This window comes from Megascapheus bottae, chromosome 34 (assembly GCF_031878675.1).
Source record: "Megascapheus bottae isolate mThoBot1 chromosome 34, mThoBot2.hap1, whole genome shotgun sequence".
Classification (NCBI taxonomy): domain Eukaryota; kingdom Metazoa; phylum Chordata; class Mammalia; order Rodentia; family Geomyidae; genus Megascapheus; species Megascapheus bottae.
The window spans coordinates 5,279,786-5,416,701 of record NC_143542.1 but is presented as its reverse complement, the minus strand read 5'-3'; the positions used below and the strand labels follow the sequence as shown (position 1 = coordinate 5,416,701).

Below are 136,916 nucleotides of genomic sequence, written 5' to 3'. Positions count from 1 at the left end.
TCTCTGGTCTCTCGGAGCCCAGATGCAAGCAAAGCTCCCTGAGGACCCCTGGGAGAGTCCGGTGGGGACCTGGAAACGTAGAGCTGTGATGGTTGACAAGGCATTGGTTCATCACCTTTTTTGTTGTTTTATTTGGTCAACACTGGGATTTGGCCCTCGCATTGGGCCAAGCAGACACTCTACCACCTGAGCCCCTTTGAACCATGATCCTCAGCTCTCAGTCTCCAGAGTAGCTAGGGTTCCAGGATCATGTAAACTTTCTGCTCTGGCTGGCCTGGAACCATAACCCTTCTGCTCTCAGCCTCCTAAGCAGCTAGGATCACTGACCCGTGCCACTGGTTCCTGGCTGTTTAAATACTGCATCCCTTTACATAAGGGACCTGAGCATTCTGGGGTTTTGACACCCATGGAAGGGGGCAGTGTTTTGTGTGGGTAGTACTGGGGTTTGAACTTGCTAAGCAGGTGTTCTACCAGTTGAGCCATGCCCCCACCTCTTTGTGCTTTATTTTTCATATAAGCTCTCCTGCTTTTTGCCTAAACCTGAATTTTAATCCTCCTACTCATGCCTCCCAAGCGGCTGGGGTTACAGACCTGTCCCACGATGCCCAGCTTTCATAGCTTTTCTCTTTTCTTTAAGGGACTCTCAGTATGCATCGGCCTACTGGGGTCCTTCCAGGTTCTTTTTTTTTTTTTTTTTGCCAGTCCTGGGCTTGAGCTCAGGGCCTGAGCACTGTCCTTGGACTTTCTCAAGGCTAGAGCTCTACCACTTGAGCCTCAGCACCACTTCTGGCTTTTTTCTACGTATGTGGTACCGAGGAATTGAACCCGGGTCTTCATGCATGCTAGGCAAGCACTCTACCACTAGGCCAAATTCCTGGGCCTCCTTCCAGGTTCTTTTGGGGAGTAAGAGGACTGCCCCCACCTGCTCCACTCCCAAGCTGGCTGGTTGTTCCTTCTGTCTCCCAGGTGAAGGACTGGTATAGGCCATCTACCACCTAACTTTGCCAATGGGCAAAGGTGGGTGGCAGATCAAGGGGAAGTGAGTAAGACAGATATTCTTATCTCAGATTGACCTTTCACATAATCCTGTAATCTCTGTTCAGGGGCCTTAGGTGCTTATAGTATAAAATACAAAATGGGAGCCTTCATTAAGAGACCAGGCGATGACACCGGTCAGATCGTGTCCTTCCTCTGTGAGAATCCCGTCCCCTAGAGGCCTTCAGCCAGTGTGCACACCACAACTTGCTTCCTCCCCTGTACCCTGGGAAACACAGTGGAGGGACCCTGACTTCCAGGCCCTTCCATCCTTGCTCAGCACCTGATTGGTGCCTCCCTGTCGCATGGCCTTCCTGGTTGTCGTAGCAACAGCCAGAGTGGGGACTCAGAAACGGGATAGGGTTGGGGACAGTAGCTGGTACTGGCTTTGTCTTGTTGGAGAGAGGAAGGGCAAAGGTCCTGGCCATGGCATGTGGATAAAAACATGGGGAGGGAGGGAGGAGGGACTGAAGGGCAAGTGTGGCTTTCTCAGTGTCCCTTCTCCCTGGGGGACACCCTCCTATTTCCTCTGAAGCCAGGTCTGCCTGACATGAGACTGCTAGTGAACCTGGCTAGGGTTGCATAACCCGGGGTGGGGAAGGAGGCGGGGGAACTCCTCTGAACCCCCTGGGCTCCCCGCCCCATTCCCGGGGCCCCCACAAACAGTCTTCTGCAGCCAGGGCCTTTTCCCGATCCACACTGGAAGTGGGGACCCCTGTACCAAAGGCCCTGCGTGTGTTGTCCAGTCGGTCGGGGCTGTCTCAGAGTTGCCCTTTGGACAGAGTTAGGCTGGGGGAGGTGTGCAGAGGTAAAGATCTAGGGAAGCGATTTCCACTCCCCAGTCAGGGAGTCGCCATCCCGGCCTGGCCACCCTCCCGGCCTCCTGGCTCAGCTTGCCTTCTCTGCTCCTCAGGCCTGGACCATTCCCGCTCCATGGTCAATCATCCAGATGTTGGCTCTAGTGGCAGAGGGGAGGTGGGCCCTTGGAGGTGTCCAGACTCTCCTTCTCCTTGGTATTTCCTTCCACTTCTGGTTCCCTAAGCTGCCCACAGGCCCCTCCTCTCAGCTGCACCCAGGAACCCACCACTATCTCCAGACACAATGGGCTGGGTCTTCATAATAGACAAGGTTGGCCCTTATTTGTTCTGTTATCTCAGAGCTTGGTAGGGCCTGCCCATAATCCCAGCTACTCTAGCGGGAGAGGTTGGAAGATTATGGTTTGAGGTTGGCCCAGGCAAAGTGAGAGTGAGACCTCATCTGAAAGAGGAAAAAAAAAATCCCAAAATGAAAAAAAAAAGTAATAAAAGGGCTCAGATGGTAGAGGAACGGTCTGGGAAGCATGAGGCCCTGAATTCAGTCTCTAATGCCTCACTTTGTTTAACTTTTATTTATTTGTTTTTGCTTGGTTGTGGGGTCTGGGCACTGTCCCCGAGCCTCTTTGTGTTCAAGGCTAGTGCTCTACCACTTGACACAGTGCACTTTTTTTTTTTGTCAGTAATTGGGCTTGAACTCTGGGCCTGGGCACTGTCGCTGAGCTCTTTAGCTCAAGGCTATCACCCTACCCCTTGAGCCATAGTGCCACTGGTTTTCTAGTGGTTAACTGGAGACGAGTCTCATGGACTTTAATGTCTGGGCTGGCTTTGAACTTCAATCCTTAGATGGATTCTCTTAAATCTGGCTGGAACTCAGGGCCTGGGTGCTGTCCCTGAGCTCTTCAGCTCAAGACTAGCACTCTACCCTTTGAGCCATGAGCCAGTTTGGTTTTCTGGTGGTTCACTGGAGATAAGAACCTCATGGATTCTGATGCCCGGGCTGGCTTTGAACCGTGAGCCTCAGATCTCAGCCTTTTTGAGTAGCTAGGATGACAGGCATGAACCACTGGTATCCGGCTTCTCTTAAACTTTTATGCCCAGGCTGGCCTTGAACCTCCATCTCCTGATTACCTTAGAAGTAGTTAAGATTGCAGAATTGAGCTGTTTCGCCTGGCAAAGACCACTACTTCTTGTTAGGAGAGCTTGAGTTCTTTAGCTCAAGTTTTTTTTGTTCCCAAAGCCTTATTGGCTTAACCCAGCCATGCCTCTTCCTGTCCAAAGGAAGAAACACTGGCCCTCAAAGGCTGGATAGCCCTGGGGGGCCATACTTCCAGGACAAGAATCTGTGCACTTTCCCAACAATGGCAGCATGGATAGGATACAGATAGAAACATAGAAAAGTACTCTGTTCCCAGCCAGGTGCACATGCCTGTAATTCCAGCTACTAGGAACCAGATAAAACTCTTGGTTTAAGACCATTCTAACAAAAACAATGGCAATACTGATACTATCTCAAACACAAGCTAGGCTACTTGACACCCACCTGTGGTCCCATCTACCTGGGAGACAGAGGTAGGAGTATCAAAGCAAGAGGCCAGGCCAGGCACCAGTGCCTATAACCTTAGCTATTCAGAAGGCTAAGATCTGAGGATACCAGATTGAAGTCAGTGCAGGCAGGAAAGTCTAGGAGACTCTTCTCTCCCAGGAACCACCTCAAAAGCAGAAGTGAAGCTGTGGCTTAAAGTGGTAGAGTACTGGCACTGAGCACAAATGCTCAGGGACAGCATCCAGGCCCTGAGTTCAAAACCCATGACCGACAAAAACCCAAAAAGCTCCCTGAAAAACCCCAAAGCATCCAAGGACTAAAGGATTATGATACAAGTGGCAGTGCCTCCCTGTCAAGCACAGGTCCTGAGTTCAAATCCCAGTACTGACTGCTCTCAAAAAAAATACAAATATTGTGAAGTTCAATAATGCAAACGTAGAGGTTCAAAAGTGGCAAGGTGGAGGCAGGGGTGGCACCAGATCAAGGGAGGAGCAAGGCAGGAGTGCCGCATTGCCCAACGCTGAGATACTGTCACGGACCCCAAACTAAAAGTCTAAAGCTGCCACTCCAGGTGTCAAGATGAGTAAGAGGAACTTAATTAGGGATATAAATAATTATATTGGAGGGGCTGGGAGTTTAGCCTAGTGGTAGAGTGCTTGCCTGGCATGCGCGAAGACCTGGGTTCAATTCCTTGGTACCACATACATAGAAAAATGCTGGAAGTGGTGCTGTGGCTCAAGTGGTAGAGCTCTAGCCTTGAGAAAGTCCAAGGACAGTGTTCAGGCCCTGAGTTCAGTCCTCCCCAGGACTGGCAAAAAAAAAAAATTGGAAAGGTATGGGTGAGGGAGGTGAGTTGTGGCTTTAAGAACCTTAACTTGGGGGCCGTGAGTTTGGCCTAGTGGTTAAAGTGCTTGCCTAGCATGCATGAAGACCCGGGTTCGATTCCTCGGTACCACATACATAGAAAAATGCCGGAAGTGGTGCTGAGGCTCAAGTGGTAGAGCTCTAGCCTTGAGAAAGTCCAAGGACAGTGCTCAGGTCCTGAGCTCAAGCCCAGGACTGGCAAAAAAAAAAAAAAAAAGAACCTTAACTTGTCACTAGCAGGACCCTGAGAGGTAACAAAAATCATCAGGCATAAGACAAATCCAGCCACAAAAAGACTGACATATCAATTATAGAAGGATGAGAAGAAAGTGTTATCTTGCCCTTTGTGTGTGTGTGTGTGTGTGTGTGTGTGTTTGAAGCTAGAATTTGAGGGTATATTCATGTGAAAGGTATAACCAATCTTATATTGTTTTTTGTTTTTTCCTAGTTCTGGGCTTGAGCTCAGGGCCTGAGCGCCGTCCTTGGACTTTCTCAAGGCCAGAGCTCTACCACTTGAGCCTCAGCACCACTTCTGGCTTTTATTCTATGTATGTGGTACCAAGGAATCGAACCCAGGCCTTCGTGCATGCTAGGCAAGCACTCTACCACTAGGCCACACTCTGCCCCCCCCTTTTTTTAAAAGTGTTGAGGCATGGCAGTGATAAGGGCCATAAATTAGGGAGGGAACTATCCCTGGCCATGGCGTGCTGGAGAAACCGGAGGGAGCGTTGTCAGGAAGCTCCTGGGATTGTCCAGGCAAAAGGCGACCCCAGCCGCTGCAAGGGCAAGAAGCAGAAATCCGCAGAGATCAGTTAGTGTCTCGTGGAGAAAAATGGCACGGCACCTGCTGATGCAGAAAATGGAGCGGGGAGAGGAGTCCAAGTCGTTAGAATCAGCAGAACCTACAGAACTGACCCACCAAGGGGAGAAAGAGAAAGGGCCGGATGGGGCCTGGGGGGGTCCCACGTTCCCTGGCCAGTCCCCCCCGGGAGGCCCCAGCCTCTGCTCCCACGGCCTTTACCAAGCGGGCCCCGTGTGGCCTAGAGGAGAGCCCGGCGGGGTGGGCGCAGGGTGGGCGCGGAGGCTGCAGGGCCCGCGGTGCCCGCTCGGTCCGAGGGGTCGGACCGGTTCTTGGACACAGTATCCTCCAGTGTGGGGCGTGGAATAATCCAGTTATATAATACCGTTTCACAACAGTTGGCTGGCAGCAGAAGGGGGCAGAGGTTGGGAGTCTTACACCGGATCCAGGCAGGCCGACTTCTCCGAGCCTCCGCGCCCTCGCCCCCCGCTGCCCGCCCCGGATCGGCGGGGTCAGCTCGGGGAGCGCCGGGGCCGCTCAGCCCCGGAAACGGGAGTCTGGCACCAGGGGGCGTGGCCACGCGGCCAGGGGGCGGGGAGACGGGCTGAACCAAGAGCGCGCATCCGCCGGGGGGGGGAGTGAGCAGCCGCGGGCGGGGCCCCGGAGCGCGCGCCGCGCCGGTGGGCGGGGCCGCGCCGCGCTGGCCACGCCCACACCCCCGCCGTCGCCCGCCGGTGGTAGCGCCTCGGTGGTGCGGGCCTGCGTCCTGCCCAGGTGCCGGGGAGAAGCGGCCGGGCCGTCGGCGGTGAGTGCGGCCGAGCCGGGGGCGGTGGGGGGCGTTGGGGGCGTCGGGTGGCGCTGCGGCCTCCGGACCTGGGCGGCGGAGCGAGGCGCCCACCTCGGCCCTTCCCCGGGGGCCTTTTCCCCGCGGGGTCGCCCCGAGCCGCCATCGGAGGGCCGCGCTTCCCACAGCCCAGGCCGAGGACCTGGCGCCCGAGCGTCCGGACTCCGGCCACCCTCGCTCGGGCTAAGCCCCTGGCACCTTTCGGAGCCTCAGTTTCCCCGTGGGTGAGACGGGGCCGTGGGAGCGGCGAAGTCACGGGGGTCACTCGGGCACGGAGGGGGCTCTGCGTGAGGGCCGGGACCCTCAGGGGGCCGCCGGGCCTCGGTGGGCGCCGCCGGGGGAGAGGGCGGCCCGGGGCGGAGCGGGGCGGAGCGGGGCGCGTCGCCCGGGTCTTGAGCCGGGTGTCCCTCAAGGCGGGTCACCGTTGTGTAAGCTAGTGGCCCGGCCTGGGGACTTGGGGCGACGGGAGCCGCCGCCTCCTCTCAGCACCCGGGAAGCCGCAGCCTTCGCTTTGAGCCCGGCCCAGCCACACCGGCCCCGCGGGAGGCTTCCCTGAGTGATGCGGCGGGTCCCGGGTTCGAGGCCTCCCCGGGGGATGCGGCGGGTCCCGGGTTCGAGGCCTCCCCGGGGGATGCGGCGGGTCCCGGGTTCGAGGCCTCCCCGGGGGATGCGGCCGGTCCCGGGTTCGAGGCCTCCCCGGGGGATGCGGCGGGTCCCGGGTTCGAGGCCTCCCCGGGGGATGCGGCGGGTCCCGGGTTCGAGGCCTCCCCGGGGGATGCGGCCGGTCCCGGGTTCGAGGCCTCCCTGGGGGATGCGGCGGGTCCCGGGTTCGAGGCCTCCCCGAGGGATGCGGCGGGTCCCGGGTTGTTGTGTGTGTGTTTGTCTGTGCTGGGACTGTGGTCTCAGTACCCTAGGTCAGCCTCAAGCTTGTGAGCCTCCTGACTGAGTCTTCAGAGTGCAAATCCAGGGATTTCAAGTGTCACCTGCATACCCTTTTATGTGGGGAATTGATTTTCCCTCTGAGCAGATGGTTTCATGGTTGTCAAAGGTAGCCTGAGAAAAGGGTTGCCTGGGAGACAATGGAATGTGAGCTGCTAGATGTGTTCAGAGGTCTCACCTGTCCAAATTTCATTTTTTCTTTTCTTTTTTCTTAGTCAGTCATGAGTCTTGAACTCTGGGCCTGGCTGCTGTCTCTAAGCTCTCCAGCTCAAGGCTAGTGCTCTACCCCTTGAGCCATAATGCCACTTCTGTTTCTGGTGGATAACTGGAAAGAAGAGACTCACAGACTTTAATGCCCAGGCTGACTTTGAACCTCAATCCTCAGGTCTCAGCCACCTGAGTAGCTAGGATTACAAGAGGCATGAGCTACCGGCACCCAGCTCTCCAAACTTCTTCATGGCTGGCACTTGAAAAAGAAATGGTAGGAAGTAGCAGTATGGTTCAAAGGGTAGGGCAGTAGCCTTGTGCTGAAGAGCTTAGAGACATCGCCCAGGACCAGAGTTCAAGTCCAACAACTGACAAAAGAAAAAAAAGAAAAGAAAAAAGAAGTGGTGGGTAGGACTGCAATGGAACAAATCTGAGCGATGTATTTTGGCATTTGGAAATTGCAGATTGAGAGCAGCCTGCCTAAGTTGATATTCATTTCCTGGACTCTGAAAATCAAGATCTAGGGCTGGGAAGGTGGTTCCATGGTAGAGTGCTTACCGTGCATGAATGAAGACCTGGGTTTCCTCAGCACCACATAAATAGAAAAAGCCAGAAGAAGTGCTGTGGTAGTGCTCAAGTGGTAGAGTGGTAACCTTGAGCTACACAGAGGCTCAGGGACAGTGTCCAGGCTCTGAGTTCAAGCCCCAGGACTGGCCAAAACATAAAAAAAAAAAAAAAAAATCAAGCTTTACTAAGTAAGTCTGTGTACTTAAGAGAAAACATACTTAAGAGAAAACATACTTCTTTTAAAAAATGTATTTTACTTTTTGGTGGTAGTGGGGTTTGAACTGGGGTCTTTAGCTTGCTGGCAGGTACTCTACCACTGAAGCTTTTGTATCCTGGCACTTAAGAGGCTGAGGCAGGAGGATCTAGAATTCAAGGCTGTCATGGGCTACGTGTTGAGGTCTTGTGTGAGTAATAATATTAGAACCAGCACAAGTAACTCTGCGCTATCGTGTATTGTACTGTATATTTCCTTTTCTTTTTCTTTTTTCTTTTCTTTCTGCCAGTCCTGGGGACTGAACTCAGAGCCTGTGGCACTGTCTTTGGGCTTTTTCCTCAAGGCTAGCACTCTGCCACTCGAGCCACAGCACCACTTCTGCCTTTTTCTCCTTCCTTTCTCTCTCTCTCTCTTTCTTTCCTTTTTTTGAACTCAGGTCTGAACACTGTTCCATTGGGCTTTTTCTTCAAGGCTGTTGCTCTGCCACTTGAGCCACAGAACCTCTTTCGGCTTTTTCTGTGTATGTGGTACCAAGGAATTGAACTTGGCTCTTTGTGCATGCTAGACAAACACTACCACTAGGCCAAACTCCCAGCTCAACTGCTCATTTTGTTACAGTAGAAGCATAAATGGACATCTTCTAGGAAGGCAGGAGCGCCATTTCCCTTATTAATGTTTTTATATAGGCTATAAAGCAAAACATTTCCCCTGCGGTCCTGTTCTCTGATTTCTAAGAGAAATTTAGGCTGTGAAGAGTATTGAGCTATAGGTAGCTTATCTGTTCTTAGAGGACATTGGTTCCTCCCCAGACTTTATTTCTCCTCCTCGTGACCTGGCATTTATCTGGAGATTACCTTCTCATTTTGTTTTTGTTCTTTTTGTTGTTGCTGTTGTTTGTTTGTTTTTGTTTCTCTGGATTGGATTTTGAACTCGGCCTCAAGTGTGCTCAGCTTGCTTGCTACACTGGTGCTCTACCACCTGAGCCATACTTTCAGCGTGGATTTTTGCTGGCTTTGTTATACACTTTTCTGCCCAGGCTGGCTTTGAACTCTTATCCTCCAGTTTTCAACCTTCTCAGTAGCTAGAATTACAGGTGCACCCAGCTTGCATTGTTTTGTTTATGTTTTTGAGATGGAGGTGGCTGACTTTAAACTTGATTTGTAGCTGAGGCTCCCTCGGACCTTGGGATAGCCTCCTATTTCAGCCTTCCATGGTGCTGGGATTCCAGAAGTAGCCTGAGAGAGACTTGCTTTTCTAGCAGTTGATTCTGCCCATTCTTGGCAAGGTTAGGTTTCTGTGGAATGATACTTAAAAACACATATTTGGCCTTCAGAGGGTGTCTGTGTATGGGCTCTGCTTCAGACCCTTGAGAACACTGTAGGAGGAAAACAAACAAAAGTAAGTAACTGTGGCAGAGTGTGCCAAGTTCATCCAGGGTGATGAGTGCTCAGTGCCTCCTAGGCTGAGCCTGAGATAGAATGTGCTGAGGACCACATGGCAGCTGCCACCACCCCATCCCTGCCCCACCCAGGTCACGCAAGTGTCCCTGAACACATATCAGTTGTTGTTGTTGTTTGCCAGTCCTGGGGCTTGAACTCAGGATCTGAGCACTCTCCTTGAGCTTTCTCAAGACTAGAACTCTGCCACTTGAGCCACAGCATCACTTCTGGATTTTTCTATGTATGTGGTTCTGAGGCATTGAACCCAGATCTTTGTGCATGGTGGGCAAGCACTCTACCACTAGGCCGAGCTCCTGGCCCCACATACCAGTTTTTGAGTTGGGTCATGGTGGGTCCTCCACTACCAGCTTTTTCCTGGTTAATTGCAGTCTCTTGGATTTATTGGCCTGGGGTTGGCTTTAAACAGAGATCCTCAGATCGAGGCTTCCTGAATAGCCAGGATTACAAGTGTAAGCCACTGGTGCCAGCTGATAGGATGTTTTAACACCGAGTCCATTGTGCCGTCTTTAACATAGATGTCTTCTCATGTATTTATCATGTCTTCATGGCGACAAGTTTCAAATGCTCTCTTGTAGCTTTTTGAGAATGTGGTTCACCATTGCTATCCACGGTCCCTCCACCAGCACCACACTGCTACGCTCCAGTGTCAGGCTTTTCTTTTTCTTTTCTTTTCTGGGGTGCTGGGATGGAACCCAGGGTCTTGTGTACGTACAGCAAGTGCTTCTCGATTGAGCCATGGTCCCCATCCTTTATTCTTCATGTCTCATTTTGTTTTTAAGTAGAGTTTTTAGCTTTTATCTGGGGTGACCTTGGACTGTGAGCCAAGTAGCTCGGGTCATAGTAGCCCCTATTTTATTGTGCTATTTATTTTGTGCCATTCCTAGGACTTGAATTCAGACCCTTTGCTTTTTTTGCTCAAGACTAGCACTCTTGGGCTGGGAGTTTGGCCTAGTGGTTAAAGTGCTTGCCTAGCATGCACAAAGACCCGGGTTCGATTCCATGGTACCACATATATACAAAAAAGCCGGAAGTGGTGCTGAGGCTCAAGTAGTAGAGCTCTAGCCTTAAGAAAGTCCAAGGACAGTGCTCAGGCCCTGAGCTTAAGCCCAGGACTGGCAAAAAAAAAAAAAAAAAAAAAAAGACTAGCACTCTTACCCCTTGAACCATAGTTCCACTTCTGGCGTTTTGCTGGTTAATTGGAGGTAAGAGTCTCACAAACTTCCTTACCCAGGCTGCTTTTAAATGGTCATCCTCAGATCTCAGCCTCCTGAGTATCTAGGATTACAGGCGTGAGTCACCAGCTCCTGGCCCAATTTGACTTAAAAGAGGTGTCCTGGGAGAAGGCAGATGGGAGAACTGCCCTGTTGGGAGTGCTGTAGCCTTTTATAGCGTCTGTCCATAGCCGAGAGGATGGTACAACTGGCTTCCAGAAATTAGACCAGAGTGTGAGGGGCCCCCACCAGTGCCATTGGCCGTGGTACCAAGACTGGAGTTCTTTCCCAGCCAGCCTGTGGTAGAAGAGGTGGGAGAAGCTGGCTTTTGTCCACCTGGCTGTGGCTGCACATCATTCACCGACAGGTGAAGTTTCCATAGCCTAATCTCAGTGCTTTTTCCCGTGGGCTCCTTCCCAGAGTTCAGCCTCCAGCCCCCCTCTTCCCTTGGTGATCTCTTGGTATCTGAGAACACTGTGATCTCTCCACCTTCCTGCTGAAAGCGTGGAGGTGACAGTGATGATCACATCCGGGCAAAGGTTTGCAGGGTTGGACGGGAACACATGAACTCCTGCTCACCTCAGCGTGCAGACACTAGGCCCATGGGTCACTGGGAGTTGTTGTCAACACTGCAATCAGAGCAACAGTTCTTAAACACACAGGCGACTACACTGGCCAATCGTGCAGGGTTCTGTGAGTACACATCCCTGGTCTGTGTCCCCGTCCTGATGAGTGGTGTTTGCTGTTTGTTGTTTGCTTTGGTTTCAGAACCTTTATGGTTGTTGGTGAAAGCACGCAGCACTGTGCTATGTCCTGGGCAGGGCCCCTTAGGTAATAGGATTTGAGGTCTGGAGGTGGAGCTCTGTGGGAATGCACACTCCTAACCTTGATTTGATCCCCAGCCAAAAGGAACTCTTGATGGTTTTGAAAGGTCATTTAACACCTCAGTAGCCATGAGAGCCCCACCCAGAAGAGGCTGTGCCCCAGTGGTGTCCCCCCATCGTTGTGGTCCCCAAAGCACTCTCCTTCCCCTTCATCCTCCCAGTTTCTGCACTTCCATTCTCTTTGCTCTTGGTCTTAGTTAATCCCTGCTGAACTCATCCCCATCTAGATTCTGGGAGCCAGTTTTCCTCTCTTCTTCCTCCCCTACCTGAGACCTGTCCATGGTACTACCACTACTAGATTGAAGTCACCCTGGCACTGCTTTACAGTTGTGTGTGTGGCACTGAGTATTGAACCCATGGTCTCACATGTGCCAAACACACTGTACACTGAGAAGGCAAAGTGCGGCCAAAGCCCCGCCTTCGCCATGTCCTTCTCTCCGGGGAGTGTCGTCATTCTGTGCAAGGTCTGAGCTATCAGGCTGCTGGCATGTAAGGAGGCAGGGCCCGCCACCGTCATTGACAGGCCTGCCAGTGCCTGGACCCCAGCAGGTTGTGCATCAGTTCATTTCCAACCTGCTGTGGGCCACATCATCAGACCTTTGTGCTGCTTGTGGCTCCTTGTCTCCAAGGGTTGGGCTTGATGGTTTCTGGTGTTGAACCCAAGGCCTCTCCTGCCAACGGTTGTTAGGAGACGATAAACAAGTAGAATGGCCTAGGATAGGGTTTAAACATGTCCTTCTTTCAATAGCTATTTCCTTTTTGTTGTTTTTGTGCCTGTCCTGGGGCTCTCTACTTCTGGCTTTTTGCTGGTTAAGTGGAGCTGTCCTGCCTGGGCTGGCTCTGAACTGTGATCCTCGGATCTTAGCCTCCTAGAAGCTAGGATTATATGTGTGAGTCCCTGATGCCTTGCTTGATGGGTATTTCTTTAGAAGAAAATAGAGGACAGGGCACGTGGGAGCAAGGCCGCAGCTGTGATAGGCTGGCCGGCTGCCCGAGGCCGTGCAGGTTCCTTTACCCATCCCAGGTCACTGTGTCTCAGTTGGAGCAAAGCAGGATTGGGCAGGGGGTGCTGGCAGATAAACTGGCCCTGAAGTTGCTCCTTGGCGAGTTCCCTGAGAACTAGAGCGCACAGTGGATGTGGAGAGCTTCCTGCTGTGACCTCAGGCTTTATCAGCACTTGGGAATCTGGTTGACAGGTCACGAGCTGTTGAGTAATGAGGCCCGCTCTGTCAGCCCGCCCTACAGTGCTCTGCTCACGCACTTTTTTTTTTTTTTTTGTGGGTCATGGGGCTTAAACTCAGCATAGGCTCTGTCCCTGAGCTCTTCAGCTCAAGGCTACCGTCCTACCCCTAAGACTGGGCATTGTGCCTGAGTACTTCTGCTCAAAGCTACCGCCCTACCCTTCAGCCAAGTCCCACTAACCTTTTTCTAGAGGTTAATTGGAGATAGTGTCTCAGGTCTTTTTGTACCCAGGCTGGCTTTGAACCTTGATCCTCAGATCTCAGCCTCCTGAGTAGCCACCACGCCTGGCTTGCTCACACACGACTCACTCTTCTGGGACAGAACCTCAGTGATGGCTGCCACTGTGGATGTGCATTTAAGAGGACGTGGCCACACCCCAGCCTTGGCTGTGTCCTTCTCTGGGTTATCTAGCTTGATTAGCGCTGTCATCTCTGGAAGGACTGAGCTCTCAGCCTACTGGCTGGACCATTTTTCAGCTCAGTTACCCTGCAGGGCAGAACAAAGGGAAAGGTAGATGTGTTGGCACCCCACCTCCATGCCACAGATGGGCAGAAAGTTAAGGGAGAGGCCCCAGAATGGCTGTGTTCTGGTGTCTGGGGTCACCACAGGGACAGGTATGGGCCTTTTAAGAGGTGAAGCTGGTTGAAAGTCCCCAGATCAATTGAGAAAAAGAGGAGTCTCATGGGCATTTTTCTGCCCAGACTGGCTTTGAACTACAACTCTCAGATCTCAGCCTCTAGAGTAGCTAGGAACCCAGCTAATCCTACATTTCTTTTTGGACAGTGTCACCCCTTCCCTTGCTCTTTCCCAGTTTTGTGGTGGCTTTTACAGATATTGGCACAACTGACCGTCCTACAGAGAGAAGTGGAATGTTGTGGATAGAATACTACTTAACTGGGGCCGGGAGTTTGGCCTAGTGGTAGAGTGCTTGCCTAGCATGCACGAAGACCCAGATTCGAGTCTTTGGTAGCTTATAGGTAGAAAAAGTCAGAAGTGGTGCTGTGTCTCAAGTGGTGGAGCTCTACCCTTGAGGAAGCTCAAGGACAGTGCTCAGGCCCTGAGTTCAAGCCCTGGAACTGGCAACAAAAAAAGAATACTGTTGTACCCTAAGTTCGAGATCTCCCCGAAAGACCACCAGAGACCACAATCAATGCAAGCCGCAAAAAGCCGTTTATTAGCAGGCTCGAGCTTGGTCCTCCGCGCCCATGAAATCAGAGATGCTTGGAGGCCCCAGCCCAGAGTCAGCACGGTTTTTGTGGTACAGAACAAACAAGTCTGGGGAATTTCCATTTTCACAATATTACAGTTAATGAACCCTTACATTGATGGGCTCCTTAACCCCTTATCTGCTTTATTAACTGTAAACAGTTGTGAAGCACAGCTGCTGACTCGGGGACGAATTCCCGATGTCACCACTAAGTCTCTGAGCGAATAGCTTACGGCACTTTGTAATCCTTCCGAGAAGGGTTTAGGGGAAATCATCTCCCAGCTGTCTGCAAGACGGAGGAGGTTCTAACAAGATGGATTTGGACTAGCTATAGCTTCTCAGCTTCGGCTCTTCATTTCTGAGCGAATAGCTTACGGCACTTTGTAATCCCTCCCCGAAGGGTTTAGGGGAAATCATCTCCCAGCTGTCTGCAAGAAATACTACTTACCTGCCTACCTGAAGATCACATGACTATCCACGTGCAGGCCTGGGAGGTCACTGAAACTGGTGTTCAGTACACATTTGGTTGAGAACAGTCTCTATGTATAGTGGCCTCGTGCCAAGGTGAAGCCTAGCAGAGCCAGGGCAGGGGCAGACGGTGCCAGCGCTAATTGGGGCTGACCCTGCATTTCCCTCATTGGCTCTACCAATTAAGCAGCTTTCTGAGGAAGCCACCTATTAGAAGAAAGGCATTGATTCTTGAGCCTCTCTAGTGTTGAAATTTGAACTCAGGCCTTGTGCTTGCTGGATGGATGCTTTGCCACTGGACCTATGCCCTTAGTCCTTTTTGCTTTAGTTATTTTTTTTTTTTGGATAGGATTTCCAGTTTGTGCCTGGGCCAGACTGAACCATGATCTTGCCATTTATATTTTCCATAGAGCTAGTTTGTCTTTTTTTTTTTTTAAGTGTGTTGAGGTTTGAACTCGAGGTTTCAAACTTGATAAACAGGCATTGTACCTCTGAGCTACACCTTCAGCCCTGAATTTTCCATAGAGCGGGGATGGCAGGTACACACCTCCATTTCCAGCTCTTATTGGTTGACATGGGTTCTTGCAAAGTATTTGTCCAGACTGGTCTTGATTCTCCATCCTCCTGAAGCTAGAATTACAGCTGTGAGCCACCACTTCTGTCCTAGAAGCACCCTTTCTGCTAAATGGCCCTTCCTGTTACAGGTGGACGCACCTGGGACCATGGTGAGCAGAGTGGTGTCACCTTCCTTGTCTTGGTAGCAGATGGCAGCCAAACAGCCAGCTGGCAGACAGGGTCCCCTCTGGACCCTCACAGCTGACTCTGGAATGTCCAGTCTCTGTCTCCACGTAGGCCAGGGCTTGTGTAATGCCCCACTTGGTGCTTGGCATGTTCAGGGAATAGGGGTTACTTTGTCCCTATCCTTGGCTCTTAAAGAGCCAAGTAGTGCAGTGGAGCCTTGGTCTAGGCAGATCCTGCTTCCTTTGCCTGCGGGTTTCAGTGCCCATTGAGTTTCAACAGGTAAGGGTACTAAGTGCCTGGAAATATGTGCCTGAACCAGGGAGGAGGCAGGCAGGGACCAAGGGAGGTAAGGAGGAGGACCTGGAGGTAAGGATTCTAGTGCTAGGTGTGTTGTTGTTGTTTTAACTTTTTATCTGATCTATTTTTATTAAGTGATTTAGTACTTGGATTGGTGCTAAGGGTGGAAATCAGGCTTCAGACTTACTAGATGAACCACCTCCAGTCCTTAGCTTTTTTTTTTAATTGTATTTTATTGTGTGGGTAATGCATAGAGGCGTTACATTTACATTTGTCAGGTAATGGGTCCATTACTTCTCAAACTTCTTGTTTTAACCTTTTTAGAGTTACAGGAAAGTTTCAAAATAGCACAAGGGACTCTGTTTCTCACCAAGCTTCCGTAATGTGAACTTCTTACATAATTGTACTAAAGTGAGCTTGCGGGGGGGGGGGGGGTTGGGGGGGTTGGGACATCAGTGTTGTTCAGGGAGATCAAGGCACAGGTGGAGACAATATTGTTGACCTTGTGTGTAAAGATGGTAAATTCGCTCCTCACTGCTCACGTGTTGTTTTAGCAGGAAAGCAACCCTGCTTATATAACGAGACTCAGTGGCCAGCATTAGAAAGTTAACAAAGGTATGTATTACCTAATCAGAAGTTTATTCAAAGCCAGACTTGGCCGCTCAAGCCTGTAATTCCAGCCACTTGGGAGGCAAAGAGCCTGGTTTAAAGTCACCTTGGACTAAGTTTTCGGGACCTCATCTCAGCCAGTAAGAAAAAGCTGGGTGTGGTGGTACATGCATACCTTTCATCACTGTCGACCAGGTTGAGGTCCAGGTTGGCCACAACCTAGTAGGGAAAATCATATCTCAGAAAGAGCTAAAGAATTGATGCAGGGGCTGGGAGTTTGGCTTAGTGGTAGAGTGCTTGCCTAGCATTCACGAAGACCCTCAAGGCTTCACGCCTTACCACTTTGAGCCACAGCTCCACTTCCAGTTTTCAGGTGGCTAGTTGAACTTAAGAGTCTCAGGGACTTTTGTGCCTGGGCTGGCTTTGAACCGCAATCTTTAGATCTCAGCCTCCTGAGTAGCTAGGATTACAGGTGTGAGCCACCGGTGCCTGCCCCAATCCCTCCCCCCCCCCTTTTTTTTTTTTCTAAACTGACTTGATACTACACTCCTCCTGCCTGCCCCTCCCAGTAGCTGAGATTTCAGGCATGAGCCACTACAGCCATTTGTACTTCCTTTTATAGCAAAGGAAAAAATATTTTCTAGATCAAGATCACACATTTCACTTAACTTTATCTTTGATGGCCTTGACATTTTTCAGAAAACCAAGTCATTTATTTTTTGTAGGTTTTGGGTTTGTGTGATGTTTTCTCACGCTATAAGAATTGTGGTATGTGCTTTGGATGGAATGTGGCAGAAGGGTACCGTATCCAAGCGCATCATAGCAAATGGCCTGTTGTGTTCTTCTGTCCCATATTGGACCCGATGACCTGTGTCATTTGGCCAAGTAGCCAGTTGTCCCTGGAGAGTTCTGTTTGCCCTTTGTCATCAGTGTCTCCTGTGAATTCATCTGGAGTTCTAACCTTCGTGATCGTCTCAGGTGATGGTTGGCACTCAGCTTGGATGTGGTCCATGTTCCTCAAGGTTCCAAGCGTTAGGAAGCGGCTTACAATGAGAAGTGCTAGGAGCATTAAGGGGCGGAGCCTCATGAAAGTTCCGGGGCCTAGAGGATGGCCTGGGTGTTCCTCTGAGAGGATGGCGGAGAAGGAACAAGCCTCGCACCAGACTTGCCCTTGGGCGCCCTGGCTTGCCACATCACATTCATGCCACCGCGGCACACATGACATACGCAGCCCAGGCTTCCCTCACTAGTGCCAAGCAGAGGCCTTTGGACTTTCTGCACGATGACCTCATTTTAAGAGAAATAAAGGACACACTGTTGGCGATTTCATTGCAATAACAGAAAGCACACGTGTCAAGCCTCCGTAATGCTCATTGTGGGTTCTCTTCTCTCAGTCAGGGTCTTCCATGCAGTCTAGACTATCCTTGACTCGTGGTGTAGCCCTGGCTGGCCTCAAACTCATGATCTTCTTGCCTGAGCCTCACCCCAGCTCACGTGATTTTTGTAACTCCATCTTTCTGCACTTGATAATTTTCTACTGTATAGAAGAACTTTCTCTCCCTGGTCACTTATACTAACTGGATTTTCTTTTGTTTAGTGAGTTACAGTGCACTAGAAATGTTGCCTTAACCCTGGGGTTCCAGTGTGGGCCTGTGGAAGCCCTCAGTACACTGATGCATTGGCACAGTTCCCCCCATATTTGTCTCTGTGTGGTGAATCCTGGGTTTCTCTGTTTTCTGCTCTCGTGGCGCCCTGGTTCCTTGGATGTGGAAACCAAGACCCAGCACTGAGGGTGCTCGTCACTGCCGCCAGTCATACCACGCCCCCCACCCCACGTCCACCTTTGTAGACTAAAACCATGTGCACGCTGGGGCCTCCGCCTCCACCCAGCCCACCAGTCCTTCCCTTTCTGTCCCCCTGACTTCCTTCTCCAACAGTAAGGACTCCAGCTTCTTCCATAAATGTTTGGTCAGATTTGTTGATGAAGCCATCTGGTCCTAGATTTTACTTCTGGTGGAGACTTTTCTTCTGCTTACTAAAATGCCTTGATAAAGAATTGTTCAAGTTATTTATCTTTCATGATTGAACTTTTCTGGTACCTATATCTTTAAAAATGTGTCCAAGCTGGGTACCAGTGGCTCACACCTATCATCCTAGCTACATAGGAGGCTGAGATCTGAGGGTTGTGGTTCAAAGCCAGCCCAAGCAAGTGAAACTCTTACCTCCAGTTAACCACAGGAAAACTGAAGTGGTGCTGTGGCTCAAAGTGGAAGAGAGCTCAGGGCCACACTCAGGCCCAGAGTTCAAGCCCCACAAACTCCCCGCCTCCCCCCCGGAAAAAAAGTGTCTATGCCAGGCACTGGTGGTTATTCAAGAGGTAGAGATCTGAGTAAAAGCCATGAGACTCTTATCTTCAATTAACCACTCAAAATCAGAAGCGGTGCTATGGCTCAAAGTGCTAGCTGTGAGCAAAAGAGCTCAGGGACAGTGCCCAAGCCATAAGTTCAAGCCCTATAACTGACTGGGGAAAAAAAAAAAGTCTACCTCGTGTAACGTGCTGAGTACTGGCAAAAAGTTGTTGGTGATTTCCTGGGCTTCCATTTAATGTCCATAGAAGTAAGGATGTCAGACAGAGAAGATGCAGAGGTCCTATGTGAAGACAGCGTAGGCATCAAGAATTGTAAAAATTCAGGGCTGCAAACATACCTCAAGTTCTAGAGTTCTTGTTTAGCAAGATGAGGCCCCAGTCGCCTCTCTACCTGTATCTATTATAATGATTTAAGCCTAGTTGAAGACATAAAAATTTCTCTTAAAAGTTATTTGTCTAAAGATACTTTTTGTTGTTGTTTGTGGCAGTCCCAGAGTTTGAACTCGGACCTGGACACTGTCCCTGAGCATTTTTGCTCAAGGCTGGTGTGGTACCATTTGAGTCACAGCTCCATTTGCATCTTTTTGGTGGCTAATTGGTGGCTTCAAACTGTCATGCTCAGATCTCAGTCTCTTGAATAGATAACACTACAAGCATGGCCGCCAGCACCTGACTAAAGATACTTTTTAACATGCCATTTAGGTAAGTGGTCAGAATCAGACTCAAACACTTAATTCAAGGTCCTTCCCTTAGCAGAGGCATGACCTTTAAGCAAACTACTTAATTCCTCTGAACTCAGTCTGGCCCAAGAGTCATAGTTACAATCTTAGCTACTTGAGGCAGAGATCATGAGGATTTAAGTTATCAGGGAAATAGTTATCAGGACCCTATCTCAACCAACCAGTTGGGTGAGGTGAACACATCTATAATCCCCTAGAGGCTGACATAAAAAGATGGTTGAGGGCCAGCCCTGAGCAAAAAAAACCTTGAGATCCTATTTGAAAATAAATAAAGCTAAAAGGGACTGGGAAAGAGACTCAAGTGGTTGAGCACCTGAATTCAAACCGCAGTATGGCCAATAAAAGAGAAAAACAAACAACTTAAATCAATCCAAAACCCCTCTAGCATGGGTTTCCCTATTGAGAAGGAGTTCATAGGCCCGTGGGGAATGCTCCCGGAGCCTCCCAAGGTGCTGGGGGAATTCTTTTATGGCATTTCCCCCATTTGTCTTCAGTGCTAGCGGGAAGTGTGCAGGGCAGGCTGTGTTCTGTTCACTCTCCTCCTTCCAGCCTAGCCTAGTGCACAGCCTAGTCTGGATTTAGGCAATCTAAAATGTTACCATACAAAGGGTAGGGAAATAAAGTAGCAAATAATGATCCTTCAGCTTGATCATAACGAAGGATAGGGCCAGCAACAGGGAGCATGTCCTGGAATCCCAGCTACTGCAGAGGTGAAGGTAGGAGCGTCTTGGTCGAGTCTAGTCTAGGCTAGAGTGAGAGACCCTGTTTAAAAGATAAGCAAAAGAACGGAAGGCGTGGCTCCAGTGGTAGAGCACGTACTTGCTTAGCAAGTTCTAGTCCAGAGTTTAATCCTCAGTACCCCAAAAAATAGGAAGAAAGGAAATAGGATATGGTTTGTCAGCTTTGGGTAAGAAGTATGTATATCTATATGTAGAGTGTAACAATCAAGTGTAAGAAAATAGGAAGAGGGCTATGAATGTGGGAATGTGTGCATGAAGCCCTGGATTCGATTCCTCAGTACCACACATGCAGAAAAAGCCTGAAGTGGTACTGTGGCTCAAATAGCAGAGCGCTAGCCTTGAAAATAGTGTCCAAGGACAGTGCCTAGTTCCTGAGTTCAAGCCCCAGAAATGGCAAAACAAAAACAAAGTCAGGTGCTGATGGCTCACACCTGTAATCCTAACCACGCAGGAGGCTGAGATCTGAAGATCGCAGTTCAAAGCCAGCCTGGGCAGGAAAGTCTGTGAGACTCTCATCGCCAATTAACCACTAGAAAGCTGGGAGTGGATCTGTGGTTCAAGTGAAAAGCTCAGGGACAGTGCCTACGCCCCAAGTTCAAGCTCCAGGATGGGCACAAAAACAACCAACCAAACAAAAAACCCAAAGGCAGAATACTTGAGAATAACTAACTTGTAGGGGTCCATTCATACTTAGACCTGGAACCCTGGAGCACACCCAGGGGCCTGGACAGGAGTAGTGGGTTTCCTGTCTCTGGGGGCTGAAGGGGGTAGGTGAGGGACCAGAGGGCTGTTACTTCATTCCTCTACACCTTCCCCAGGGCCCTCCTCCAGCTGGGACACAAACGCTGTGTGAGAGAGAGCTGGGTTCACAGAGCCCCGTGCAGACACAACACTGATGTGCTTTGCTGAGCCAGGAACAGGGTGTGTTCATTTGCCTGACATTTCCTTGTCAGCCCCCAGCCCAGCTCTGCACCACACCCCCTGCTCCCGGCACCAGGGCCTTCACTGAGTGAGCAGTCTCCTTTCGCTGCCCTTGCCACCTTGACCTGGCTCTTTCTTAGGAGCCACCAAACCAGCTATCGTGTCTGTAATATGCTGCCTTGTCATTCTTTAGCTTTTGTTTAGCACGTGCGTGTGTGTGTGTGTGTATGCGCACGCGCGGATGCACCGGGACTTGGCCTTCCCTCAGGCCAGAGACTGAAGTTCTTCCTTCAAGCAGCTAGTTCAGCTCGTTTCTCACAAGTTCCCATTAATCTGGAGGTTTGTGTCCTGGGCCTCACAAGCTGGGACCTTCTGCCACCAAGGCCATGCTACCCAGTGTCGTGTGTGAGTGTCTCGCCCCCATTGGTTTTCAGCACATCCCGTTCTGTTTTCATGAACCTTTGTGTCTGTGGAGCCCCTCTGAGGCTCCCTCAGTGAGTCCTAGTATGACAGCAGGTTTGGGGGTTGTCCCCACCAGAGAGTGGAGGGGCTGTTGTGTGTTGTTCTATGAGCCTGTGTGAAGTATTTTGAGCCCTGTGCTGGGTCCCTGAATTACACTTAGGAAATGTTCTGAACCACATCAGGGCTTAGGGGGCTGGGGCCTGGCCTTCTCCTTACAGGATGCTTCAGTCACCCGGCTTAGGTGGGAGAGATGGCCATGGCCATCTGCTGGGAAATGTGGTCAAGGCCATGTCTGCAGTGGTGTTGCTGGGGCCAGCACCATCCACAAGGTGGCCTTCGTGTGGTGGTTGTCCTTAGAGCCATGCAGGGCTCCCGCCTGGTCTTGGCTCCCTATCAGAGCTTGCCTAACCTGGCTGTTTTCCATGACTCCCTGGGATAATGGTCCCGCTCTCTCCCCGCCCCTTACCCCATCCTTCCTTGTCCTCTTGTCCAGAGCTTTCCCAGCGCTTCCTACCTGCCTGGGGGTTCTTGGGTTATGCTTGTTCCCAGGCCGGGTGGCACCCCTCTGGATCTGTACAGTTACTTCCTGGCCTGGGGCTGAGACCCCAATTGCTGATGGCATGCCTGGGCAGAATGGTGTCCTGCCCAGGAGCCCACCCCACGGTGTGCCAGGAGTGTGCCTGCCATGTGCATCCCCTCCACACATGTTTCCCCACTGTGACCAGGGCTGGTGTTCAAGGGCAGGGCTGTGGCCTCCAGGGCCCTTTGGCAGAAGCGCTCAGCACCTGGGCACCATGCAGGGGCTACTGCAAGGCTACAGCAATCCAGAAGCCTGTCCAGAGCCTGGAGCACACTCAGCCTGCGCTCTACCCTCCCAGCTGTGCAGATCAAGCGGCGAGTTCGTACAGGATGCACTGGTTAAGGGGGCTCTGGGGGGAAGATCAGGCCCTGCCAGAAAGGAGGATCTTAGAGGTCCTCAGTCTGGGGTCCTCTGCACCCCACCTCCCTCGCACCAGTGACAAGCTGGAAGGGTGTTCCATGCTCCCAGCAGGCCCAGGTTGCAAGGTTGCAAGTTGAGTGATGCGGAGAAGCTTGAGGCCTGGGGCTGAGGAACCAGGCCCCATGCACACAGCCACCATCCAGTTTTTGTTTTAACTAGATGCACTTCATGTATCCAAGAGGGACTGGGAGCGGTTTTCCCTGGGATTCTGGAAATCAGTATTGCAGGCCAGGGAGCTGTGGTGTAATTTAGAACACCCTATAGGTACTAATGGGACAACAGGCAAAGCAGATTCTGTGACATTTTTGTTGGTATAATTAAAGTAATGACATGAGCATCATTTTTGCTTTTTAGAACTGGGGTTTAAACTCGGGGTTACAGTTGAGCCATATCTCCAGCCCCTTTGTCCTGGCTGTTTCTCTGCTAGGGTCCGCTGACTTCCCTCAGGCTGGCCTTGGACTGCAAGCCTTCTACTTCTGCCTCCCACGCAGGGTTTGGGTTAGAAAATCACATCGTGCCTGGCCTGAGTACAGTGTTTTTATGGGTGATACTGGGGTTTCTGAGTACAATTGTAAATGTAGAGTGACTAGTAAGAATAGTAGTATTATATTTTGGAAAAAAAAGCATTTTGCTTTAGTAGGGCTGAAAGGTAGTTTTTCCATTATCAAAATGACTTGCAGATACTCTCCTGTTGGAACCAGAGGTATGGCTCAAGTGGTAGAGTGCCAGCTGTGACAAAAGAGCCCCACCACACGCACACACACTCACACACACACACATCACTCACCTGCTAGTGAAGGCACTATCAGTGCCCCCTTTGCCAGTCTTGGGGCTTGAAGTCAAGGCCTGGACACTGTCCCTGAGCTGCTTCTGCTCAAGGCCAGCACTCTACCACAGCGCCATTTCCAGCCTTTTCTATTTCTATGGTATGGAGGAATGGAACCTGGGGCTTCTTGCATGCTCAGCGAGCTCTCCACCACTGAGCCACATCCCCACAAGTTGCTGGTAATCTTTGAAGTATCTCTACTACCACTTGAGGTGCTGATGTGAAGTGTGAGCGTCGTCCAGAGGCAGAGCTTATAAATGATTTTCCTAACATCTGCCTCTTAGTGGAAATCAGTCACTGCAATTGAGGGTCTGGTGGGAGTCCCTTCATTGTATAGTGAACTGATTGTGTGTGTGTGTGTGTACATGTGTGTGTGTGTGTGAGGAGTATACCATAGCTTCCAGGATGGACTTTAGGTTTTGTGCTGAGTGTGAGGGGTTTTGGTCAGGGAGCTAGGGTGGCCACCCCTTTGTCGAGTATTCCTAATTGCTGTGTGGGGAGTGGCCATGAGGAGTGTTCTGTGTCGTGTGGCCATGACATGGCTCTGTGGGTACAGAGGCTCTGCTGTGCCCGCCCCCCTCCAGCTTAGAAACCGCCATGGACTTCCTCTTCTCAGTTGTGCACTCCGCCTCCTGAAGAGAAGCCGTGACTTGGCTTTGTGAGCATTTCTATGCCCTTCCTGAAACGCAGGGCCCAGGCTACCTAGTGAGGGCAGGAGACCAGCAGGCTTGCCAGCGTGCCACATCCCCCACATCTGTCCTGCACAGAGCAGACATAACTAGCTGCAAGCTGCTCTGAGTGCTGCTTGCATCACAGTTGTGTGGGTTGGGTTCTTCCATAATTCTTTGGAGCAGGTCCAAACCGCAGGTCAGGTTGGAGAAACTTGGCAGGAGCAGCATGCCTGCAGAACCTGCCGGGTGGGACCGACAGAGGTGACGGCACTGCAGAGCGAGTTAGCGTCGAGTGCTGCAGCAAGAACTTAGCGCTCACCACCGAGTTCAGTTTGTTCGTTCTTCAGTGCCAGAGGTCAACAAGGATGGGGGGGACGGGCCTGGTGGTAAGCACTTGTCCATCCCCTGTGAAGATCTGGGCCCATCTCTAACACACACACACAGACGCACTAGTTTAAAAGTGGACATGAGATTAACGCTGACTGTGGCAGGAGCACCTCAGAGAGCCAAGAACCAAGAATGGCTCTGCGTAGAGGATGGACCAGCAGGGCTGAACCTGGCCCCCAGGCCTAGCCCCAAGCTTTCCTGGGAATAGTATAGCATGTGGAGGTCACATGCCAGGCCAGGCTCCTCGCTCCCTCCCCGGCTTGAGATGCTGAGTGTGATAGGCTGTCATGTAGAAGGCACTGCTCACGGGCCACAGCACCACCCCTCCGTGGAGTGACACAGCTTCCGAAGCTGGTGGAAGGGATGAAGTGGCCTGCTCAGGGTTCACGACTTCTCACACAGGCACACGTGGACTCATACTAAATCTGCCAAGCTTCAGCCAGGTGGGCAGCTGAGCCAGCCTGCCTGCCTGCCTGCCTGCCTGCCTGCCTGCCTGCCTGCCTTCCTTCCTTCCTTCCTTCCTTCCTTCCTTCCTTCCTTCCTCTCTCTCTTTCTCTCTTTTCCTCTTTCTCTTTCTTTCTTTCTAGACCGCGGGCTTGAACTCGGGGCCTGGGCTTTCCCTGGGCTTCTTTTGCTCAAGGCTATTGCTCTATCACATGAGCCACAGCACCACTTCTGGCTCTTTCTGTGTATGTGATGTTGAGGAATCAAACCCAGGGCTTCATGCATGCTAGGCAAGCACTCTACGACTAAGCCACATTCCCAGCCCCAACTGAGCCTCTTTCTAGCAAATAGAAGTGGGGTCTCTCAGTCCACCTTGAGTTCAGTGACTTGCAGGACTCAAAGACTGAAAAGATTTACATAGAATTGCAGTCTATTGAAGCCAGAGGATTCAGAGTAAAGGCAGCAGAAGAAAGGACATGAAAGGCTAGCTGTTGTGGTTCACACCTGTGATCCCAGTCACATGGTTGGTGGGGATAGGAGGATCGTGGCCCAAGTCTGACCAGGCAAAAGTGTGAGGCCCTATCTGGAAAACCAAAGCAAGAAGAGCTGGGGCATGGCTCCTGTGGTAGAGGCCCCAACTTCAAGCCCCAGGACCTCTAAAAGGGAGAGCGGAGGATGGGGGGAGGACAGCCCTACAAACACCCTGGTTTTCCTGGGATTGCGGGGTTATTCAAGACCTTAGTACCAAATGGCTGTGTGTGAGATGGTTTGCTGCGCGGTAGGCTGTTGAGGGGTTTGATGGAGGGCTGCCTCAGGAGGGTGCTCAGAGCTCAGGTGTTGAGTACACATTGGCTCACTGATGCTTGTGATTCATGGTGGGATGATCAGGACAACCTTGGGTGGGCAGCCTCTCTGACACCAGCCTGGGTCTTCCCCGGGGAGCTGGCAGGCCTTACTTAGAAGCTGCCGGCTCCAGCTTCGCTCAGCCACCTTGGTGTCACCCTCTGAGGGACTGGAATCCAGACCAATACCTGCTCGCCCAGCGCCGAGGTCACCTCCTGGGAGCTGCTCAGGGACCAGTGCTGAAGAATGTTGGGGTGTGCTGTATTCGAGGCAGCTCTGCAACTGGGGACAGGCTTCCTATGAGGCTCCCTGGCAGCAGAGCCAAGGGCACGTCCCCATTCTACCCCCAAGGGGCAGTGGCCCTAGGACCCCTCTTTGCTCACATCTGCCCTTGCTCTCTCCTGACAGTTTTGTGGGGAGATTTCCACGAGGACACCAGTGCCACCATGCCTGAGGCCGCAGCTGAAGAAGTGTCACTTTTCAGCATGACAGACATGGTTCTCTTTTCTGTCATTGTGGGCATCCTGACCTACTGGTTCCTCTTCAGAAAGAAAAAAGAAGAACCAGTTGAGTTCACGAAAATCCAGACAACGTAAGTGACGCTGCCCCGTGTCCCCTTGGTCACTCTTGCTTGGCTTTCTCTACAATCATCCTTGTGTGCCACGCCCTACCTGCGTGTGAGCCCCCGAGGGGAAGCAGATCCATGCAGGAGATGACAGAGCTGAGAGCTTGGAGATAAACGAGTGGCCATGTGCTGGGTAGCTGCACGGTGTCCCCATCTGTCAGTGTGCTCGGGCCGCCTGGGAAATGGGAGTGATAGGGTGCTGTGGCCAGTCACGTCTCCCATTTATTGCTGGCTCTTCAAGCTGAGTTCAAGCCAGTTTGAATGGGAGTTGCCAGGCCAGGTTGGTGCCAAGCAGGCTGAGGGCTATAGCCCTGCCCTGAGTGCCCTAGGGACTTGGCATAGGGTAGGTTTCAGGGCAGTGTCTGGAGCCTTCACAGGCCACTGAAACAGCCAAGGGTAGGCATGCAGGCTTCCAGAAAGGGAGCTCCCTATCCCAATTTGGTAACTGCTTCTTTTTTTTTTGTTTTTATTGGGGTTCTGGGGATCTAGCCAGGGCCTCATGCTTCTAAGCACATGTGATACTGCACTGGGTCCCAGCCAGCCCTAGGTCCCAGCCTTTCCTCCTAGAAAATCCCTTTCCATCCCGCGTGTGTGTGCACACCTGTGAGCCTCCCCATCACAGGTGCAGGTAGGAAGAGCCTGGGTGCACTGAACTTGGCCCCTGGCAAAAATTTGAGACCCTGCTTGATAAATTATTAAAGCACGAAAGGATGGGGTGTGGCTTAGGTGGTAAAGCACAAAGCCCCGAATTCAAATTCCAGTGGTGCAAACTGCAAAAGAAGGATGAGAAGGAAGAAAATGGCCCGGTCTTCCAGTGTTGCAGCAGGTGTGTGCAGTGGGCACTCCTGTCCCACTTTCTGTGTTTAACAGCTTTCAAAACTGGAGTCAAAGCTGATGTGCTAGTGGTTCCTGCCTGTAGTCCTAGCTACTCAGGGGACTGTGATCCGAGGATCCAGGTTTGAAGCCAGCCATTGCAGGAAAGTCTATGAGACTCTTATCTCTAGTTACAGAAAAAGCTGGAAGTAGTACTGTGGCTCAAGTGGTAGAGCACTAGCCTTGAGCAAAAGGAGCTTAGTCTTCAAAATTCAAACCTCACATCAGCCTCCTAAGTAACGAGGATTACAGGCTTGAGCCATGGATACCTGGCAAGTAACGGAGTTCATGATATATATATATATATATATATATATCTCTGTGTGTGTGTGTATGTAAACATACCGTGTAGATATTTACCTGTCATTATTCTCTTTGGTTCTCCTCCCTTCTTGCTTGTTTGCTATTTCATTTACCTTTCTGTCTTTTGTGAAGCTGAGTCAGACCTTGAATTTTCAGTCTTCTTCAGCCTCTGGAGTGGTGTGCACCACCAAGCCTGCTCCCACTCAGTGTCTTGAGTCTGTCTGTCTGTCTGTCTGTCTGTCTTTCTTTCTGTCCTGGGCCTTGAGCTCAGGACCTGAGCACTGTCCTTGGGTTTTCTCAAGGCTAGAGTTCTACCACTTGAGTCTCAGCACCACTTCCAGCTTTCTTCTATGTATGTGGTACCAAGGAATGGAACCCGGGTCTTTGTGCATGCTAGGCAAGCACTCTACCACTAGGCCAAACTCCTGGCCCAAAGAGTCCTCTTTCTATCCTTCTCCACCCTTACAAGAGCCCTTCAAGGAAGGCCGTTGGGCCCAGTTTGCAGATGTGGAGTGTGCCTGGCTGGGGTCCTCTTCCTCAGTCTTTGAGGACTGATGTGGAGCAGCCATGCTGCTCCATTGGGGCGCTGTGGGAGGCCAGGCTGGCAGGCTCTGCTCTGGTTTGCAGGGGTGTGATGTGATGGGGAATGTGGGCAGGGCAATTAGGGGGACAGGTTGGAACCTGATCTCAGGGCCACAGCTCACACCAGGGGTGTGGATGGCGCTGTGAGCTGGGTTGACCAGCCCTGCCTTCACCCCCTTCGTGGGTGGTGCCTGGAGAAGACCCCATCCAGCGTGTGTTTCTGGTCTCGGGAGGCCCCAGAACATCCAGTGGGAACTCAGAGGGACAAGGTTGACAGCGGGCCGGGTGGAGGCTGTGGAAGGTGGGGCTGCTAGGGGAGGAGTCTCTGGAGTCTTTGCCTCCTAGAGCTACTGACTGGGTGAGGCCAATCAGGTGACTGGGGAGATTGGAACATCTTTGCAGACAGGACTGGATGGGGCGGGCACACTGGAGAGACCAGATCAGGATTGTTGGAAGGAAAATGATGACCAGATTTTTAAAAGGAATGTTAAGCCAGGCTTGGTAGCAAGCCTGCAGTGCCAGCACTCCGGAGGGGGAGGATGGTGAGGCCTCTGCCATTCTGGGGCATGGAGACCCAGTCTCCAAAAACCAGAAAAGGTTAAGACTTAGAGAGATGTACATGGTGGGTCTGGCTGCCTCAGGTGGAGCTGGAGGGCCAGGCAGGAGCAGTGTGTGGGCTCAGGAGGCAGAGCGCTCCCAGAAGGCCTCTCTGCCTGTGTCTGTGACTCCCCAAGAAGAATATACATCAGAACCAGTCAGCACCCGGGGAGTGAGTCCCCCTCCCCCACGCCATCACATGACCTCTCCAGGGTCACCCTGACTTCTTAGAGCAGCTGAGTTTAGTCTAGGTCACCACTTGCACGCCACTGGCTGGCTTCAGAGTGTGGAGCTGCGGTCAGGGCCCAGCTTCCAGGCTCTCCACCTGCCTGCGTTGCCCAGGCCCACAGCCTTGCCCCCCCATTTGATGTGTTCTGTTCTTTCAGTACTGGCATGTGAACTCAACTCTTCACTCCTTGAGCCCCAGCCCCGTTGTCTGCTTTTGTTCTTTTCAGATAGTGTCAGGCCAGGCCGGGACCGAGCTTCTCCTGCATGCCAGGATTATAGGCGTGCATCGCTACACTGGGCTCAACTCTCTCGTCTTACAGATGTCTAATGATTTCCATTTCTCTGATGATCCATGAATTTGCCCGCCTTCCATAGGCTCACTTGCCGTGGAGACCCCTCTTGTTCCCGAGTCTGGGCCCTGTCTCCTGGGCACTGGTCAGATCGGCAGTCACCTCCCTGCACCAGCTTGCCTTTATTGTCCTCATAGAACTTTTTTGTGTGTGCGTGTGGGTTATGGGGCATGAGCTCTGCGCCTGGGCACTGTCCCTGAGCTCTTCAGCTCAAGGCTACCCCACAGTGCCACTTCGGTTTTCTAGTGGTTAATTGGAGATAAGAATCTCATAGTTTTTAGTGCCCGGACTGGCTTGGCACCTCAATCCTCAGCTCTCAACTTCCTGAGTACAGGCGTGAGCCTCTGCACCCGGCTTATTTTTATTTTTTTGTCCTTGACATTTTAGTGTCAGCTCGTCCATATTCACCAAAATCAAAACAAAACAAAACAACCACCGCTCACCCACTGGCCGTAGGCTGAGGTAGATGAAGCTGTGGCCAGCTGGGAGGCCAGGGTATTCCATGTTGGACTGTTTCAGGAATAATTGGACTTGTTAAAGAGGAGCAGACACAGGCAGTAATACATATAATAATGTTATATAATATCATAATTGCCTCAGTAATAAGAATAACGTTCTCTTATCTCCACCCACACACATACCACATGAGTTCAGCTCCACATGGATCAACACATTTTTCTTTGTCCGGTCTGGGATATGAACCCAGGGCCTCACACTTGCTGGGCAGGCACTCTACCACCTGAGCTGTTCCACTTCTAGAAAGTCATAGGGAAGCCCAGGGGAAAGCTGCTTCCTATGGGATCCCTGAGCCTCCCGTGGCTTGCTCCTGTGACCACCCGTGGTTTCCACTTTAGGGGGTGGGACCTTGTGTGCAGAGATGACACCCCCCTTCTACTGGGATCCCCAGCTTGGCTCAGGGCTGCATATTATTCTCAGCTACCCAGTTGCAGGATGGCAGCTCCCCCAGGTCAGCGAGCCCCTGCTCTCAGCCCTTTCTTGTCTTCCTATCGCCCCGCCCTGCCACTGCTGGGTTATTTTAAAGCAGTCTCCATGAATCGCATTTTATCTGAAAACTTGTCCTCTAAACTGAAAGGTCTCATCTTTAAATAGTACCCAGTGCCACCCCTGTGCTGGCGGGCACTGCCCTGGCCTTCAGCCTCTATCTCTGATGGGAGTGCTCATGGTTATGGTTGGGACTTTTTCTTTTTTTTTTTCCCAGGCCTGCTGTTTGAACTCAGGGTCTGGACACTGTCCTTGGGTTTTTTGTTGGGGGTTTTTATCCTTAGGTTCATTTTTTGTTTTCTCAAGGCTAGTGCTTTACCATTTGAGCCACAATACCACTTGTGGCTTTTTTTCTGTGTTTGAGGTACCGAGGAATTGAACCCAGTCTTTGTGCATGCTAGGCAAGCACTCTAACACTAGGCTACACTCCCGGCCCCTTGGTTGGTGTTTATTGTTGTTACTTTAAATCAGAATTACAAAGAAAATCAGGACCTAAATAAGACCCATGGACTACAATTAATGAATCCATCAAGGCAGCACCTGTGACTCACGCCTGTAATCCTAGCTGCTCAGGAGGCTAACATCTGAGGATCATGGTTCAAAGCCAGCCCAGGTATGAGGTCTGTGAGACTCAGCATGCAAGCCCAGAGTTCAAGCCCCGCTACTGACAAACATACATACATACAGTGAATAAATAAATCCATCATTATCGTGTGTGTGTGTGTGTGTGTGTGTGTGTGTGTGTGTGTGTGTGTGTGTATGTTTTTTGGTTTGGGTTTTGTGTTTTTTTTTGCTAGTCCTAGGGCTTGAGCTCGGGGCCTGACCATTGTCCTTGGATTTTTTTCTCAAGGCTAGAGCTCTACCCTTTGAGCCATAGCACTTTTTCTATGTTTGTGGTACCAAGGAATCGAACCTGTGCCTTTGTGCATGCTAGGCAAGCATTCTTACCACTAGGCCAAACTCCTGGCCCCTTATTTTTTATATAAGGCTTAACTTAACATATAGCAAAGTCCCTTCAAACCCTGCTTTGTTTTGTGGTGCTAAGTGTGGAGCCCAGACTCTTACACAGTCCAGGCAAGTGCTCTGCCACTTGAGCCATCACATCACTTCTGGGCTTTTGGTGGTTAATTGGAGATAAAAATCTCACACACTTTTGCTGCCCTGGGTTGGCTTCAAACTGTGATCCTCAGATCTCAACCTTCTGAATAGCTGGGATGCCAGGCATGAGTTCTAAGGTTCTACTTTTTTTTGTGGGGGGGGGGCAAGGGAGTGAGTTGTGGGGCTTGAACTCTGGGCCTGGGTGCTGTCCCTGAGCTCCTCAGCTCAAGCTAGCACTCTACTACTTGAACCACAGCACCACTTTCCGTTTTCTGTTGATTCATTGGAAATAAAACTCATGGACTTTCATACCAGGCTGGCTTTGAACCATGATCCTCAGATCTCAGATCTGAGTAGCTAGGATTACAGGTGTGAGCCACTGTGCCCTGCTAAGGTTCCACTTTTTAGCTGTGCACTTGAGTCCTGACATATGCAGCACATAGGGAGTGTCTCAGTGTCCTGTACCCCATTCTATGCCTCCCTCTTTCCCCCTTCATCCGGCCGCTCCTCTGACCCTCGGGTCCTGTCACCACGGATCTTACTTTGCAGCTCTGTTTAAGAGTCCTCCTCCCTGCCAGGCTGATGGCATTTTAGCCCCTTTATCTTGTCAGTGCTGTGCTTCACTTGATCCCCATCTCTGTCCCTGGCAGCATCCAACCCTGTAACTGTCCCATCATCTCCCACAGTGCCTTGCATGGATTGTCCCAGTGGAAAGAGCCACAAAAGATCTCCTCCCCACAAGTGACCTTTTTTGGGGGGACTGGCTGTTATCACGAAGCCCAACAAAGCCAGGAGTCAAGGCTGCGGCCACACACAGGCAGCCAGCCTGGTGCTATCCTTTGAGTTTTGGCAGATGTAACCTTGGGGAGGGGATGGAGTCTTGCTGCCGCTTCCAGTAGAGTCACTTTTTCTGTAGAGGTGACCTTGTGCCACAGAATGTGAAAAGTGAAACACGGCTGACCTTCACTGGAGAGAAGTGTTGAGACTGCAGGCCCCAGAGACGGATACCGCCCAGGCCTGACACCTCCTCTTTTGGGGCAGTGGCTAGGACATGGCCCGTGCAGTGCAGGTCTGCCTCATCTGCCTGTACAGATCCTGATGAGATTTTGTCCCTCCTGCTAGCATCCGCCTTTCTGGGCATCTAAAGGGCACTGGGGGGTGCTGGTGTTTCTGGCTGTGTGCCAGGCTTGAAGCACAGAGATAAAGCAGAGTGGCCTTTGGGTTGCTGGCACTCTGGGGAGGGTGTGATACAGTGACAGCCCTCTGGCCAGCAGGGCAGTGGCAGTGCCAGGCACACGCACACAGGAAACGGCAGCGATGAATGAGTTTCCCAGACGCTGGGGTGGGGCTGTGCTGGCTCAGGCCCAGGTGAGAACCAGCAGGGCCCACCCTGGGAATGGCACGTCTTGGAAGAACTGAGGTGTGCATGCCAAGGGAGGCCGGGTCATGGAGGAAGCAGAGAAGGGAGAGTGGAGGCCAGGTCAGATCTGAGGGCCTCGGGGCCATCTGTGGGGTGTGGCCAGCTCTAGTCCAGGTATGTGACCCTCACAGGCTTGAGGACCAGACCTGGAGACCTGGGGAGCAAGAGCCCAGGGGGAGCCCTTTGGAGCTGGGTGAGATGGACTGGAAATCCCTTGCTTCTTGGGTGGCCAGGGGTAGATGGAGTAAAGCAGGAAGCTCCCGAGTCCTTAGTGCTGGCACACTGCAGGAGCTCACTAACAGTCGTGCCCGTTCCCTCTGCTGCCCTCTACCTGAGCCTCTCCACCTGCCCCCGGCCCCCTCCCCAGGTAGGCACAGCTACCTATACCCCAGAGCTTTGAAGGTAGCCAAGGCTGGGACCCCTATGAAGCCAGCTTCCACCCAGCCATCCTGCACCCCAGTCTCCCTGCCTCGGAGGCCATGTCTGGGCCCCGCTGTGTCCTGTTTCTCTGGAGCTTGGAGCATTGATTGCCAGACTCCGGGCTCTGCTGGCTGCCATGGAAAGCAGCTCCCGCGTCAGCCCCGGAGAAACCCAGCAGCAGCACGTGCAGGGCATCCGTGCTTTCCTTCCCTTCTCTTCCGTCTTAGACTTCTGCTCCCTTGGAGAGGAATAATTGAAACCTTTCATTTGTGCTCTGTTCTGGAGTCCTGTGGCATGGCGTCGGGCCCTGAGCGGGTTAGGACTTCTCTGGTTGTCCCGTTTACATGTCTGGAGCGCCACAGGCCTCGGGATCTTATGGGGGGAAGCTGGGAAGCAGACCATGTGCATCCCCTGATGCTGGCTTCCTTCTGGGGCGGCTGCAGCAGCCTGGCCACTGTTCCCTGGAAGAGCTTTGTTCTGAGACAGGACTTCCTCTTCTCCCACTGGGAAGGGGAGGGTGGGAGCTGGGCTGCGATGGGAACAGTTACCACGGAGACAGTCGGTCCATACAGGGGGGGCGCCCGGCCGCGGGGCATCATGGGAGGCCACAGCTCCGTCCGATCCCTGCCAGATGTTGCAGAGTTCTTCAGCTTTCAGGACAGACGCAGTCCGGGGTGCCCAGGGGTTCTGAGAGGACTCTGGCACCTGGCAGCACTTTCAGAATCCCCAGGCCCACTCTGAAAATGGACAGGGCTGAACTTCGTGCCTGGTGGCTCCCCGATCTCCGTGTGATCTCTCTTCTCCCTTAAGTGCTGGGGTTGAGAGAGAAGCCATGGGGTGCGCCTACTCAGCTCCGCCGGATGAGCTCCACCCGAGGTCAGTGCAGGCCTGGGCAGGGCCACCACGAGAGGGCTCAGTTTTCCGGGACGCAGCCAGGGCTGTGTTCACAGGCTGCATTTCCTGCTTCCTGGAAGCCGGGAAGACCCAGCCATCCTCTGCCTGAAGGGCCTGGTAGGAACCAAGTCTGAAGCTCCAGGCAGAGAAAAGGCATGGCAGAGCACCCTGGGGCCTAGACCCTTGGGCCAAGCAGATGGGGTACTGGGGGGCGGGCCGCTCACACGCAGAGACTGAGCCGCGCTGTCCCTCAACCCAGGGTCCGCTTAGCCTGCTCTGGCTCCCCCTTTCCCACACCTGCCAGATCCCCAGAAGGCAGCCTGGGTGAGTCTGGGGGAGGAGAGAGCCCCCCCCCACCTCCGGGACACAGCCCTTCCTCCTGAGAGGCTTGCTGTGGCAGCCGGAACGGTGCCTACTTTTGCCACCCTGGGACATCTCCAGCCAGGCCTGCGCAGAGACTGCCACAGGGCCCCTGAGCCAGCCCGCCCCGGGCATCAGAGCCAGGCCTGAGCACCATCCCTGACTGTGTGGCTCTCGCCTGGGGCTCTGGGCAGCCCCTCTTGCTCCCCCATGAGCTCTCTTGGGATCTGTTTTCTTTCCCCAGAGCCCTTTCTTCTGGCTGTAACCACCTACTCCTTTGTGCCCTGTGCCAGGAGTCTTATCACCTACCAGCTGGTGCCCTGGGTGTCTTCCAAGCCACGCATGGACCCAGACAGCTGCTTGTTTCTCTTTGGCTGCAGAGGTTGGGCACCCAGTGAGAGAATCAGCCTCTGGAGAGGGTGCTGCTCTGCCCAAGTGCCTGTCCCCCTCCTGCAGGGACCCTCCCCCTCCTGCAGTGACCCTCCTGGCACCTGTCCTCCTCCAGCCGGGGGTCGGGCTCCGGGAAGATCCGGTGGGCATCCAGGTCTCTGCCTTCGCTTGGCGCAGAGCTGGCCTGCCCTGCTCCCCTGAAGAGCGGGAGGTGTGTGTGTGCACGCGCGCATGCGTGCCAGGCCTAGGCGTGAATTCAGGGCTTGGCCACTGTCCCTCTTTTTTTTTTTTTTTTTGCCAAAAGCTAATGACTGCTCTGCTACTTGAGCCACAGCTCCACTTTTGGCTTTTTGATGTCTCTTTGGAGATGAAACTCTCATGGATTTTCCTGCCCAGGCTGGTTTCAAACTTCCGTCCTCAGCTCTCAAGTCTCCTGAGTAGCTGGGACTTCGGATCTCTGAGACCATGTCTGTCCTCTGGGAAGACACAGAGCTGGCCTTGGGTAGGGAGTCAGGAGGCTTCTCCTACGAGGGCCGGGTTTGTGCTGGCTGGAGACAGTCAGCTCCCCCACCACCATGTAAAAGCCAGGCCTCTGGTAAAGCTGTGAAAATACATGGCAGAGTGATGGCATGCCTGGTGACAGCCCGGCCACCGAGCTGTGGCGGGCAGGGTTGCTTGGAGGGAGGCGGTGGGAGCCCTGGAGCAGGGAGTCTGTGCCCACCCGTGGTGTGGGAGCCTGGGGAGGTGGGGGAGGGGGCTGGGGTGAGAGTGGCCTTGGTGGCCCCTGGAACAGCCCAGTCCTTTACCAGGGCTTTGCCACCCCTCCCTCCCCCGCACTGCCCCAAGGGCTGTGAGCTCCCCAGGAGGCGAAGGAAGACCTGGAGAGCTGCAGCCAGCCGCATCCAGACCGGCCCCGGGGACTCGGCACAGAGGCCTGGGGCATGCTGGTGGCAGCTTCCCACCATACCATCCAGCGTCCCCAGGGCTGCTGCCGTGTCCTGTGCACACCACAGCCTCAGCCCCCATGGAGGCGCACACGGCTGTGCTGTGTCCCCCGCCATGTGTCCACACTGGGGTGCTCACACGCATGACGGTACCAGGTTCAGAACGTAACCCAACCCGTGCGGCCTGCAGGGCAGGAGGCACCGGGTCATGAGGACCAGGGCGTGGAAGGTCTCAGGGGACACGAGTCCCCATCCACCAGGGATGGGTGGGCGTGGCTGTGCCAGTGTTGCTTTCCAGGCCTGCACCCACTCGTCATATGCTCTCTGTGTTTCAGGACCTCCTCTGTCAGAGACAGCAGCTTTGTGGAAAAGATGAAGAAGACGGTGAGCTGTGTGGCCGTGGTGGGTGGGTGAGGGCAGGCTGGAGCCCAGCCCAGCCACAAAGCTCTGCTCTCATCCCGCGCCTTTTTTTTGGGGGGGGAGGGGGGTGTCAGTCGTGGGGCTTGAAGTCAGGGCCTGGGCACTGTCCCCTACCACTTGAGGCACAGCGCCACTTCTGGCTTTTGCTGTATATGTGGTACCATACCAAGAAATTAAACCCAGGGCTTCGGGTATGCTAGACAAGCACACTACAAGAATACTCTCCATTCTTTGCTCAAATAAACCAAAGTATAGACCCTTCCTCCTTATCAGAGTTACAGGGCATGGTAGCTTATGCCTGTAATCCTGGACTGGGGAGATTGAGGCCAGTTTGGTCTATATTGTGAGGCCTCAAAACAAAAACGGACACCTTAGGAATTGATCCTGCTCCGCTTTTCCTCACAGTGATGAGTCTGGCAGATCTGCTTTTCAGATTGCAGCACTTGTTTGAATGCCCTGCCCTCGGCGGTCTTAGTTTTCAGGAGTTTCCCTGTATATTGTTTTACATGTATTTATGTTAAGCTTTATTGATAGTCTGTCTGTCATATGAAGTACCTTCTTTTTTTTTTTTTTTTTGGTGCCAGGCCTGGGGCTTGAGCTCTACCACTTGAGCCACAGCACCACTTCTGGCTTTTCTATGTATATATGTGGTACTGAAGGATTGAACCTAGGTCTTTGTTCATGCTAGGCAAGTACTCTACCACTAGCCCCCCCCCCCTTTTTTTTGATGCCAGGCCTGGGGTTTGGACTTAGGATCTAAGTGCTGTCCCTGAGTTCTTTCATTTAAGGCCAGCACTCTATCTTTGAGCACTTCCAGCTTTTTTCTGTGTCTATAGTACTGAGGAATTGAACCTAGGGCTTCATGCATGCTAGGCAAGCGCCTGCTACTGAGCCCATTCCCGGCTCCTGCTCGCTGTCTCGGTCTAGACACACAGGCATACAAGACATAATTCAAGACAAGGTCCATTGGCTCAAGAGGATCATTCCCGATTTGAAGCTAGCGTGGCAGACAAATCCCAGAGACCTGTACCTCCAGTTAAGTAGCAAAAAGCCTGTGGAAGTGGTAGAACACCAGCCATAAAGTAAGAGCTGGGCCTGGTGGCTCACGCCTGTAATCCTAGCTACTCAGGAGGCTGAGATCTGAGAATTGAGGTTCAAAGCCAGCCCGGACACTAAAGACCAAGAGACTCTTATCTCCAGTTAACCACTAGAAAACTGAAAACTAGAAAACCACTAGAAAACTCAAGGGGTAGGGTGGTAGCCTTGAGCTGAAGAGCTCAGGGACCGTGCCCAGCCCCAGAGTTCAAGCCCCCCCCCCAAAAAAAAAATCAAAAAGTGAAGCAGGGGAGTAAATCCCTGAGTTTAAAAGCCCAGTCCTGGCACAAAAACAACCAAAATACTTCTTAATTACTTTCCAGGCTTTTACTTAACATGATGTGGTTTTTCTCACACCATTAAGACCCCGTCAGGCTCAGGGCCTGTGGCTCTCCTGCCTGGAATCGCAGCTACTCAGCAAGCTGTGAGATCTGAGGCTCACGATCCAAAGTAGCCTGGGAAGGAAAGTCCATGAGGTTATCTAACTCCAGTTAACCACCCAAAATCCTGCAGGTTGGCCCCAGAGCATAGCCCAGTGGTAGCGTGCGTGCCTTGCACGCATGAAGCCCTCAGCAAAGGTCGGAAGTGGCGCTGTGGCTCAAGTGGCAGAGCGTTAGCCTTGGGCACAAAAGTTCAGGGATTGTGCCCAGATCCTAAGTTCAGGCCCAGAATTGGCACGCGCGCACACACGCACACGCACACTAGAAGGGCCATCCGTGCACTGTGAGCTGCGTGATGGCTCCCATGCTGGTATTTGGGGTGCATTTTGGCCTCCCCACCACAGCTGACCACACGGGTGGCGGGGAGGGGCTGGGAGGAGGGGCGCCCCCTTGTTGACCTGCCTCTGCTCCCCAGGGGAGGAACATCGTTGTCTTCTACGGCTCCCAGACGGGGACCGCTGAGGAGTTTGCCAACCGGCTCTCCAAAGACGCCCACCGCTACGGCATGCGTGGCATGGCAGCAGACCCTGAGGAATATGACCTGGTCAGTCCCGGGCACCGGGGAGGCAGGCACTGGTCACAGGCAGAGCCCGCAGCCGGCCTGTGTGGAGGCTGGAGGGAGAGCTCGGCCCTAGCCGTGTCCCCGGGTTCTTCCACTCACCCCTGGCAAGAAGCCACCAGCTGGCTACCTGCCTGTGTCAGGCTAGCTGCCCTCCATAGACGGCACACCCGCAGAAGCCCCATGCCTTGCACCGCAGGGCTGGCCGCCCAGCCGCCCCTCATCCTCCCCTCCGTTCTTTGGCCAGCCAGGTTCTCACCGCCTCAGATGCCCAGGCCAGGTTGGGTCCCTGGAGTCCCGATGGGTGCAGGGGTCTTCTAGGGCCTGATGCAGAGCGAGCCATGTTCTGTGAGCCTCTGGCTGCCCAGAGGCCAACGCTCCCCACTCTGCCCTCCCCGGGCTCTCGTGTCCGCTGCCCCCTTCCTAGAAAGGTGCCCGTCTCCACTCACCTGGCAGACAGTGCCCTCCTGTTTTGCCTGGCCCCAGCTCCAGCCCTTTGTGTACCTCCCACCGCCCTGCCTCGGCCCGGCTGGCCCCGGCGGGTGTGGTCGTGGCAAGGGTGGCCCCTGTGTCCCCAGGCCGACCTGAGCAGCCTATCAGAAATCGACAACTCGCTGGTGGTGTTCTGCATGGCGACGTATGGCGAGGGCGACCCCACCGACAACGCCCAGGACTTCTACGACTGGCTGCAGGAGACAGACACGGACCTCAGCGGCGTCAAGTACGCGGTGCGTGGCCTGTGGGACTCGGGGGCTTCTACCCTCATCCAGTGCTCGACCCCATTCTGCCCCCAGACCATGTTTGCTGGAGACAAACGGACAGAAAGGTGTGGTGCTGGTCACAGAGGCGTCGTGGCCCTGTGAGGTGTCCCCTGCAGTCCTTGCTGCCCTCCTGCCACCGGCTTTTTTTTTTTTTTCTTCAGTCATGGGACTTGAACTCTGGCCCTGGGCGCTGTCTCTGAGCTCTGCAGCTCAAAGCTACCGCTCTACCACTTGAGCCTCAGCACCAGTTCTGGTTTTTTAATTGGAGATGCGTCTCATGAACTTTCCTGCCCGGGCTGGCTGAACCCCATCCTCAGGTCTCAGCCTCCTGATTTGCTAGCATGACAGGCGGGAGCCCGCGCGCCCCGCTTTCACAGGCTCTTCTCGGTGGCCAACCCCAGTCCGTGCCCTCGCCCACACAGGTGTTCGGGCTGGGAAACAAGACGTACGAGCACTTCAACGCCATGGGCAAGTATGTGGACCAGCGGCTGGAGCAGCTCGGCGCCCAGCGCATCTTTGAGCTGGGCATGGGCGACGATGATGGGAAGTGAGTACCTCTCCGGGAGGGCAGGGGGCACCCCGGGGTGACAGGGGCCACAAACCCCACACCAGCAGCAAGGCCGGGCACACCCCATCCCCCACGCCCACTCGGGCCCCTGGGACAGCCCTGGGTCCAGAGCAGCCTCGCACAGCTGGGTAGGCCCTGGGCGGTGAGCCCTGGATGCTGGGGAGATGCTGGGGATGGGGTCCGGGTGCCCTCCCCCACCTGGTGCCAGGCTTGCCCATCATGTCCTCTGCAGCTTGGAGGAGGACTTCATCACGTGGCGAGAGCAGTTCTGGCCGGCCGTGTGCGAGTTTTTCGGGGTGGAAGCTACTGGAGAGGAGTCCAGGTAGGTGGGGGCTCAGGTGGGGCCTGGCGTGGGCAGCCCTGGGGACACGGTGGGAATTTGTGGCCGGAGCTCCATCAAGTGGGGTGCGTGTCCCCTGCCTACCCCCAGAATCACCCCACGTCCTGCCCAGGGCCCAAGTGTGCCTCGATCCCCATGCCAGCCAGCCCCTTCTCTCTGGACTGAGCCCCAGCCTTGCTTCCCTCCCCCCCCAGTATTCGCCAGTATGAGCTCGTGGTCCACACAGACATGGACGCCGCCAAGATCTACACGGGCGAGATGGGCCGCCTGAAGAGCTATGAGAACCAGAAACCGTGAGTGGCAGCGGTACCCCGGGTGTGCACACCACCTCCAGTGGGCAGGGTGGCAGGGCCCACACTTCACGTGTCCACATGTGCATGGGCACAGTGGGTCCAGGGACAGGCACCGATGCCCGCTGGCCCCTCAGCAGCCCCACTGTGGCCAGCCCAGGGCTGGGTGTGGGCGGTTTGTCCTTTATCAGACACCTCGGTGCCCACCGGGTGTTGGGCAAGGCCCCAGCAAACTTGGAGGTAGAGCAAGATTGAACTGAGGCTCCTCCTGTGGGCCCGAGTCCCACTCCACGCTCCGTGCTGCCCACACTCGCTGGGCACCCAGGCGCCTGGGACCTGAGTCAAGCCTAGAAGCCCTCCTGGGCCAGGGTCCGCAGCTCAGCCATGCAGGCTGCCCACCCAGGCAGCTCGGGGCCACCCTAAGTGTCCACGGTGGAGACCAGGGACTCAGGTCACTTAGCCCGGCCACTCTGCTGTGCTGCTTGGCTTTGGAGAGTCGTCGCCATACTGGGCAGGCCCAGAGGTCCTGGCCCACTCTGCTCCCTGTGCTCTGTGAACTGGAGTCTGCCGGGGACAGGGAGAGACAAACCCGAGCACTGGGGTCACAGAGCCCCCCAACCCCCAGGCCCTTCGATGCCAAGAATCCATTCTTGGCTGTGGTCACCACCAACCGGAAGCTGAACCAGGGAGTCGAGCGGCATCTCATGCACCTGGAACTGGACATCGCAGAGTCCAAAATCAGGTAACTGCCACCCCGGCCACTGCCATGCCCACGCCCCACGCCGCCGCCTTCCACCCTGAGCCTGAGCCTCCCCTAGGTACGAATCCGGAGATCATGTGGCCGTTTACCCCGCCAACGACTCTGCCCTCGTCAATCAGATCGGGGAGATCCTGGGTGCAGACCTGGACATGGTCATATCCCTCAACAACCTCGACGGTGAGCAGGGGCTGGGGGCCTGCGGCCAGGCGCCTGGGACACCCTGCCCGGACTCCCTCCTTTATCCTTGTGCTCTTGGCAATGGTGTGGAGAGGCTGCCTGTCAGCCACCCGTGTGGCTGGGGCAGGGCTCAGGCCTTCCCTGCTTCAGAGCCTCCTTGCAGGAGGAGTTGGCAGCTCTTGCCACCCACCCAGACCCTTCCAGGGCTCTTGGGTGCCAAGAAGCCCTCTCCATGGTGCTGTGAGGCCTGGCCACCCGCGGCATCCTCGGAACAGGATGGAACTGACCCTGCTCCCCAGTCTCACAGTCAGCCAGAACAGAGCAGAAAAGAGGTTGTGCCATCCAGCCTCATGCATGCCCCGCCCCTTCCTGTCTGGCACCGAGCTGCGCAGGCCTGAGGCAGCCTCACCTCCACAGCACCCGGCCTGCTCCCCGGGGCTGGCCTCCAAACCCTGCCTCCCTCCCTGCAGAGGAGTCCAACAAGAAGCACCCGTTCCCCTGCCCCACCACCTACCGCACGGCGCTCACCTACTACCTGGACATCACCAACCCCCCGCGCACCAACGTGCTCTACGAGCTGGCGCAGTACGCCTCCGAGCCCTCCGAGCAGGAGCACCTGCGGAAGATGGCCTCCTCCTCGGGCGAGGGCAAGGTGAGTGCCCGGCCCCGCCCGGCCCCACCCCGACCTCAGCCCGCCCACCCCCTCACCTGGACACCGTGTCCCGCAGGAGCTGTACCTGAGCTGGGTGGTGGAGGCCCGCAGGCACATCCTGGCCATCCTGCAGGACTACCCGTCCCTGCGGCCCCCCATCGACCACCTGTGCGAGCTGCTGCCGCGCCTCCAGGCCCGGTACTACTCCATCGCCTCCTCCTCCAAGGTGAGGCCGCCGCAGCCCCAGGCCAGGACGTGGCCCGACGGCAGGACCGGAGCCCAGGCCGTGCCCACTCTCACTGTCCTTTCTCTAGGTCCACCCGAACTCCATCCACATCTGCGCCGTGGCTGTGGAATACGAGGCCAAGTCGGGCCGCGTCAACAAGGGGGTGGCCACCAGCTGGCTGCGGGCCAAGGAGCCCGCGGGGGAGAACGGCCGCCGGGCCCTGGTGCCCATGTTTGTGCGCAAGTCCCAGTTCCGCCTGCCCTTCAAGTCCACCACGCCCATCATCATGGTGGGCCCGGGCACCGGCATTGCCCCTTTCATAGGCTTCATCCAGGAGCGCGCCTGGCTGCGGGAGCAGGGTGAGTGCACAGAGCAGACGTGCATGCACACACGTGCATGCACACACGCACACGCACAAGCATGCACGCGGTGGGAGCCCATGACTCCAGCCTCCCTGACTCAGCTGCTGCCACCTAGGTAAGGAGGTCGGGGAGACGCTGCTCTACTACGGCTGCCGCCGCTCCGATGAGGACTACCTGTACCGGGAGGAGCTGGCGCGCTTCCACCAGGCCGGCGCGCTCTCGCAGCTCAACGTGGCCTTCTCCCGGGAGCAGGCGCACAAGGTGAGCGGCCTCGCCGAGGGCGGGGCCAGGCCTCCCCAGGAGCACCGCGCCTGACGCCCCTCCCCACAGGTCTATGTCCAGCACCTGCTCAAGAGGGACCGGGAGCACCTGTGGAAGCTGATCCACGACGGCGGCGCCCACATCTACGTCTGCGGGTGAGTGCGGGGCCAGGCGGGCAGGGCCCTGCGTCTCCTAGGGCAGCCCTGCCCGGGAGTGCGGGGACCCACTCCCCTTCTGCCCCCAGGGACGCTCGGAACATGGCCAAGGACGTGCAGAACACCTTCTACGACATTGTGGCCGAGTTTGGAGCCATGGAGCGCAGCCAGGCGGTGGACTATGTCAAGAAGCTCATGACCAAGGGCCGCTACTCCCTGGACGTGTGGAGCTAGGAGCACTGTGCCCGCCCCGTGTCCTCACTCCCTCTGCTGGCCTCGCCACGGCCGGCCCAGCCACAGACTCCTTGGGTTAGCCCAGGCACCTGGCCCCGGGTCCACAAGGAGACCACTCGGGACACTCGGGCCTCCGCCCTGTGCAGCGGGGCTGCCCCTGGCTGAGCTGGAGCCTGGCCCTGCCACGCGGTTTTTGAATGAGTGTAAATAATTTTAAAGAACTTCTGGCCCTTAGAATAAAGTTCTGTTTTCTGTATGCACCTGGTAGGTTTGTGTGCGCGTCTCGGGGCCTTCCCCACACCTCCCTCACCAGGATCCCAGGGAATCAGGAGCCCCAACAACGGGTGCCTGGGGGACACTGGGCCCTGCCCACCCCAAGGAGGACAGCAGCCATCAGGTGTCTCTGTGCCTCTTTATTGAGGCGAGTGGCCCACTTGTGCAAGTGGAGATCCAGCGGGGCCCCCCCCACCCCGCAGAGCCCGGGGAGGCGCCCACACGCGGGCAGGGCCCTCCACGTGCCAGCTGCGCCGCCGCTCACTCCTTCTTGCTCCCGTGTGTCTGGCTGTGGAACTTCTGGTGCACAACCCGCAGGGTGGTGGAGAAGTTGCCCAGGAAGAGGAGGAGGAAGGCGAGGCCGCACATGAGCACCTGCGGAGGCCGCGTTAGGACGAGGTCGGGCGAGCTGGGGAGGCCCTGTCCTCCGGCCCTGCCCGCTCACCTGCCACTCCTTGCACTGTGGGTCCCGGGCCAGGCTGAACAACGTCAGGGCGTTGAAGAGCTGCCAGAACTGCACGGACGAGGGCTCTGCTCAGGGACCCTGCGCCCCTCACACCCACCCCCGGGTCAGGGCACAGCAGGGACGGGGACGCCAGGCCAGACTTACATGTCCAAAGAAAAGGAAGGGGAGCAGGAAGGTGAGACCCCGCCACATCCAGGACTGGAAGCCCTCTGGGGGGACAAGGCCGGGCAGAGTGACCGCGCTGGCCCCAGCACGCGGGCCTGGCCCACAGACGCGGCCGCGGGGCACCGGCCGGCCGGCACTCACCCACGGTGAGGTCCATGGTGTGGCGCTCGCCCAGGGCGCGCAGGCGGTACAGGCAGCCGCTCTGGTAGTAGTACTGCAGGAACTGCACGAAGTCTGCGGGGCGGCAGCCTTAAGCCCCTCGCGGGGCTCCTCACGCCTGCCCCCGCCCAGCCCAGCCCCTCTGCACACTCACTCTGGTATATGGAGAAGGACAGGAACTGGTTCCGGAACTTCTGGTACATGAGCCCATCCGGCCTGAGGGGAGGGGGAGGTTGGGGACCCCAGCGTGGGGACACCGGCCTCCCCCACCTGGCCCGCACACTCACCACGTAAGCATGACGCCCGACAGGAAGGTGGACACGTAGTGGTGAAACACCCACCAGCCCTTGATCCTGGAGGAGGGAGCCACTGTCACCCCGTCCCCAGCGGGCCAGGGCCCAGCCCGGCGCCCGCCCCGCGTACCGGGAGCCGTTGGTGACCAGGATGCTCTCGCGGATGGTGAGCGTGCAGTAGTACCACACCAGCAGGAAGTTGAAGGCCGCATCTGTCACCCTGCGGAGGGGGGCGGGGTGGGTGCGAGGCCCAGGAGGGGGGGAGGCGCGGGGGGGGCGGGGGCACCCACCTGGAGTTGAGCAGGAAGCGGCAGGTGAAGGAGGAGAGGCTGAGGATGATGGTGAGGTAGAGCTTGAACTTCTCATACTCGTCTTTGTAGGCAAACCTGGAGGACAGCGGTAGGGCGGCTGCCTGGGGCCCTCCTCCCCGCCCCGGTGCCCGGCGGGAGGGGCTCGCCCAGGTACCTACTTGGCCTGCTTGCTCAGGAGCGTCACGTTGACGTTGCCCAGAACCAGGCTCAGGTACAACCTAGGGGCGGGAGGCCAGCTGAGCACCGGCCCACCCCGCCCAGCCTCTCCCGCCCCCCGGTCCCCGGGGAAGCCCAGGCCCGCTCTCACCCGCTCTGCCCACAGGGAACTTTCCCAGCAGGCCAGGGACGACCAAGCCACACGACTGGCAGCACAGAGCTGCCAGCAGGGCTGCTCTAGTCCCCAGCCACGCCCGCAGCCCCCCCACCCCCTAGTGCAAGCGGCCCCCGCCACCACTTCTCGTGACTGTTGTCCCCTTCCACGCACAGCGTGTTCTCAGACACCACAGGGATGGCCCAGCGGCCCAGGCAGTAGAGCACCCGCCTAGCAAGATGGAGGGGAGGGGAGAGGAGCCATTCACACCGGACTGCCTCTCCTCGGCCTCCTGTGGGTCCACTTGCTGTGCTCTGGCTGGGCTAACCATAGTCCCTCCGTGCCTACCTCCCCAGTTGGCAGGCGCCAACACGTGGGCCCTCGGTCTCTACATTTTGTCCCATCTTCCCAGTCCCTCACTGCTCTCTTCTCCCCTAAGGCCAGGCTGGAGTGGCGCTTCCTCTGACCTGCGCTGCTTGGTGGTCCTCACTACGTTCTCCCTTTGCAAAGCCTCCCTCACCTGACTGTAGGACTCAGTGACCAGGCCGCTTCCCCGGAGAGAGCAGATGGGAGCGGGGGTGGGACTCGCCTGTTTTAGCCTGTTGGTCTATTTCTGTCCTTGGGGCTTGAATGTAGGACCTGGGCACTGTCCCTGAGCTTTTGTGCTCAAAGCCGGCACTCTACCACTTGAGCCACAGCTCCACTTGGAGCTTTTTGTGGTTACCTGGAGATAAGTCTCATGGACTTTCCTACCAGGGCAGGCTTTGAACCATGGTCTTCCTGAGTAGCTAGGATTACAGGCATGAGCCACCTGCAGCAACCCACTTAGGATCTCAAACCCCCTCCCCCTTTTTTTTTTTGCCAATCCTGGGGCTTGGACTCTGGGCCTGGGAGCTGTCCCTGCTCTTTTGCTCAGGGTTAGCTCTCTACCACTTGATCCACAACGCCACTGCTGGCTTTTTCTATGACTAATTGGAGTCTCTTGTGCTTTCCTGCCTGAGCTGGCTTCACGCTGCATTCTTCAGATCGCAGCCTCCTGAGTAGCTAGGATGAGAGCCGGAGCCACTGCCCTTGGCTAAGAACCTCACACGTTTTAGGCAAGCCCTCCATCATTTGAGTCTCACCCCAAGCCATCTTGTTTTAGTTATTTTTCCAATATACTCACCACCTAGCGGGGGTGACAGGTGAGAACCCACACACAGCGCTGCTCATTGCTTCTCGCCAGGCTGGCTCAAACAGCAGTCCCCCCACCCCAGACTACGGGGCAGCCTGGACCCTGGGTGTGAGCTCGCAGGCCTCGTCACCCAGCCCTCTGCTCCTTCTTGAGGTGATGAGCAGGCTCTGGGCACGTTTTTCCTCAGAGCGTCCTCAGATCACCATCCTTCTACCTGCTGGTGATGGATCACCACCGTCTACTCACCCGTTCTTCTTGGGCAAGTAGGCCTCCATGTCGAAGAAGAGGCCCTGGCGCTCCTTTATTTGGTTCTCGAGCTCCTGCGCAGCCTCTGAGACCTCTGACGGGAGGGCCTGTCTGCATCTGCGGGTGGGCCGGAGTCAGAGCAGCCTGCCCCACCCCACAGACCCACTTGAGGGCAAGAGCCAGGCTAGGAGCAACCAGCCCCTCGGTGCCAGTTGTCTACCCAGCCCGAGGGGCCTCACTTCCTCAGAACCAGGGCCAGCTCCTGGAGCCGCTTCTTCTGGCGCGCGATGGAGCTGGTGCAGCTGTTCTGCAGCGCAGTGAGCTCCTCCATCTTCAGGCGGTACAGCCGGTGGGCCTCCTGCGTGGAGGAGGAGTGCGCAGGGGGCATGCAGGCCGGCAGGCGGGCAGGCCGCAGCTCCTCAGCTGGCAGAACTTGCTGTGCCCGCCAGGGACCTCCCTAACTGCTCTGCTTCAAGGCAGACAAGCAGCGGGACGTCCCCCTGGGAGCTGAGTCTGACCTCTAGAAGTCCGCTCTGGTCAGAGTGGTCTACTCTGGACAGAGTGGTTGCCTGAAGCCACCTCTTGCACTCAAGCTCCTCCTCCCTACCCAAAGGGGTGAGAAGGGGGAGGGTGACTCAGGTCACACAAGATCCCTTCTACCAGAGCATTCCTCCCAGGTTAAAGGTCACTGCCCAAGTCCCCTCCCCTCTCCTTCCACAGCACCTTGGCCTCAGGGCACCCTGGGCACTTTGCCCTGGTGGGCGAATCTCCACCAGACACAGCCTAGAAGCGGGTCAAGGGGCAGTACAGCAGCATGGCAGGGGCCTCTGCCAGCTTGAGGTCTGGGCAACCGGCCGCTGAGGCCTCCAGGGCGCAGTGTTGGTAGCAGACTGGGCAGGACCAGGGGCAGCCATGGAAAGGCCAAGGTGCTGGAACTTGCCCAGGGAAGGCAAAGGTCTGACCCAGTCTCCAGCTGGCCTGGGCTCCACTCTCTGGTCTCAGTCCTCATGGCAGGAGGCTGCCACACCCCCTGGAACTCCAGCGTGTGGCATCTCTGCCATCACAGCCACCACCCTCTCCTGGGATGGTGACAGGAGTGTGTCCCCAGCCGGCTGGGGACAGAGGAGTCACCCTCAACTCCCAGACAGTCAACTCCCATCCAGGGTCCCTGCGGGTCGGCCCCGCCTTCTCCCCCCACCCACAGCCAGGCGTCCAACCTGATGCCCGGTTTTCCTCCCAAGGGCGCCGGCCCCTCTCCAGGCCCGTGTCCCCTAACCCAGCCCGGGACGGCCGGAGGGGGGCCCGCAACGCCGCAAGGGACTCAAAACGCTGGGCCCGGCCGGCGCTGGCCCAGGCGGCGGCTCTCCGGGAGGGTCAGGGTTCGGGGTGGATCGGGGTGAGGGGCCCCTCGGGACGTGCGGGAGCACGGGACCGTGCCCGGATGACACCGGATCCCGAGCCCGAACTCGGGTCCCGGCTACCTGCGCCGGGGCGAGGCCGTGCCCCCGGTGACCCCGAGCCCGGACCTCGAGCCCCGCCACCAGCCCGACCCTTGACCCCGGGCCGGAAAGATGTGGCTCGGGACCGCTGAGCGGTGGCAGCGGGCGCTCACCTGGGTGCTCTGGAAGTCCCGCTGCATATCCTCCCAGTCCTGCAGGCAGCTGCCCAGCGGGCCCGGGGGCGGGGGCTGCATGGCTGCCACTCCACGGGTCACAGGGTTCCGGAGTCAAGGTCGGCGCCGCAACCCCGGCCCACCCGAGGCGCCTCCGCCGCAGCCCCGGTCGCTTCCGGGCTCGCGCGGCCGCCAACGGGAAAAGGCCCGGCTTGAGCCGCGCGTGCGGGCCCCGCCCCCAGAGGCGACCAATCAGAGCGAGGGGGCGTGGCCAGCACTGGTGGGCGTGGTCGGGGCGGGGTCGGGGCCGGGGCGGGGTCGGGGCGGGGCCGGGGCGGGTGGGCGGGGCCGGAGCCGCAGGGGCCTCGGGCTCCCCCCAGGGGTGGGGTCCACGCCTCCCCCCTCCGAGGGGAGTAGGAACTCAGCCTCCCGCGCCAGCGTGCCCTCCTTGGCCCTGTCCCCGGGCGGGCGGGCGCAGCTCCACTCACTGCCCTTCCCCAAACAGGGCAGATTCCCCACCACGCCCCTGCTCCACACTTCTCAGGGGCTCTGCCTGGCCCAGCAGGAGCCCCTCCTCCTCAGAGCCTACAATCAACCCAGACTGGCCAGGGTCGGTGAGGCCTGGAAAGTCCGTCCCTGGGGAAGCCTCAGTCCTCCAAGGTCCCCCTTCTCATGGGGGTGGGTGGCCCTCCCCCAAGTCCTGTGCCAGCCTCTCGCGGGGATGGGGGGACAGGAAACTGAACTCCCCGCCGACCCCGGCTGTGCCCCACCCCACACGCCTTCCGGTTGCTGGCCCTGAGCTACTCCTTTAACAGATCTGAGGAGTGGGGCACTGGCGCCAACGCCTGTAATCTCAGCTCCTCATGAGGTCTGAGGATTTCGCTTGGGAACCATCTTGAGCAGGAAAGCATCTCCAATTACCTACCAAAAGGCCAGAAGTGGAGATCAAGCGGTGGAACGCCAGCCCTGAGTGAAAAAGCTCAGGGGCAGCGCCCAGGCTCTGAATTCAAAGCCCCAGTACTGGCACCAAAACAAAAAACCAGCCCTGAGGAATTTCTAGGAAGCTTGTCGGGAGGTGGAGGGGAGAATCTCCCCTGTCCCCACACAATGAGTTGGGGGCAGGGAAAGGAAATCTGACCAGTTTTTCAAGGGTAGATCAAGGGCCAGGTCAGAGCACAGGGCCTGGGGGGACAGGACAAATACATTCCTGGGCCAAGCACCCAGAACCTGCTCACCTTTGTGGACTTACACAAGGCACCCTGTGTAGCATCCTTGCGAGCCACCAGGTCCCAACTGTGTGTGGTAGTGCCCCAGCCCCAGGCAGCCAGCCCCTGCCCCCCAGGGTGCCCAGGCAGACAAGTTCCTGAGAAGGCAGAGCCAGGCACTGTCACCTGACTGAAATGCCTGGGAAGAAAGGCTATAGGGCACCAACAGAGACTCCAGGTAGCAAAGGCTCTTTTTCCAGACCAACCCTGGCACACAGGCTGCCCCGTGTCTCCTGGCCCAGGCCTAGGGCCCACAGCAGGGCATAGAGATGTCAGTCCAAGTTCTGGGTGATGTCTGTGATGTAGACCCCCAGGATTATATTCTCCCACTCCAGCAGTTGGCTCACCAGGCCACAGTTTGGCTGCATGGTGGGTTTGCACTGCTTGACGTAGGCCCAGGACCTCTGTGAGCAAAGAGAAAAGAGACTTCAGCACTGGGCAGGGGAGAGGGGCTCAGGAGGTCAGTGGTGCCTGCCCAGGGGACCCCAGGAAGAATAGACCCTGGAATGAAGTGAGTGGAGGGAACTGGCTGGCTAGCACTCACCACGTGAGCCACGGCATACTTGCTGGCTTTTTCTGTGAATGTGGTATTGATTTCTGAGAAATCAATACTAAGGGGAATCACTAGGCAAGCATTCTACTCAAGGATAGTGCCCAGGCACTGAGTTCAAGCCCCAGGACTGGCATGCATGCTTGCACGTGCACACACACACACAGAGACAAAGGAATGACCCCATTTTCTGGTGGCTTCTGGGAAGGCCCAGAAGGCAAAGGGAGACTCAGCCTTGAGCTCAGAAAGCAAGCCTGGCCCACAGAGCAGCACTGAAGGCTCATGAGACCTAGTAAGTTTGTGGGAGAAAGAGGCTAGAGCCCAGGCAGACATTAGGGAAAAGGGAAGTGGGGTGCCTGCCTTCAGATGCAGGAGCAGGGGCCATCGGGGCTGCAGCCTCACTGAGGACACAGGAAAGATGGAAGCGAAACATAGGCACAAACATCAGAACTGGGGATGAAGCAGGTATAACCCCAGCAGAAAGACTGGAGCCATTCCTGGAAGACCAGCTCCCACCGTGGACGCCACCACCCTCCGTGGACACTGCCACCCTCCGAGGCCCCCAGCCTCTTCGAGAGCAGGTAGGCAAGAATCAGAAACAAAAGGATTTTGAGTCGGAAAGAAGAAATAAAAATTGTTTCTGCTTGAGGATGACATGATCTCGCATGTCGAAACTCGAAAGGATCCGCCACGCATCAGTGCTAACACAGAAATTCAGCCAAGTGGCAGGATATATGCAAACAATGAACAAAGAAAACTGGAAGTGGCACTGTGTAGTTCAAGTGATAGAGACTAATCTCGAGCAAAAAGGAGCTCAGATGGCCAGGAGTGTGGCCTAGTGGCAGAGTGCTTACCTAGCATGCACAAAGACCCAGGTTCAATTCCTCGGTACCATGTACAAAGTAAAAGCTAGAAATGGTGCTGTGGCTCAAGTGGCAGAATGTTAGCCTTGAGGAAAAAGCCCAAGGAGGGCTGGGAGTGTGGCCTAGTGGTAGAGTGCTTACCTAGCATGCACAAAGAGCCGGGTTTGATTCCTCAGTACCACATAGGTAGAAAAAAGCCGGAAGTGGTGCTGAGGCTCAAGTGGTAGAGCTCTAACCTTGAGAAAATCCAAGGACAGTGCTCAGGCCCTGAGCTCAAGCCCAGGACTGGCAAAAAATTTTAAAAAAGAAAAGAAAAGAAAAGAAAAAAAGGAGCTCAGGGGCCGGGAGTTTGGCCTAGTGGTTAAAGTGCTTGCCTAGCATGCGCGAAGACCTGGGTTCGATTCCTTGGTACCACATACATACAAAAAAAGCTGGAAGTGGTGCTGAGGCTCAAGTGGTAGAGCTCTAGCCTTGAGAAAGTCCAAGAACAGTGCTCAGGCCCTGAGCTCAAGCCCAGGACTGGAAAAAAAAAAAAAAAAAGGAGCTCAGAGACAATGCCCAGGCCCACAGCTCCAGCCCTAGGACCAGGAAAAGAATAAAATATGGGAAATGAGGGTGTAGCTAAGCGAGATCAGAGGTTCTGAGTACTGGTGCACACACCAAAAAATGAATAAAATATTTAGCCAAGAGGCAAAAGACATATTGACAACATTAGCTAAGTAGAACCCCAGCATGTGGGAGGAGCAGACAAGATCAGCAAGTTTGAGGCCAGCCTCGGCTATAATGTTTCCAAAAGCTACAACAGTGGTAATAATAGTAGGAGGAAGAACAGGACTGGGAGTTTGGCCTACTGGTAGAGTGCTTTGCGTAGCATGCACGAAGACCGGGTTCGATTCCTTGGTGCCACATACTTAGAAAAAGCCAGAAGTGGTGCTGAGGCTCAAGTGGTAGAGCTCTAGCCTTGAGAAAAATCCAAGGACAGTTCACAGGCCCTGACCTAAGCCCAAGACTGGCAAAAAAAAAAAAAAAAAAAAATAGTAGGAGGAAGAAAAAAGGCAAGAGGGAAGAGAGAGGAGGAAGGAAGACAGGAGATTGCACATGCCACGAACAGGGCCTTGCATAGGATGCATCACAGAACAGGGACAACCACACATCTGGGACTCTTTTTTTTTTTTTTCCTTCAGTCATGGGGCTTGAACTCTGGGCCTGGGCGCTGTCCCTGAGCTCTTCAACTCAAGGCTACCACCCTACGCTCTGAGCCATAGCACCGCTTCCCATTTTCTAGTGGTTAATTGGAGGTAGGAATCTCACAGACTTTAGTGCCTGGGCTGGCTTTGAACCGTGATCCTCAGAGCTCAACCTCCTGAGTAGCTAGGATGACAGGCGTGAGCCACTGAGCCCAGCTCAGTGGGACTCTTTCTACCCCACAACTCTCCTTCCAAGAGAACACTGAGTAGATTCCTAGTCAACAGGCTCTAGTGAAGCTTATTTCTTTTTAGTTGGTGGTACTGGGATTTGAACTCAAGGCTTCAGATTTGCCAGGCAGGTGCTCTAATGCTTGAGCCACATCCCTTCCCAGATGAACACTTCAGTTTGATTTTCAGATAGGGCCTTGTGCTTTTGCCAGAACCAATCTCAGACCAAGAGTCTCCCATCTGCTTGCTGAGTAGCTGAGATTAATGGCATGCAGGCCGGCCCAGCCCCTAACTATGGTGGTCCTGGGGTTCTCTCCTCTCCTTTAAACACACCTCCTAGCAGGTCCCACCCGAGCCCTTTAAGATGACAAAGGAGGCTCTGAAAGAACCATGCCTGGAGCTAGGGGCCGGGGGCTCCTCTGGGTTCAAGTGCCAGTTGCCTGCTTCCCACCTCAATTGCTGGCGGAGACCCAGCTGGTACAACAATTCTGTGGCTCTTCAGGCTCTCCCTTGTCTGCCCGGGGCAAGACAAGCCACGGGGCACTATGCAGGTGGTCCTGGCCTAGGGTGCTGTGGCTGGGTAAAGGCGAAATTTGGAGTCATCATCTCCTCCATCCCCTGCCCCCAGGCCCAGCCATGACTCGCCTCCTGGGTGTGGCTGTTGTCCCCCCGCCCAGCCTGGGACACACACCTTCAAGGTCTCCGAATTCCAGTGCATTAAGAAGGCCACCACGATTGCACAGCTACGACTGATGCCCAGGGTAGAAAAGACCAAAATGGCAGATCTACGTGCAATGTTCATTTCTGCAGAGGAAGTCGGGAGGTTACATATGGCCTCTTCCCCTTCAGCTCTGGGTGGAGGGTCAGCAGGAGTCTATGGATGGAGAGGGAAAGGCCGAGGACCAGAGGACAAAGAGTTCAAGGCCAGCCTGGGCTATCCAGCAAGAGTCTCAAAAGCCTCAAGCAGGGAGCTGGAGCTCAGTGGAAGAGCACTCTGTCTAGTGTGCAAGGCCCTCTAGTTTCATTCCCAGAACTACAGAAAAAAAGAAGAACCATAACCAGTTCACCAGGTCCTAGGCAAGCCAGGCCTGGCAGTGCATGCCCATAACGCCAGCTACTCAGGAGGTCCAGGTAGGAAGACCCTGGTCTGAGGCCAGCCCTAGGCAAAAATACAAGAACCTGCCTAAAAAATAATAACGGAACCAAAAGGGCTGGGACTGTGGCTCAATTGGTATAGCCCCTGCCATACAAGCCCTAAGGCTCCGAGTTCAAACCCTAGTACCACAGCCATAAGAACAACAAAAGCTGGGCGCAGTGGCTCATACCTGTAATCCTAGCTACTCAGAAGGCTGAGATCCGAGGATCATGGATCAAAGCCAGCCCTGGCACTAAAGTCCATGAGACTGTTACCTCCAAATTAACCACGAGAAAACCAGAAGTGATGCCGTGGCTAAGGGCATACAGAGCTCAGGGACAGAGCCCAGGCCCAGAGTTCAAGCCTCATGACAGACCCTTTAAAAAAAAGCAGGGGGGGGGGGGGAAGTGTGGATTTTAGACCTGACTAGCAGTTCCAGAGAATCGCCAGGCTTCTAGCAGAGCAGGCTGGGCTTCTCCTGGCTCCACAGGGTGCTGGGACCCCAGTAGCAGTTGTGTGGCTCCGTCATGGGGGAGGGTGCAGCTAAGTAGCTAAGCCACAGTTCTCACCTGGGATTGAGGATAAGGGCGCTTCACCCCTTCCCCATGGGGCTGGAGGCTGAGCCCATCAGCAGGCACAGACATATCCACTACAGAGCTGGGCAAAACTCAAGGTGGCAGAGTGCTAGCCTAGCAAGAGTGCAGGCTCAATCCAAGGCAGGGAGGGGAAGGGAGGGAGGAAGGAAGAGAACAATCTGCCATAACCATCTACATCTCAAGCCTTCCTGCTGCCCGGTAAGGAGGGAGGGAACTTAGGCTGGCCTGGTAATCCCCAGCAAAGGAAGCCAGGCACACAAGGTCACAGACCATCTGAGCTGGGGGAAACTGAGGTACAGAGCATGGAGGGCTGGCCACAGTGTTTGGACACAGGGTGGGCCACAGGTCTTGCCATCTCAAATAGGACCAAGAAGAGTCCCAGCTTCTGAACTTAGTCAGGTGACTGTGGGGTCTGAACCTGTGTCCTCCAGCATCTTGCAGGTTTGATGAGGGGCCCTGTGAGCGCCAGCCAGGGCTAACTTGACTTAGTCTTGTCGGGTGCTAGGATCTGAACTCAGGGTCTCACACGTGCTAAGCAGTCGCTGTACCCCTTAGGCCACACCCAGCCCTCCGGGCTTTCGTTTATTCTTCAGGCAGCGTCTTGTGGTTTTGCCTGGACTGACCTCAGACCATGATCCTCATCTCTGTTGCCTCCCATCTAGCTGGGTTCAGGAAGAGCACACTCCCATGACTGGGGCCTCCCTAACCTTCTGCCTGAGCTGGCCTCCACTGCTGTCCTCCCAATCCCTGCTTCCAGAGTAGCTGGGGTGGTAGGAGTGGGGCGCTGTGCTCTGCCTCACCAACCCACCCTCGTAGACACCATTATGTGATGGGAAGCCAAACGGGCAGGGGGCACACCTAGAGAATCATGGGAATTGGGCTGGGTTTTAAGGAGAGCTCAGGCAGGGGAAGGGTGGAGCCGCTGGGCCCTGAAGCCCAGCCCACAGCCTCCACTCTATCACAGGTTCTAGAGAGCCTGCCTGGCCAGGAGCACAGGGCACTCAGCCCCCAGGTGACACTCGCCGGGACCTCTCTGCTCCTGTGGTAGATCACCACACATGTGGGCCTGGTGGCAGGGCCAGGGAAGCCCCCCCCAACCCCGCCACCACATGTTAGGGATGGTCGTGGGCGTGGACAGGAAATGCCCTTACCCATGAAATGACACACGGTGCGCAGGTGGGGGAGGATCTCAGCCTCCGGTGAGTCTTCTATCTTCAAATGCAGAAGGTGTTCTATTTGCCCCCTGAAACTGCAGAGACACACTGGAGCGCACACTGGAGCCCATGGACCGCACGCAGCCCCACCCCAGCCTCTGCCTCCGCGCCACTTCCAGCTATTTTGCTGATTGGAGATTAGAACAAGGACTCCCCTGCCCAGGTTGGCTTTGAACAGCAATCCTCAGATCTCAGCCTCCTGAGGAGCTAGCTAGGTTATGAGCATGAGCCACCAGCACCAAAATTCATACTCTCCCTCCTGAAAACTTTATTCTCTTTCCTTAGGCCCTGTGCATTTCTTAAATACATTTCTAGGAATCTCCTATTTTCCCCTTCTTGCAAATTGGCTCTATTTCCTGCTAGTGATGGTCTCAATAGCCATAAATCAGGCTTTCTGATGTCATGTGGTATTTTATTGCTAACAGATACTTCACCGAACTCTTGTCTTATTTTCATAAATTCTGCTTGAGGCAAGCCATTTCAGCTTTGAGCAGGAGCTGGGGAAGTTTCTGTGCATGCCGGGCAGTGACAAATAGTGTGAGTATATCTGTGTTTCTGTGTCTCTGTTGTTATCTGCGTGTCTCTCTGTGTTTTTATGTGTTTGTGTGTCTCTATTCATGTCTGAGTCTCCCTGTTGGTGTCTGTGTGGGTCTGTGTCCCCATGTCTCTGGCACTACTAGGTCACTTCATGGCAATTGGCACCAGACCCTTCAGTGCAGGAAGGCCTCATGAGTGGGGGGACGCCAGTCCCAGGCCGACACCAGTGGGGACTGTGAGGCCTACTCCAGCACGTGCTGCTGGAGCCCTGGAGAAGGGATGGGCTAAGACGTGGGTGGGAAAATGGTGACATGCCCTGAGATAAAAGCAGCAACCTGTCTTGCACTTACTAAGGCGTGGACTCCATGGACACATTGATGTGGGCTTTGATTTTCAAGTCCTTCTTGATCTTGGGGTCACAGGCTTGCTTATAGCTGCCCAGGTAGACGAGGCCAGATATGATCTCGACAGGGTATGGCTGAAAGGCCTCGAGCTCCTGGATGGGGAAGCATGAGGGCTGCCCTGAGCACCAGGGGAAGAGCAGGGCTGGGGTAGTGAGTGAGACAGAGGATGCGCAAGCTGGGAGAGCCTCCACACTGCCACCCCTCCCCGCACAGCTCCTTCCTCATGGTTCCCTGCACAATGGCTGGGGTGTTGATGAAGATCACTGTGCTGGGGGGCAGGGGAGGGCCTTGGGACTGCCCAGAGTTGGGCCGGCTCTTCCCAGAGTCCTCAGCAACAGAGGGCACAAAGGAAAGGCTGAGTGGGGCCCAGAGAAACCTCCTAGGAGGGGCAGGCAGCACTGCGCAGAATCACAGGGGCCAGAGTGAGCACAACCCCCCCACACTCACCCCCAGCCAGTCATACCACACCTCCCAGTGAAGGCCCAGCAGCCTAGCTCTGGGGAGGAGAGGAGAGGCGATTTGGCTGTGATCCCGCCCTGCGGGCTTCTATTTCCTACCACACTCATTATTTCCACCACCTTTAATCAACATTTCACTTATGCTTGACAAGACCAGCTCATCCGACTTACTCTGGAGGCTGAGATCAGAAGATCACAGTCCAGGGGGCTGGGAGTTTGGCCTAGTGGTTAAAGTGCTTGCCTAGCATGCATGAAGACCCGGGTTCGATTCCCCGGTACCACATACATAGAAAAAAGCCGGAAGTGGTGCTGAGGCTCAAGTGGTAGAGCTCTAGCCTTGAGAAAGTCCAAGGACAGTGCTCAGGCCCTGAGCTCAAGCCCAGGACTGGCAAAAAAAAAAAAAAAAAAAAAAAAGATCACAGTCCAGGCAGACAAGTCTGTGAGAGGCGTATATCCAATTAGAAAGCAAAAAGAAGTGGAGCCATGGCACAAGTGGTAGAGTACCAGCCTTGAATGAAAAAGCTAAGGAGCCAGCACTGGTGGCACATACCTGTCACCCTAGCTATTCGTGAGGCTGAGATCTGAGGTTCATGGTTCAAAGCCAGCCTGAGTCACAAATTAAACCTGCTTCAAAACATCTACATTTATACATGTGTGTACCCACATGTATACACATATATGTATATTCTAAATCCTATATGGAACAGTGTAACAAACCCTTCTGTCCTCTCCTGTTTCTTTCTGTTGTTGGTGGTGGTTGTGGGACTTGAACTCTGGGCCTGGGTGTTGCCCCTGAGCTCTTCAGCTCAAGGCTGCCGCTCTATCCCTTGTGCTACAGCACCAATTCTGTTTTCTGGTGGTTAACTGGGAATAAGAGTCTCACGGACTTTAGTGCCCAGGCTAGCTTTGAACCAAGATCCTCAGATCTCAGCCCCCAGAATAGCTAGGATTATAGGCATGAGCCACTGCCCTCTCCCCAGTTTCTAATGTTAATTCATGGCCAATTTTGTTTCATCTATACACCACTGACTCCAATTCATCCAAATTACTGTGAGGGAAAATTTTAGAACTCCTAACTCCATCTATAAAGCTTTTATTCTCTCTATTACATGATACGTGATATTATGTAACATAATGTGGGGGTGGGCCAGGAGTGTGGCCTCGTGGTAGAGTGCTTGCCTAGCATGCAGGAAGCCTTGGGTTCCATTCCTCAGTACATAGAAGAAGCTGGAAGTGGAGCTGAGGCTCAAGTGGTGGAGCTCTAGACTCGAGAAAGCCCACGGACAGTGCTCAGGCCCTGAGTGCAAGCCCAGGATGGGAAATAAAAAAAAAAAAGGTGTGTGTGTGTGTGTGTGTGTGTGCATGCGCGCGCGCACCCAGGGCCTGGGCCCTGTCCACTGTAGCCCACTGCCCCTTCCTCCCTTCCTGAAAACTCTTCATCCATCCTTCAGGCACCTGCGTGGCCTCTGCCACTGCCCTTGTTACAGCCCCAGGCTCCCCTAGAGCAGGGGCTCCCCACAAAGCCCAAGACAGCCAGCCTCTGGATCCAGCTGGGTGTGGGGATGCGCCCAGCTAAGCATGGAGAGGCCTCTCGCCTGACTTTGCCTTCACACCCCGCACACTCTGGATGCACCTTCCAGCTGAGTCCACCACGGTGAGATGGACCTTGCCTGTCCCCACGGCGTGCCAGCCCAGCTGCTCCACACCCCTGCCCCTGTCCCAGCGGAGCCAGCCTGAGCTCACCTGGGGCATCCAGATGATCTTCTGGGTCCGGAGGAAGTGGTACAGGCTGGTGAAGTACTCGTAGCCGCCCCTCAGGATGTAGACCGGATGGCGGGTGTGGTGAACCAGGATTCGACCAAACCGCACTGCGGGCCCCACAGCCAGTTCTAAGAGCAGAGAGCAGAGCTGCTGGCGACCCTGCCACCTCCTGAAAAGCACCCCTGGGAAGCGGGCCCTGTCGGTGGAGGGGGATAGGCTACACACAACTGGGGTGAAAGAGCAGGCTGGGGCCAGGTGCTGAGGCTGGCTTCAAACCACAGTGCCCCAGTCTCAGCCACTGACTGCAAGCTGGAGCCCCAGGATGACGCCACCCCATGGCGGGCACAGTGACTATACTCTGGAACCACCCCCTGCCTGGGCCACGTCTGAAAGCAGCCAGGAGCCTAGGGACCAAGTGAACACCTTGGAGGTGACAGCGTTTGAACACTCAAGCCCCTCGTGGCTTCCCCTCCAGCTCACTGCCTGCCCCAGGACAGAGACCAGAGTCAAATGGCCTGGTTCCCTGCCTGAACCCATAAGGGAGGCTGGAGAACCTGGCCATAGCCAGTCACCCCAGCGCCTCGGAGGTAGGGATAGGAGGCTCCAGAGTTGGAAGGCAGCCCAAAGCAAAAGGTAGCAAGACTCAAATCCACAAAAAAGCAGAGCATGACAGGTACACAGGGTGGCCCCCGCCACTGTGGAAGGGGAAACATGAGGCTGAAATCAGAGAAAAACGTGGCAAACACATAAGAACCTAAAAATTCCAAAAGCAAGAGGACACTTGGCAGTGGTAGCTCACACCTGTCACCCTAGCTACCCAGGAAGCTGAGCGCCTCCTGGTTCAAAGCCATCTGGGGCAGAAAAGTCTGTGAGACTCTTATCTCCAGTTAACCACCAGAAAATGGGAAGTGGTGCTGTGGCTTTATGTGGTAGAGTGATAGCCTTGAGAAAGTCCAAGGACAGCCTCCAAGCTCAGAGTCCAAGCCCACAACCAACTTAAAAAAAAAAAAGAGAGGGAGAGAGGGAGAGAGAGAGAAGAAAGTAGGGAGAGGGAGAGAGGGATAGAAGGAGAGAGAGGGAACGGGGAGAGAAAGCTAAGAGATAGCCTTCAGGCTTTGAGTCCAGTCCCGGTGTCCAGTACCTGTACAAGAAGGGAAGGCGAGGTGCACTCCAGTGGAGTGCCTGGCCAGCATGGTCAAACCCATCTGGGTTTAATAGGGAGGGTGGGAGAGAAGGAAAGGCTCGCCTGCCCCAGAGGGTGGGCTGGACTTTATATTTTTGCCAGTATTGGGGCTTGAGCTCAGGGCCTGAGCACTGTCCTTGGGCTGTCCTCAGGGCTACTGTTCTACCCTGAGCCACCGCACCACTTCTGGCTTTTTCTATGTATGCGGTACCAAGGAATCGAACTCTGGTCTTTGTGCATGCTAGGCAAGCCCTCTACCACTAGGCCAAACTCCTGGCCCATAGGCTGGACTTTGAAGGACTGAGACTTGGCCATGGCCAAAGTAAACAGGAAATAAAGGCCAAAGGCTTCCCCTCATCTCTGGGCTCACTCACCCTGGGGAAAACCAGCTGCTATGTCTTATGTCAGCCAAGCAATCTCTACTGAAACCACAGTGTGGTGAGGAGCTGAGGCCTCCAGCCTCCAGTTTACAGCCTCCAATCAAGCTTCCTGGGACACCAAGAATGGCTGTCATTTCAATGCGATTGGTCCTGGCCCAAAGCCCCAGGGACCGCAGCCCGGGCTGAAGTTTTATTGAGATAGAATCTCATGATCTCACTGGCCTTGAACTCATAGTCTTCTTCTTCTTCTTCTTTTTTTTTCTTTTCCAGCTGTGGGACTTGAACTCTGGGCCTGAGCTTTTCAGCTCAAGATTACCACCTAACCCCTTGAGCCACAGTGACACTTCCAGTTTTCTGGTGGTTAACTAGAGATAAGAGTCTCACAAAGTCAAGCTGGCATGGTGGCTCACACCTAAAATCCTAGCTACTCAGGAGGCTGAGATCTGAGGATCAAGGTTCAAAGCCAGCCTGGGCACAAAAAGACCTGAGACTCTTATCTCCAATTCACCCCTAGAAAACAGGTAGTGGGGCTTGGCTCACAGATAGGTTGGGTAGCCTTGAGCTGATAAGCTCAGGGACAGGGCCAGGGAGTTCAAGCCCCATGACCCACAAAAAAACAAAAGAGAATAGAAAGCTAATTGAGTTTAGGATCATATGATGTTACACAGACAGATAAATCGATGCAGACATTGTGTTTTGGTCAGTCCTGGTGCTTGAACTCAGGGCTTGGGTGCTGTCTCTGAGCCCCTTTGTGCTCAAGGCTAGCACTTTGCCTTTTGAGCTACAGCACCACTTCCAGTTTTGAGTGGTTAATTGGAGATGAGAATCTCATAGAGACTTTTCTTCCCAGGTTAGTTTTGAACCATGCTCCTCAGATCTCAGCCTCCTGAGTCGTAAGATTACAGGCATGAACCACCAGTACCCAGCAAGCTTCAAACTATGGATGCTCCTCCTTCCACCTCCTGAGTGTTGAGATTATGGAAGTGTTCACCGTACCTGCATTATTTTTGTCTACTGTTGGAAAAAACATACCTGGGGCATTTTCCTCCTCATTCTCTTCCTCACTCTCCTCTTGGCTCTCCTCCTCCTCTTCTTCCTCTTCTTCGCCCTCCTCCTCGTCTTCGCCCTCCTCGTTGGCTTTGCCCTTTTTGTCTGCTTTGTCCCCCTTGCCTTCCCTGTCCTTGGCATCCTGCCTCCTATGATCAGACTGCAGGCTGGGTCTCCTGAGCTTGACCTTGGACTTGTCTTCCTTGGGTCTTTTGTTCATTTTGAGGCGCACTGCCAGTGAGCTGGTGTTTTTATCATACACCACACAGTACCTCACACAATCCAGATCCACGGACTCAGGAATGAGGTACTGGCTCCCCTTCTAAGGAGGCAGAAAGGTGTGTGGTGGAGGTTGGCTGGACATGCATTCCCCATGGTGCCCGAAAAGCCCGGGTGAAGGCAGCACTTGCCCTTACGGGTATGCAGCTGAGAGTGCAATCTGTTGCACCCAAGGGTCTCCCACAGCTGGAACCCCCCTTTCAGCAGAATGAGGGCATCTGAGCATGCCACTGAATGCTGATTTACTAAGAGTGTGGCAGCCCGTCCCAGCCTCTGGAGGAAAAGACACCATCATGGTAAAAGCATAAATTGATGGTAGAAACAGGTAAGTTGTACCGCAAGAGTAGCCTGGGAAGAAAAATGTTGGCAGGACACTATCTCAAAAAAACAAAAGCAAAGCAAAACAAAACACTGGGCATGGTGTATCCTACTTGTAATGTCAGCTGGGCAGGAGGCAGAAGGAGGAGGATCAAGGCCCAAAGCCAGCACTAAGCAAAAACTATGAGACATTCACTGGGGGAAAAAAAAAAAAGAGCTAGAGAGATGGATCAAGTGGTGGAATGCTTGCCTAGCAAGTCCAAGGTCCTCATTCAGTGCTCAGTACCACCAGCTTACGGCCTGCTCACTGAGTAAATGGCAGCTGGCGAGGGCATGGGGAGTAAGGAGATGGTCACCCTGGAGGAAGTGGGGGCACCTCTGGGAATGGGGGAGGATGCTGGGGTCTGCCCTATGGATAGGCAGTGCCCCACAGTTAGTGCTGCAGCCTGGACTGAGGGCCTCCCCTTTCCCACCCTCTGGGCCCCAGGGCTCTGTGGCCCTGATACCTTCTTCACCCGGATGGCTGTGATCACGTGACTCTCATCGTACTCCACCTTGGGGCGAACATCTGGAATGGAAATGTTCAACCCAGAGCTCGATTTGCAAAGAAACAGGGCTGCACTACTTATGCAGTACATCCATGGCATCTACTTAAGATGGGTCTAGCACGGGGCTCCTGCCCCTGTGTTTTTAAGTCTCTGGGCTGTTCACTAGTCCTTGCAGGCCCTTGGGGAGCAGTGAAATCCTGATCCCCGACTTGGAGAGTTTTCTCTTGAGCTACAGAACCAGAGAGGGGGAGACATCAAAGCCCAAGGGAACTCACAATGCATGCCTCATGAATGTGGACCCAACACAGACTCTAGAAGCTCCACTCTAAGGTGTGGACAATATCCAGGGTAGACGGAAGGTATGGTACTCATCTTTCTTAAAGCTAAGAGGAATGTGAAACAGACACTGAGCACTCAACATAAATCCTAAAACCAGAGTGAGCTCTTCTTGACTTGCAGGCATAAAAGAAATAACACATTGCTGTCTACTAGCTTGAGGGGAGGGTAAACTACCACAAGGCACGGTCGCTCACACCTGTAATTCTAGCTACCTGCCAAGAGCTGAGATCTGAGGATCACAGTTCAAAGACAGCCCAGGGAATGAAAGTCTATGAGACTCTTATCCCACAGAAAACTGGAAGTGGCTGAAGTGGTAGAACACTAGCCTTGAGCTGAAGAGCTCAGGGACAGTGCCCAGGCCTAGAGTTTAAGCCCCATGCCTGACTTTTTTTTTTTTGCCAGTCCTGAGACTTGAACTCAGGGATGAGCACTGTCCTTGGGCTTTCCTCAAGGCTAGCTCTCTACCACTTGAGCACAGCACCACTTCTGGCTCTTTCTGTGTATGTAGTATCAAGGAATCGAACCCAGGGCTTCATGCATGGTAAGCAAGCATTCTGCCACTAGGCCATGTTCCTGGCCCCCTTTTCTTTCTTTCTTTCTTTTTTTGAAGCAAACTACCCACAAAAGACTGAAATTGGGCCTGGGTTTTATGAGAAAACTGATTCAGGGCCACTGAAGGTGTGAGAGCCTGGTCAGGAATAATCCAGCCTTCCTGGAGGCTGCTTTTACCACTCCACAGAGGGATGAATTCATGACCAAGAATTCAAAAGCACATGGTTTAGGCATCGTGGCATACACGTGCCATCCTAACTTCTCAGGAGGCTTAGATTTGAGGACAGTGGTTTAAAGCCAGCCAGGACAGAAAAGTTATGACTCTTACCTCCAATTAACGACCAAAAAAGTCCAAGTGGGGCCGGGAATTTGGCCTAGTGGTTAAAGTGCTTGCCTAGCATGCATGAAGACCCGGGTTCGATTCCTCGGTACCACATACATAGAAAAAAGCCGGAAGTGGTGCTGAGGCTCAGGTGGTAGAGCTCTAGCCTTGAGAAAGTCCAAGGACAGGGCTCAGGCTCTGAGCTCAAGCCCAGGACTGGCAAAAAAAAAAAAAAAGTCCAAGTGGAGCTATGGCTTAAGTGGTAGAATGCTAGCTTTGAGCACAAAACTTCAGGGACAGCGCCCAGGCTGAGTCCAGACCACCAGACCACACACATGGAAATGTGCACACACACGCACCACACTTGCCACACACCTATCTTTTCTTAGGTAATTATTTTATTTCAATGTATAGAGGGGTTACATTTATATTCGCCAGACAGAGCGTGTAATACTTCTCACACAATGATATCCCTTCTTATGTTTTGTCCCCATTTCTCTCCCCCCTCCCTTTTTTCGGGGGGGTCACGGTGGGGTCTTCAACTCTGGGCCTGGGTGCTGTCCCTGAACTCTTCAGCTCAAGGCTACTGCCCTACCCCTACAGCCACTTCTGGTTTTCTAGTAGTTAACTGGAGATAAGAGTCTCAGGTCCTTTTGTGCCCCGGCTGGCTTTGAACCTTGATCCTCAGATCTCAGCCTCCTGAGTAGCTAGAATTACTGGTGTGAGCCACCATGCACAGTTTGCTATTTGTTTTTGTGCTGTATGTTTAGTGTTTGTTTTTGTACTTACCAAATAAATAGAGATAGTTGGGTTCGGTTAACCTGGACACATTTGTGGCCTGATTCAAGATGTTGTAAAGCTTTGTTGGCTCACAAAATAACAATTCAGCCATCTTCCTGGAGGAAATCAACATTGGACAGGTTCAGCAGGCTTTTATTTTTTTCTTGCTGGTCGTGGGGCTTGACATCTGGGCTGTCCATGACATCAGGTGCTGTCCCTGAGCCTCTTTGTGCTTCAGGATAACACTCTGAGCCACAGTGCAACTTCAGCTTTTTACGAGTGGTTTATTGGAAATGAGTTTCACGGACTTTTCTGCCAAGGCTGGCTTCAAACAGCAATCCTCAGATCTCAGCCTCCTGAGTAGCTAAGATAACACGCGTGTTGCCTGATGAATGAGACTCTGAATTTTTAAATCTTAACATACCTCAAACTTCATAATGTAAGTCATCAGGAAGGTTTCAAAACACTAAACAGGTATGCAGAGAAGAATGAATTACTGAGCATGATATCACAGACAGACAGACAGACAGAGAGACACACACACACACACACACACACACCACATATTACCAGATAATACATAACACCAAGCAGAGCCATCAATTCACTGGTCATTTTGCAATTCTTGAGCACCTACCATACGACACACACTGGACATAATCAAGATAGACACAACCTCCCCTGATGGAGGTTGCAAGTACAGACAGCCCACCATAAAGTAACACGATCAGGAAGCACACCTCTAAGAGGAAGCCTAGTCAGGTACCATGGCTCCTGACTGTCATCCCAGCTATTCAGGAGGCTGAGCTCCGAGGGTCACAGTTCAAAGTCAGTCCGGGCAGGAAAGTACATCAGACTCTTATCTCCAATTAACCACCAAAAAGCCAGAAGTGGAGCTGTGGCTCAAGTGGCAGAGCACTAGCTTTGCGGGGAGCTCAGGAACAGCACGCAGTCCTGAGTTCAAGCCCTAGGACCACCACACACACACACAAAAAGGGAAAAATGGATGCCCACCTCTCAGAACAGGAGCCAGTGGAAGCCTCACACCAACTTATACCAGCAACGTCTATGCTCAGCTGTCCAGGACAGTGCAGAAGGAACTGGGCTGGTGAGTGCCCCTCCAGTCAGGTCACTGTGGCTGGGCATAGGGAAAACAGCCAACAGGGACATTCAATTAGAAGTTGCCAAGACAACCAGACCCACTTGATCTGCCTCCCAAGGCCTGCACTTGGTGAGCCTTGGCCCACACCCAGAGCTTCAGGCCCAGGCAAGTCTGGGCCAGGGCTCAGCTGCCGGGCCCCACACAACTGTGCTTCTGGCAAAGCATCACTCCCTGTTCCTGGAAATGCCAGACCCCACTCCTGACCCGGAGTCCAGGAGTGACAGGCCCAGAGGAGCCCATCTCTCCAGTGCCGTTCTCTGCAGGAAACTCAGAATGCAGCCAAGACACCTGCTGACCTGCAGAGATGAGGGAAAACCCGTTCCTCTTCATCCTCCCCTCTCCTCTTTCCAGCCTCTCTAGGACCTTCAGGAGTGACAGGCCCAACAGGCAGACAGCACTATGTAGAGGCTCCCAAGCCACAGCCCAGACAGAGCAGGAGCCCCAGGGCCTCCATGCTGCCTGCAGGCCTGGGTCTCAGGACCGTCCATGCCACTCCAATCCCTACAAAAATGGCCAGATGTCCTGAAATCTGTTTCAGTTTAGAGGGACACAGAAAAAAAGAAGAGCTGCATGCAGTAGTGTATGCCTGTAATCCCAGTGCTTGGGACACGGAAGGCAGAAAGAATGTAAGTTCTAGGCTAGCCTGAGTTAAATAGGGAGGGAGGGAAGAAAAAAAGGAGAGGAGGAAAGGAGGGAGCGGGGAAGAGGCCTGGGGTCCTAAGTATTGCGTCTGCATTGCAGACAGATAGATGTGGACTTGGAAGCCAGCTGCTCCTTCTCTTAGAGCCCGCTCTCATCTCCATCCCCCAACTCCTGCCAGAGGAGCCCTTGTGATCCTGGAAGGGGACTCCCCATGTCCACTACTGGAGAAGGGCTGGGGAAATGGACCCCAAGGCTTGCTCCTCCAACCTGGCTTCTCCTGGGGTGAGTTAGGTTCCCCCTCCCACTTTCCTTGACGCCCATCCCATGCCGGGGTGCTGTCCCTGAGCACTGGGGCTCAGGATTAGTGCTCTACTCTACTACTTGAGCCATGGCTCCACGTCCAGCTTCTTGGTGTTTAACTGGAAATAAGATCTTGTCTCCTGGACTTCCTGCCTGGGTTGGTTTGAAACTTGATCCTCAGATCTCAGCTTCCTGGGATTACAGGCTGAGCCACGGGCATCTGCCCCCTTTTCCTTCCTTTTTTTGGCGGGGGGTTGCCCTGGAATTCCCCCTGTGGCCCAGGCTAGCCTCGAGCACAGGGTTACAGGCTCCCCTGCTTAGCACCACCTTCTATGGCAGGAACTTGGACCCCACCTGGCTATGCAAGCGGCTATTCTCACTTCCTGCCATGGGTCACACTCAACTCGGGGGAGTCCCTGTCCACTGCCTGGAATAGGACTGAGAGCTGTGCCTCTGGACTTCCTGAGCCACAAGTGAACGTCAACTGATTCATCTACATATGTCTCTGAGTCAAGGGTGTGTGGTGGCACACGCTTGTGACCCCAGCTCTTCAGGAAGCCACAGCAGGTCAGCTGGGACAAAGCTAGTAAACCCCTCTGTCACAAAGAAGCTAGGGGCATCGGTGGCGCACACTGGTAATCCTAGCTATTCAGGAGTCTGAGATCTGAAGACTGAAGTTCAAAGCCAGCCCAGGCAGGAAAATCCATTCAGATTACTCCAATTAAACAAGAAAAAAGCCTGAAGTGAAGCTGTGGCTCAAGTAGTAGAGCACTAGCCTTGAGCACAAAAGCTCAAGGACAGCACCCAAGTCCTAAGTTCAAGTCCCAGGACCAGCACAAAAAAGAAGCTGGATTAGAGGCATGACTCAAGTGGTAAAGAGCCAAGCTAACAAGTATTGAGGCCCCAAGTTCAAAGTCTTAGTGGTAGAGTGCTTGCCTAGCATGCACGACAAAGACCCGAGTTTGATTCCTCAGTACCACATACATAGAAAAAAAAAAAGCTGGAAGTGGTGCTGAGGCTCAAGTGGTAGAGCTCTAGCCTTGAGAAAGTCCAAGGACAGTGCTCAGGCCCTGAGCTCAAACCCAGAACTGGGAGAAAAAATAATAATAATTTTAAAAAAAAACCAGTATGACCAAAACAAAGGGGATCAGTCCACAAGTTCACACTTCATGTAAACTGGAAGTCAATAAAGATAAACTGCACACAAGTTTTACATGCATGTGCTTATGTGTTACGGGGTGTGAAGGAGCAGGGGTGGGGGGACACGATGTGGGGTAAATCTGCCCTGTACTGCACCATGGGGTCTGATACACACTGATAAGTGTAAGGCCAAGGGCCACTCTTTCTCACCCTGCCTCACTGACCTTCCTGAGATGCCGTTATACCTTCTCAGCCACGCTCAGTCCCCACAGAACTTCTCTCATTTTTCTAGTTCTTGCTTAAAACCAGGCCACATTATGGGCTGTGGAGCCACTGCTCCGGGGCTCCCGGGCGCTCTCCTGCGCCTCCCCAGGCAGAGCTCCAGCAGCTCAGCACCCTCCTCCCATTAGCATTTTTTTTCCTGATGTTAAACTTTCTTAGGTCTCTGTTTTCTTGGGCCCACTCAAGGAGCCAGAAGACAACTCCAGAATAGTCTGGCCTCACCAGAGCTCTCCAGGCAGAGGTCAATGCCAGCCCAGGGGCTCTGCCCTGTAGTGGGCCACACCCCAAGTGTCTGGGGCAAGGATCTCTAATGTTTTCTGTGGACAAGATGTGGGCCAGGTATGAGAGGCCAACTAGAAATCATCTTAATGGAACTGGGCAAGCCAGTGCAGAGGCTCACCCAAGACTTGTAAGTAGGAGGTCTACTCAGCAAGCTTGAAGCTCCAAGTTCAAACTTCAGGAAGGCAAAGTGGAAGAAGAGGGACTGCCCGTGAGGGCTACCTGAAAGTTCACTAGATCAGAATCAGGTGGAGGATTCCAGAAACCACGGCTGGGGAAATCATGTACATGAGGAAGACGGGAGTAAATGTGAGGTCGGGACTGCAGGTAAGAAAGACTCAACAAAAGCATAGTATGGCAAAATGACCTCGTTCAAACTCTCGTGGAGTTCACAAAGAACTAACACCAGAAGACAAGGGAGCCTTCGGACCCCATATCCACGTACAACCCCAGTCTACCAGTGCCAGCTGGGTCACAAACCACCAGCGACCCAGTGAGGAAGATGAAGAAATAGAGCGGTCAAGCTCCTCTTCTCCAGCTGCAGAGGCCTGCAGAGCTAGACAGGAAACAGGCGGCCTATCAGGGAAACGGCACATTAGACCACTCCAGTGAGGACACCTGGTAATCACAATCTAAGGACAAAGATCTAAGTGGTGTGGTGCACGACTATAATCACAGATGCGGAGGAGGGGGAAGCAGAGGGAGGAGCATCAAGGCCCAAAGCCTACTTAAGTATGACTGTCTGGGGGCCAGGAGTTTGGCCTAGCGTGCTTGCCTAATATGCACAAAGGTTGGATTCCTCAATATCACGTACATACAGGGAAAAAAGCAGGAAGTGGTGCTGTGGCTCAAATGGTAGAGCTCTAGCCTTGAGAAAGCCCAAGGACAGCGCTCAGGCCCTGAGCTCAATGCTCAGGACTAGTAGTAGTACTACTAATAATAATAATAAAGTATGACTGTCTGAAAACAAGCTAAAAGCAAAAGGCCTGGGGTGTGGGTGGAGTGGTGCAGTGCTTGCTTGTCAAGTGTGAGGGCAAGCTCAAGCCCAGAACCATGACAGCAAGAGGAAGAGAAAATGACGCTTATGAAAACATGCTGCTCTGTGATGTCCCGCAGCCATGCTTGTTCAATGCCAGTTACCTGTGCACAGCAGAGGCGGTGCTATGGAGATTCACAGGGAGGGAGGGAGGAGCTGTATGTGAGCCTTTCAGTCAAGGTGGCCCAGGAAGAGGAGGCCTTCGGAGGTAGTGAGTGCTCGCACTTAAGAGCTGGCAACATGGAAGGCATGCAGGGATGCCCCAGCCTCTCTCCCAGAGCCTCAATTACTCATCTGTAGGGATCACTTAAGCACGGGCCCCCTCTGTCCTCTTGGAATAACCCTCACCTGCCTGTCCATCTGCCAACCCACACCCTCCCCCATTCAGCCCATAGGAAATGAGCTTTTTGAGCCAGGAGTTTGGCCTAGTGGTAGAGTGCTTGCCTAGCATGTACAAAGACCTGGCTTCAGTTCCTCAGACCATATACATAGAAAAGCCAGAAGTGATGCTGTGGGTCAAGTGGTAGAGCTCTCGCCTTGTGAAAGCCCAAGGACAGTGCTCAGGCCCTGACTTCAAGGCCCAGGACTGGCCAAAAAAAATAAAAAATAAAAATAAATATATATATATATATATAGAGAGAGAGAGATAGAGAGAGAGAGAGAGAGTAACACCTCCTAGTTTGGGGCCAGGAGGCCTAGAGGTAGAGTGCTTGCCTAGCACGCATGAAGAGCCAGGTTTGATTCCTCAGTACTACATACATAGAAAAAAGCCAGGATGGTTTTGTGGCTCAAGTGGTGGAGCTCCATCCTTGAGAAAACCCATGCCCTGAGCTCAAGTCAAGAAAGAAAATGGGCTCTTCTTTTTAACTTCTGACATCCCATTTCTGTGAATGTACTTCTCCCAGCTCAGGACTCCATATCTCTTCCATTCCTCAACCCCAAAGAAGCCCAGACCCCATTCTGCCAAGACCTGCCCCTCCACAATCCTACCCTCTCCATATCCAAGCTTCACCATCTCATGGTAGTCCATCTGTTTGTTCTACCTCGTGTAGCAGCAATGCTTTCAGAGGCCCACCCTTGGGCCAGTCACAAGTTGGACACTAAAGACAGATGGAAGGTACAGTAGACAGAAGGTACAGTTACTGACCCTAAGATACAAAGTTAAACAATTACCAGAGAACAGTGCTGTGATAAGAGCAAGGGCACCGCCTGTACTAGTGCCCTACTCCAACAGAAATGACTGCCCCAAATACAGGTCTATGCCTTCCAATCTGCAGGTTTGCCCAGGTCTCTGTTCTCCTTGCCTTTTTTTTTTTAACCAGTCCTGGGGCTTGAACTCAGGACCTGAGCACTGTCCTTGGGCTTTTTCCTCAAGGCTAGGGCTCTGCCACTTGAGCCACAGCACCACTTCTGACTTTTCTGTTTGTGGTACTAAGGAATTGAACCTGGGTCTTTGTGCATGCTAGGCAAGCACTCCACCAATAGGCCCAACTCCTGGCCCCACTGCCTTTTTTTTTTTTTTTTTGTGGGTCATGGGGCTTGAACTTTGGGCCTGGGTGTTGTCCCTGAGTTCTTCAGCTCAAGGTTACCATCTTACCCCTTGGACCACAGCCCCACTTCCCGTTTTCTAGTCATTAATTGGAGATAAGTCTCTCCTTCTTTAGTGCCTGGGCTGGATTTGAACCTCAATCCTCAGATCGCAGTCTCCTGAGTAGGATTGCAGGTGTGAGCCACCAAGTCAGCTTGCTGCTTTTGTTTTAAAAACTGGTTTTATTGTTTGTGCTAGTACTGGGACTTCAACTCAGGTCCTGGGTGTTATCTGTGAACTATTACCACTAAAGACTGGAGTTCTGCTTGCTTCATCTTCCTTCCCTCTTTTTCCTTCTTGCCCTTCTTCCTTCCCTCTCCTCCCTCTCTTTCTCTCTTCCTCTCTTCTTTCTCCTTCCTACCTTCCCTTTCTTTCTTTCTGTTATTTTTTTTTTCTCTCTATCTTGTCTCCTCCTGTGCTGGTGATTGAACACAGGGCCTTGCGCACAAATGATCTCACTTGAGTTATGCTCCTAGCCGTTTTATTTTTGATTCTCAGAAAGGGTCTCACCAATGCCTTTGCTAGGGCTGGCCTCAGAGCTGTGGTTTTCCTGCCCCTGCTGCCCAAGAAGCTGGAATTATAGGCGGGCACCACTGTGTCTGACTAATCTCTTTCCTAATGCATTTTTTTTTTAATTACAATATATTGTTTAAAAAAAAGACTGGATCTCTATCACTTGACCTGTACCTACCTTCCAGCTTTTTGGTCCTTAACTTTTCTTCCTGGGCTGACTTTAAACCACCATCCCCAGCCGATCTCGGCCTCCTGAGCCGCTAGGATGACAGGTCTGAGCCGCCTGCCTCTGCTCCTCTCTCCCCTTGTGAAGGGCCGGATTCTCCAGCCCTCTTTTAAGGGCTGTTTTCCAGACATGAAGTTTGCTCCCACCTCCGGGGCTTCCACCCTTCTCAGCAAGCAGGTCCTCTCCCAGCCTCCCCCTCTGCCTCTGGTGGTTCTCCCGGGCTGCTGCCAGCCCGTCCCACTACACTGTCCTGGATGGCCGGAATGGTTCGGATCTCTCACGTCATGGGGCTTCAACTCGGGGCCTGGCACTTCTGCCCACGGCTCGTGCTCCATGGCTCTGGGCTGCAGCGCCACTGCTGGCTTTCTGGTGATTCAGTGGACGCAGGAGCGCCAGCCCTGAGCAAGCGCGGGGACGGGGCGCAGGCCCTGAGCCCAAGCCCAGGCCTGGCAAAGAAATAAATAAAATAAAACTAACGAGGACAGAGTGAAGCTGGGGAGCCGCTTCCACGGTGGGTCAATCACGCAAACCCACCGCGCTCCGCCGGCCGCGCGCCCGTCCTCCCAGCCACGGAGGACACCGACACGCGAGCACCGCGGCTCGACGCCGGCCCGGCGGCCCAGGCCGCCCTCAGCCCGGCGGAGGTCGCGTCGCCGCCCCGGCGCCCCGTCGGGGGCCTCGGCCCGGAGCCCCACCTGGAAAAATGGCTCCTCGAGCCCGTCCTCTTCCGCTCTCGGGGGCGGACTCTGCCCCGCCCCGCTCCGTCCGCCGCGCCCCGACGCGCACAACGACCCAACCGGCCGCCCGCCCGCTCGGCTTCGGGGAGGCGGAAGTGGCCTCTTCTCGCGAGACCCCAGAGCGCGAGGTGGGAGGGGGGGCGGGGAAAAGGCCGGGAAGCGGCCGCTCTCGCGAGATTTGAGGGCGCTTAAAGCGAGCGGCGCGGCGCAGCGTGGAGGTCGTTGGAGTCACCGCCCCGCCGCCCGCTGCGCTCCGTCCCGCCGCTCTCCTCCGCCATGCTGTCCGCCCTCGCCCGCCCGGCCGGCGCCGCTCTGCGCCGCGGCTTCAGCACCTCGGCCCAGGTAGGCGAGGGCGTGGGAGCCGGCGGGACGCCCGGGGCGCAGGGCGCCGGCCCCGTGGAGGCGCGCGGGGTGCGGAGCCCGGGACGGGAGCGGGATCGCGCCGCTCGCGGGGGGGGGGATGGACAGGCCCGCGGCCGGGCCCCTCCGCGCCGGGGACCTGCGGGAGGAGGAGTCGTGAGGTGGACGGGGCCAGCGAGGGTCCTGGGGCCGCCCCGCCCGCGGCCCCCCCTTTCGGAACGCGTCTCTGCCCCCCAGGGGTGTTGACAGCTCCGGACGTGGCCTCGGATCACCGCAGCAGCCTATTTTTAGTCGTCTTCCAGGGCGATGGCTCCTTGAGAGGCCCCGGGACTCCCACCAGGGGCTCCCGGGGAATCCAGGGTTTGGGGGAACACAGCAGGTGCCTGCTTGGCCATGCCCAAGGATTAGGAAAGAGACAACCCCTCCCCCCACACACGCATTCTTTATGGTTCAGGTGATGCCCTGGCGTGTTCTATACAGCCCGGCCACTTAAAAAAGATGCAAATACCGTGTATCTAGGCTGCAGGGAATAAATACCAAGGTGAGTGAATGAATGAATGAATGAATGAATGAATCACAGCAGAGAGTGAGTTGAAGTCAGGTGGAGAAGATGAGGACTAGTGCTGGGGCAAAGGTAAAATGGGGAAGAAAGGAAGCTGAGTGGGGAGGCGATTGGATTTTATGGCCGCTTTTGTGGTTTTTGTTTGTTTGTTTTTTTTTTTTTTCCCCAGTCCTGGGGCTTGAACTCGAGACCTGAGCTTTCCCAAGGCCAAAGCCACCACGACCCCCCCCCCCTTTCTCTGTGTATGCGGTACCTAGGAATGGAACCTGGGTCTTTGTGCATGCTAGGCAAGCACTCTACACGATAGGCCAAACTCCCGGCCTTGTGGCGGCTTTTTTTTTCCGTTATTGATGTTTTACATTGTGTGTGTGATGGGCAACCACTCTTCTATTCACAGCCTAGAATGGCTTAATTGGTGGCATCACCTCTAGGCACTGATGTCCAGTAGTGAATAAAACACAACTCCGCATTTGAGTTATCTCACTGTCTCCCTCATTATAAAGTATCTTAGGTAGTGGTGCATCCACTACCTAAGGAAAAGCAAAGAAAGAGGGTTATAGTTTTCAGATCATCGGGAACATGACCTTTGAGTGTAGCTCTGGAGGGAGCAGAGATCATACCCTCTGGAGTTTTCCAGGCAGATGGAACAACAGAGCAGGCATTGTAGAAATGGGGTGGGTGTGGTGGTACAGGTCTTCAGTCTCAGCACTTTGAGAAGCTGAGAAGGAATTGTGCCTTCCATGCCAGTCTGGGTGGTTGTGGTTATGTCCTGACCTTAAACCATGTGTGAAGGGGGACTCACACCTATAGGCTCAGTCACTTAGGAGGCAAGCTCAAGAAACTGCCACAGGATTTTTTTGTGCGTGTGTGCCAGTTTAGGGGTTTAAACTTGGACCTGGGAACTGGACAGCTCCACTTCCGGCTTTTTGGTAGTTAATTAGAGATAAGAGTCTAATGGGCTATTTATTTGAGCTAAGTTCAAATTGTGACCCTGAATGACCCTGAGATCTCAGCTTCCTGAGTAGATAGGATAACAGGTGTGAGCTATTAATTAGCACTTAGCACAAACTTAATCTTTTAAAGCAAATTTATAAATGCAGCAACATTTTTCATATGTTCATTCTCATTGGTGGCTAAATAGTGTGCTCTTGGTACTTGCAGCTCAGCAGTTTGGAAGTTTAAAGATCTCTGAGACCTAGCAACTGTGACACAGATTTCTTTAGTGCATTGTGTAGGTCCCACTGCTTAAGGCCCCTGTCCAGTGACAGGCCTGTTGCTAGGGTCTCTGTTTTGTAAAGGTGAGCTGTTGATCCTGTAGAGACAAGGTCTGGGGGAAAGCCTGTCTCCCAGGCCGTCCCCACATGGACCCTGAGGGCTGTCCATGGCATTCTTCCACTTGAGCCATGCCTCTAGCTTTTTTCCACACAGCATTGACATTGCATTTCATATTGAACATGACGTAGAGGTAAAGTTCCCAGGAGGATTGTGTAAGGTATATCAAATACTGCTGGGGATTTGGAGGTGTCCTGGAAACTACCCCCACACTGAGGGGCTAGTGTACTGTGGTCCTCTTCCTCGACTCCCTAGTGTCTTGATTTGCTTGCCCCTTATTGCTGCAGTCCCATGTCCAGTGACAGGCCTGTTGCTAGGGTCTCTGTTTAGGTTTGTTTCTCCCTGGGCTGCTTTTGCTCAAAGTTAACACTCTACCACTTGAGCCATAGTGCCACTTTTGGCATTTCTGTTTATGGGGTACTGAGGAATCAAACCTAGAGCTTAATGCGTGCTGGGCAAGCACTTTGCCGACTAACGCACATTCCCAGCCCCATCTCTGTTTTTGTCAGTTGTGGGACTTGAGCTGAGTGTTGTCCCTGAGCTCTTCAGCTCAAGGCTACCACCCTACTCCTTGAGCCACAGCACCACTCCTGGTTTTCTATAGGTTAATTGGAAATTAGTCTCACCAACTTCAGTGCCCAGGCTGGCTTTGAGCAGTGATCCTCAGATCTCAGGCTCCTGAGTGGCTGGTATTACAGGGGTGAGCCACCACACCTAGCTCTGTTCAGTTTTTAAAAGCTGCACATGTGGGGCCGGAAGTTTGGCCTGGTGGTTAAAGTGCTTGCCTAGCATGCATGAAGGCCCGGGTTCGATTCCTCGGTACCACATACAAAGAAAAAAAAGCCGGAAGTGGTGCTGAGGCTCAAGTGGTAGAGTTCTAGCCTTGAGAAAGTCCAAGGACAGTGCTCAGACCCTGAGCTCAAGCCCAGGACTGGCAAAAAAAAAAAAAAAGCTGCACATGTCTGGAGGTGAAGCTGCTGCTTTATCTTCACAAGAATGTTGGGCATCTAATCCGAGTGTCCCAACTTTCCCCACTTGAATTCTCCCACTGGGAACTGGCCCTCTGGAGGAAGTGACCAGTGTATCTTGTTTTGACACCACTTCAACAAAAGCAGCCCCGTGATAGATTTTGTAGGCTGCCATGTATGTACTTTTCCGTGAGGGTTCTGTGCTGAGTCTTTTCCCTGTGTGTCTTTTTAGAACAATGCTAAAGTAGCTGTGCTCGGGGCTTCTGGAGGAATTGGGCAGCCTCTTTCCCTCCTCCTGAAGAACAGTCCCTTAGTGAGCCGCCTGACCCTCTACGACATCGCCCACACACCAGGGGTGGCCGCGGACCTGAGCCACATCGAGACCAGAGCAAACGTGAAAGGTATGGGCCCACCTGCCTGAGACTCCACCCTTCCTTGTAGATCCAGGTCCTAGCTCTGGAGCTTAGGTGGGATCAAAAATTTAAGGACATGGATATCCCTCCCCCCCATCCCGCTCTTTCTCTCTTTCCCTCTCCCCTCCCCCCCCCTTCAGTGGTAGGGCTTAACTCTGGACCTGGGTGCTAACCCTGAGCTCTTCCGCTCAAGGCTATCACTCTACCGCATTGAGCCACAATGCCACTTCGGTTTTCTGGTGGTTAATTTAATTGGAGATAAGAGTCTCATGTACTTTCATTCCTGGGCCCACTTTGAACCTCAATCCTCAGATCTCAGCCTCCTGAGTAGCTAGGATTACAGGTGAGAGCCACCATGCCTGGCTGGACAGAAGACTTCTACGTTAATTGTAGAATTAAGTTTCACAAAGGACTGCAATGTTTTGGGCATGGGTCGACAAACATTTAAGCAGCATTATCTTTTAGAAAACAAGGTAGTCCCTTGCTGGTGCGGTGGCTCACGCCTGTCATCCTAACTACTCACCAGGCTGAGATCTGAGGATCAGGGTTCAAAGCCAGCCCAGGCACTAAAGACAGTGAGACTCTTACCTCCAGTTAGCCACTGGAAAACCGTAAGTGGGGCTGTGGCTCAAGGGTAGGGTGGTAGCCTTGAGCTGAAGAGCTCAGGGACAGTGCCCAGGCCCAGAGTTCAAGCCCCATGACCCACCAAAAAAAAAGCCAAAAACAAGGTGGCCCCATCTTGCCATTTATGTACTTTTTCTGATTTGAAAGTTGGTTGTGGAAGGGGAAGTTCCCGAGCTCTTGGGGTGATGGGGTGATGCCTCCTTCTCTGCTGCCTTCCCTGTACTCCCACTGCTCCTTGGCCAGGGTCACACATGCAGGCAATGCAGCCTTCACAGCCTGGCATAGTTTTATCTCCATATTCTTGGTAAAACCATTTTTAGAGCTTCTGTAACTTACCATTTAGTTGCTCTGTCCATCCTGTTGACCTTTGGGCTGCTGATGAGTTGAGGTCAGTGTCTTTGTGCACTGTTTCTTGGAGTGCTGAGTGGTGAGTGCAGGTCTCTGGGCTCTCACTGTGCCTGAAGACCCTGCTGGCACCTTTGTTTCCCCAGAAGACTTGAGTTGCTCCTTCCTTTGAGTTCACTGGGGTGACAGCCTCCCCAGTCTTCAGATTCATTCTCTCCTCTTTTTTTTTTTTTTTTTTTTTTTTTTAGCTATTAGTTTCCAAGAGCACCTATAGTGAGGACAGAGTCAAAACCAAGCTGATTTTAGACATTGTAGCAGTTGCCCTGATAAAATGGGACAAAACAAAATGGACACTGGAAACTCCGCCCTTGTTTACCAACCTAGGCATTTCATTGTGTCTGGCATTTGGTATGAGGAGGTTTGGGGGGTGGGGGGCCCTGGGGTTGCCAGGCAGCAGTGCAAGCAGGCCTGCTGGGACCAGCAAATGAATGGCTGGCTTTGGTTTTGTTGGGAGTGGAGGCTCACTGAGGCCCTCCCTGTGGCCTGGGGTCCTGTGCCTTCTCAGGCAGAAGCTGTCACCCCCAACCTTTCCCCTAGAGGCATCGCCTCTGTGGGTCAGAAAAGGTGAGGTTGTTCCCTTGGGTGCTTTTAGGTTTCATCGGACCTGAGCAGCTGCCAGACTGCCTGAAAGGAAGTGACGTGGTGGTGATCCCAGCTGGAGTCCCCAGAAAACCAGGTGCGTTGGGAAGCTTCGTCCTGGTCTCCCTGCATGTGTGCTGAGAACAAGTACAATCCCATTCCACCCTCTGCCACAGAAAACCTCCAAAGGCTCCCACTGCCCAGGGATGGGGCGCCTAGAGGCCTGACGTCTGAACCCCGTCCTGTCTGTATTGTCCCCCTGATCTCAAAATGCGAGTGCGCACACACGCACGCACACGCACACACACACACACACATACACAGACACACGGCTGTCACTGGCCACACTGTTATTTCCAGATAAGGTCAGTTTACCTGGCCTCTCTGGTCAGGTGGGATTGGCATCACTGGCTGGCAGCACCTGTCACAATGGGTACATCTTGCTGATCGTTGCAGGCATGACCCGGGATGACCTGTTCAACACCAATGCCACCATCGTGGCCACCCTGGCTGCTGCCTGTGCCCAGCATTGCCCTGAAGCTATGATCTGTATCATCGCCAACCCAGTGAGTGTGGGCAGGGCCTTGTGCTTCCAGCCAGGCTCAACTGGGCACGGTTGGAAAGGTGTGAGATGTCCTGGGTGACAGGAACAAAGTGAATGTCGTGATGAGAGATGAACTTTCTTTGAGACAAGGTCTTACCCTGTATCCAGGCTGGCCTTGAGGTCACATCCTCCCTCTTCAGCCTCTCAAGTGCTGGAATTACAGGCAGGTACCAGTATTCCTGGCTAAAATTTATCCTTTCAGTCATGATTGTGATAGCTTGTTGATTCCATCTGTGTTGTATTCTACTTGGGGTTTGCAGTTTGGATTCCACTATCCCAGTCTCTTTACACCTAGAGATCTCTGATAATACACAGCTGTTCTGTGGCTGTGCCACATGTAGAGGACAGCTGTGGTCCTGGTCTGGCTGGCCATGGCTCCTGGAGTAGGCCTGTAGTGAGGGTTTGAAAGAGAGTGCAGGGAAGGGACTGTGGGCAGGCTCTTGGGGCTCACATCCCACGCTCCTGGCCTTAGAAGGGGTCCTGCTGTACCCCACTCACCTGCCTTGCCTGCTGGAGCCAACAGTGATCGTAGAAACCTTGCAGTTGGGTTCTAACTTCCAGAAAGCATCCTCCAAGGTTTCCTTTGGCGCATAGACTCTGAGGGAAAGCCATATTGGAGCCTCCAGACATGGAGCCCGGGCTCCAGCGGCTACAGCATGGAGTTTTCAAACAGGAAAGTGAATCAAAAGTCTGGATCAAATTTCAGAAAGGAAGCTTTGCCCAGCCAGAGGTGCCCCGGGTGTGGTGATGTATCAGAAGGTGAAGGCTCCCCAGGGGTTATGTTCTGGTATGAAGATGGCTCTGACCTCTTGGGGTGGCCGTCATACCTTGGCTGCCAGCAGCAGTCTCACCAGATGCCCCCTTTGCTTGTCGTCTTATGCCTGCTGGGTCCCCTAGGTCAACTCCACCATCCCAATCACGGCCGAGGTGTTCAAGAAGCATGGCGTGTACAACCCTAACAAGATCTTTGGAGTGACCACCCTGGACATCGTCCGCGCCAACACGTTTGTGGCAGAGCTGAAGGTGAGCAGTGCCGTGTGTTTGCTTGGCTGGAAGTACCTGGCCAGGCCCTTGGAGGCACAGTGGCTCTGGTTTAATGCGGGGAGTGTGTGGGCCATGCATGGAGCATCGTTTCTCTGCAGGGTTTGGATCCCGCTCGGGTCAGCGTTCCTGTCATCGGTGGGCATGCTGGGAAGACCATCATCCCCCTCATCTCCCAGGTGCGTGTGCATGTCTATGTTGTACCTCCCCACAAGATTTTGGGAAGTGACTGCTTGCCAAGGCCCGGCAGGCTCAGGGGTTGAGCCCTTGCCTAGCACATGTCAGGAGAGCCTGGCTCCATTCCCAGCACCCTCCCCCCCTGTAGCCCTGAGGAGGGGTCTGGGGTGTGGCACTGAGTGACTGGGTTGTCCCTGTGACCCATTGCCTGCCTTCCAGTGTACTCCCAAGGTGGACTTCCCCCAAGACCAGCTGGCAGCGCTCACTGGGAGGATCCAGGAGGCTGGCACAGAGGTGGTGAAGGCCAAGGCTGGAGCTGGTAAGGTCTTGGGAGTGGCAGGAAGGGCTGCTTGTTCCCGGTTGTGGGGTGAGGGATTTGCTGTGCTGCCAGCACTGAAGAAGGCAGCTCACCCAAGGGGGTGGGGGTAGAGGGGTCACCTGGGGGCCAGGGAACAGCTGGGCCGAGCTACCTTGCTCTCTAGGCTCTGCCACGCTGTCCATGGCCTACGCTGGCGCCCGCTTCGTCTTCTCCCTGGTGGACGCGATGAACGGGAAGGAAGGGGTTGTGGAGTGCTCCTTTGTGAAGTCGCAGGAGACAGACTGCACCTACTTCTCCACGCCCCTGCTGCTGGGGGTGCGTACCTGCCCTGCCCAGAGGAGGGCGGAGCTGGGTTTGGGGGACGGGACGGGGACAGACACTTTCTGATAACTTTGGTCCCTGGCCACACTTTAAGGGTCTCTGAACACCAGTGTCGTGGGAAAGGCCCAGTGGCCTGCGCTGATTTCAGCAGCTACCTCCGAGTGCCCAGATACGTATCTATCTAAGGACACTCAGTTTGAGGTGAATGTTGAAGTGTTTCTTCTTCCTGGGCGTAGTGACACACCCCTAAATCCCAGCACTCAGGATACAGAGCAGCAGGATCTCCAGTTGAGGCTAGTCTGGTCTGTAACTTGACCCTGGGTCGAGAAGCGCTGCATGAGGAGACTTTCCTCAGCCAGCTGCTGCGCTTAGCACACAGCCTTCTGGGAGGTGGATGAGGAAACTCGGGGAATGGAGTTGTTCAAGGCACATGGGTAGTGGGCAGCAGAGCAGGAACCCACCCAGGGTGGTCTGGCCAGAGCCTGAGCTCGGGGAGGTAGGGCAGACCAGGTCAGGAGGCATCCTTTGTCTCTGTATAAAGCTGTTCTATTTGGGAAGTCCCCAAGTATTTGTGAGACAGCCGCTTCAGCCATGCTGCCAGTCCAAGGCTTCCTTGAGGTGGAGTCTCGTGGGCCCAGTCTGGCTTGGTGCTCCTGGGCACAAGTACAGGTGGTCTCTGCCTGGGGCTCCCGGTGGGTGATGCGGGGCTGGCTCCCAGCTGTCGCCCCTCCCCTCCCCTCCTCCAGAAAAAGGGCCTGGAGAAGAATCTGGGCATCGGCAGGGTGTCCCCGTTCGAAGAGAAGATGATCACTGAGGCGCTTCCTGAGCTGAAGGCCTCCATCAAGAAGGGCGAGGACTTCGTGAAGAGCATGAAGTGAGCAGGCACTGGGGCCTGGGCGTGGCGCTACCTCTATCTCCCCCTTGCTTGGTGGCCAATGTTGGGGTCATCCTACCTTCCAAATTGTGGCTGGTCTGTTGGTTTACCAATAAAACAGACTTTGATTTTCTTTTTCAAGTGACCCCTTGTATGCTGTCCTTCCTCAGAGCTCGCTCTGCAGTGTCTATCCTCCTCACAGATCATCCTGGCCTTGAACTCAGGGACCGGGCACTGTCCTGGAGCTTCTACCACTTGAGCCACAGCACCACTTCTGGCTTTTTCCGTGTATGTGGTACTAAAGAATTGAAGCCAGGGCTTTGTACATGCTAGGCAAGTACTCTACCACTAGGTCATGCTCCTGGCCCTGTTGCTGAGCTTTTTGTTCAAGTCTAGCACTTGAGCCACAGTTTCATGTCCAGCTTTGTTTTGGGGAGCTCAGTGGGGAAAAGTCTCACGGCCTTGCCTGCCAGGCCTGGCTTGGAACTGTGATCCTTGGCTCTCTGCTTCCTGAGGAGCTGAGATTACGAGCATGGATCACTAGATTTAAATGCTAAATAGGAGTGGGCAGCATGTTTCTGAAGTAGCACACAGGCTCTCCTGCTCCTTCCCTTTCCTTCCCCTCCCCTCTGCACTTTACCCCTGCCCCAACCCAGGTTCGGCTTTGATAAGGCAGGGGCAACCCACAGCGTGCCTGGGTGGCTTTTGCCCTCGAGGTGACAGTGCCACAGCATTGGCAGGCACCCGTTTCCCTGTGGATCCTCTGTGCAGCCCTGATGGGACCCAGGCTCTGGCCCAGGTCTCAGTGTAGGATGCCCCGCCCTCACTCCATCTGGGCTCCTGTTTGAAAAGGGTAAAGGCCATTGATATCGTGGCCCAAGTGGTCAGGAGTTCAATCTCCAGCACACCACGCACACAAAGGTAAACTCTCCTCATGCATCAGGTCACCAGGGATCCCTGAGCTGCGAGGGAAAGCCTGGGCTTGAGGAATGGCTGGCGCCACCGGAGGCCTGGACCAAGGGAAGACTTGGGGTGGGCACCCATCATGTCCAGCAGAGAGGCCTACCGGTCCTGGGCCCTGAGGCATCTCCAAGCACTGACGTGATCCCAGGCCGACGCCTCACCTCAACAGGCTCAGGGCCCAGGAGCCCAAATGCCACCCCAGAGGCTGAGGCCGGGGCTGGGATAACAGGTCCTCATCTTCTCCTGTTCATCCCACCTAAAACCCTAGAGGTTACCTGGCCGCACCTGCTCTTCAGCCCCCATTACTCCTGGCCAGGTTGCCGCCTGGACCGTCATTCTCCCAGAGACTATACGTGGTGTTGATGACCAAACCAGGGGGGAGGCTGCATCTGTCTCAAGCAGCTGTGTCCAGCAAGCGTAGGGGAGCTGATATGGAGGTGGTGGGAAAGCATAATGCTGGCAATTAGAGTCAGGGCTGCAACAAAGCTACTATGGAGCCCTGGGCAGCCTCAGCCAAGCTGGGTGATGGCCAGGGAAGGGGTGGGGATTGGAATGAATTGTCTGCAGAGTTGCAGTGTATGGACAGCTTAGCCCTGCCAGGGGTGCCCACCTCATCGAAGGCCTAGGCCTGCAATTCTCCCTGTGGCCTGGAGAGGGAGCCAAAGGCTGGAGCTGCCTGAGACTCCCAGACTCAGCTTGGTCACCATGGAACCAGATTAGCATTCCAGAACCAGATCTGCTCCTGGACTCCCGTCTCTTCCGTCGGGAGCAGACAGCCACTTCCAGACAAGAGATAATGCAGATGGAAGCAAATCTAGAGACTGCTGTGGAAGCCAGCTCCCACAGCTGGCTTCACCCTGGGGTAGGCTGGCCCAGGCTTCCATATCAGTGCAAGAGTTGGAAGAGGAAGTAAAGAGACTCCCCATACATCCTGCCAGCCTTGCCCTCAGAAGTCAAGATGGTGCCTCGCAATGAGTTAAGTAGGTAACCTTGGATTCTTCCTGTCTAGTGTCCTGGACAAGGACAGGCCTGACACTACAAAAGGAGGGTTAATTAATGGAACCTCAGGAAGGGCTGGATGGCAAGGAGGAAGACCTAGGCCGGCCCAGCAGTCTGCCAGCATTGGCAGAGGCTTGGCCTGACCTTGGCCTCTGGGGACAAGCCCTGCCAGATGCTGGCCTGGGCCTCCTGCTTCTTGCTTCTCTGGGCTAGAAATGGATCCTCTCAGCCTGCCTGAGTCCTGTGTGATGGATGGAGGCTGCTTGGGACAAATGCCTGACAGCAACCAGAGCCAGCCAACAGGAACACATTCTCTTCTAATTATCTTCTAGAGTCCAAAAGGATCACTTGGGGCAGGCAGACCCAGATGCTGAAACTGGACAAGTTGATTGGGGACCCATTGGTAGCAGACTTTGCTAAATCCACTAATTACCAAATGCTGCTTCCCTAAGGAACCCTGAGTCACCCCACAGTAAAGGGGTGAATCCTGGCAACAACTTGATGCCATCCAAAGCCAAAACCACTCCAGAGCAGCCCCTCCTACAGAACGCTGTTGTTCTGCAGTCGTAGAAGAGCTAGGCACCAGTGGCTCACGCCTGTAATCCCAGCTACTCAGCAGGCTGAGATCTGGAGAACTGGGGTCCAAAAGCCAGCCAGGACAGACAACGCTTGAGACTCATCTCCACATAATCAGCAAAAAAGCTGGACCACAGGTATGGCTGAAGTGGCATGCTAGCTAAGCAAGCTCAAGCACTGCCCCCAAACAAAGGTCAAAAACCATGCTTCTGGGCTGACCCCTCGTGCCCACTGCAACCATCCATTACAGATACTGGGAGAGCTCTTGGTGACACATCCCAGGACTGGAGACCTGGCTCACTCACTCCTAGCCCTCCTCCCAGGGGAGAAGGTGGGCTGACCCTCTGTCCAGCCACCTCTGTCTAAGTACCTGGGAAGCGGGGTCAGGGTGGGGTCCAGAGACCAACTCCAGGTCACGTGAGAAAGGCTTTCCCGTGCGCAGCCATGGCAGAGTGTCCAGGGTGCAGCCAGGTCTCCTTACCAGTCAGTGTCCCCGTGCAGGGTCATCTGCCCTGCGGGGCTCTGCTGAACCTTTCCTTGGGGGTAACTCAGTCATCAAGGTGCCATTGTCTGGTCCTCCCTGCCCTCCCTGGAGCCTCAGGTGACTACAGAGGTGGCGGCCCAGGAAAGGGAGGCTGGGAGGCCTCGGTGAGCTGGGATGAGATTAGGAGCAATAGCAGTTTCTCAGCACAACATTATAGCACTCCTTCCCCAGCACTCTGTCTCAGGGGGGCAGGGGGTCCCTCGAAGCATTTATGCGTGGTGTGCAGATTAGGACATGCGAGCAAGCGCGTGGAGCACTTGATGGGGTGGGGTGTGTCCCTTGGAGAACTGTCACCTGTTCTGCTGCAGACGGATCTAGAAATGAAAGTGGGTCATGTCCTCCAGGGCCTCCCCAGCTGCCTGCCCTGTCCCCACCCATTCCCTAGGCCTCCAGAGAGGCCACCACATGGCCTTGTGCTCGGTGAGTGGGCCTGGGTACTCAGTTGCCTGTGTGAGATTAGGGGGTGCGGGTTGTCTGGCCTCCGATTGGACCCGTGACCTCTCATGGGACCTGCCAAGGAAGAAAAACAGTGTCTGGAGGGCAGAGTCACACACCCCTCCCCCCACCTCCACTCTCTTCCCGCAAACCCCCTCTCTACACCTTGTTTTCATCTTGTCTTGTTTTTAATTTTCTGGCAGTACTGAGGTTTTGAACTCGGGGCCTCCTGCTTATTCTACCATTTGAGCCATGCTTTCAACTTGGCTTTTTGCTGGTTGTTTTAAGATGGAGTTTAGCAAACTTGACTGCTTTGTCTGGCCTTGAACAGGCCATGATCCTCTAGATCTCAGCCTTCAGAGAAGCAAGGGTTAAAAGCACCGAGTGCCACTGACACTCAGCTTGAACTTTTTTTTTTTTCAGTACTGGGATTAGAACTCAGGGCCTCACATTTGCCAGGCAGACATTCTACCACTTCAGCCTCTGGGCCAACCCCAGGTCTTGAGCTCATCCTCTTGCCTCAAGCTCCGAAGCCACAGGGTTAGAGCTGGGCCATCACATCTCCTTATCATGAGGTTTTTTTAAGACACTCAGGGAAAATATACGAGCAGAAAGTATCAAAATCACCCAGAACATACGTGGAGCAGCAGGTTTCAGATCGAGCCCCTACGTGCACCCAGATGTGTTGGGTGTGATGGTGCAGGACTGGAATCCCAGCCACTCAGGAGGCAGAATTAGGAGGATCACAGTCGGAAATCAGTGAGCCCTAGGTGAAAAACAAGCAGAAAGCCAAAGAACAAGGACCGGCGGGGTTGGCAGGGATGGGGGTGATATTCACCAACGTGTTCTGTACTCATAAACTAATGGTCAGTGCAACCCTTTTGTACAACTCAAAGACAATAAAGATACAGTTTAGCTGGGCACAGTGGCTCACGCCTGTCATCCTAGCTACTCAGGAGGCTGAGGTCTGAGGATCGAGGTCAGAGCCAGCCCCGGCACTGAAGTCTGTGGGACTCTTTCTTTTTCCTATTTTTTTTTTGCCAATCCTGGGGACTAAACTCAGGGCCTGGGCTTTCCTCAAGGCTAGTGCATGCTAGGCAAACACTCTACCACTAGGCCACACTCCCAACCCATGGGACTCTTTTTTTTTTGCCAGTCCTGGGCTTGAGTTCAGGGCCTGAGCACTGTCCTTGGATTTTCTCAAGGCTAGAGCTCTACCACTTGAGCCTCAGCACCACTTCTGGCTTTTTGCTATGTATGTGGTACCGAGGAATCGAACCCAGGTCTTCGTGCATGCTAGGCAAGCACTTTAACCACTAGGCCAAACTCCCGGCCCCCATGGGACTCTTTTATCTCCGATTAACCACCAGAAAACTGGGAGTGGTGCTGTGGCTCAAGGAGCAGGGCGTAGCCTTGAGTTGAAGGATTCTGGGACAGTGCTTAGGCCCAGAGTTCAAGCCCTGAAGTGTGGCTCAAATGGTTCAGGGCTACCTGCCTCATAAACACAAAGTTTCAGTTCCAATCTCATATCAGCTGCTCTTGTGGCCCTTTCTAGTAGCCACTCCTGGCAGAGTCACCCCCTCACCTCCAGACCTTGAAGGCATGCTAGTTGCTATAACAAATGAGCCCTGACATTGCAGGAACTTGCGGTGACATTTCTTCACTCGTGTGGTGGATGAGGCTGGCTGGCTGGCAATGAGGATTCTCCCTTCAATGAGAATTCAGGAGCCCAGGGTCTTCCATCCCATTGGTGAGCATTAGTCACATAACCCCATCCTCATCCCCACCAGGGATGCTGGGTGATGAGGCCCCGGAACAGCCATTATTATTTTTTAATGAAAAACATTTAATGCACAAAAACAGTAAAATCATTTTGGGGTAGGGGGAGGGAAATGAGGACCAAGACATGAGAAAGGGTGTCAATGTGTGTGAAGTAATGCAACTTCTATCTGGTGAATATAATGTAACCTTCTATTAATTACAATACATATATATATATATATGGAAAAAAGAATTTAAAAAAATCAAAAGGCATCAAAAGCATTACGTAGTACAAACAGCAAAAGGATACAGAGCTATTAACTTGGCGTGGAACAGCCATTCTTGTCCCATTGACATCTCAGCCCTCTGGAAGCTGGACATAGGAACCTTAATATCTGTGTCTGAGGGAAGGCCCAGAGATAGCACATGCCTGCAGGCTTGCTTATTCTTATTCTGCCAGTGCTGGGGCTTGAACTCAGGGCCTGAGCATTTTCCTTGGGCTTTCTCAGGGGTAACACTCTACCACTTGAGCCACAGCATCATTTCTGGCTTTTTCTATGTATGTGGTACTGGGGAATCAAACCAGGATCTCCATATGTGCTAGGCACACACTATCACTAGGCCAAACTCCAGGCCCCTCATTGCTTGTTTACGTGAGTGTCGTCTCCCCCCCCCCCGCTTTTTTTTTTTATAATTCCATTGAAGAATATTTTCCTTTGCTCATTTCCCTCCACATCTCGCAATCTAGTCACCCATCTGTGTACCCACACCTGTGCACTTCCCGTGAGACTCAGTCACAGCTGGGCCAGCCAGAGGCCTGTGCCCACCATTCAAACAGTGCAGACAGAGGGGGTGAGGCAGCAGCTGGTGACCTGGTCCAGTGAAGCCCACCTCTCTGGTATGACCCATCTTTGATGGCAGACTCTGGAAGGATTTATTTTTTTTCCCCCGGTCCTGGGGCTTGAACTCAGAACCTGAGCCTGTCTCTGAGCTTCTTTTGCTCAAGGCGAGGGCTCTATCACTTGAACCACAGTGCCATTTCTGGCTTTTTCTGTTTATGTGATACTGAGAAATTGAACCCAGGGCTTCATGCAAGCGAGGCAAGCATTCTACCACTAGGCCATGTTCCTGGTCTCCGCAGTGGGTCTTAAGTCAGACGGTTCCTGTTCAAGGTGTGACCCTGAGTGTTTAGAACTGTGCAGCCGTGTCCTGAGCCCCCTGGCCTCGTATTCTCATAGTGTCAGCAGTAAGATAGAAGAGTGGTCCCTCCTCTCATGTTCTTTGTGAGGATCTGCAGTGATGAAGATGATTTAGGAGCTCTAGAATTCACCTCTCAAAGACGCTGGTCGTGGCATGGGCTGTTGGGGCTCACGCCTGTCATCCTAAGCTACCCAAGAGGCTGAGATCTGAGCATCACGGTTCAAAGCCTGCCAGAGCCAGAAAGTCGTAAGTCACTTATCACCACCCAAACCCAGAAGTGGAGCTGTGCCACAACAAAAAGATGATGCCTGTCTGTGCCCACAGTGGACCTACATCTGCCAGAGACGCCATTCCTGCAATGGCCTGAGGCCGGAGCTAAGTCTGGGCCTTAGGACAGAGTGTCCAGGCGACAATAATGGAGTCCCAGAAAACCTGTCAGGCATCCACAGGCAGTGCCTCAGGATGCAGCCTCCTCCTCCTACCCCACACCCAGGCTCAAAGAATGACACCACTCCCAAACACCCTAACCCCCGCCGGGGCCTGGATGGTGGGGGGAGGTCACAAGTGAAGGAGGGGAGAGAGGAGGAGGCTGGGAGGGAGGAGGAGGGGAGGGGAATGCAGGGGAGATGAGCAGAGGGAGCCTCATTTTTTATTAAAGATCTGCTTCAAGGTCACCCCTGCAAGGCTGCCACAAGGGACTCCTCCATTTCCCAGGTCCTGCAGAGGGGGCTGTGAAGAGGGGAGAGGAAGAGGCCAGATGGGGCTAAGCAGAGACAAGGGCACAAAGAAAAAGAAGCGGGGGCTGGGGGTGGGCTCATTTAGCTCATTTAGCAGGCAGAATTCCTGGGTCACATGGCCAGCACCGCAAAAGAGCCAGCCTCAGGTCCCCGGGGCCCAAGAACAACATGCAGCATTGGGACGCTGGGCCCGAGGGAGGAGGGGAGGCTGCTAGCAGGGTGCGTCTTCAAATATAAGGGACCGCATTACTAACCCATCAGTAATCAAACGCCACCAACGCGCTGCAGGCACAGAGGCTTTTTCTTCTCTTTTCCTCCTCCTCCTCCTCCCTCTCCTCTTCCCCTCCCCCCTCCTCCTCCTCCTTATTCTTCTCTTCCTTTTTCTTCTTCTTTTTTTTTTTCCCCTGGTACTGAGGCTTGAACTCAGGGCCTTAAGGTTGTTCGGCTTGTTTGTTCACTTGGTTTTTTTTTTTTGAAGAAAAGGGCTAGCTTTGAAGATCAGTTCTCCAGGTCTCAGCCTCCTGAAGGGCTAAGATTGCAGGCTTGAACCACCTGCTATGAAACAGATTTTTCTTTTCTGTATTGGTATTTGAATCAGGGTCTCACTCACATTGAATCTGTCTTTTGAGCCAAACTCCAACTTCTTTTGTTTTTAGTTTGGTTTTTCTTCCTCTTTCTTTCTTTCTCTTTCTTTCTTTCTTTCTTTCTTTCTTTCTTTCTTTCTTTCGTTCTTTCTTTCTTTCTCTTTCTTTCTTTCTTTTTTCTTCTAAATGTTGAACATGAAAGCTCAGGGACCACACCCAGGCCCTGAGTTCAAGCTCCAGTACTGGCACCAAAACCAATGTCAACGCAGAGGATGGAGTGATTTGGAGGGTGGTGGCTGGCTGGCATTGATGTGGGCATGCTGTGAGGTAGAAAAACGTGACTGCAGAAGTGTGTGGCCAAGCACAGCCCCTTGTGGTGAGCAGGAGAGTCAGCAGGAAGGGCCAGGGCTTTGTCCAGTCCCAAGTGCATGTCACTGGTGACCCACCCCTTCGGCTAGGCCCCAGCCCCTGACCATGCCAGCACCTCCTAAAACCGTACCAGCTGGGGACTGAGCTGTAACCCAGGAGCCTGCAGGAACCACTTTCTATTCAAGTCCAAGGGCAGGAGCTAGAGGCCCAGGTTTTCCAGGCAGGACAAGCCTGGAGACACAGCGCAGGCTTCCAGCTAGGGAAGTTTGCTTGCCTCTGCTCTCTGGATCCCAGAAAGCAAAGTGGAGGAGGCAGGGGGCTGCAGAGGCTGAAGAAGGGAGGGCCAGAGAAAGGAGGCTGGGCTGGGGTAGCGTTTCTGGGCAGGACCTCCAAGGAGAGTTGAAGGCAAGGCAAGTCAGGAACTGAGTCCATGCGGCCAGGTTTCATAAAGCCAATCTCATGTAAGGATTGGTCTCCAGTGCTGGATGAAAGGGCGCCCTTTGTGTGCCCCTCCCCGCTTTCCTCCGGCCCTCTGCATGCTACTGGGCTGCTGGCCCTGAGGACGCCCTCTCCCAGCCCTTGATCTGCCCCACTTCTACCCAGTTCGGCTTTGAGAGGCTCAGCCAGGCAGAAGGGGCAGTGCCCCTCCTCCTGGAAGGCGGGGGTGGGGAGAGAAACAAACTGACTGGTGCTTAGCCAGCCCAAAGCCCCAGCAGAACAAATATTCATGTAGCCCGAAGGCAAGAGACCAGCAGAGGCCTTGCCCTGGGGGTCTCTGGGGCTGCAGGGCTGGCGGCAGCTGGAGCCTACCCCGAGCCTTTGTTCTGCCACTGTATGGAGATCCCAGCTGCTATGTGTGTCCAAACATGTGCCCAGGCCCCAAAGATACTGCTAGGAAAGGGTACCTGGGGAAGGCAGAGGGGAGGGAGGAGGCACACTGATTCCAGGGAGTCACAGATGCAGACGCCAGTGCGTGCAAGCGCACACACACACACACACAGATGCACACACACACAGATGCACACACACACACAGATAAACACACACACACAGATAAACACACACAGATGCACATACACACAGATGCACACACACAGATGCACACACACACAGATGCACACACACAGATGCACACACACACAGATGCACACACACAGATGCACACACACACAGATGCACACACACAGATGCACACACACACAGATGCACACACACACAGATGCACATACACACAGATGCACACACACAGATGCACATACACACACAGATGCACACACACACACAGATGCACACACACAGATGCACACACACACACAGATGCACACACACAGATGCACATACACACACAGATGCACACACACAGATGCACATACACACACAGATGCACACACACACACAGATGCACAAACACACACAGATGCACACACACACACACACACACACACACAGATGCACACAGGCCTGCACGGCCTTCAGATCTGGGAATGGACTTGACCTCCAGCAGGACTTTTTTTTTTTCTGTTTCTGTTGTTGCTGGGGCTGGAACTCAGGGCCTGGATGCCGTCCACGGGAGCCACAGCTCCACCGTGTCCGGCTTTCGGGTGGGTGTCTCGGATGAAGGCGTCTCGCTGAGTTTCCTGCCCGGGCTGGCTTCGAACCGCAGTCCTCCGCAGGCCCGCGGGGCGCGGGGCGCGCGGCCTCCGGCCGGCGGGGGCGCTGTGGGCGGCCTGGGCGCCGCGCGCCGGCCGCTCTGGCCCGCGGAGGCCCGGCCGTCTCGGTGGCGTGCGCTGTCCAGCGTTTCAGCAGCGGCGGCGGCGGCGGGGAGACGGGCGCGGGGCGCGGGGCCGCCGAGCCGCCCTGCCCGCCCGCTCGTCCCGGACACGCGGGGCGGCGCCCGACGGAGCGCGGCGACCGGAGGGGAGGTGAGAGCCCCGGGCGGCGGCGGCCCCGGGAGGGGGGTGGACGGGACCGGGCCTCTCCCCGGAGGGTGGGCGGGCGGCCCGGCCCAGCCCGCGGGGCGCCGGGGCCCGGAGACGCGGCGGCGGGGCTCGGGGGGAGGAGGAGCGGGGGGAGGAGCGGCCTCGGCGGGGCTCCGAGCGCGCCCAGCCCCGGCCCCCGAGGGCCCCCGGCCGGTCCGGCCTCCGTGAGCTCAGCCCCGGGCCCGGCCAGCCCGGGAAGGCGCCCAGGCCCCGCTGCTCCCCGGGGCGCCCCGGCCGTGCCGGGCGGCGGGGGCCGCGTCCGCAGGGGCGGAGCGGGAGGGCTGAGTGGAGAACTCTGAAGGCGGAGGAGACCGCGAGGGAATCGGGAGGGGAGCGGCCCGATGGGCTGAGAACAGAAGGCAGGCCGGGCCCTAGGACAGGGCCGGGAGAGCATGGCCAGCCCCAGCGCCCCGTCGACCCTCCAGGGTGAGTCTAGCCCGGATCGCACCGCGAGATCCGGTCTTCAAAAACCACACAGAACACCTGGGAAACAGCAGGGGCCGGAGCTGGCAAAGGCTGACGTGTGGGGACACTGGGAAGCCCGCCCTTTCCAGGGGAGTCTGACATGGATGCCCGGCAGCCCCCATGCCGGGCAAACTGCTGGCATGGGCCGCAGGTCCACACAAGAGCATTCCCAAGCAAGATGGCCTTGTCCCTTGTGTTTGGAGCTGAAACACAAGGACTGAGCGGCTTTCCCAAGGTCGTCAAGCCGCTCCAGACGTCTTCTCTGGGGGGCAGAAGTCTCTCTGCTAACCTGCCCTACGGCTTGGTACCGAGGCCCAGCAACGTGTCGTGTGCTTGGTGCATGGTGCCAACTTTACAGGTGGGGAGCCTGAAGCAGGCAGGGGAGGGTGAGCAGCCGTGGTCCCCTGCAAGGTCACTGGGAGACTTGAAAGCAGACAATGCTTCGAACTGGCAGCTGGATGCCAGCCCACCCCAGCTACGATTCCCCCCCCCTCCAGAAGGGGAGTGAAGGCTAGCCCCTCTGCTCACCACCACACCTGCACCTCACCTCCTGTGCCTGGCCACTTCCTGCTGGCCTGCTCAAGCTGGTGACTGCCACCCCCTGAAACGGCTCACTGTCACAGGCAGCTGCCTCCCTCCATGCCACCTCCTTCCCCCTGCCACATTTTACTGCCCTCAGCAATAGAGTCAGAGCAGCTCTAGTCCCAGAAGGCAGGGGGCAGGGAGGGAGCCCAGCTCCCCTTCCTGAGCCCTGCCCAGTTGCCCATAGCTTGACTCTCCCGGCGATGCTCTCATCTTGTCCTCATGTGACCTGATGCCAAGGTGTCCATGTCCCCTCTTCACAGAGGAACAGGATAGAGAGGGTGAGGTGACTTTCCCAAGGTCAGAGAACCAAGTCTGGGGGGTAGCCCCAGCCTCTTGCCTCAGGCCCCCCCCAAATGGTTTTCATGACAGCCCCGTCCTCAGTTCTGTAGGTGATCCAGGGTGGCAGCCACTCGTGCCAGCAGGGGACAGAGGAGGAAGAGGCATGTGAGAAGGGAGCTGAATGGGCCTAGGGCAGAAATCCAGCTCAAGTCCTGACTTCTTGTTTGACCTTGAACTTGTCCCTTCCTACCTTTAAGGACCAGCTCAGTGTCCTTGACTTTGAGATGAGAGGGTTTGCCTCAATGTCCCCAAAGTCCCCGTCAGCACCTAGATCGCAAGATTGTTTTGCTCTTTTCATTTGTGCCTCAGGAAACCTGTGGTTCCATCAGCAGATGTCCAAGGCAGGGTTTCAAGCTTGATTGGTTTGCTGCAGTTGAGATTTCAAATTCACCTGTCCTGTCCCTCCCCACGGTAGACTTGCATTTCCAACAGAAGGGAAAAGATGGGAGAGGCCCTGGGCTTGCCCGAGAAAGTCCTCCAGTGAGCCAAGACCAAATCTCCCATGGTCCTGTCTTTGGGGTGTCTGTGGAGACCCTGGAGGTACCTTCCGGGCCTGGGGCCTCCATGCACAGGTGCAGGAAGCAGCGGTGTGCTGTGGGCCAGCCAGAGGGGCAGATGGAGGAGGACAGGGGATTTTGCAGGCCTGTCCTGGGGACCCAGGGCCTGAGCAGGACTAGCAGGGAAGCTGGGAAGGGCTGAAGAAGAAAATGGAGAGCTTCCTGCTGTGTTCCAATCTTGTGGCTTGCAAAGGGCTGGAATCCCAGAGATCAAAAAGGGTTAATGAAGGCAGAGGAGGCTCTGTGAGGAGCAGGGACTGGAGCATGTGGCATCCAGAGGAGTGCTAGGCTCAGAGGTTGGAGTGAATTTAGAGGGGGAAGAGGTGGGGGCTAAGCAAGCAGGGAAAGGGGATCAGGAACAGGGTTAGAGGCCTGTGCTAAGGAGCCTGGACTAGGTTCTGGTGACGACTCTTCGGCGCTCACTCTCCTCTGGTCAGAAGCACAGGAGGTGACTGCACTGTCTGTCCCCAGAGGCCCAGCCGTGTTTGCGCCCTTATTCTCCAAAGGGATCTCAGCCCAGGCGGACTCTTGGCCCACAAGAAAGGCCTCAGTAGCCACGCGTGCACTGGCCCCAGAGCAGCCACAATCCCCAGGACGCCCACGTCACTAGAAGCCACCAGCCGGCCCGTCTGGACTGCACTGCTGCCTCCTCAGCAGCCAGCCTGGCCTCAGCCTTCTGCCGCCCTCTCCCTGGCCTCCTGCCCACTGCAGAGGCCACCGTGCCAGCGGAGCCTGGCAGGCTGTGCCCAGCACCCTCAGCATCTGCCGGAGCTGCTGAGGGCCGTGAGGAGGCTGAGCCAGGTTCCCCAGACCCTTGGGTCCAGGCAGCTTCCCTGGCAGGGATCTGCAGCACTGAGTCCACCCCCTGCCCCCAGTTCCCAGACGTCCAGGACAAGAGCAGATGTGTGGAATTCTCAGATTTGATGGATGGCCAGGTGTTGTGGCAGATGGCTGAAATCCCAGCAAGTCATGGGTTTGAGGCCAGCCAGGGTACATAACAAGATCTGGTTTCTGAGAGAAAGAGAGAGGGTCATGCATGTCTTTATCCTAGCTCCTTCAGAGGCCAAGGCAGAATTGCCAGTTCGAGGACAGTCCAAAGTGAAGGGAACCTTATCTAAGAAACAAAAAACAAAACAGGGCCGAGAGCTTGGTGGAGTGCCTGCCAAGCATGCATGAAGCCCTGAGTTCAATTCCACAGTACCACATACACAGAAAAAGCCAGAAATGGTGCTGTGGCTGATAACCTTGAGAAAGCCCAAAGACAGTACCCAGGCCCTGGGTTCAAGCCCCAGGACTGGCAAAAGAGAGAGAGAGGGAGAGAGAGAGAGAGAGAAGCTGTCAAAGGGCCCAGGATATTGCTCAGGTGATAGAGCACCTGAGTTCAATTCCAACCACCACAAGAGGGAGGAAGAAATGAACAAAGGAAGGGAGGAGGGAGAGAAAGAGAGATTTTCATTGCATACGACTTGAGAAATACAGAAACCAAGAGGAAAGCAAAAACCACCAAGAGTCCCGCAAGCTGGGCGTGGTGGCACCTTCGTGTACTCTCAGCTGCTTGGGAGGTGCAGATAAGAAGATCTTGAGCCAAGGTCAGTCAGGGCAAAAGGACCTATTTGAGAAGCAAAGTAAAAGGACCGAGGGCATGGGTCAAGGCCCAGGCAGCTCAAAAACCACACCTTTTGTTTTCTAAATAAATGAATGAGATGATATGAAAATTTGCAGGAAAGTGTCGAAAAGCTGGATGCAGGGGAGAATGATTATCTAATGCCACGGACAGAGGCTGCCAAGAAACGGAGGGCAGCAGATGGGGGCAGCAGGCAAGGTTGGGCCTTGAAGGACACTGAGAGTCCTGGTGGAGCTGGGAAAGCTAGTTGGAAAGAAAGTAAAGTTATAAGGAGAGTTACAAGGTCATGCACGGCCAGTTTGGGGAGCAAAAGGGACACCCGGGCCAGGAGGTGATGGAGCAACTGAAGAAGGCAGAGCTGGACTCCTGGGAGAGTTGACCAGTCAGGACTCCCGCCATGAGTGTCCAGGAAGGAAGGAGGACCTGACGGTGGGGGCTGCAAGAAGGGCAGAGAAGGGCAGGGCAAAGGTGACAACCTGACCTCTAGCATACCTCCAGCAAGGGCACAGCCCTTGGCACCCGGCAGGGGCCTCAGGTTGGCAGAGAGAGGATGTCATGATTGTTGGAGTCGCCAAGCTAACCAATCAGGGCTCTAGAAGGGGCTTCTGCGGGGTAGGGAATCCCAGCTAAGCTGGCATTCTCAGTGGTTCCCCTCCAGGACGTCCCCCTCCCTGCCCCCGCTCCTCTCTGACCTGGACACCTGTCTCTTGGTCCCTGTGATCGGCCATTACTCTCCCCAGACCCTTTCTCATCGCTTCCTCTTGGATTTCCTCTATCCTCTGCTCCCTGACAGCACAATGCATGTATGGTCCTTCATAGATTCATGTGGTCATTTACCAGATTCTGAACTGAAGAAAAACGCCCCAGTGTCATGTCCGTGGGCCGCGCTCGACGCTGGGTAGAGAAGGACTGAGACGGCTTGGGCTGGGTGAGGTTTGGGTTGTATGGGAATGTTCAGGAGCGTGGGCAGGGCTGCCTGGCTGGTGACTTTGGGGCTGGCTCACAGATGGGCTTCGTCAGTGAGGACAGTTCAGTGGGCGGGGGGGGGCGGGGAGGGCATGGCTGGCAAGGAGACAGCAGGAGTGGAGAGAGGAAGAGAGGGCACCTCGTGCCGGGGCATGGCACAGTGCCAGAGGGCAGGGCTGGGCCAAGAACCCCGGGACCCCTCGGGAGAGGAAGGCCTCGTGGGGTCCTGCATGCCAGGCGAGCCTGGCCCTCCCGTCAGCAGCTCAGAAGACAGGGAATGCTCCTGGCACAGCGCGTGATTTGAACAGATGGAGGGAATGGGAGGGGGCAGTTTCCTGGGTCCTACTTCAAAGGATGGGGTTAGATCTGAGCTTGGGGTTTTGTACTTTTTTTTTTTTTTTGCCAGTCCTGGGGCTTGAACTCAGGGCTTGAGCACTGTCCTTGGTCTTTCTCAAGGCTAGAGCTCTACCATTTGAGCCACAGCAACACTTCGGGCTTTTTCTATGTATGAGATACCGAGGAATCGAACCCAGGTCTTCACGCATGCTAGGCAAGCACTCTACCACTAAGCCATGATCCCGGCCCCGTGGGTCTGTACTTTTTCAAGCTGGCAGGTGACTGTCCTTGGGTGTGTGTGTGTGTGTGTGTGTGTGTGTGTGTGTGTGTGTGTGTGTGTGTGAGCTTGAACTCAGGTTTGTTTTTTTTTCCCTCAAGGCTGGTGCTCTATGCTTTCAGCCATATCTCAACTTATAGCTTTTTTTGTCTGTTTTTTTCAGTTGTGGAACTTGCATTCTGGGCCTGGGTGCTGTCCCTGAGCTCTTCAGCTCAAGGTTACCACCCTACCCCTAGAGCCACAGTGACACTTCCAGTTTTCTGATGGTTAATTGGAGATGAGTCTCACAGACTTCAGTGCCCGGGCTGGTTTTGAACTGAGATCCACAGATCTCAGTCTCCTGAGTAGCTAGGATTGCAGGTGTGAGCCACCACACCTGGCCCAACTTCCAGCTTTATGCTGCTTAATTGAACATGAGGCTCTCACCTACTTTCGTCTTCAGGCTGACTGGACTGAAGTCCTCAGCTCAGAGGGATCCTCACCAGCTGGGATTACAGGCCTGACACTGGCTCCTGGCTGGTTCTTTGATTCGGGTCTGGTTTGACATCTTCCCAGAGTCAGACTCGCCGTGTGCGTTGACACATCTCGCTCCCTTGTGGTCCCGTGGAGTGGAAAGCCACAGCGGAGGGAAACTAGGGCTCCAGTGCCTTCCTTCCTTCTAGTTCTGAAGCAGTGCTGCCGTGGGGCTCTGAGCGTTAGGAGTCTGCCTCATTCTCTGTGGAGGTCACCGGAGCACACGCAGTCACTCCGCTATTCCCTTCCTGGTGGCTCTTTGCCTTGCACGAGTCCATGGCCCTGACGGAGGGGGCAAGCTAAGAGGCCCTAGACTGGGGAGGGCGGCAGCAGCAGAGGCAGAGCACATCCCCATGAGGGATGTGCAGGTTGCCGACGGAAGGCGTTGGTCTGCTGTGGGCCTCCCCCCCTTGGCCAGGAGCCCAGAGGAGCTGGTAGCTGGGTGGGGTTCGCTGCCCAGATGGCAGCGCTGGTGGAGGCTTGGAGAGCCTCTTCTCCAGGAGAAGCTCCACTCCCAGGGCCACCTCCAGGGCTCCCCCCACCAGATCCCCTCCCACAATCCCTCAGGAACTGTGGGTTATTGTCAATGATGTTGTTAATTAACTGCTTAATTAACTATTTAAGCTAATCAGATTAATTGACATTAATTGGTTGCCATTTGTCAAGGACCCTGGAAAGCTGTGCCTCTTGGAGTTGGTGTGCCTGGGGCCGGCCAGGGGGTCGGGAGGAGCTGGGGTGAGCTGCTGCGGTGAGGCTGGCAGTGAGCAGTTAGCTGGAAGGACAGGACCAAGGTTCACCAGAGCTGCTGTCCAGAGCTGCTGCCCCCATGCAGCACACAGGAAAGAAAGGCTTATCCGCCGGGTGTGGAAGTAGAGGTTTGTAATCCAGTACTGAGAGGAAGTCTGAATTCCAGAACAGCCTGGGCTACATAGCAAAACCCTGTGGAAGGTAGGAGAAGAGAGAGGGAGGGAGGGAAGGAAGAAGGAAGGAAGGAAGGAAGGAAGGAAGGAAGGAAGGAAGGAAAGAAATGTATGTCCTACATCCCCAAAAGGCCATGAAGACCTTTTGGGTGAAGAGAGACCTTAAAATACTCCGTGAGCTGTGATGTAAATAGGTCACCACATAACAACGGCCGGGCTGCAGTTCACATATTCAGTCCAAAAAAAGAAGAGAAAGATGAGCAATGGAGGGCTGATAAAATATGCAAAATATTAAACTGGGATAAAAATGATTCCATTTGCATTATTTAGTCAATTACAGCCCCTCCAACCCACGGTGCATGTTAATGCCTGTTTTAAAACACAACTTACAGTTTTAAATTATAGCACTTGAAACAACAACAGAAAGAGAAAAAAAACTACTATGAAATGCATTCTGCGTTTTAGTGGAAGGAAGAAAAAAAGGCAACCCACTCAAAATAAGAGTGTGAATGTCTTCAGAGCCATTTTCTCAACATCAAATGGTTCCCACACGGGGGTCCGGTGTTGACCCTACAGTCTTGCCTGAACTTCCCCAGGGACCCCGGGGGATCCCTGCCTAGGCCTCCTCTCCCAGCCTGGTGAGTCCTTTGTGTCTCTCTTCCTAAGAGAGCGATGTACGTGCATGGGGCAGAGGAGTGAGTTCTGAATGTACTGGAGATGGAACAGGAGGAGGAAAAGGAGGTTCTCTGGGGAGGGAGGGTCAACCCCCCAACATGGAAGGAAGTGCTTCCTTAGCAAGAAAGGACTTGGTGACAGAAGTGTGTCACAAAAAGACACAGAGAATGAATATAGGGTCTCTCTCCCCCTCTATTTCCCTCTCCCCCTGTACTGCCCGATCTTGCAGCCCCTGGGGGGAGGAAGGACCGGGAGAGACGAGATAGAGGCTGTTGCCTGGCAACGAGAGGCACATCTGGATGGATGGGGAAAACAGGCGAAGCTCCAGCCCCCAGCCCAGCTCTTTCTGTCTCTCTTTGATCTCAGCCAGCCTGGCAGGAACCTGGGGGGGGGGGGGGTATGGCAGCCTGCCTGATTAGAGCTGAGTCAATAGAGGGAATTTTCCAGAATGAGATTGTGTGGACCTTGGAGGACTGTGTCCCTGGCTTTTCCCAACACCCTTTGCTGGTGACTGGAAGGGGCTGTCTGTCTGTCTGGCTGTCTGGCACCCACCCTCCCTGCTTCTAGCACATGGATAGACACGTGTGGTTCTCAGCTCAAATATTTTCCATCTTGCAGTGTTGACTCAGAGTGCATGAATCCAGAATGCAGGCCCTGACACTGGGTCCAGATGAGGGAAACTGAGGCTGAAAAGTGACAGGACCTGGTCATCCAGCCTCTAGTCCGTCTTTCCTTTTTCAGAAGCTGGGAAGTCAGGTCCTAAGGAGAGGGAAAGGAGGCTGTAGAAGCCGGGAGAGTTGGTGGCTCCTCCGACTGCGCAGTCAACACCACAGGCCAGCATGGGCGGGGCCTCGGTGGGCTCTGGACATTGGCTAGGGCCTCTGGCAGGCCCTTAAACCCTCCTCTGGCACTGCCAGCCTCCAGAAAGGCGACTGAGGGCTGTAGGAGAAGTGGGGTGTGAGCCACGGTGCCTGGACATGGTCAGGAGCCATTTGTCCCTTGAGAGCGCAGGGAAGGGGGCACTGGAGTTGCTGGTGTGGTATGGAGCTGGCTTCTCTAGCGCTCTTCTGCCTTGGCTGGTCTGTTTTCGGTAGCCAGTATTGCCAGTTATAGTCTATTCCACCCACTGGGCAGTGCGGGTCTGCTGCTGCCATGTGCTGCAGCTGGTCTGCGATGGGTTGGCTGGGCCTGGTCCAGGCCCAGTGGAAGCTCTGGAGGACTTGTACAGTTTACAACAGTCTGGCCATGTGTGGGGTTGGGAACCACAGAGCTTTCCCACCAGAGACCCTGGAGACAGCCTGGGAAACGCAAGCAGCGAGCTTTCCATCAGGGTAGTCCCAAATGGTTGCCCTGTGCCAAGACAAGAGGAGCAGAAAGACAGGCGCTGCCCAGTCATGGCCCCAGCTCATCCAGGATTGAACAGGACAGAACAAGGCAAGCCAAGGAGCGGCATGGTAGCCCACAAGTGAGGCAAAACCCATAAACACCCTTCTAGGAAATCTGGGAAGGCTTCTCAGTGGCGGTGACACTGCAGGCCTTGCAAGGATAGGAGGAACATGGGCCTGCAGATTCCTGGGTGGAGTGAGATGAGAATTAGTTTGTGGCTGGACAGATTGCCCAGACACACATGCCAACAAAACAGCCTTTCTTCCATACTGGCCAGGCAAGCCAGTCCTGAGTGCCCATCTTGGCCTTGGGAAACTTGCCAGCTCAGCCCAGAAGAAGGGACAGGCCACACCCTGCCTAAGCACAAGCTGAGCCAGCCCTATACTGCACAAGGGCAGAGAAGATGGGGTGCCAGTGGATGGGATGTGGGGGCAGCTGATATGCTCTCCCCCTCCCTCAGCCTGGGGGCTCCAGCCAAGGCCTTTCCTGGCTCCTGCAGGGGCGCCGGAAGCTCCAGCTGCTGAATTATTTAAAGGAAGGCTTTCAGAGCTGCCCCCGCTCCAGCCACCGCCTGCTGCGTCTTCTGCAGGGTTGGGTAACAGTACCAGCGCCTCCCAGGAGACGGAGGGGCCACTGGAGCCTCCCTGCCCCAGCCTCCAGCTTCCCTCTGCTGAGTCTTGAGCAGAGCCAGGTCTCCAGGAGATTGTGCTGGCTGGCGTCGGTGAAAGGTGATCTGTTGGCCCGCTAGCTTCCATGAGTCTGTGCCAGTGTGGAATGGAACCACACCGACTGACCTGATTTACTCGGATCTGTATCTCTCTCTCTCTCTCTCTCTCTCTCTCTCTCTCTCTCTCTCTCTCTCTCTCTCTCTCTCTCTCTCTCTCTCTTTTAATGGGGCTTGGACTCAGGGACTGGGCACTGTCCTTTCGCTTTTTCCACTCAAGGATCAGCTCAGGTCTACCACTTGAGCCACAGCCCCCCATCCAGCTTTGTGCTGTTTCAGTTGCAGGTGAGTCTCATGGCTCTCCTGCTGTGAACTTTGCCCCTGAGTAGCTAGGATGACAGGCGTCACTGTTTCAGTTGTGTGTGTCTTCAGTGCCGAGGGGGCACCCCATGGCACAGATGAGGAAACTGAAGGGTCAGGTCAGAGGCCGTGGCAGGCGGTGTGGACCCTGGGAGCTCGGGATGACTCTTCTGCTGCTCGATGTGCACAGAGCTGTCTTAGCTGCTGTAGACTCTGCTCTATGTGAGGGTCAGGCCTTGCTCTGCAGAGCAGGAGCCACCCAAGGCCAGGGCACCGGGTTAATTGTGACCTCCCAGGCTCAATTCCCTCGCCGCTCCCTCCCTCTTGTCTGCTGGGGATGGACTGGCCCTAGACACCTAGCACTGTCCCCCCCCAGCCTGGGCCTGGACTCAGCTGCCTTGTGCCCATCTTGCCCCTCACATCCACTCCCTCTGCCAAGACATCTCCCCCTCCTTTGTCTGACTCAAAATCTCTCCTGTAAGCCAGGTGGTGCCCATGGCTCACGCCTGTCATCCTAGCTACTCAGGGGACTGAGATCTGAGGATCCTGGTTCAAAGCCAGGCCAGGAAGGAAAGTCTGTGAAGTCACCAAAAAGCCAGAAGTGGAGGCATGGTTCAAGTGGCAGTGTGCCACTGGAGCAAAAAAGCCAAGCAAGGGTGCAAGACTCTGAGTTCAAGCCCCTAGTACTGGACCAAAAACAAAATCTTTCCTCTAGGAAGCTCCCCCCCACCAGCTTGCTCTTCCTCACTCATCCCAGCTCAGTCTAAAGTCTCTGCCACATGTCCCCAGTGTGGAATTCTAGGCAGTAGTGCTCTCCCCTCATCTCTTCCTCACTGGGGTCTAGCTCGTGGCCTCTCCATATGCTGCATGTCTCACGCTCATCTGGGGACACAGGACCGCCAGGGTGTCCTGGCTGCGGTCACATGGCTTCATCTGGGCCCACTCCCTGTCTCTGGCTGGAGCTGGCAGAGGGCGTGGGCAGAGGCGTCCCTTGGGGAACAGCCTGGCCCAGCATAGGGGACACCACCCCACCGTCCTAGGCCACAATGGAGATGACTCTTCTTTCCACTCTGTTAAACTATCGTGACAAACCACTGTCACTGCAGGCTTGGGTGTTTTGTTTGCATCAGATTCCCTTTCACACTTAAGTACCCAGTTGTATGTGTGTTTGTCAGTTCTGTCACGTTCCTGACAGGTACAAAGAATCTTTTCTCTCCGGGAAATTCAGGAGGCTGAGTGCCTGTGTTCTCCACCCCCAGCCAACTTCTGCAAGGGTCTCATCCAATGTCCACACTCCCAGCTCCCAACATGAAGCATTCCATCCTGGCATGGCGTAGTGGTGCATACCTCTAGCCCCATGTACTTGAAAAGAATAGGATTACAGTCTGAGTTGTCCCAGGCAAAAAGCAGGGCATATACCCACATACGTGCACCTGCACACACACACACCCACGCACGCACGTGCAGGTGCACACACACACAAATATGCAGAGCTAGAAGTATGGCTAAAATGGTAGAATGCCTGCCTAACAAGTACAAGACCCGAAGTTCAAACCCAGCCCTGAGGGGCTGTAGGGAGGCGTGTGGAGGTCTCATAGGAAGGCTGCTGCCTGCCTAGGGCTTAGCTGAGCCACTCTGTGTCTGGACTTCATGCCTTACCTGGGGGAAGATTCATCTTTTTTTTTTTTGTGGGTCATGGGGTTTGAACTGGGCCTGGACACTGTCCCTGAGCTCTTCAGCTCAAGGCTACCTCCCTACCCTTGAGCCAAGCCCCCACTTCCTGTTTTCTGGTGGTTAGATAGAGATAAGAGTCTCAGGTCCTTTTGTGCCCAGGCTGGCTTTGAACCTTGATCCTCAGATCTCAGCCTCCTGAGTAGCTAGGATGACCCTCGAGAGACCTCTCCTGCCAGCCCAGGCACCGGCAGATACTCCCATTTGCCTCGCAGCATCGGGCAGGAGCATGGATAGAGCGGTGTAGGACCCAAGCCCATCTACAGCTTGTGGCTGACCTTAGGAAAGACAGAATGGTCCCACCCAGCTACAGAGGAGGCAGCCTCCATTTGCAGATGGAAAAAGGACTTCACAGGCAGGAATGGGGGGCTGCAACTCAAGCTAGTGTTCTCTCCATCTAGTGCAAAGGCTTCGGGCGGAGGCAGAGAAGAGCCCCTGACTCTGGGAGGCAGAGGTGCAGTCCATGGTGCTGAAACCCAGACCCTGGCTAAGGAAGAGAGGCGGCGGCTCGGGCTTGGAGGTGCAGGGAGCTGTCCGTGGTCCTGGACCCGGAGGCCTGGCCCGAGAGGGAAAGGCGATTTCCGGAGCCCGCAGGGAGAACAGGGGAGTCCTACCTCCCCCAGCCACATAGCTGGGATCACAGACAGACCACCACCACCACCCCAGTTCGTTAACATGGGTCTACCTACTTTGGACCGGGCTGGCCTCCAACTTCCACCTTTTGGATCAAGGATGCTCCACCTAAGTGGAGTTTCCTGAGTCTCTGGCACGTATGCACCATCATGCCCAGTCAAAGATCTCGGCTGAGGGGCCGGGAGCATGGCCTAGTGGTAGAGTGCTCGCCCAGCATTCATGGAGACCCGGGTTCGGATCCTCGGTACCACATACATAGAAAAAGCTGGAAATGGTGCTATGGCTCAAGTGGTAGAGCTCTAGCCTTGAGAAAGTCCAAGGACAGTGCTCAGGCCCTGGGTTCAAGCCCTAGGACTGGCAAAAATAAATCTCTACCCTTAGTGAAGTTCTCAGCAAAGGTCTCCACCAGGTGTGATCCTTTCACAGTCCTTCAGAGGAGTGAGGGGAGGGGCTCTGAGCCTCCAGGTATCATGTAATCTTCCCTCTGGGTATCCTGCTTCTGTTCCTGTAGCTGAAGGTAGTAATTCAGGCCCCCACATCAGGCATTGACTAAAACCCAGTCTGTGATCCTTGAAAATCCCTAAATCCTTCCTAAATAGATTTCTAAATTCCATCTCCACTATCCCAAATTTAGAATGTTAGTTTGGGATGAAGCTTCAGCATGTGGTATTTCTTCCATTGCTGTCTTTCCATTTCCACCAACTGTTGAATATTTATAGATTTTTATAGTGAGGCCGGCTTGGGTGAGGATTGAGCACTGTCTAGGTTGCCTTTTTTTTTTTTGCCAGTCCTGGGCTTGAACTCAGGGTCTGAGCACTGTCCTTGGTCTTTCTCAAGGCTAGAGCTCTACCACTTGAGCCTCAGCACCACTTCCGGCTTTTTTTTTTTCTATGTATGTGGTGCCAAGGAATCGAACCTGGGTCTTCGTGCATGGTAGGCAAGCACTCTACCACTAGGCCAAACTCCTGGCCCCTAAGTTGCCTTTTACTCAAACGTGTGAATGTAGATCAACCTATCAGCCAAGGACAGTGATGCGGGCCTGTAATGCCAGTCACTTAGAAGGGTCAAGTCCTTACCTTGAAACTGAAGGAAAGATCGGGAGGCCGTACTGCCAGAAGCGTGAGGGAAGGCCTCTGGAAGGCGACGCTTGTGAGCCAGAGAACACCCAGGTCAAGAGCCTCCTGGGAGAGGGGACAACAAGTGGACAGCCTGCACACCAGGGAAGCAGAACATGGGTGCAGCAGCCATGCCTCTCCACAGGAGGGCAGTGCCAGGTCACAACTTAAAGCCAAGGTGACAGGAGTCTCTGAAGGCCTACCCAGAGCCTGACCTGGTCTGATATTCTCCTGGGATGACCTGGCAGATAGTTAATGGATGTCAGAGGCCAGGAGGCCAGGGGAAGGCCTGGGACTGAGATGGTGACAAGGGAGGAAATTAAGTAGATAAACAGGACCCCGGTTCCTTTTTGCTATTTGTGTCAGATGTTATGTTGCTCAATTGGAATTGAACTCTTTATCCTTTTGGCTGTGTCTCCAGAGTGCTGAGATTATGCATGGCCACAATCACACACACACAGCTTAGGAACCAAACTAGACTACAAGTGAGCTGAGTGGCCAGGATGACAAGCCTCCCGTACTCCACACCTTGAGGGGCTCCCCATCAGCCAGGTGTGACCCCACTAGAGGAGAAAACTGCTCACTGGGGATGGGCGATACCAAGTATCAGGAGAATCTCTGGCAGAAGTGGGGTACAGGGCTGGTCTAGGGACAGAGGCAGGAAGCCAGAAGGCTTTGGGGGTGGAGAGATTGGATTTAAGCTGGCAGCTTTGGCATGTACGTTCACCTTTCCTGTGGGAGTCTGGGTGGCACACCAATGGGGGACCAGACTTTCAGAGAGGGGCACTGAGATCCTCAGGGACACAGCAAGGCTTGAAGGAGTCAGGCCTGGAACTGGTGGGATGGACCAGAGCAAGGCACATTACCACTGCCATTCTGTCACCTGCCAAACCTTTTGTGTCTCTCAGCCTCTTCCTGCCTCTCAGTCTGTGGTGCCAAAGCCCCGCCCCCCCCAAGTCCCAACACTCTGAAGCCAGGGAGGGAAGGTCAAGGTGTGTGTGTGTGGGGGGGTGTTGTGGGGTAGGCCCCAGTGCAAAGGAGCCCAATCCCTTCCCTCCCTCCCTTCCTCGCCCTCCCTCCCGGCCCACTCCCTGGGAAGGAGGCCTTCCTGTTGCTTAGCAACTAACAGAACCTTGGAGAAAGGAATGAAAATAGCTCAAGAGGCACCTCCTTCTGTTTGGAGGCCTCTGGTGTGCACGCACGTGCCTGTGCATGTGTGTGTGTGTGTGTGTCTGTCTGTGTGTCTGTCTGGGTCTAGACCAGACCCAGGGTTTTTTCCTCCAAGCCATGCTGACTCCCACCCCACCTCCCAGCCCGCAGTGGGATGTGGCTGGCGGCCTGGAAGCAGTGTTTCCAGAGCTAAGGAGGGTCAGAAGCACCCGTGACCCCTGGACCAGCCAGGACTGGGCTGGGGTGCCCGAGGGCCGACCGTGCGCCCGGCTCTGCGGGATTAGCGCCCGGGCCGGCCCCAAATCCGGGATTAACCGAGCGGCGCTGGGCGCTGGGCGGGCGGGCGGGAGGTGAGCCGCCCCGGTGTCGCCCGCAGGCCATGTCCTCCACCGTCAACAACGGGGCGGCCGGCGTGCCCGCGCCGCCCGACGCCGCCAACGGCTTCCCGCAGCCCGGCGCCTCGTCCGCCGAGTCGGGGCTGGCGAAGCGCGCGCACCGCGAGATCCTGGATCACGAGCGCAAGCGGCGAGTGGAGCTCAAGTGCATGGAGCTGCAGGAGATGATGGAGGAGCAGGGGTGAGTGGGCGTGGCCAGGGCGGGCGGTGGGCGGGGTCTGGCTGCGGGCGGGGCGGGGCCTAGCCCCTGGTTGGACGTGGTCGGGTGTGGGCGTGGTCCGGGCGGGCGGCGGGCGGTGTCTGGCTGCGGGCGGGGCGGGGCCTAGCCCCTGGTTGGACGTGGTCGGGTGTGGGCGTGGCCAGGGCGGGCGGCGGGAGGGCTCTGGCTGCGGGCAGGGCGGGGCCTAGCCCCTGGTTGGACGGGGTCGGGTGTGGGCGTGGCCAGGGCGGGCGGAGGGCGGGGTCTGGCTGCGGGCGGGGCGGGGCCTGGCCCCTGGTTGGACGTGGTCGGGTGTGGGCGTGGCCAGGGCGGGCGGCGGGCGGGCTCTGGCTGCGGGTGGGGCGGGGCCTGGCCCCTGGTTGGACGTGGTCGGGTGTGGGCGTGGTCAGGGCGGGGCCGGGCAGGTGTAGTCAGCTGAGTAAAGGTTCAGGAGCTTTTCCTCCTCATTACAAGACTACTGGAAACTAGAGGCTCAGAAACAGCACAAAGTGGAAAGCTCGAGGTTGCTTGCTCTCCTTTGCACCTGATTGAAGGACTTGGAATACAGCCTGAGCCCAGTTGTCCTGATCCACCCCTATGTCTGTCCATCCAGCCTCCAGGGCTCCCCACAGCCTAGTCACAGGCCATCTCAGCAAGAATCAGGAAGACAATGAGGCTCAGAGACAGCCAAAGGCACTCAAGAGGGGGGGGGGCAAAACTGAGTGTCCACCCAACAACACAACTGAGAGCCAAAATGAACACAGGCTGGGTGTGTCGGCTCATGCCTGCAACCACAGCTAATCAGGAGGCTGACACCTGAGGATCACAATTTGAAGCCAGCCTAGTCAGGAAAGTCTGTAAGACTCTCATCTCCAGTAAACTCAGTAAAAGCCAGACGTGGTGTGCTGTGTTTGACTAGCCTTGAACACAAAGAAGCTCATGGACAACGTCCAGGCCTTGAGTTCAAGTCCAAGGACTGGTCAAAAAAAAAAAAAGGCTAAGAACAGTGCTCAGGCTTCAGAGCCTTTGTTTTGTTTGAGAATCTGGAGACTCCTCCTGCCTCTGCATCCAAGCTGTTTATTGTCTGGTTGTTTGTTGATTTGTTTGAATTGGTAGAAAACAGACAGCCTTGAGGGTTCTTAGGGCCCAGGATTAGCCAAGTTATCGCAAGCTGGGCACACTCCTTTGAGCCAGGACGGGGCAGTGGTTTGGAGTGGTGGAATGGGCTGGGTGGAGGAGGGATAGGCAGGAACAGAGGCCCTCATAACAATCACTGTGTTTTTCAGGTACTCTGAGGAGGAGATCCGGCAGAAGGTGGGGACCTTCCGGCAGATGCTGATGGAAAAGGAGGGAGTGCTCACCAGGGAGGACCGGCCAGGCATCCACTGGTGAGTGTTCCCCTGGTGGGGGCAAGGCAGCAGGCCACCACTCCAGGCACTCAGCCAGGTGGTTGGAGCTGGGGTGGGTGCAGAAGAGGAATTACTGGCCCTGCCGACTGTAAGCCGTCGCCTCACGGAGTCTCCTGCAGCTACGTGGGTTCTGTCCGTGGCTCAGCAATACAGGGTGAGAGAAGACGGTTCAGATCTCAGCTCAGGATCCCAGCATTGTCATGACATGACAGCGGGACTCCAGCCATACCACTTCTGCACCTGTTATGCCCACTTGTAAATATGTCCTAAAAGTTAGACTACACACCACTAGAACTGGGAAGGTGGCTTAGTGGTGCAGTACTTGCCTAGCATGCATGAAGCCCAGGGTTCAATTCCTCAGTACCACATAAACAAAAACAGCTGCAAGTGGCATTGTGGCTCATGTGGTAGAGTCTATCCTTGAGCAAAAGCAGCTCAGGGACAGTGTGCAGGCCCTGAGTTCAAGCCCCAGGAAGCGTGTAAGCAGTCTCACTGGATCCTGACAGGAGGTGCACTGACTCCATGTCTGGAAGGTGGCATACATTCAGGAACTGCCGCTGGCTCCAGTTTTTCTTCCTTTTTTTGTTGTGGGTCATGGGGCTTGAACTCTGGGTCTGGCTGCCATCCCAGAGCTCTTCAGCTCAAGGCTACCACCCTACCCCTTGAGCCACAGCCCCATTTCCTGTTTTCTAGTGATTAACTGGAGATAAGAGTCTCATATTCTTTTGTGCCCAGGCTGGCTTTGAACCTCCATCCTCAGATCTCAACCTCCTGAGTAGCTAGGATGACAGGCGTGAGCCACTGCACCCAGCTGGCTTCAGCTTTTCTATGCTATCCTCACATTATCCCTCAGTTGCCCCAGCACCAATGTCCCATGTTGTCCTGGCTAGAAGAGAAACAGGTTAGCGGAGAGGCCAAAAGAAAGGCTGTTGGTCAAAGCCTTAGTGGGACTGGCCTGGGGAACAGTCATCCTGCTGACATCTCAAACCCCTACCCATATTTACACTACAAAAATAACCCATGTGGGGGCCAGGAGTGTGGCCTAGTGGTAGAGTGCTTGCCTAGCATGCACGAAGACCTGGGTTCAATTCCTCGGTACCACACACATAGAAAAAAGCCAGAAGTGGTGCTGAGGCTCAAGTGGTAGAGCTCTAGCCTTGAGAAAATCCAAGGACAGCGCTCAGGTCTTGAGCTCAAGCCCAGGACTGGCAATAATAATAATAATAATAAATAACCAATGTGCTGGATACCAGTGGCTCATACCTATAATCCTTGCTGCTCACAAGACTGAGATGCAGAGCATCACAGTTCAAAGCCAGCCCAGGCCGAAAAGCCTGAGAGACTCCACCTCCAAAATAACCAGCAAAACAAAACTGGGCTCAGATTTTCATCCTTTTCACACCCAGTCTTATACATTGCACGTGCCCTATACATAAGATGAAATATTAATGATGCCCCAAGTGTGTTCTGAGTGCCCTGTGATTGAGATAAATTCGTGTAGTGTTCAGAATACTGTCCACAAGCCGTGTTACTCAGTCATGTTTGCCCTGCACTGTGAGATGTTTGGTGACAAGGCCTGGGGAATTCCTGCTCCCACTACCACCGAAGCCTGTGACAGGAGACCCAGACAGGGCAGACCCCTAGCCTGGAATACCCCCTCCCATCCAGACTCCACCTCCATCAGTTGGCCACTAAGCTTGGGGGTCACAGACAGGGGAAGGAAGAGGTCCATCAAAGAGATTTAAGAAAGGCCAGGACTGGGCCCAAGAGAAGAGCATCTGCCTGGCACGCAAGAGGCCCTGGGAGGGACAGGGCAGGGCAAAAAAGGGAGGAGGGAGGGAGGGAGGGAATGGAGGGGGAAAGAACATTTTTCAGAAGGCCAGAACAGGTACTGTAGAAGGCACTGCTCACAGAAAACGCTATTTTATTTGGTAAATAGTCTTGGTCTTTTTTTTGTGTCTGGATCAACTGAGGCTCCCCCTCCCACTCCCCCACAGTCTTTACTGTCCGTACATTTTATGTATCAGGCATTTGTGTAGCCGGCGAGCTCTGGGGAGGGTTTGTGGAAGCATGGGGGCTGGACGTGTCAGCAGAGGACAGGGACAGAAGCTGGCCTCAAGCTTCAGAAAGAGGAATGTGAGCTGGGGACAGGTGGCTCACGCCTGGAATCTGAGCTACTCAGGAGGCTGGGATCTGAGGCTTGCAATTTGAAGCCAGTTTGGGCAGAGAAATCTGCCCGTGTCTTTACTCCGCAGCTGTGACCTTCCTGGAAGGCCAGCAGGCGTCTCCCAGGCTCTGAGCCCCCCAGGCAGTGGCATAGGAGAGCTGTCAGAGGCCACCTCAGGGATAACAGCCACCAGACCCGGGTGACTGCACGGCCAGGCCTCACCCCAGGACGCGGGGACCCCTCAGGCTCCGCGGGGTCGAGGCTGGGTGGCCTCCTTGTGGAGTGAGGAGGAACCCGGAGGCCTGGCCCGCCTGGTCACCTTCAAAGCTGGTGTCCTGACACCAGCCTCCCTCCCCAGCCAAGAGGAGGGTGAGATGGGGGCCAGTCCCCCCCAGGGAGCCAGCCCAGCGGAGGCCGGAGAGGGCGGGCAGGGCGGCTGGGGCACCTGAAGGTGGCGAGGGCTGGGCTGTGGGTCCGGCAGGGGAGGGGACAGGAACAGGGGGAGGACGCCAGCTGGGCGGGGTCGAGCGCTGGGCGGAGAGGGGAAGGGGACAGCTGGGGACAGGGGAGAGTGAGGAGGGACCCGCGGGCCCCCTCCTCCCCGGGCCCCCTCCTTCTCCCCGCCCCCCCCCCCGCCCCCGGGTCCGGTCCGTCCCCGGCCGGTGGCGAGCGTCCCTGTCGCCGGCAGCTCGGCGGAGACCCCGCGGCCGGCCGAGGGCGGCGATCCCGGCCCGGGGTTCGCGGCCGTGGAGGAGGCGGAGGCGGAGGCGGAGGCGGACGAGGAGGAGGAGGAGGAGGAGGAGGAGGACGAGGGCCGCGCGGACTGCGGCTGCCCGGCCGCCTGCTACCGCGGGCACCGGGGGTACAGGTGAGCGGCGGCACCGGGGGGCACAGGGACGCGGGCGGCGGGCGGGGCCGCCCCTCACCCTCCGCTCCCCCAGGGCCCGGCGCTGGTCCAGCAGCTCCGCCTCGCCCCCGCCCCGGAGGAAGAAGAGGAAGAAGGGCGGCCGCCGCCGGAGCCGGTGAGCGGGGCGGGCGGGCGGGGGGGGGGGGGGAGAGCGAGAGGGGAGGGGAGGGGGAGGAGAGGGAGGGAGGGGGAGGGGAGGAGGGGGGAGGGGAGGGGGAGGAGCGGGGAGGGGAGGAGGGGGAGCAGGGAGGGGAGGGGGAGGAGGGGAGCACAGCCCCAGCCGAGCCCTCCCCCAGCCCCCTCCCCTCCCAGCCCCAGGGCCCTCTGAGCCCTGACTAACCCTAACCCGCCCTCCGTCCTTCGTCCTTCCCCCTGGCATTCACTCTCAGCAAAAAGAGGAGGCTGGAGTCGGAGTGCAGGTCAGTGGGCAGGGCGGCAGGGCGGCTGGGCCCTGGGCCCGGGGAGGGGGTGTCCGGGGCTCCCCAGGGCTTCTGCTTACCTAGACCGGAATCCCACCCCGGCCTGGGAACTACCCCGGCTCAGGATGCCCAGGGCTGGGAAGGGCGGCCAGGGGCAGCGCGGGCAGCAGGGCCCACCACCCCGGCTGCCCCGCTCGCTCACAGAGCCCCCCCTGTGCCCACAGCTGTGGGAGCACCTCACCCCTGCGCAAGAAGAAGAAGAGCATGAAGAAGCACCACAGAGACAGGTACCCCCCCTCCGCTGCCGCCTCTCCTCCCCGCCCTGGGCGCCCCAGACAGGCTCAGGCCTCTCTCTCACCCTCCAGGTCTGACTCTGGGTCTCGAAGGAAAAGACGGCACAGGTGAGTGGAGGTGGCAGGGGGTGAGGGGGGCAAGAGCCCAAGCAAGGGCAAGCTTACAAACCCTGCCTTGCCCCAGTCCTTGGCTTGGTGGCCCCAGAACTCCCAGACAACCCAACGGCTGCACTGTCTGGGGGTGGCTGAGGGGGTGCCCTTTCCCCAGAAGAGGGCTTTGAATGGTCAGGGAAAGGGGCATGACAGGGCCTCCCTGAGCAGTCTTACTGCGTAGGAGACAGGCCAGGTACACTACAGCTAGAGACGCAGTTTCTGGGGGAAGGTGCCAGACCCCAACAGGCCTGCTGGCCAGGACTGGCGCTGGCCTCCACCCAAGTGGGTCTAGGCCACAGACCTTGACTTATTCAGAACTCACTGAGCTGGGCGCCAAGGGGTCACACCCATCATTCTAATTACAAGGCTGAAATCTGAAGATCCTGCTTCAAAGCCAGCCTAGGCAGACCAACCTGAGAAACTATTTCTAATTTTATTTTTCATTTATTTTCTTTCTAAGTGAAGATGTGGATCAAGTAACTAAGCCAAGGGCTGGGAGTGTGGCCTAGTGGTAAAGTACTTGCCTAGCATGCACAAAGACCCAGACTCCATTCCTCAGCATCAAATACATATAAAAAGTCAGAAGTGGTGCTGTGGCTCAAAGGACAGAGCTCTAACCTTGAGAAAGTCCAAGGACAGTGCTCAGGCCCTGAGTTCAAGCCCCAGGACTGGCAAAACAAAACAAAACAAAACAAAACAAAACTGCCAGGCATGGTGACTCACACCTGTAATCCTAGTTACTCAGGAGGCTGAGATCTGAGGATCGAGGTTCAAAGCCAGCCCAGACACTACAGTCCATGAGATTCATCTCCAATTAACCACTAGAAAATCAGAAGTGGGGCTGTGGCTCAAGGGGTAGGGCGATAGCCTTGAGCTGTAGAGCTCAGAGACAGTGCCCAGTCCCAGAATTCAAATCCCATGACCCATCACCCCTCCAAAAAAAAAAAAGGACTGGGGTAGGGGACAGAGATGCTGAGGGAGGAGCAGATGATGGATGCTTCCAGAATAGAAAGCCCAGCATGAGAGACAGAGTCACTGACCAATCACATTCTCGGGGGCAGATTTAGCGCAGCCCTGAGGAGGGGCCAAGAGTCCCCAGACCCTTCCCTGTAAGAAGCATTTGTTAGGGCAGGGAAACATGCACTAAGACCAAGGTTCTATTCCTTGGTACCACATACATAGAAAAAAGCCAGACTTGGTGCTGAGGCCCAAGTGATTATAGCCTTGAGAAAAAAAAAAAAAAAAACATAAGAACCCAAGGACAGTGCTCTGAGTCCAAGCCCAGGACTGGCCAAAAAAAAACCCATAACTCTTTGTTAGAGGCAGAGACTAAACACCTTACTTAGCCTTTCCAGTCTCAATTTTCATCATCCTCTCCACCCCCTCCAGCGCCTATGAGTGTGGGTCCCGACTGCCCCCCAGCGGTCACCGTCAGCTTGCACAGAGCCTCTGCCCAGCAACTAGGAGTCCTTGAAAGGGCCAGAGCTAGAGCAGCTTCATGAGGAAACCCCAGAAGGCTGCCAGAGTTTTAGAACCCACACCCTCAGCCTCTCAGGCCTGCCTTCCCCAGACATTCTGCTACAGAAGGAAATACCTAACAGTGCATCTTTGCATTTCTTCATTTTTGGCTCAGAAGTAAAAGAGGGTAGGGGAAGGGGAAGCTTTTGAGAATCAGAAGCTTCTCCATCCTTCTGTCAAAGGCAGGTGTCAGGCTTTGGAATCTGCTCTAGAGAGATGTAAGGGATAAGGCAGGTAGCCCCAGACATGAATACAGAAGAATCAGTTAAACGCAGGCAAGTAGAGCCGGGCACGATGGCTCACGCCTGTAAGCCTAGCTACTCAGGAGGCTGAGATCTGAGTATGGCGGTTCAAAGCCAGCCCTGGCACTAAAGAATGCTAGACTCTTTATCTCCAATTAACCACTAGAAAATGGGAAGTCGGGCTGAGGCTCATTGGGTAGGGTGGTAGCCTTGAGCTGAAGAGCTCAGAAATAATGCCCAGGCCCAGAATTCAAGCTCCATGATTCAACAAGAAAAAAATTGGAGGCATGGCTCAAGCAGTGGAGTGCCTTCGAGTACCTGTCTAGCAAGCTGGAGGCCTTGCGTTCAAACTCTATTATGAACAAAATCACAACAACAAGAAAAAGAACCTAACATTTATTTCCTAAATCCCCTGGTGAGCTGGCCTTGGGCTGGTAGTATGAGAGGAGGGGACCCAGGACACACAGGGGCCTGTTGTAATACTGATGTCACAGGTAAGAGCCAGTTGTCTCCCTTTCTGGCCAGAGCTTGGACCTAACGCTGTCCAACCTGCAAATCCCACCCTCTTCTGCAGGGAGGGATGGGAAGACGCCTGTCAATCAGGAGGCTGAGGCCTGAAAGAAGAAATCTCAGGTCCATACCTGGGCACAGCTTGGCTCCGGGTGCCAAGGCAATATCCACCTAGCTCTGATCAGATTTGGTCTCTGTTTCCTGCAGATCTCGAAGTCCCAAGAGCAAAAGAAAAGAAAAGAACAAAGAGAGAAAAAGGTGAGCACTCTCCTCCCCCATCTCCTCACTGCAAACCTGGCCTTTCAGCATCTCAGAATGAGGTCTGTAAACCCAGTTCTCTAGGATAAGCATAGTGAAGCAGATGTGTAATTTCAGCACTTAAAGAGGATGGAGAGGTCCAGGACAGCCCAGACAGCACAGTGAGACCCGATCATAAAAATAAAGAGGCCTGGGAGTGTGGCCTAGTGGTAGAGTGCTTGCCTAGTATGCACAAAGACCTGGGTTTGGTTGCTCTGTACCACATACATAGAGAAAAAGCTGATAGTGGTGCTGTGGTTCACTGGTAGAGCTCTAGCCTTGAGAAAGCCCAAGGACAGTGTTTAGGCCTCAAGTTCAAGCTCCTGGGTGACTGGGAGGAAAAAAAAGCCAGGTGGTCAGTGGCTCACGCCTGTAAGCCTAGCTACTCAGGGGGCTGAGATCTGAGGATTGAGGTTCAAAGCCAGCCCGGGCATGAAAGTCGGTAAGACTCTTTATTTCCAATGAACCACCAGAAAACTGGAAGTGGTGCTGTGGCTCAAAGTAGAGCACAAGCCTTGAGCTGAAGACTTCAGGGAGAGCTCAGGCCCAGAGTTCAAGCCCCACAACCGACAAAAGACAAAAAAAAAAAAAAAGTCCAAGTGCCAGGTGGCTCACACTGTAATCCTAGCTGCTCTGGAGGCAAAGATCTGAGGGTTATGGTTCAAAGCCAGACCAGGCAGGAAAGTCCACGAGACTCCCACTGACCACCAAAAAGCCAGAAATGGAGCTGTGTGTGGCTGGAGTGAGAAAGCTCAGTGACTGAGCCGCGCCTCGGCAGTGGCCCATGTTCTTTCTCTTTTTCGTTAACTGTCCAGAGTAGCAGGCGTTTAGACATGGACAGGAAGCTGCACGCTTCTGTGACCCAAGGGCACAGCCAGACTGGAGCCCAGACCCCTCGCCTCTGTCCAGTCTGGAGCCTTTCTAACTCCCAGCCTCCCCACCTGTCGGGATAGCCGGCGAGAGGAGTGTGGATCCCGGGTCTGGGCGGGCTGGAGCTCGGGCTGACCCCCCACCCCCCGCCACCCCCGCCAGGCCTCCCCCACCGTCCCCGGGCCGCCGGCCCCGCCGGCGCAGCAGCGGCAGCACGCGCAGCCCCTCGGGCTCCTCCCTCGGCACTGACTCCGGATCACCGGGCAGGTAGGCCGGGCCCACCCGGGGCCTCTGCCGCGGGGCGGGGTGGGGTGGGGAGCCGCCCGGCCCGCGGAGGGGGCGTCCCACGCCGGCCCCCTGCGCCCCTCCCAGGCTCAGCCCCAAGCACCGAGGCGACGCGCGGAGGACGGGCAGCCAGCGGTCCAGCGGGAGCCGGTCGCCTTCCCCGTCGGGCGGCAGCGGATGGGCGTCGCCTCAACAGAACGGCGGCGGCGGCGGCGGCAGGCAGCGAGGCGGAGAGCACGGCGGCCGCCCCGGCTCGGCGCACAGCCCGCCCGATGTACGTACGCCGCGCTCGGCTTCGCAGAGGGGGCCCGCGCCGGTGGGCGCCGTGCGTGCGTGCGTGCGTGCGGGGCGGGGCCGCGGGCACGTCAGGGGGCGGGGCCGGGGCGGTCCGAGCGTCGCGGGGCGGGGTCCGAGCGTCGCGGGGCGGGGCTTCGTCTTCCGCCCACCCGGGCCCGGGCGTCGGTGGCTGCAGTCGCGGGTCTGTCATGGTGTCCCCTGGTCCTCGCGGCAGGGTGAGGGAGGCTGCAGGCTTGGCCCACCCTCGTGCTTGTGAAGAAGTAGAGGCCAGAGAGGCGCTGACAGGGTGGGGTCACTCAGCTGGGGGCCGAGCTGGGGAGGAAACGGAGGCCGCCCGCTTCCCCCCAGGGGACCCGGGAGGACGGGGCGTGGACGTCTCTCGGAGCTGGCGGCGAGCGGCCTCGTGGGCCCTCAGCGTCCCCCCACATCGAGCCCTTGCCCCTCTCTGAGCCTTCCCCCCCCCACTCGCCTGTCTCCATCTCTCTGCCCCGAGACACTGCCCACACCTGGACGTGCCCCCCATCTTGGCCACTTCCTGAATCCTGCCCCCCCCAAGTCGCCTCCCAGCAGCCTCTCTCGGGCTCCACACCCCCACCGCCCTCCAAACCGTCACCCCAGGGGCACCCTCGCCTCCAGCCCTCAGGCAGCCTTCCCCCATGCGGTTGGGGGACTGGACCCTCTTTGTCTGCTGGTCTAAAAGTGTGGGGTTGAGGCCGCTCCGAGAGTGGGGCTGCAGTGCGCCAGGGCCCTGGGTGGGCGTGGGAGCGGGATGGGGGACCCTGCAGCCTGTCCCCGAACCCTCAGCCAGGAGCAGGAGGGCTGCCGCCCCAGAGGCCAGGCCTCAACAGCAAATATGTATGTGTCGGTCAGTTTCATTTTGATTTTTTGGCTGTTTCCCTTACCCCCTTTCTTTTCTGAAATACCCCTTACTCCATGGCCTCAGAGAGGAAAGTCCAGGGCAGCTGACAAGAGGCTTCTTGGTCTCAAGGTTTTGGTAGGGCATGATCTGTCTCTATACTCTTCCATCTGGAAAGGGTGCCGGGTTTCTAGGTTGGCTGTCGGGGGTTGTTGTGTGGTTGGGCCATCTGGAGAGGGTCGCACTGATGTCCCGGATCTGTCTTGGGAATGGAAAAGGACAGGTAGCTGTACCAAGAGCCAACAGGCCAACCCAGAGGAGTGTGGCTGCCCTCTGCCTGCCTGAGCACAGAGCCCTAAGCGAGGTGCTGAGAGCACCTTCTCCTGAGCACCACACCCTCCTAGGGCTTCCAGAGAGACTAGAAGCACAGGTTCTCTCAAGCTAGGCCGGAAAGTAGGTCCCTTCCCTTCCCTTCAGTGTAGCAAGGATCAGACAAAATGGCAAAAGCATCTACATAGACCAATGGTAAGGAGCAGTTGGTGAGGAAGACTAGCGTCTGGCCTCCTTGGGGGAAGAGTTCTCAAAACAGAACCTGCCTAGGAGCATGCTGGAAACAGGACTTTCTGTGAATCCCATTCTGAACCCGGAGCCCTGGGACATCTTGGGCCTTGAATATTCTGAATGCACCAAGATACATTCAGGCCATCCTCTTTGCCTGAAAAGGATTTTTGACGAATTAAATCAGGTTGATTCTCTTGTATCCAGAGAGGTGAGGTGGGGACTGGGGTGTCACTGGCTTGGCCATTAACAAAAAAATGTCTGGGCAAAAGAACTGGGGGTGGATTCTTGGGTGCTACCTTTAAAAAGAAAAAAAGAGAGAGAGAAACAAATGAAAAAAGGAAAGAAAAGCTCAACATTTTTTTAATCCCGTCTATGTTTTTGTTTGTTTTTTAGCCTCCCATTTGAAACGTGGTAATATTGTGATTCCATTTCTTGTTCAGTTGGCAAGGGAAGAGGGTGGGGACATTTATGTCATTTTTCCTGTTATTTTGTTTTTGTTGGTATTTCTTTCCATGATTTTTCTCTCTACAGAAATGCAAACTATCTTTCTGGGTTCCCCCCCCATGTCTTCTGTGTTATTCAAGAATTTTGCTTTTGTGTGTGTTACTGTGGGAACCTTTCTTCCTAAAACAGAGGTTTTGTCCCCTTTCACTTTCAAGCAACCATGAATCATATACACATCTCTCTAAACTTAACTTTTCCTCCATTGGAATCAGAATTTAAAAGGGAAGACAACTTTACCTACTAGCAACTCCTCAAACCTGGGGCACCCTGGGACTGTTTCAACTTTTAAATCAACAAAATTTCTTGCTTCTGAGTCTATGTAGAAGACAGGACACCCAAGTAAGGGGCAGAGACATTTCCTGCTTCATCCAGGGACCTTCTTCCGAGACCCCATTTGTTGTGACTTCTCAATTCCGTTCAATAACATGGCTGAGTATGATGGGGATGGGTAAAGGGAACAGCTGATCAGTCCCTTCAGTATGCAAGAGCATTGAGATAGGCCCTGCATTGTGCTGGCTCCCAGAATATCCCTCTGAGATTACCAAAGGGTGTACTGCAGTCCAGAGAAGCACAGTGACCAGCTCAATCAAGGTTGCACAGCTTTTTAAGAGGTAGATGCGGGCCGGGAGTTTGGCCTAGTGGTTAAAGTGCTTGCCTAGCATGCATGAAGACCCGGGTTCGATTCCTCGGTACCACATACATAGAAAAAAGCCGGAAGTGGTGCTGAGGCTCAAGTGGTAGAGCTCTAGCCCTGAGAAAGTCCAAGGACAGTGCTCAGGCCCTGAGCTCAAGCCCAGGACTGGCAAAAAAAAAAAAAAAAAAAAAAAGAGGTAGATGCAAAGTAGACCTCAGCCCGAGTACGTGAGGACTTTCTGGAGAGATGGTAAATGAAGGGAATGTGTCCTAGGACAAGGACTGGAGAGGAGGATGAGGAAGATGCCATTCCTGCTCCCCCCCCCCAAAAAAAATTAAAAAACAAACCTGGTGACTCTCTAGTTACCCATGCATGCTTCTAGCTCTTCTTCTTTTTTTAAAGCTGGTCATGGGGCTTGAACTCTGATCCTGGGTGCTGTCTCTGTGCTCCGTCAGCTCAAGGCTAGCACTCTACCACTTGAGCCACAGCACCACTTCCAGTTTTCTGGCAGTTACCTGGAGATGAGAGTCTCATGAACTTTTGTGCCTGGGCTGGCTTTGAACCACAATCCCCAGCCTCCTGTGTATCTGGGATTACAGGTGTGATTACCAGCGCCCGGCTGCTTCTATCCCTTTCTGTTCCCTGAGAATGGGGCCTATCCATGTGAAAGACCTGATTTCTGGTGGGCCTTATCCTATGTCATTACTGTGAATCAGAGAGACCTGTAGGAAAACAGACAAGCAGGGAAATCCATATGGAGAAATGAATAATGGCCCTGAGACTCTAATCCCCCTCCCCACCTGTGCACAGGGCCTGGGTGCATATGCAGACAAAATGGCAAAAGTACTGGGATAGACCGCCACCCAGCAAGCACAGGCTCTAGGGTGCCCACTGGAGGCACCTCACAGCCATGCGCTGCTGACCAGCGGACCTCATGGAGCAGGTTCTTAAATCCACTGTTTCTTGGATCCTTGGGTAGCCTCCTTGTAAGCCTCCACACGCATAGAGTGATGCTGGCCTTGCCCTTCTGAAGCCTAGCACTAGGCCACAGCAAAGGATGTGCAGTACCCCCCACCCCCGTCCTGGCCCTGCCTGGGGAAGTGCTGCTGTGAATGCAGTGGTAAAACAGAAGGCCAGACCCAAACTCCGTAACATAATATGACCCTAGGGTGACCCTAAGAGCCCAGAGTCTCCAGGAGGTTGGGGAAGAACCAAGCTTTGGGCCATAGATTTGTGACTCCCAGTTCAGTGCTATGCCAGCCTCACAGAGCAGAGACAAAGAAAGGTAGACCCTTGAGGCAGGATACCACATCTCCTCCCCTTTCAGCAGTGTCCTGCCCACCTCAGAATGTGACTCCCCTGGCCTGCCCCTCCCCGGGCCTCTGCACTCCCTTCCCCAGGCAAGAAGGGTAACCACCGCTAGAGGGTCAGACGGAGGGGCTCCTCGGCCCTTCTTCGAGGATCTTCCCTTCCTTCCCTTGGTGAAGCTAGAAGGCAAAGAGAGCTATTTTGCTAAAATGATGCAGATTAGCCCAGGTTGATCTTTGGCAGGATCCATTCTCCAAATTGTACATTTGATTGCCTTCCCTTTTAAATGCATGTTCACACACGTGTGTACACACACACACACACACACACACACACACACAATTTGTTGCCTCTCTCTAGCCTCATTTAAATTGCTTTTTTTTTTTTTTTTTTTTGGTCTGGGTCCATCTGTCTGTCTCCCTGCCTTTCTATGCCTGTTTCCTTCTGTCATGCTTTCTGTCCTGTTTTCTCTTTCTCCCTCGGTGTCTGTCTTTCTCCCCCTCCATCTCTTTCCCCCCCTGACACGGGCCTCTCTCCCATGCTGCCAGCCCCTCTCTAGCCACCCCGTGGCTCTGCCTTTCTCCAGCTGTTTCTTGCATGCCCTCTGCAGGGATGTTTTGGTTTTGGTTGTGTAAAGAATTAAGGAAAGCTTTGCTTTTGGAGCCTGTTGTTCAAATTTTAAACATTCAAATGTCTGGGGAAGAACCCTGTCCCACCCCCTAGGGGTGAGACCAGGAAAATCCCAGCTGCACACTGGCTGCCCAATTGCTGGCTTAGAGGGGAGTCTGGCTTAGAGTCACTGTCTTTGCCCCATCCTGCATTCCCAATGCAGAGACCTTCTTTTCTTTTTTATTATTGCATTCCTGTCCCTGACCACTGAGAAGGTAGGTATCCCAAATCCAGTGTTCGCTCGCTTCCATCTCAGATAAGCCCTTCCACCACTCTGCTTGGTTTGAATGTGGTTTTCTCTCTCTCTCTCTCTCTCTCTCTCTCTCTCTCTCTCTCTCTCTCTCTCTCTCTCTCTGTTTCACTCTAGCTGGTTTTTTCTCTTCCTTTTTATTTCTTTTTAGTGACTACTCATTTGTAACTTTGCACTCTCTCCAAATGACCTACAAAGCTGTGTCTTCTGGTTTGTCCTTTGATTTTTCTTCACTTTTGCTCCCTCCCTCCCAACTCTGCTGGTTCATCTTTCCTCCTCCTCCCTCTTCTCTCCATTCCCCGCCCCCCCCAGCTTTACTCCACTCCCTCTTTCTCATTTTGTTGTCCGAATGCATTTCTGTGTGGTTCAGCATTCCAACTTTGTGCCCCATCTTGAACTTGAGCTGTATGCTTCAGTTTGGGCCCATTTGATTTCTGTGTCTGGAGTAGCTGCGGTGCCCTTCACCCCTGCCAGTCCCTGGGTTTTGGTTACTCTGACCCCTGACCCTGCCCTCTCTGAGCAGTAAATAGGCAGCATGGGGGGTGTTGTGTAGGAGCCCTTGGTCTCCAGATACTAGAGGACATTCCAGCTGAGGTTGGAGCAAAGAGGCCCTCGGACTCTCTGGGGCCAACTGTGCCAGGCCCCTCCCTGGAAGCGGGGGGGGGGGGGGGGGAGCTTGGGGGGCGGGAGCTGCAGGACCCTGGGGGCACTGCTGGTACAAGACTGAGACTCACAGCTGCATCTTTAGGGTATGTTGGGGGCGTTAGGAGCAGGTGCTGGACTTGGGGTCCTTCTCAGCCATGTCTCTGTGGGATGACTTGGGGAGTAGGGTGGACTCTTAGCTTCCCTGTCCCCTGCCTGGGCCACTCCCCCACCTGGCCAACCTCTGACCTCTTTCCATCTCTAATTCTGGGTAGTTTCATGGCGTCCCCCAGCAGTGCAGCTGGTAGGGGAGTGGAGACCACAGCAGGCTCACCTCCTGAGGTGGGGCCAGAAGTAGGCCCTGGAGGACGCCACCTTCCCTGCCATTTCAGCTGTTTCCTGCAGCTACAGCCGGCCGAGGTCCAGGTGGCTCTCCATCCCAGCTTTGGAAAGAGACAGCTCAGTTTCTTGTCACCGCATGTTTATTCTTGGAGTGTTCATGGGCTCAGAATGTTCTGGAAATCCCAGTGATGCTTGCTGGGAAGGAGATGAGGAAGCTGCTCATCCGAGAGAGAAAGAAAAATGCTTTTAGTCTGACAGGTTTCTCAACTAGTGGGGGTGTGGAAGTTCCATCCCCTGAGACCACCTGAGAAAACCCAGGCAGAGGCGGGCAGGCGGCTGAGCCCCAGGGATAGGGGGGAGCCAAAATAAAGTATGTGTCTTTCTTTGTCCGACATCCTTCCATTGTCTTTTCCCCACGACTCTTCAAAAAGATGTTTATAAAGCCAAAGAAAAACTCACCCTTCAAGCAGTGCCCAGCTCAGAGGCAGGTGAGGTCTCTCCTTCATGAACTCACTCATTCACTCCTTTCCTCATTCATTCATTCATTCATTCATTCATGCTTAGACTAAGCCAACTCGGGCTGAGCTCCTCCTTAGTACCAGGCAGACCTGAGTTCACGCCCCCCGACCTTCAGGTGAGAACTAAACAACAGGTAGGAGGGACTGGTGAAAGGCAGGTGTCACCGTAGCCTCAGGCCTGACTTAAATGACACATGGTTGTGTTGGCATCCTCAAAGAAGAGCCCAGAGGTCAGAGGAAGGCTCACAAGCGATGGGGAGAGGCTAGGAAGGAAGCAGTGCACAGAAGACAAGCTGTGGTGGGGATCTGGAGGGAGAGGAGCAGGAAGAAGAGCTGGGCAAGAGAAATGAGAGCCACAGACAGCAGGCATCATGGGGGAGCTGTCAGAAGGCCTCTGGCTACTACAGTCTTGTCCAGACATGAAATTCTGGAATGTCTGGCCTCTGAGCACTCCAGTTCCTGGGAAGAATGAAATTTAGCCAAGCTGAAAAGGAGGCTTAGCCTCTGGGCAGATCATGGCAACTTTCCTTCAGGACTTTTGAAGAGATAGTGGAAAGAACGAGAATAGTCTTAGAAGCCTTCCCCTAGGGAAAGCCTTATTGCCACCTTACCCCAAAGCACCTTTACCAATCCTCTGCCATCTCACACCTCAGGCCACCTCCTCCATAGGGCATCAGGCCCTCCTGCCCTCTTCTGACACTGTTAGTCTGTAAGGGAATTCATACTTCAGGCCAACCCGTCAAACACTCCCAATGTCCCCCCTTTGATCTGCAGGAAAACTGAGGGCCTCAACAGGGGACCTTCATAAGGTCTTACAGAAAATGACTCACCCTAAATCTACCATGTTTCACTTGGAATAGGGTAGACCAGTTGGCTTAAATTTAATGAGTTTGATAAGAATGGTGCAGTGTTTAGACTTTAAGACACATTACTCAGGAAGTAGCTCAGCCCAGAGGTTTGGACCCAGGAACTTCAGTGATTAGAAGCACACCATTATTGTGACATGCAACCATCCAACTCAAATCTCAATCTCTCTCTCTCCCTCTCTCTCTCTCTCTCTCTCTCTCTCTCTCTCTCTCTCTCTCTCTCTCTCTCTCTCTCTCTCTCTCTCTCTCTCTCTCTCTCTCTCTCTCTCTCTCTCTCTCTCTCTCTCTCTCTCTCTCTCTCTCTCTCTCTCTCTCTCTCTCTCTCTCTCTCTCTGTCAGTCATGGGGCTTGAACTCAGGGCCTAGGTGCTTTAAGCTTTCTTTGCTCAAGGCTAGAGCTCTACCACTTTGAGCCACAGGTCTAATTGGAGTATTCTGGTGGTTCACTGGAGAGATAAGAGTCTCATGGACTTTGCTTCCTGGGCTGGTTTCAAACACAATCCTCAGATATTAGTCTCCTGAGCAGCTAGGATTATAGACATGCCTGGCCAACCTAGACCACTTTCATTCCCAGCCGTCTACTCCACTTTGAGCTCAAGACAATGGAAAGTCAAGGGGACCTCCTTATCTGTATGAAGGGCTCTCATGGCTGTGGTCTTCTCCCTCCTGTGCCTGTCCTTTCGTGGCCCAAATCCAGATTCTGGATGGGAGCCACAGTCACACCAGAGTCCTGGCTTCTAACTGTAGCACTCTGCCTGCTGGCCTTGTTGTCACCCCTGACCAGAGAAGCCAGGGGTTTCTTTGAGGAGGTGGCTTCTGTTGGCTTTGTTCCTGGTGTCTGTTCAGCTGACACTGACAGCTCTGAACATAGGACACATTTGACGATTCTACAGGTGTCCTTCTCATTGGCTTGGCAGCCATGAGGTATTGGTCATTTGCTGGCAGGAAGTCAAGGATCTCCTAGGGATATTGACCCATCAAGGAACAGCCATCCCAAAGGGGCCATTTAGCCTCTCCTAGCCTAGAGCAAGGGGTGAGCTGAGAATGAAGAAAGTCAAGGCTGTTTAGAGGGGCATCTGGATACTAGATCATATCTGCTCTGCCTACCTAAACATGCCAAGGCCCCCAGACAGACAGCCAGTTCCCATGGCCCCATAGGCTTTGGGCCACACACTATGTCTAGTTAGTGTTCACTGGCTACTTCTGCTGCCAATCACAAGCCACTTGGCCCTGGACCTTGAGAGGCAAATTCTTCCTCCCTCAATAAATGATAGGCCTTAACGAGGTGTCAGGTTATGTGCTAAAAGCAGAGGTTATGGAATTAGATCAGACATCAGATGCCTGGAGGTGTTCAAAGTCAAGTTGCTGGTGGTAACTGGAGAGGGGAAGGGGCAGAGCTCTAAATAAGACAAATATTAGGATGGGGGCATGAGTCAAGTAATAGATCACCTGTTTAAGTAAAGTCAAGGTCTTGAGTTCAAACCCCAGTACTACCAAAAGGATAAATAACAGTAGTGTCAACTCTGAGGAGATAGTGAAGAATAGACAGAAGGAGGGTCAGTTCTGGGCAAGGAAGAATGTGGGGGGGGGGGGCGTGTCAGAGTTCAGGCAAACTAGAATATTTACACTGGAGGAGACATCAGGAAACCAAGCCAGATAACTCATTTTGCAGAGGGGGAAACCAGGCCCAGATTGAAGAGGAGGCTTAACAGGTCTCAGGCCCAGGGTTGCCAGCCTGTACACCACGTCCCCTTTCTGGTTTTCTGTATCCTGATCTTTGTGTCCTGACTCTACTTTGGGACAAATAAGTAAATATTCGGCATCTCTATTTGGCCATCAGCCAAGAGGCACTGGCTCAGACCCCGGAAGCTGGGTCTTGCTGGTTTCTCCCCCCAGAGGCGGCGTGGCCTCCTCAGGCCTAGAGTGGGGTGGTTGCGTTTTTTTTTTTCTCTCTCTCTCTATCTCTCTTGCATTTTGTGAATCTAATGATGAACTTATGCTACCACACTTTTCCCTTCTTTTACACAACTTACCTACTAAAGGAGGAAGTACCACTTTATTGGTAAGTGGACGTTAACCAAGAGGGACTTAAAAATCAGAACAAAAAAAAAAGTAAAGAAAAATAAAAGAAAATAAAAAAGAAAAGAGAGAAACAGAAAGACAGTTGGGTCAGCTACTGACACTTCCTGAGTTCTCCATAGGGCTGCAAATCAAAGAAAAAGTATATATGTATTAATAGAAAAAAAGAATGCCAGGTTCCCCAGGAGATCGTTGTTTTTGATTTTAGTATCTAGTGACATTTTGGGAGGGTTTTTTTTTTTTTAATTTCTGTTTTCCTCCCTTTCTTCGGTTGAATTTTCAGTTCAGTTGTCCCTCCCTACCCTGCCCCCTCTCTGTGTGCCGTGTGACCCCTCTGCCCACTCCCCTTGCGCTAGGGGGGACCTGGCCTGGTGGGCTGGCCTCCCTCAGCTGCCCTCTCTCTTCTCTCTGCCGGGAGTCGTCTGTCCCATGCGGGAGGGGCAGTGCCACCCCGGTGCCCGTCTTGGAGCCCTCCCCATCCCCTGCAGCCTCCACCCTACTGCTCTGTCCCTCCTGTGTTGTGCATGCTGAGACCCCTGCATGAGCTGCATTGTCGAGGCCAGAGGTGGACACTAAGCAAGGCAGAGGCAGGGCAGGCGCGGGCCCGTGTGTGCCATGCTGGTGGCCTGCACCTGGGCCCGGTGAAAGCCCTCTTCCCTTTTCTCCTCCCACCCCACCCTGAACCTGTCTGTCCTCTGTCTCTGGGTCTGTTTTTCTGCCTCATCCAATCTCCCCTCCATCATCTCTGCTTCTCCATCTCCTTCCCTCTGCCTCTCCATCTCCCCTCCATCATCTCTGCTTCTCCACCTCCTCCCATCTCCTCTCCTCTGCTTCTTCATCTCCCCTCCATCTCCTCTCCTCTGCCTCTCCATCTCCCCTCCATCATCTCTGCTTCTCCACCTCCTCCCATCTCCTCTCCTCTGCTTCTTCATCTCCCCTCCATCTCCTCTCCTCTGCCTCTCCATCTCCCCTCCATCATCTCTGCTTCTCCATCTCCTCCATCATCTCTGCTTCTCCATCTCCTCCCCTCTGCCTCTCCATCTCCCCTCCGTCATCTCTGCTTCTCCATCTCCCCTCCATCTCCTCCCCTCTGCCTCTCCATCTCCCCTCCGTCATCTCTGCGGTCTCCTCCGCCTCTCTTCCTACCCCCCGCCCCTCCCCGTCTCCCGGCGCCTCCCCGCCCATCTCCGTCTCCCTCCCGCCCCTCCGTGCCCTCTCTGCCTCTCTCCCCGTTAGAAGCCCAGCTCGCCCTCGCCCAGGGCCCGCGACCAGGTGGCGGCCGCCGCACCCACGCCGCCCGCGCGGGGCAAGGACGGTCAGAGCCCGCGCGCGGCGGGCACGGAGGCCAGGCGGCGACGGCGGCGACGGCGGAGGCGGCGGCGCTCCCGGTCCTCGGCGTCCGCGCCCCGCCGCAGGGGCCGCCGGCGGGCCCGGCCCCCGCCGCCCCGGGGCTCGTCGCGCTCGCTCAGCAGGGCCCGCTCCAGCAGCGACTCCGCCAGGGGCGCCCCGGGCCCCGGGCCCGAGCCGGGCTCCGAGCGAGGCCACGGCGGACACGGGAGACGGTGAGCCGGCCTCGGCCCCCACCCCACGGGAGGCCCTCCGCCACCCCACGCCCCCTCACCGGCCCCCCAAACCCCTCCGCCACCCCACGCCCCCACCGCCACCCCCACGCCCCCTCCGCCACCCCACGACTCCTCCGCCACCCCACGCCCCCTCACCGACCCCCCAAACCCCCTCCGCCACCCCACGCCCCCTCCGCCGGCCCCCGACGTTCTCGACCAGCCCTCTCACACCCTGAGCCCCGTTGTGCCGGTTCTCCAGGACTAAGGAGCGGGCCCTGCGCACTCGGCCGGCCAGCGCCTCGCCGTCCCCGGGCCCGCACGGCCGGCGTGGCGGCCCGGAGGGGAAGAGCTCGTCCCGCAGCCCGGGCCCGCGCCCGCGCTCCTGGAGCTCCAGCCGGTCGCCCTCCAAATCCCGCTCGCGCTCCGCAGAGAAGCGGACCCGCAGCCCCAGCCGCTCGCCCTCGCCCAAGAAGGCGCTGGGCCGGTGAGTGGGGCGGGCGCGGGCGCGGGCGGCGGGGCCGGGGCGGGACGGCGGCTTCGCGACTCACCTCGACGGGTCCTGCAGGGACAAGGACGGCGAAGGCCGCGCACGACACGCGGACGCGGAGGCCGCCCGCGCCAGGCGCCGGTCCCGCAGCTACTCGCCCATCCGCAAACGGCGCCGGGACTCGCCGAGCTTCATGGAGCCGCGGCGCATCACCAGGTACCGGAGCGCTGCGCGGGTACCACAGTTCGCCGCGGCCCGCCGGGGGCGGGGCTCCGGCCGGGGGCGGGGCCATCTGCTCGGAGGCGGGGCTTGCTTACCGTGTGGGGCGGGGCGACCTGCTCGGAGGCGGGGCTTGCGCACCGTGTGGGGCGGGGCCATCTGCTCGGAGGCGGGGTTTCCGCACCGTGTGGGGCGGGGCGACCTGCTCGGAGGCGGGGCTTCCGCCGGGTGTGGGCGGAGCTACCTGCTCGGAGGCGGGGCTTCCACGGGGAGGGCCCGGAGGCGCTGGAGAAGAGCGTGGAGGGAGGCGACCCGACTGTGCTGCACCGCCAGGAGCCCGCCATCGCAGGAGCCCGCCCGTCTCTCCGCACCCGTCTGCCGTCGCTGACCTCCCCTTTTCTCCTTCGTCTCAAGGTCCAGCCTGCTGCGTGGCCGGGGGCCGGGTGGACCCCTCCCCGCCGGCCGCGGGGGAGACGCCCATGTGAGCCGTCCATCTATCTGCCTCTGCTTCCCCTTTTCGCACTAACCGCCGCGGCCCCTGGGGACTGGAGGAGGGGGCACGGCGGTCTAGGGGCGCCTGGTTTGGTGGAAGTCGTGGTCCGTGGTAGATTCTGCCTGTGTCCATCAGGCTGAAAGCTTGGATGGAACTAGAGCAGAGTTCAGGGCCCAGCTCTGCCCTGCTGGGCAGCTACGGGGCGACTGGACCACGGTGCTGGGCCTGTGACCACCCACGTGCAGTAGGCATTGGGGTCCTCGAGCATGGTTTCAGGGTCTCTGAGGGAGAGGCCCCCACCTGCTGCCCAGTGCTAAAGAGGGCCCTGCCATGTCCTCCTGCCTTCCACGGGCCCCCAAGGCTGCCTCCTCCTCCTCCCACTAATTCACACCTGTTTTCTTTCTCAGAATTAACACCAGGTGGGGCGCTGCTGCTCACTTAACCACTTTTCTTTTCTCTGGGTCCTAGCCTCCTGCCTACACACTAACTGGGCCAGCGGGGAGGTAGCTGAGTGAGGAGTGAGGGGCCAGTGGGCGGGAGAGGGGGCTGGGCATCCAGCAGCAAGGGCCAGGCTTCTCCTTCCTGTTCTCTTTGAGTGACCTGACAAACCCAAGCCTTCAATTCTATGGTGGGGACAGAGAAGCAGGGACAGGTGGTTGGTGTGTGACTATGTTTTTTGTTTGTTTTTGCCAGTCCTGGGCTTGAGCTCAGGGTCTGAGCACTGTCCTTGGGTTTTCTCAAGGGTAGAACCCTACCACTTGAGCCACAGCACCACTTCTGGCTTTTTCTTTGTATGTGGTACCAAGGAATCGAACCCAGGTCTTCATGTTAGGCAAGCATTCTAGGCCAAACTCCTGGCCCAGCGTGTGATTATGTTTCAAAGTTTCAAGTCAGTGAGCTGGTGGCTCATGCCTGTAAATCCTACCTATTCTGGAGGCTGAAATCCTGGTTCAAAGCCAGCCGGAGTAGGAAAGTCTATGAGATTCTTCAACTAACCACAAACAAAAAGCTAGAAGAACTGTGGCTTACGTGACAGAGCACCAACCTTGAGCAAACAAGGTTTGGACAGTGCCCAGACCCCGAACTTAAGCCCCAGTACTGGTACCAATAAAAGACTTTATTCAGGCCACACTTGATTGCCCACTCCTGTCACCCTATTTAATCAGGAGACAGAGTTCTCAGGAGAGAACTACAGTGCTAAGGCCAGGCTCTGAAATATTCCTGCAAAGATTTTAGTCACAGATCAATCAGAGACCTGGGTTTCTCATCCTGAAGACTGGCAAGGAAAGAACCAAAATGACCCATCTACATCAGCAGATGACCCCAGGCAGGGGTGTTGCTAAAGGCCAGGCCCCTGGAAAGACAGGCAGTGAAGCCTGGCCATGCTGGAATGGCAGAGGTCAGAGACCTGGGTGGCCTATAAACAGCCGTTTTCTCCCCACAGTGCCCGCAAGCGTCCCATCCCCTACTACCGGCCCAGCCCCTCCTCCTCCTCCAGCTGCCTGAGCAGTGACTACTCCAGCAGGAGCCGCAGCCCCAGCCTGGGCCACAGCCACGGAAGCTACAGCAGCCGGAGTCGTGGCACCCGTAGCCGCACGCGCAGTCCCTCCCAGACCCCCAGTCCCAGCTGCCACAGCCGGAGCAGCTCAGAGAGCGGGGGGTTCTGAGTCTCCCTGGCACAGGGAGAGGTCAATACCAGAGACCTGGGGGAAGGGGCTGCCTTCCCCACTGTTACAGAGAGGGCCTGGGGCCAGCACGTGTGTGGGCAGCAGGGACCAGGGAGGACCTGGAGGGTGGGGTGCCTGGCCATAAGAGGGCTCAGGTAGTGTCTCTGAGGGTGTCTGCCCCCCCCTCCACCCACCAGTGTCCAGGAACAACGAGCTGCTGGGAACAGAGGGGTCGCCTGGCTCTGGCCTGCTTTGGGCTCAGCGCTGCTCCTGGGCCTTTGCTGCTGAATGGCACAGTCTGCTGTCTGCTGTCGCCTCCCCGCAGTTCAGCAGGCCCCGGGCACACCCTGGAAGCTGCCAGGCCTGGGAACCTGCCCTCCCACTTCACAGTGCCCCCCCACACTGGGTGGACCAGGAAGTGGCACAGCAAGCTGGATCTAAGCTAGACAGAAGGAAGAGGGGCCTTATTCTTGGTGCGCTGTTCTCCCTGGCTGAGGGCTGGCCTCTCCCAGCTCTTCCCCTGGTCCAGGGTGGCCAAGATGAGGTGGTCTCTAAAGTCCACTCCTTTCTTGCAGGCTGGGCTGCTCTGTCCAGTCCTCACCAAAGCCCTGGGCCAGAGGCAGGGGACACATAGAACGCCTGCCTTGGACCCTGAGCTCCAAGGGACAGGACGACAGCTGTTAGTGAGCGTGAGACAAAAGCATCAGGTGACTGATCAGGCCACAGTGCGCGGGTGGCTTGGGGGACAGATCATCAGTCAACACCACAAGACGCAGGCTGTGCGTGTCAGCAGCTGGGACCCAGGGGCTGGCTGCAGGCTAGGATAACGTGTAGGGGGCTTTGGGGCCCAGAGGAGGCCTGCTTCTCAGGCTCTGGGAGAAAGGCTCAGCCAAAGCTCCCCAAGAACAGGAGCAGAACTCTTGCCCTTCAAAGGTTGGCAGGCTCAGGCCAAGGATGGTCGGGGCATTGGTGGAAAAGTGGTGAACCAGGCCCACAATCCTCTTCTGCTCCCAGCCCTACCTCCTCCTGCGGCTCAGGCCTATAACCCTCCTCTCCTCCCAGTCCTCCCTCCAGGGGCCCAGACCCACAATCCTCTTCTACTCCCAGCCCCCCTCCTCCTGCGGCCCTCAGGGATCTCACAAAGTCTTCCTTAGCCCAATAGGGCAGATGCCCTGGGCTGTGGTGGGGGGGGGGGGTGGTCCGGGTTCTCCTCTCTCTATTGCCCCCTTCCTCTTTCTCCGCAGTGCGGAAAAAATTTGGACTCTAATAATAAACACTTGGTGCCCGGATGGCAGAGGTGAGCACAGGCCTCTTTGGATTTGAGCTTGGGGTGTGGTGGGGCTTGAGAGTGGCTCAGACTCTTCTCCAGGACGCCAGGGTCCCACAGAGGCTCAGAGGGAAGGAAATCCTGACCCGAGGAGCCCACCTTGAAGCTTGGAAGTCCTTGCACTTTAGCCTTCCTCCTCTCTGAGTGCTGGGGAAGGCGGCTGCTCAGAACTTGCACAATGGTTGGTGTCTGACAGCATTGAGATTTGAACTCGCCCATCCTGTGGTGTCCAGATCCCCATCGGGCAGCACTGAGTAGAGGGAGAGACACAATGGAGGCAGGAGGCCAGGCTCTCCTGCTTTCAGTTACTTTGGGACATTCGTGGGCACTAGCGAGGGGACCCCTGTGTGCCTGCTGTGTCCCTGCAGCTCTTGCACCTGGCCGTGTTCCCCATGTCCCCCTCCCCAGGCCACTATCACGGGGATGCTCCTGCTCCAGTTCCTCTGAGCACCTTCATTTGAGGCTTGATCCCAGGTTAAAGACTCAACTTCAGCCAGGTTCGAGCCTGTCATGCCAGCTACTCAGCGGCTGAGATCTGAGGATCATAGTTCAAAACCAGCCGGGGGGCTAAGAGTTTGGCCTAGTGGTAGAGGGCTTGCCTAGCATGCAGGAAGTCTCAGGTTCAATTCCTCAATACTACCTACATAGAAAAAAGCCAGAGATGGTGCTGAGGCTCAAGGCACTAGCCTTGAAAAAGCCCAAGGACAGTGCTCAGGCCCTGAGTTCAAGCCCTAGAACTGACCACAAAAAAAAAAAAAAAATTACCAGCCTGGGTAGGAAAGTTCATGAGGCTTTTATTTTCAATTAACTCTCCAATAAAAAGGGAAAAAGAAAAGCTCAAAATGGAGCTGTGGCTCAAAGTAATAAAGGGCTAGCCTTGAGCCCAAAAATGCAGAGACAAGCTGGGCACAGTGGCTCATGCCTGAAATCCTAGTTACTCAGGAGGCTGAGATCGGAGGATCAGGGTTCAAAGCTAGCCCTAGCACAAAAGGACCTGAGACTCTTATTTCCAATTAACCTCTGGAAAATGGAAAGTGGGGCTTGACTCAAGGGTAGGGTGGTAGCCTTGCGCTGAAGAGCTCAGAGACAGCACCCAGGCCAAGTTCAAACTCCATGACCTACACACACAAAGGGGCAGAGACAGTCCCTAGGTTCAAGTTCAAGCTCAAGACCAGCACCAAAAACAAAACCAAAAACAGGGGCCAGGAGTGTGGCCTAGTGGTAGAGTGCTCTGGTCTTGAGGAATGTCCAAGGACAGTGCTCAGGCCCTGAGTCTAAGCCCCAGGACTAGCAAAAAAAAAAAAAAAAAAACCTCAAAGTTTTGTCTCTTGTCTTCACACATCTCCACAGAGACACTTAACACTCAGAATATAAGTAAATCAGGGAGCCAAAGAATGGAAAATTCCAGAAGCCCTGGCTTGAGGCCTGGGACCCAACATGAGGTGTGGTGCTACAATGGAGACACTAGAGGGCGACAAAGTGGGGAAAAGGTTTGGGGGGGGGGGGGAACAAGCCTGGATTGAGCAAGTGGGGGGACTGGAAGCCTGGGGGTGGGGACAGAGCTTTCCTGCACCCCACTGACTGACACTCAGCCTGTACTCTGCTCTACCCCTTAGGAGAGGAAAAAAACACCAGCTCACACCAAACAAACAAACAACAAAGACAGGAAACTGCAGTCCTGCCTGGCTGCCAGGAGGGAGGAGGGGCCTCCCTTTGGTACCCAGGGATGTGGGCATTTGGTACCCAGGGTTCCTCCCCCCTCACCCCCCCACCCCATGGTTCCTCAGATGGAACTCACAGGGGGCCCCCTTCCTCCTTCCCCATACACAGCAGGCCTGGAGGCCCACAGGCCTGGGGCTCTGTCTGAGTCTTGTGACCCTGGCTGCCCCGGCCTCCCCTGGGTTTCTACATCCTCGACCCCGGACTGCATGACGCAGTTGCAAGGCCAGGGTTCTCATCCTTACTCGGTGAGATGCTTCTGGCAGCCCCAGCCACTGGTCTTTCGGTCACTGGCAGGAACATTCAGGGCTCAGGCCCCAGGCCACTCTTCTAAGAGGCTCCAGACATGGGGTGTCCCAGCCTTGAGACCCCCACTTCCACCTCCGCCTGAGCTCACATTGTTTTGGTGCCAGCAGAAGTGCTTTTGCTCAGGGACTGGGTGCTGTCCGCAAGGCTGGCACGCTACCACTTGAACCACAGCTATACTTTGGGCTTTTTGCTAGCTAATTGGGGATAAGCCTCTGCCCAAGCTAGCTTTGAACCTGGAGTCTCAGATCTCAGCCTTCTGAAGTAGCTAGGATTTACAGGCACAAGCCACAGTGACTAACCCTCTCCTCTCTTCTCCTCTCCTCTCTCCTCCCCTCCCTTCCCCTCTCTATCTCAATCTCTGTCTCCCTGTGTTAGGAAAACACTCTACCACTTGAGCCATCCCCAGTCATTTTAGTTTGTCACTGTATGGCACAGCCTGGCTTCCACCTTTAGAATCTCCTGCCTTGGCCTCCAGTCCACCGCCATGACGGGGCCCAAGCGCTACTTGAAAACACCATGTCCTGCCTGGCTGGCCAGGACATCGATGGGTGTCTCAAGGCCTCCCCTCCCTCCACTTTTAAGAATTATTCAGGGGCCTTTCATGTGGTGTGGAAGGGTTTATTCGGAGCCATGATGGCAAGCAGCAGAGCACTGAGCTAGGATGTTGTCGGGGTGGGAGAGGGCTTGGCTCAACCTGGGAGGAGCAGACGGGGGCAGGCAGCGAGATGGGTGTCAGTGGGGGACAAGTGAGCAAGGGGAGGGCATGAAGGTGAGGGGGATCGGGGCTGGCAGACAGGGTGATGGGGCGTCTCCTGCGGGGTCATGTGATCAGATGCTGGGGGCGGGGAAGGGGGGGGAAGGGTCCTGGCTGACCTGACTCAGATCTCACAGGGACGCCCACAAAGGAGGCCAGGAGAAAGCTTGGGAGCCCAAGTTTGGTCAGGCAGGGATTTGGGGCAGCGCCCATCCATACCCCCAGGCCCGCCGTGGTTTACACTTCGCTCGAGCAAGCCTGAGGGAGGGTGGGAGGTACAGAGGAGAAACTTGATTCATGGCCCTGGAAAGAGATTTCCAGAACATCCTGTCCAATGGTCTCATTGTACAGATGAAGAAAATGAGTCACAGCGCTGGCCTCCGACCAAGGTCTGCAGCAGCCAGGACCCAGGATTCCTCAGCCTCAACAGATGCCCTCTGCTAGACAACCACGGACAGGAAGACCCCAGGCCTGCCACCTGACCCCTCTGAGTCCCCTTCAGTGGTGAAAATCAGTCCCACAGGGAGGCAGGCTGGACATAGTGCGTTAGAAGCAGACTCCTAGAGAGGCAGCATCTAGAAGTTTCCAGAAAGATCCAGTGCCCCCACCCCCCTGGGTCTTCTCCCTGCCCCCCTTCTGTGCTTTCATGACTTCTGCGGACATTCTTGGTTGTGCCGGAGCCAGTGACTGGCACAGGTCAGCTGTCAGGCCCCTCCAGGGAGCTCAGGCAGCTGCCGGAAGATTCCAAAGTGTTCTCTGAGTTGAGCCAGCGAGGGAGGGGCTGGCTGGGCCGCAGTTGGCAGAGGCCAGCCTCGGGTGTGGCCAGCCTGGCTAAGCAAATACTCTACCACCGAACCAGGTCCCCAGCTCCCCCCACCCTGTTTTGTCAGTTATGGGGCTTGAACTCAGGGCGTGGGCATTGTCTCCGCTTTTTTTCGCTCAAAGCTAATGCTCTACTATTTGAGCCATAGCTCTACTTCTGGTTTTCTGGTGATTAATTGGAGAAGAGTCTCATGGGTTTTCCTGGGCTGGCTTTGAACTTTGGTGCTCAGATCTCAGCCTCCTGAGTATCTAGGATCACAGGGGTGATTTTAGTTGGTTTTTCAGCTGGAGTCTTTTTTTTTTTTTTTTTTTTTTTTTTTGCCAGTCCTGGGCTTGAGCTCAGGGCCTGAGCACTGTCCTTGGACTTTCTCAAGGCTAGAGCTCTACCACTTGAGCCTCAGCACCACTTCCGGCTTTTTTCTATGTATGTGGTGCCGAAGAATTGAACCTGGGTCTTCATGCATGCTAGGCAAGCACTTTAACCACTAGGCCAAACTCCCAGCCCCTTCAGCTGGAGTCTTACACTTCTGCCCAAACCCACTTCAGCTGGGGTTACAGACCCCACCATGTCTCTGCACACCATCAAAGGACCCTGATGTCCTTTCTGTTCCAGAGAGAGAGAGAGAGAGAGAGAGAGAGAGAGAGAGAGAGAGAGAGAGAGAGAGAGAGAGAGAGAGAGAGAGAGCACACGCAACAACACCTGAAAATTCTGATGCTAGAGCCAGACACCAACCATCCATATGCCAATGGGTCAGGTGGGCACTGCCACCCAGCCCAGGTCCACTTGCCAAGGCCAATGGCAGAGTAAAGAAAACAGTCTTCCCCAGGAAAGCTCCTGGGGCTGGGGGGTAGAGGACCTCAAAGGGCACCACCCAGACCTTGGGGTTCGGAGTGATGTTGACACTGCTTTCGCCTCTGGCCAGCGACTCTGGTAGTCCCAGAATGCACATACAGTGGGTAACTCACACCGGAGCAGGAAGTGTGCCTGAGCTCCTGCCCGGACGCTGGGACCCTGTGAGATGCGTGGTCACCAGGCCAGTGAACTGTGGGAGCCAGAGCCCAGCCCAGCCCAATGTGACCCCAAAACCCAGTTTCTCTCCCACCTGCCCCCCACGCCCATGCTTCGGCGCTTGCAGTGGGCAGACTGATGTCAGAACTGGTGTGTTTGAAGACGTGCGCGCATTCTGGGTGCATGGGCGAGAAGGTGGGCACGCCCTGGTTCGCCAGGGCAGCAGAGGCCGATCCCCCTTGCCCTGGTTTCAAGCGAGATGAAGGGAGGGGAGCCTGGCAGACAACCCCAACCCTCCCGCATCCCAAGCGTGGCTGGGCTTGGCAGGACCTTGCTTGAAAGTGCTGTGCCCACATCTGACAGCTCCGCGAGGGCGGGGCACCCAGTGCTCCAGTCTGGGCCAAGGTGGACAGGCAGAGGCAGCGGCAGCCGGATGAGCATCTTTTTTGCCTTCTGACCTCACCCAGACTTTACAGCGCTGGGCGGGGTGGGGATGGGATGGGAACAAAGGCTTGAAGTCGCCTCACTCAGTCACCCTTCAAGGGGATGGGAGCTCTCATCCAGGCAGGGGTGCTGGCTTTTGGCCCTCTGCCTCTGAGAGCCCCGGGGTCTTCAGTCCCTTTGGGGATGACCCCAGGGACAGCCAGGAAAGGACAGGGGTCAACTATGAGCTCTCTCCCTCTCTCTCTCCCCCTTTCCCTCTGTCTCTCCTCTCCTCTCCTCCTCCTCTCTCTCTCCCCCTCCCACTCTGTCTCTGGAAACTGAGGCTCAGAGAGGCCACAGGGGTTGATGCCACCCCCATCCTCAAGGCCAAGGTCCACACAGCTCCGGCCCTGAGGAATCCCATCTGAGCCTGGGCAGGACAAGGCTTTCACAGGCTGGGCCCCCTACAGCAGGGGAAGGGTAGGCCTCCCTCGGGTCTGGTCAGGCTGGGGGGTGGGGGACCTGACCATGAATGCAGCTGCGGGCAGGACTAGGAACAAACATTTTTTCACAGCAACAGGAACATCAGTGCCAGCTAAGTCACTGCCAAATAGCCCTTGCAGGAAAAGATGGTTTCCCTTCTCCCCTGCTTGGGGAGAGGGGGAGAGAGGTCCACAGGACTGGAGGGAGGGGAAGGGGAAGTCAGGATCCACGCAGGAACCCACGCAGGGGGTGGGATGGAGGAAAGGAGGAGGCAGGATGGAGGCAGAGCCCCAGGCTTGGGGCCGCCTGAAGTCCCTCTGGGTAGGTGATGGAAGCACCAGGAAAAGGAGCTTGGACAGGGTGGGCCTAAAGGAGAGGGGCCCCTGCCACCAGCTAATCAGAGCCCCAGCCAGACTCAAGTGCAGCACCCACCATCTCCTGGCTGAGACTTCCTACAGAAAAACAGAGCTGGCCATGTCACAGTGACCTTCATTCCACCCTGGGCCTCAAGGGGCCCCCGGCCTGCCCGCCTCCTGGGCTACGCACTGTCCCCTGGAATGCCAGCAGATAACTGTAACCAATAATTATGACACACCAGGGCCCCCAGGGCCTAGGCATTCACCTGCATGAAGTCACCCGTCCTGGGGCCAGCTGGTGACCTAAGTGTTATTCTTGTCCCCGACACCGTCTCCATGGCCCTGGCGCCGGCCTTAGCCTGTGATCCTAACTCAGGAGAATGAGATGTGAGGATCCTGGTTCAAAGCCAGCCCAGGGCAGGAAAGCCGCCCCCCCCACACCCCTCCCCGCGTCCAGATAGGGATATGGGGGCACGAACCCCCCCAGGGTCACCCCCTGGGTGGCAGAACCAGGGGGCTCAGTGGGTCCCCCGCCCCTCCGCGCCCGGGCGGGGCCGGGGACCGGGATCTGACCTCCAGCCGGGAAGAAGTTTCCAGATGTGGCCGAGCCGCCCCGCCCGCCCGGGAACGCGGGGAGGGAGGGACGGAGGGGGGGAAGGGGGAGGGAGGCCCGCCGCCCTCGCCATGAATAGAGCCCCGGGCCCCGCCCGCTAGGAATACCCGGCCGCGGCCCCATAAAAGCGCGGCCGGGCGGCGGCGGTCACCGCGGCCCCGTCCCGCCCGCCGCCCCGCCGCCCCGCCATGGCCGAGCGCCGCGTGCCCTTCTCGCTGCTGCGCAGCCCCAGCTGGGACCCGTTCCGGGACTGGTACCCCGCGCCCGGCCGCCTCTTCGACCAGGCCTTCGCGTCGCCGCGGCTGCCCGACGAGTGGGCGCAGTGGCTGGGCACCTGGCCGGGCTACGCGCGCCCGCTGCCCGCCGCCGCCTCCGCCGCCGAGGGCCCCGCGGCCGCCGCCGCCGCGCTGGCCGCCGCCGCCACCGCCGCCCCGGGCCGCGCGCTCGCCCCGCGCCTCGGCAGCGGCGTCTCCGAGCTGCGGCTCACGGCCGACCGCTGGCGCGTGGCGCTGGACGTCGGCCACTTCGCGCCCGAGGAGCTGACGGTGAAGACCAAGGACGGCCTGGTGGAGATCACCGGTGAGGACGCGGGGCCGGGGCGCAGGGCGCGGTGCGCGGGGCCGGGGTGAGGGGTGCGGGGCCGGGACGGGGGGCGCGGGGCGCAGGGCGCGGTGCGCGGGGCCGGGACGGGGGGCGCGGTGCGCGGGGCCGGGGCGCGGGGCGCGGTGAGAGGGGCCAGGGCGCGGGGCGCGAGGCCCGGGCGCGGAGCGGCGGCCGGGCTTTTCTTTCCTCCTTCCTTTACACGGAAAAAGTTGCCTGCGGTGTCTGCCCCGCGTCGGGAAGGAGGG

At 55.3% G+C, this 136,916-nt stretch overlaps 6 protein-coding genes across 9 annotated transcripts in view; 4 read left to right on the top strand and 2 right to left on the bottom strand.

Moving 5' to 3' along the window:
* Positions 1 to 25,760: 25,760 nt before the first annotated feature.
* On the top strand, positions 25,761 to 42,990 carry Por (cytochrome p450 oxidoreductase). Its single transcript, XM_090324110.1, has 15 exons — positions 25,761 to 25,940; positions 35,770 to 35,818; positions 37,805 to 37,933; positions 38,527 to 38,676; positions 39,132 to 39,256; positions 39,510 to 39,599; positions 39,812 to 39,910; positions 40,533 to 40,649; positions 40,726 to 40,844; positions 41,315 to 41,496; positions 41,573 to 41,722; positions 41,811 to 42,081; positions 42,200 to 42,345; positions 42,415 to 42,500; positions 42,590 to 42,990. The coding sequence occupies exons 1-15, from the start codon at positions 25,795 to 25,797 to the stop codon at positions 42,732 to 42,734; spliced, it is 2,004 nt and encodes a 667-aa protein (XP_090180236.1). The 5' UTR covers positions 25,761 to 25,794; the 3' UTR covers positions 42,735 to 42,990.
* Positions 42,991 to 43,182: 192 nt separating this feature from the next.
* Tmem120a (transmembrane protein 120A) lies at positions 43,183 to 47,952 on the bottom strand. Of its 3 annotated transcripts, none has more exons than XM_090324090.1 (12): positions 47,744 to 47,952; positions 46,371 to 46,489; positions 46,132 to 46,248; positions 44,560 to 44,619; positions 44,381 to 44,476; positions 44,221 to 44,310; positions 44,085 to 44,150; positions 43,952 to 44,013; positions 43,780 to 43,872; positions 43,618 to 43,682; positions 43,453 to 43,521; positions 43,183 to 43,307 (listed from the first exon to the last, which is right to left on the bottom strand). In XM_090324090.1, exons 1-12 carry the CDS (start codon positions 47,822 to 47,824, stop codon positions 43,269 to 43,271), a joined length of 957 nt encoding a protein of 318 aa, XP_090180216.1. In that variant the 5' UTR covers positions 47,825 to 47,952; the 3' UTR covers positions 43,183 to 43,268. The 3 variants fall into 3 exon arrangements, with proteins under 3 accessions (XP_090180216.1, XP_090180215.1, XP_090180217.1); XM_090324089.1 differs by having other exon boundaries at positions 43,183 to 43,382; positions 47,744 to 47,949; XM_090324091.1 differs by lacking the exon at positions 47,744 to 47,952 and adding an exon at positions 47,349 to 47,662 and having other exon boundaries at positions 43,183 to 43,382.
* Positions 47,953 to 49,181: 1,229 nt separating this feature from the next.
* Positions 49,182 to 71,684, bottom strand: Styxl1 (serine/threonine/tyrosine interacting like 1). Of its 2 annotated transcripts, XM_090324371.1 has the most exons (11): positions 71,553 to 71,684; positions 64,704 to 64,827; positions 64,114 to 64,155; positions 63,699 to 63,805; positions 61,655 to 61,716; positions 60,537 to 60,873; positions 57,924 to 58,069; positions 55,669 to 55,814; positions 54,719 to 54,816; positions 52,528 to 52,640; positions 49,182 to 49,412 (listed from the first exon to the last, which is right to left on the bottom strand). In XM_090324371.1, exons 4-11 carry the CDS (start codon positions 63,799 to 63,801, stop codon positions 49,281 to 49,283), a joined length of 1,137 nt encoding a protein of 378 aa, XP_090180497.1. In that variant the 5' UTR covers positions 63,802 to 63,805; positions 64,114 to 64,155; positions 64,704 to 64,827; positions 71,553 to 71,684; the 3' UTR covers positions 49,182 to 49,280. The 2 variants fall into 2 exon arrangements, with proteins under 2 accessions (XP_090180497.1, XP_090180496.1); XM_090324370.1 differs by lacking the exon at positions 64,114 to 64,155.
* Positions 71,685 to 71,784: 100 nt separating this feature from the next.
* Mdh2 (malate dehydrogenase 2) lies at positions 71,785 to 80,318 on the top strand. The gene is made up of 9 exons (XM_090324053.1): positions 71,785 to 71,936; positions 75,049 to 75,217; positions 76,851 to 76,934; positions 77,294 to 77,403; positions 78,339 to 78,464; positions 78,584 to 78,661; positions 78,879 to 78,978; positions 79,142 to 79,293; positions 80,046 to 80,318. Exons 1-9 carry the CDS (start codon positions 71,871 to 71,873, stop codon positions 80,175 to 80,177), a joined length of 1,017 nt encoding a protein of 338 aa, XP_090180179.1. The 5' UTR covers positions 71,785 to 71,870; the 3' UTR covers positions 80,178 to 80,318.
* Positions 80,319 to 90,192: 9,874 nt separating this feature from the next.
* On the top strand, positions 90,193 to 129,554 carry Srrm3 (serine/arginine repetitive matrix 3). Its single transcript, XM_090324380.1, has 16 exons — positions 90,193 to 90,263; positions 105,013 to 105,212; positions 106,517 to 106,618; positions 109,495 to 109,546; positions 109,589 to 109,674; positions 109,748 to 109,828; positions 110,103 to 110,132; positions 110,357 to 110,419; positions 110,498 to 110,533; positions 113,056 to 113,106; positions 114,178 to 114,282; positions 114,388 to 114,574; positions 125,062 to 125,387; positions 125,647 to 125,871; positions 125,953 to 126,090; positions 128,031 to 129,554. Exons 2-16 carry the CDS (start codon positions 105,016 to 105,018, stop codon positions 128,251 to 128,253), a joined length of 1,902 nt encoding a protein of 633 aa, XP_090180506.1. The 5' UTR covers positions 90,193 to 90,263; positions 105,013 to 105,015; the 3' UTR covers positions 128,254 to 129,554.
* Positions 129,555 to 136,161: 6,607 nt separating this feature from the next.
* Hspb1 (heat shock protein family B (small) member 1) overlaps positions 136,162 to 136,916 on the top strand; it is a 1,530-nt gene continuing 775 nt past the window's right edge. Inside the window, exon 1 of the mRNA XM_090324419.1 lies at positions 136,162 to 136,647. Coding sequence (XP_090180545.1) covers positions 136,257 to 136,647 — 391 coding nt within the window. The 5' untranslated portion in view covers positions 136,162 to 136,256. The remainder of the gene's footprint in view (positions 136,648 to 136,916) is intronic.

Coding starts and splice junctions, on each gene's coding strand:
- Styxl1 (XM_090324371.1), bottom strand. CDS start 63,801: ATGGCTGAATTGTTATTTTGTGAGCCAACAAAGCTTTACAACATCTTG. Junction 55,815..57,923: donor AGATCATCTGGATGCCCCAG/GTGAGCTCAGGC, acceptor TTCCCCATCCAG/GAGCTCGAGGCCTTTCAGCC. Junction 54,817..55,668: donor TCCATGGAGTCCACGCCTTA/GTAAGTGCAAGA, acceptor GTGTCTCTGCAG/TTTCAGGGGGCAAATAGAAC.
- Por (XM_090324110.1), top strand. CDS start 25,795: ATGCCTGAGGCCGCAGCTGAAGAAGTGTCACTTTTCAGCATGACAGAC. Junction 39,600..39,811: donor GCTACTGGAGAGGAGTCCAG/GTAGGTGGGGGC, acceptor CTCCCCCCCCAG/TATTCGCCAGTATGAGCTCG. Junction 42,501..42,589: donor GCCCACATCTACGTCTGCGG/GTGAGTGCGGGG, acceptor TTCTGCCCCCAG/GGACGCTCGGAACATGGCCA.
- Tmem120a (XM_090324089.1), bottom strand. CDS start 47,824: ATGCAGCCCCCGCCCCCGGGCCCGCTGGGCAGCTGCCTGCAGGACTGG. Junction 44,311..44,380: donor CGCTTCCTGCTCAACTCCAG/GTGGGTGCCCCC, acceptor CCCCCTCCGCAG/GGTGACAGATGCGGCCTTCA. Junction 44,151..44,220: donor CTGGTCACCAACGGCTCCCG/GTACGCGGGGCG, acceptor TCCCTCCTCCAG/GATCAAGGGCTGGTGGGTGT.
- Srrm3 (XM_090324380.1), top strand. CDS start 105,016: ATGTCCTCCACCGTCAACAACGGGGCGGCCGGCGTGCCCGCGCCGCCC. Junction 109,547..109,588: donor GCGATCCCGGCCCGGGGTTC/GCGGCCGTGGAG, acceptor GAGGCGGACGAG/GAGGAGGAGGAGGAGGAGGA. Junction 109,829..110,102: donor GGCGGCCGCCGCCGGAGCCG/GTGAGCGGGGCG, acceptor ATTCACTCTCAG/CAAAAAGAGGAGGCTGGAGT.
- Mdh2 (XM_090324053.1), top strand. CDS start 71,871: ATGCTGTCCGCCCTCGCCCGCCCGGCCGGCGCCGCTCTGCGCCGCGGC. Junction 78,465..78,583: donor CGTTTGTGGCAGAGCTGAAG/GTGAGCAGTGCC, acceptor GTTTCTCTGCAG/GGTTTGGATCCCGCTCGGGT. Junction 78,662..78,878: donor TCATCCCCCTCATCTCCCAG/GTGCGTGTGCAT, acceptor CCTGCCTTCCAG/TGTACTCCCAAGGTGGACTT.